This window comes from Silurus meridionalis, chromosome 12 (genome assembly GCF_014805685.1).
Source record: "Silurus meridionalis isolate SWU-2019-XX chromosome 12, ASM1480568v1, whole genome shotgun sequence".
Taxonomy (NCBI): domain Eukaryota; kingdom Metazoa; phylum Chordata; class Actinopteri; order Siluriformes; family Siluridae; genus Silurus; species Silurus meridionalis.
This window is the reverse complement of record NC_060895.1, coordinates 25,161,148-25,305,326: the sequence shown is the minus strand read 5'-3', so window position 1 is coordinate 25,305,326 and position 144,179 is coordinate 25,161,148. Positions and strand designations below refer to the sequence as shown.

Sequence of the window (144,179 nt, the reverse complement as noted above, 5' to 3'; positions counted from 1 at the left end):
TCAGCGTAGGGCCCTGGGGGTCTGTACACGGTGACCAGAGCGAGAGACAGTAAAGGTTTTCTATGTATGTCTACAATTTTAAGAACGAGCACTTCAGACGATTGAAACCTGAATCCTAATCTCTGACTAACATTAACAGAGGCACTATAAGGTTTGTGTACTTGTAACTATTTGGTTTGTTGTATAAATGTTGTCATAGTTGTAAATTGCATGATTTCTTACCAGTCAGATGGTGTGAAGTATCCTAGAGATGTTATCTGATAGCACTGCTGCTCCAACTCTGCTGGGGTGCAGGCCATCAGGGCGGAAGAACCTCGGACGCTCCCAGAGCAGCGTCTTCCGCTGCTGCAGCATCCAGGGTCCGTGGTGCCCCGGTGCCGGAGTGAACGCTACCTGGGCGGGCCGTGTGATAGGTGCACTGGGCCTGGGCAGGGAGACACGCGGAGTTGAGGTGCTGGGAGCATTTGGTTCAACCCGAGAATTTACCAGGTGCAGAGGAGGGAAGTAACTAAGTACAAACACTTTGTTACTGTATTTAAGTAGATTTTTTTTGGTATCAGTTTTTTACTTCACTATTTATTTTTCAGACTTTTTGCTTTTGCTCATTACATTTTTACACAAATATCTTTACTTTCTACTTCTTACATTTTCAAAACTGGCTTTGTTACTTTAGTTTTAATAAAGTCCTGTCTCTCACTCACCACAGATGTAGACTAGTTTACGAAGCTCAGAATCAGCAGGCAGAAAGCAACAAGAAGTAAAGCTAACGTGGATGAGACAGAGGGAGTCAGTGATGTAAACATGACATCATCATCATCATCATCATCATCATCTTTTCTCTGCTTGTGTTCTATATGTAGATGTTCAGCCTGGACACATTCATTGTCCATTCATATATACTTATATATATTCATATATATTCATTGTCCATATTATATATATATATATACTTGGCTGTCAAAAATCAAATGCAAATTCTTTTAAACGGCACTAAATTTTATTTTCTACACGATCAATTCAGCGCACATTTCTGTTTTTACCATTTTTATAAAAAATATAAATACATAAATAAATAAATAAATATAAAAGAGGCGAAATTAAAACCATCAGCAAAACATTCATTTATTCACAACGTCCTTTCTTTAATTAGATATAAAATAAATAAATAAACTCCACCGAAAAATACATTTATAATCAGTAAACTTTTGTTTTATTTCTGCGACAAGTCTCAAATCAAACACCAAATCCGCCATGTTTTACACAATTAATCCTCTGGGTGGCGTTTTGTGGTTTTTCCCCTCATAATGGCGAAACGAACTTAAATTACTGTCTTTATTGATCGTACAGATAAAAACAATACATCATTCAAATCTGTAAAATGTCTATGATTTTATATATATATATATATATATATATATATATATATATATATATATATATATATATATATATATATACTGTATATAAACGTTTCTTGACTTGAAGAGGTGCAGTTTCTCCTTTAACTCCTATCTATCTATCTATCTATCTATCTATCTATCTATCTATCTATCTATCTATCTATCTATCTATCTATCTATCTATCTATCTATCTATCTATCTATCATATGATGTGGGGTCCAGTTACCAGTGTGACACTAAAACAGGTAGAAGTAATAACTACTTAAGCACTTCTACTTAAGTAAAGGATGTGTGTACTTTTGCCACGGGTAAATTCGGCGTATTATCAGGTGTGTATGATCAGAGGTGTATATGATCAGGTGTATGATCAGGTGTGTATGATCAGAGGTGTATATGATCAGGTGTATGATCAGGTGTGTATGATCAGGTGTGTATGATCAGGTGTATGATCAGGTGTATGATCAGGTGTGTATGATCAGGTGTATGATCAGGTGTGTATGATCAGGTGTGTATGATCAGGTGTGCATGATCAGAGGTGTATGATCAGGTGTATGATCAGGTGTGTATGATCAGGTGTATGATCAGGTGTGTATGATCAGGTGTGTATGATCAGGTGTGTATGATCAGGTGTGTATGATCAGGTGTATGATCTGGTGTGTATGATCAGGTGTGTATGATCAGGTGTGTATGATCAGGTGTATGATCAGGTGTATGATCAGGTGTATGATCAGGTGTGTACGATCAGGTGTTTACGATCAGGTGTGTATAATTAGGTGTGTACGATTAGGTGTATGATCAGGTGTGTATGATCAGGTGTGTATGATCAGGTGTGTACGATCAGGTGTATGATCAGGTGTGTATGATCAGGTGTGTATGATCAGAGGTGTATGATCAGGTGTGTATGATCAGGTGTATGCGATCAGGTGTATGATCAGGTGTATGATCAGGTGTATGATCAGGTGTATGATCAGGTGTGTATGATCAGGTGTGTATGATCAGAGGTGTATGATCAGGTGTGTATGATCAGGTGTATGATCAGGTGTGTATGATCAGGTGTATGATCAGGTGTATGATCAGGTGTATGATCAGGTGTGTATGATCAGGTGTGTATGATCAGAGGTGTATGATCAGGTGTGTATGATCAGGTGTATTATCAGGTGTGTATGATCAGGTGTATGATCAGGTGTGTGATCAGGTGTGTATGATCAGGTGTATGATCAGGTGTGATCAGGTGTGTATGATCAGGTGTGTATGATCAGGTGTATGATCAGGTGTGTATGATCAGGTGTGTATGATCAGGTGTATGATCAGGTGTGTATGATCAGGTGTATGATCAGGTGTGTATGATCAGGTGTGTATGATCAGGTGTGTATGATCAGGTGTGTATGATCAGGTGTGTACGATCAGGTGTTTACGATCAGGTGTGTATAATTAGGTGTGTATGATCAGGTGTGTATGATCAGGTGTGTATGATCAGGTGTGTACGATCAGGTGTGTACGATCAGGTGTGTACGATTAGGTGTGTATTATCAGGTGTGTATGATCAGGTGTATGAACAGGTGTGTATGATCAGGTGTATGAACAGGTGTGTTTGATCAGGTGTATGATCAGGTGTATGATCAGGTGTGTATGATCAGGTGTGTATGATCAGGTGTGTATGATCAGGTGTGTGTGATCAGGTGTGTATGATCAGGTGTGTGTGTGATCAGGTGTATGATCAGGTGTATGGATCAGGTGTGTATGATCAGTGTGTATGATCAGGTGTGTGATCAGGTGTATGATCTGGTGTGTATGATCAGGTGTGGCGATCAGGTGTGTATGATCAGGTGTGTATGATCAGGTGTGGATCAGGTGTGTATGATCAGGTGTGTGTATGATCAGGTGTGTATGATCAGGTGTGTGTATGATCTGGTGTATGATCAGGTGTGTATGATCAGAGGTGTATATGATCAGGTGTGTATGATCAGGTGTGTATGATCAGTGTGTATGATCAGGTGATCAGGTGTGTGTGATCAGGTGTGTATGATCAGGTGTGTATGATCAGGTGTGTATGATCAGGTGTGTATGATCAGGTGTGTATGATCAGGTGTATGATCAGGTGTGTATGATCTGGTGTGTATGATCAGGTGTGTATGATCAGGTGTGTATGATCTGGTGTGTATGATCTGGTGTGTATGATCAGGTGTATGATCAGGTGTGTATGATCAGGTGTATGATCAGGTGTGTATGATCAGGTGTATGATCAGGTGTGTATGATCAGGTGTGTATGATCAGGTGTATGATCAGGTGTGTATGATCAGGTGTATGATCAGGTGTATGATCAGGTGTATGATCAGGTGTGTATGATCAGGTGTACGATCAGGTGTTTACGATCAGGTGTGTATGATTAGGTGTATGATCAGGTGTATGATCAGGTGTATGATCAGGTGTGTATGATCAGGTGTATGAACAGGTGTGTATGATCAGGTGTATGATCAGGTGTATGATCAGGTGTGTATGATCAGGTGTGTATGATCAGGTGTGTATGATCAGGTGTATGATCAGGTGTATGATCAGGTGTGTACGATCAGGTGTGTACGATCAGGTGTGTATGATTAGGTGTGTATGATTAGGTGTATGATCAGGTGTGTATGATCAGGTGTGTATGATCAGGTGTGTATGATCAGGTGTATGATCAGGTGTGTATGATCAGGTGTGTATGATCAGGTGTGTGATCAGGTGTGATCAGGTGTGATCAGGTGTGTGTGATCAGGTGTATGATCAGGTGTGATCAGGTGTGATCAGGTGTGTATGATCAGGTGTGTATGATCAGGTGTGTGTGATCAGGTGTGTATGATCAGGTGTGTATGATCAGGTGTGTGTGATCAGGTGTGTGATCAGGTGTGTGATCTGGTGTGTATGATCAGGTGTGTGATCAGGTGTGATCAGGTGTGTATGATCAGGTGTGTATGATCAGGTGTATGATCAGGTGTGTGATCAGGTGTGATCAGGTGTGTATGATCAGGTGTGTGATCAGGTGTGTATGATCAGGTGTGTATGATCAGGTGTATGATCAGGTGTGTATGATCTGGTGTGTATGATCAGGTGTGTATGATCAGGTGTGTATGATCAGGTGTGTGTGATCAGGTGTATGATCTGGTGTATGATCAGGTGTGTGATCAGGTGTGTGTGATCAGGTGTGTGTGATCAGGTGTGTATGATCTGGTGTGTATGATCAGGTGTGATCAGGTGTGTGTGATCAGGTGTATGATCAGGTGTGTATGATCAGGTGTGTGATCAGGTGTGATGATCAGGTGTATGATCTGGTGTATGATCAGGTGTGTGTGATCAGGTGTATGATCAGGTGTGTATGATCTGGTGTGTGTATGATCTGGTGTGTGATCAGGTGTGTGATCAGGTGTATGATCTGGTGTATGATCAGGTGTGCGATCAGGTGTGTATGATCTGGTGTATGATCAGGTGTATGATCAGGTGTGTGATCAGGTGTGTATCGTCAGGTGTATGATCTGGTGTATGATCAGGTGTGTGTATGATCAGGTGTGGCGATCAGGTGTGTATGATCTGGTGTGTATGATCTGGTGTATGATCAGGTGTATGATCAGGTGTATGATCAGGTGTGTATGATCAGGTGTATGATCAGGTGTGTGATCAGGTGTATGATCAGGTATGATCAGGTGTGTGATTAGGTGTGTATGATCTGGTGTGTATGATCAGGTGTATGATCAGGTGTGTATGATCAGGTGTGTATGATTAGGTGTGTATGATCAGGTGTATGATCAGGTGTATGATTAGGTGTGTATGATTAGGTGTGTATGATCAGGTGTGTATGATCAGGTGTGTATGATCAGGTGTATGATCAGGTGTATGATCAGGTGTGTATGATCAGGTGTGTATGATCAGGTGTATGATCAGGTGTGTATGATCAGGTGTGTATGATCAGGTGTATGATCAGGTGTGTATGATCAGGTGTGTATGATCCAGTAAATGATTTACCAGTTATACATATTATTATTATGAAGAGTGAAACAGTCAGTACCTGAAACAGAACCTGCTGTGTAGGAGCTTCAAACTGGGTGAGGAACAACCAACCAAACTCTGCTACTAAGGTGAGGGTGTGGTAGACAAAACTGAGCACAGCAACCAGACACAAGGTAGCTACAGAAGTTCACTCAGATACTGCAGCGTGAGAGCGCTAAGTGTTTTATACGTCAGTAGTAGTATTTTATAATCAGTGTGAGATGTAATTGGGAGCAGTGTAGATGATTAAAACAGGGCTGATGTGATCATATTTTCTAGATCTAGTGAGGACTCTTGCTGCTGCATTTTGAACTAACTGAAGCTTATTTCTGCACTTCCTCCAACACCCAGACAGTAAAGCCTTACAGTAGTCTAATCTAAATGTTACAAAAGCATCTACTAGTGACTGCAGAATTCAGTCCAGAACTGAGATTAAATCCGATTTTATTTGATCAGCATTTGAGATTATTGAATATAAAGAACCTTTTTTAGACTACAAACTTTTGTGCAATGGAAAGATTCCATGGATGATCAAGGTTCTTCACAGAACCATACACCTCGACAAAGAACCATTGTAGAACCTGTCATTTAATTAGTGTAGTGGTATAGTATCTCACCAAATCCCACAGAAGTCCTAAAAAGCTCCTGTGTTTGGCTTTTATAATTCATTAACTGGCTTCAGGTTCAGCTTTTGTTTTTACAGTGTTATTGATTAAAATGTTGATGCTGTTTTTTAACAGAAAACGAATCGATCACAGAGGAGTGAAGTAATGAAGTACAAACACTTTGTTACTGTACTTCAGTAGATTTTTCTGGTATCAGTTTTTTACTTCACTATTTATTTTTCAGCCAACTTTTTACTTTTACTCATTACATTTTGACACAAATATCTGCAATCTTTACTTCTTACATTTTCAAAACAGACTCATTACTTAGTTTTAAATGATGTCAATTAATTGCAAATATATCAATATTTTTTCTTCTCATTGTTTTCGGCACATTAACCGGTTTCCTGTCATTGTGCTGCTTTTTAAATCCACTGGTGGATCATCTCCTGTCTCTCTCACACACCACAGACGTAGACTAGTTTCTGAAGCTCACAGTGAGCAGGCAGAAGGCAGTAAGAAGAATCCTGATCACCTAATCATCATCTTTTCTCTGCTTTTGTTCTATATGGTGGATCTTCAGCCTGAATACATTCATTAGAGAACAACATTAGACATTTTTTTGTATATTAATCTGATGTGAGGTTCAGTTACAGCGTGACACTAAAACAGGCAGTAATAATCACTAGTTTTTACTGAAGAACATGTCGGAGCACAAACTTCTTTACTTTAACCTGAGTGAAAAAGTGCAGTCAGAATTTCAACTTTTACCAGAATTTTTTAAAACCTCAGTATCTGCACTTCTACTGAGTGAAGGACATGTGGACTTTTAACATCTCTGATTATTTGCTACTTTGTTTGTACTGATTCTGATCCTGAATGTAATGTGTGAGCTGTTCAGTATGAATCAGTCACAGTAAATTTTATTCAGTGCTTCTGTCAGCTGATGGGGATGATTTCCTCCTGCTGAGGTTCATGTTTAAGATGCTGTTGTGTTTATTTCTTATTACAGTATTTTTAATCCCATTCAACATTTAGTCTCCATGTGCTGTTATAAAAATGCTTCCAATAGATTTTGTGGAGATTCATTCAGAATCAATACAATTCTGTGTCTCCAACAGTTTGGAGAAAAGTCACTCAGTGTATGTTTTGAAAAATCAGGTGTAAATCTGACTTTAGTTTATAATAGCGTATTTATACGGGCTAAAGTACTAACCAGTGTTATAGAAAATAAATTAATTAAACTGAATCAAAAGTCTAGAAAAAAGTTTTTATTAACAGGAAATGTGAAAATGATCCGTCTAAAATATTAAACAAATCATCTAAAAAAATCTGTCTCTGTATATATAAATAAGATTTAGATTAAGAGATCTAGAGTAGAAACTCTCGGCTAATTCACGCAGTCAGGAGAGACGTCTTACAGCATCAACCTGATCAGTTATTGTTCATCTCACAACCAAAGACTTTAATATCGGCACAGAGGTGAAATCATTGAAACAGAGTGTATTGTAGACATGTGAGAGAAGTAAAGATATAAGGTGTGTTTTCAATTTCCAGTACATCTGTGATCAGATTAGTCTTTTTTTTTTATATACAAACATTTTATTTAACTATCACAGTTTTTTCCAAAGCTTTTCTCAACCAGTATTCAAGAGACATCTCTTTTATTTCTAGTAATAAAAATATACACTATTTACATTAAATACAAAGATAACGTGAAGTTCCTATTGCTGTTTGAGGCGGTACTTGAAGTCCACGTCGTACGTGGGCTGTAAAATGCCGAGGCCGGCCCGTGACTGATCCAAAGGAGGAACTTTCACTCCAGGATCCAGAAGCTCCATGTCAAAGTAGGAGAGCACCAGAGACAGCAACTGTTTAATCTCGTGAACGGCGAAAAAGCGTCCTGGACATTTGGTGACTCCGGAGCCGAACGGCATGTAGTAATAACGAAGTCTTCGCCCTCCTCGGTAGAAACATGTCTTCTCCTGTCCGTTTTCATCCAGGAATCGGTCGTGCTTGTACGTCTGGAAGGGAAGAAGGGTATGGAGGTCATACAAACAATCAATTGTAGCTTTTATTTCCAAGTGGCTTGGAAACCAATGTATAAGCACTTCAATGCCCTTTTGTAAGTCTTTCTGGATAAGGGCGTCTGCCAAATGGAAACGACAATAAAACCATAACATTAATGCTGATTGGCTGATCATTAAAAAAAAAACTAAATATGCAAATTGGACGATTTGATCTGCACCCACCAGTGGATCCTCAAAGATCTCTGGATCAAAATGAAGCATCTGCGGATACAGCGCTAAGACATCATCCTTACGGATCAGGTACGATTCCTTGTTGTCCAGATGAAGCAAGAAATCAGCTTTAGCCACGCGGACATTCAGAGAGGCACTGGACAACCTCATGGCTTCCTTTATTACGCTGTCTGTAGATGCAGAAACCAGGAGTAACGCGTCACACACTCATCAACACAATAACATAGAATTCTTTACAAATTCGGAAAAGGATGTACCGAGAACTGGCATGTTGTCTAACTGCTCCCTAGTTAGGACGAGGCGAGGATCTTTAGGATCAACTTTCTGGTTGGAACTGTCAAAGACCTTCTTCACTTCCTCAGACGCTGCCTTCAAAGCTTCTGGACATCTATGATAATAAAAAAAAAAAAAAAGAGACAAAGATTGTAAAGAAGGTTCAACTGAATCAACACCAATCAGGTCAAGGCATCTTGAGGATTGATTGTATTGATTAAGATCCTCAGAGGAATGAAAGAATATCTTCAACATTACTATGCAACAGCATTTCCCTTCCTGTACTCAACTCCAAAACTCTCCCAGAGGTAAACTGAATATGTTTAGATATTTTTTCCCAAAGAAAAGCGTTAAGGTTGTCTTTAGAGAGGACAAAGTCAACAATCATTGATTAAATTGTTGGAAGGACATCAAGGAGTTGTAACATTGTGAGCATGCAATCGATGACGTATTTGAGCTATCTGGGTCACCGCTAGATGATTAGAGCTGTAGATAAGATTTCTGGATAATGACCAGGTACAGTGAAGATATTTGCCAAGAGCCATCAATTAACCTTGACCACTGTCTGTTGTATCTACTGATAACCCTGATCGCAATCAGCAGTGTTTGCTGTGTTTGGAGAAGAGCAACTGACAGAAATGTTACCTGATCAGGTAAAAGAGAGTCCAGAAGGTTGCAGGTAAGGTGTTTGCTTGTGATGCCCACAGAATAGCGACGTGAGTCCTGGCTTTGCTCAGCTCGTTGAAGCTTGATAACGAGTCGTTGAGCTGCATTCGGAGAGATATGAGGTCAGAAATCTTGGTGCGCTTGCTGAGGTTCTCATGCAGCATGGTCTTGGCAAGGTTCTCGCGTGCACTGTAGCCGCTCTTGAACACGTGGATGGGGAGACCTGCGACGAGTGCTGGAAAAATCTTGTCAAACTCTTTGTAATTTTCCAAAGCATTGAGGACAAGAGCTTTCTGGGCCTGCTGACGTGCAGTGGTCTTGTCTCCATCCAGCTCCTTTCCGAACAGTGTGAGGTAGCCAGACTCAAACATGACCTTGTAGCAGAATGCAAATATACCATCAACTTCCCATTCAGAGCTGCTGGATTTCAGCATGTTGGACTGCAGCATGACACTCTGCAGGTTCTCCATCATGTTTTCAATGAGAGAGGGAAGAGCACCGCCTTGCAGAGTCTTCAGGAAGGTCTGGTGAAGGTTCTCTGTCGTGTAACCATGACTCGGGTCCATGCTTTCATGACCAAATGCCTGCGGAGAACAGGTTTAAGAATGAAATCAGATCAAGTTTGCACAAATCTACTCAAATTTTCTTCTCTAGATTTTGTATTTTTTTTTACCTTGACAGATGCTGCAAAGTGAAATTTTTTCCAGTCCAGGTGTCGCCCTTGACGGATAACGGAGTGATAAGAGAATGGGTCGCAGAGGAAGTGGACAAATTGTCCAGCGATCTTACATGTAAAAATGTGTCCATATTTCTTTTGCCTGCTACGAAGAAATTCCAAAGGGTTGGCGCCGAATTGAAGAGCACAGCCCATGTAGGGGATCCAGCCATTCTCTACTGGGGGTTCTCCTGGCTGTCTGAAACACACAACAAACGGAAATCTTAGGCTACATGACATTTAGTGACCAAAAAAGTAGTGAAAAGGACTGCAGATGTAGAATTGAATACATTGTGAATAAACTCTAAAAGCAAGAAACAGGAGAAACGCCAAAAACAGGTTGTGTCGTTCTTTTCCACAGAATCTGCCACAGAACACAAAGACTCCTTTTGGCAGAAATTGTCGTTACAGAAACATACGTTTGATGACATCTGATAGAAAAAAACTCCTGAAAATCTTATCAATTATAAGAACCTTCTAATCAAAGAGTCTTTTCTGAGACAACTGGATCATTTTTCTTAATAGCTGCTGGGTTCAGTTTCTGTAATAATGAAAAAGTAATGTAAAAAATAATAAAAAGTTAATATTATTTATGTAATAAATAATTTTTAAATCTAATAATAATATATAATAGTAATCTAATCATTTTTGAGTGCATATTTGTGCCTAGGACTCCCATCCTTTCTAATCTCTGATTCAGTAAATGGAAAAGAAAATGAACAAGTGTAGAACGTTGTGAATGTTTTTTTTTTTTGTGGGAAAAATAATATTACAAATACACATGCCTGTGAGGAAGTGAGAATTCAAAGAGAGAAAGTCTGAATAAAGAAATCATTTCCTAAATTGTAGGTTCAAATCCATCTTGCATCATCATCATCATCATCATCAGTGTATCTATCTCCCAATGTTTTCTTCTTATAATTGTTCTGATAATTATTATTTACTTACCTCCTACGGATTCCCAGTACAAGCCACAGGCAGCAGCAGAGTCCCACCACCACGGCCCAGATGAGTGCAACACTGATGACCATGTCTGCAGCTTTGTAACAAACAGCAGAGGATAGGATCCGAGTGTGTGTGTGTGTTCTCCATACACTCCTCCTGCTTTTATACGCTCCACTGTGACCCCCCCCACGCCCCATGCTCTGACGTTGTTGAATCTGTACGCACAGAACCACTCATAAGCTGCAAAATTACAACCTACACATTTTTATCAGGTCTCTAAGAAACCAATGCAGACCTCTAGGAAATCAGTGTGTGGCCTTGAACAGAGTCCATGGGCAACTCCACCCGAGTGTTAGCCGTCTGCACTTTGGTAACACTGCTGCTGAGTTGGGAAATAGATTCAAGGTCTTTTGGTTTGTGAATGATCCTTTTTTTGTAACTGACATGAACATACACATGATTAAAGGCCTGCACATTTTTATTGAAAAAATTAATGAAATAAATAACACTGAGTAAACTGTGTTGGTTTAAAATAATCCAGGTTCACCTGTAGCACACCGAGGGTCTGGTTGTCATGTTCTTTCATGGATTTTTCAGCACAAAACACTCGGTGTCTATTATGTTACAAACATTTGCGTATATTCAGTTACGTAACATTGCAGCAAGATGATGCAGGTGTGGTTAATGTTTTAGTCATGTTCACATCACACACCAGAACTCTGCAAATGTGTGACCTCTGTGATGTGACAAATTCCCTCAGATTTCGAATTTCATTAACTGATCTGCTGTGATTTACGCACGTGGCAAACTGCATCATGCAGGAAAGTGTGAGCAGACTCGATCTATAAGAACTCAAATGATCACGATTTACAAGTGTGATCAGCAGAACCTTGAGTTGGATGAGCTACAAAAAGAGAAAGCCACATTAGGTTCCTCTCCTGTCAACCAGGAACAGGAATCTGAGGCTCTCATGAGCACAGACTCACCCACATGAAACATGTGTTACCAAAAATCACGGAAGTATGGAGGGAAAGTCACTTGATTTATTTCACTTCAGAAATCCAACAATACATTTGATCAGTTGCTCTGTAGAAGATATATGAGTCTCCTAACACTGGTCTCTTTTCCTTACTTAATATTGAGGAATTATCAGTGGCTCCTCTGATGAGATCATCAAAAACACCAAATTCCTTGGTGTTCACCTGGTCCCTCTACACTAGCTCCTTAAACAAGAAAGCTCAGCAGTTTCCTGAGAGGGCTAGGGAAACCATCCTCAGCAGGTTCTACAGAAGGGCTATATAGAGTATGGTCAGCAGCTGCATCGCTGCCTGAGACTCAGATCACAAGACCCAACAGCAGTGTGTGAGGACGGCTGAGAAGATCAGCAAGGTTCCTCTTCTCTCCATCTTGGACATTTACACCACAGGCTGCATCCGCAATGCCACCAACATTGTGACTGACCACACACACACACACACACACTATTTACCCTCCTGCTGTCTGGTACTGTAGCATTCAGGGCCTCATGTCCATATCGGGTTACAGTTTCTTCTGACAAGACTTCTTAACATAATGAGACTGGACTGATCTTTACACACACACACACACACACACAAACACACACACACACACACACTCGTTATACTCGTTGCATGGTCACTGTGCTTTATGTTGTCCTGTGTGTAAGTCTCTTTGTTCCAGTTAGTTTTGTGTTGTGTTACTTTGTGTTGTGTTACTTTGTGTTGTGTCTTATCAACCACTGGCACAATCTACTGTTATATATTAAATAAATTAAATGTAAGAACAGGACACTAAAAATAAAAAAAGGAACTGAGCAAATATTTCGTGAGTCTGGTGAACCGGAGTAACCTCAGCGTGCTCAGGGCACATTAGGATAAAGGGTTACTGCGAGTTACAGTTCCTTCACTGCGAAATCTGTCTCAATCGCACATCACACTGGCACATAAATGCATTACATGGCAACATCTGTCTCCTAAACTCATTAAATAACAACATCTGGCTCATAACACTATTAAACAGCAACATCTGTGTTATAAACAGCATCATACTGCAACATCTGTCTCATAGACTGCATCATCTGTAACATCAATCTGCATCAATCTGTAACATCTGTCTGATGAACACATCATACTGCAACATCTGTCTCATAGACTGCATCACGCTGTAACATCTGTCTGATGAACACATCATACTGCAACATCTGTCTCATAGACTGCATCATCTGTAACATCAATCTGCATCAATCTGTAACATCTGTCTGATGAACACATCATACTGCAACATCTGTCTCATAGACTGCATCACGCTGTAACATCTGTCTGATGAACACATCATACTGCAACAACTGTCTCATAGACTGCATCACGCTGTAACATCTGTCCGATGAACACATCATACTGCAACATCTGTCTCATCACACTGCAACAATTGTTTCACAAACTGCATGACGCTCCAACATCTGTCCTATTAACATGTCACACCAAAACATGTGTTGTTTTCAAATCATGATACAACATCTGTCTCAAACTGAAACACAGAGCAATATATGTCTTGCAAACCCATCAAACTGGAACATCTGTCTAAAAACCAGACTTGGAATGACTGCACATCTGTTTATCAAGAAAAAAAGTCAAATATAACTCTGAGATTTGAAATGGGCGAAGGTGAAGCCTTGGTGAGAAGAAAGGGACCATAACCTGATGTTCACTCTGGTGAAGCTCAGGAGATCGTACTGTATGTGGAGATGCAAAAACCACTTTGTTCCACTCTGTTATAAAACTCAGATCATGTTCCAGTGATTTAACTTGCTCCAATCTTCACTCCTGATCACTGGAGCTCCAGCAGAGTAACCACTGGGTTCATGTTCACCTCTCTCTTCACCAAGCCTCATCTTCTCCTTCAAATGCTGAAATCTGATTTCACTGGATAATTTTTTTGATGTTTCTACACTTTGGAGTATCAACGTCAAATAATTTGAAAGATACACAGCTGGCAAAATGCAGATCGGAGCAGAAACTAAGCCAAGAGGTCAAAGTCAAATGAACTGACTGCAGAGATCAGAGACAGAATTGTGTTTGAGGCCCATATTGAAGGCAAATACATTTTTGCTGCATAGAAGGTTCTTGAGAGCACACTGCCATCCATCATTCTAACAATGTAGGAACCAAGACTCTTCATAGAGCGGAACAATCAAAGGAGAAATGGGCTTGGTGAGGAGAGAGGTGGCCAAAATCTCATTACTGTGTAGCTCCATGGAGCATGTGTGAAGCTGGGAGAAAGTTGTGGAAGGTCAACTATCATTGGAACATTCCAGATCTGGGCTTCATGTCAGAGTGGAACCAATGGAATTATCTCCTCAGTGTAGGACTTGCACTGAACTGCTTCAGGTCTAATCCAATACGATTGACTTCACGACCTGATAGTATCAAAACATCTGAAACATAATCCAGAGAAATGGGATGGACTCAGAGGAGAATTTGATGCGTTGGTAGAAAGAGAGAACCATATGGTCACTCCAGAGCTCAATGAAGCATCAGAGATCCTGTGTAGAGATGGAAAAAAACCTGCAAAATGTCAGCCATCATTGCAATACTCCACTGATCTGGGTTAAATGGCAGAGTGGAACAGTTGGAAAACCTCACCGCAACCTGTTTCTCCTATATTCAGACATGATCTTTGAAGCATCAAAGGACCGAGGCCTCACCACCTTCTCTCTGAGCTACCAGGTGCAATCGCAAATTGTCATGCTTATAAAATATCCTAAATTCTTCGTAATGAATGAAGAATCTGGAATGTTTTCTCTCCATTATTAGCGCTGAGTTTTGCTAGATGTTGCACTGAACATTATTTGATGTATGATGACATAATCCAGAGTTCGCTATCATGCTACCATGCCCTTATCTCTAATTATAAAAATAACTGAGGACACAATGACGCTAATCCAACACCAAAGTTACGCTAGCGTTCCTTATTATACATTCGTAAGATATTCTGGTGCAGTGCATTATGAGCAATCATGTAATCTTTGTGATGTGAAGCATCACTTCTGTGCACTTTACTTTTAGCTATAATGCTGATGCTCTGCTAATAACAATGACTCGTCACGAGTTCCAAATGGAGTCACGACCTCGGGAGGTTTCACGCTCATGTCCTGTGAAAGAATGTAAACCCTTGATGATCTAATGCACATGTGAAAATCACACAGTGTCAAAAAGTCCCTAAATTAAGACATTTTCCGAGTGATTTTCAGACAAATGGAAACAATGAAGCAGGCCTGTGTTTTTATTCTTATCATTAACACATCAACACAATCACAGTCTCACTCACGTCCAACAGGTTTCCTTCTCCTACTCCTCGATAAGGGTGATTTGAAGGCCACCTTCATCAGCTTTAATAATTAACACAAGCTCATTTGGCCTTGAAAGATGAGATAAAACAGTTTAGCTCTTCAATCCCGCTGAGTTTCTGAGGATAAACACTGAAAACATCAGGCCGGGCGAGTTCATTTGTGACCACGTATTTCTGCAAAGAGGTTTAAATAAGATCAGAGGTGGATGAAGTACACAAACCATGTCGATAAAGCGGAGATTCAATCAGTAAAATGTGACCAGTAAAATTGTCTCTTTCACTTGAGTAAAAGTACAAAAGTTTTTTTCCTTCAAATGTACTTCAGTATCCAAAGTAGTGATTTATTATAACTATAATGTTCCTATGATCATTTTTATTCTTCACTTAATCACCTCAGTTTATGTGTAAAGTCTCGAATGTGACTCTCAGCACACTGATCTATTAATAGAATTATATTAATGACTCAAACACTGATTGATTTCTATTATAATGATCGTGAACACAAAACCTTCTTTTCTACTACTTTAATAAAAACGTGTAAATGAGGTCACGTGTGTTGTGGTGAGTTCGAGTCTGGAGTTTCTTCATCATTTATTCCTCTCTAAATGTTCTGCTTGATGTTGAACTGATGCTGAAATGTATGTTGGTGATCAGTAGATGCACCGAGCGCCGATCAGAACACGTGTAAAACAGAGCGTGCGCTCGATCCTGATTGGTGACTTGCTGCGTGTTTCAGCTAAACAAATCCAAAACACTTAAAGGGCAAAGAGAATCATAATAAAGGAAAGCAGGCATCACACACAGGAAATCATTAAACAGCACTTGAGAACGGCTTGGTATGCGCAATGAATACACAATACTCCGCACAGCTAATAGCCTTAGCCCGGCTTAAGAACATAAAACCCAGGAAGGGCACTTTGACCCAACAGTGCTCAAAACTCCAGGGATGGCACCCTCTGTCATGGTGGGGGGAACTGCCATGGGGGTTGTGACAGAATCCCTCCTCCTATGAACACCTCCTGGTGTTTTTCTACGGGGGCGTCCCCAAGCACATGGTGCTGGTTGGTGGTTATAAAATTCTTCTAGAAGTTGAAGGGTCCAAGATATCGTTTTTAATGACCCAGCACTATTCCTCTGGCCTGTATCCTTCCAGTCTACTAGGTACTGCAGTTGACTAGCCCTCCTGCGAGATATTCGGATGGAGCGTACTATGTAGGCTGCTGTGGCAATTATGTCCAGAGTTTTTCATTAGCATTTGAGCGGGCTTGAGAAGGGAGACGTAAAAACATGGGGAGATGCGGTACTGTGGGGGTACCTGTAACCTGTAACCAATAAGTGGGTTAATTTGGCGTATGATCTTAAAAGAACCGATAAATTTTGGGCTTAGTTTTTTACAGGGTGATTTAAGATTAATGTTCTGGATGCAAGCAGATTAGACTTTTTTTTGCGGTTTAATGAAAGTCCGACAAACACAAATCCACAAGACAGCAGAGCAACAGGCGAAGGGTTCGATATAAGAAAAAAAGGCAATCAGCAAAAGCAAAACAAATCCAAAACACTCAAAGGGCAAAGAGAATCATAATAAAGAAAAGCAATGGTCATACACAGGAAATGATAAAACAGCTAATAGCGCTAGCCCGGGTTAAGAAGGAAGTGAAGTGCACTTTGAACCGACGGTGTTCAAAACTCGGGGGGCTGGCCCCCTCTGGCATGGTGGGGGGAACGGCCATGGGGGTTCTGACAATTTCCTTACTGTCCACCACTGCAAAAGATAACAATGAAGCATTAAAAAGGTACGAAATAAAAATAATACATTTAAATAAAAAAATGTACAGCTTTAGCAAGTTATTGTGACTTCGACAAGCTGGCTGCGCTTGTAAATAACGTGTTGCATCAGCTCATGAAGATGCTGACCAAGGTTTGTGTCTGAGTGTGTGTACACAGTCACTTCTTGTTTTGGCATTTGGTGTGAACTGGACATCATTTTTAGTAAGAGTAGTGAAGCTTTTCAAATCTTGAGGACAAGGTTCAAAGGTTAGGACCATAAAATGTACCATAAACTTCTTTACTGCCTTCATCATGTCAAATAGAGTACTGGCCCAAATTTGGTTAGAACATCATTGTACTAAATTTCATCATTTTCTATCAGATGAACACCTTTACCAAAAAGCAGCACTTTTATGTAGAAAACAGGTTTTTGTTGGTTTCTCAGTAGAAACACTAAACTATCTAGAAGTTTGTGGACACCTGACCATAAGCTTCTGTGCTTTTTTGAACATCCCATTTCACATTTAATTCCCACTTATTGTTATAATAATCTCCACTCTTCTGAGAAGATGTTCCACTAGATTTTGTAGAGGTTTGTGGAGATTCATTCAGGGCTGGCTTTGTGCACAGGAGCATTGTAATGCTGGAATAGGTTTGGGTCTCCTTCTTCAAAAGAGGTTTTAAAAACATCCTGTACAATTGTGTGCCTTCAACTTTGACATAAAAGTTTGGGAAAGAATCACATATGGGTGGAAAAGCCGGGAGTCCCAATACTTATGGTGGTAGTTAGCTAGTATCGTGCTTCAGCTGGTTATTCATTCCGCTAATCTGCACATCGTCATAAAACAACAAACAAAAGTCCTTTTGTGTGTTAAAGCAGCAAAAATTTTAGTGTGTAAAGATGTGTGTGTTTCAAGTTAGGTATATATCTGTATACAGTGTGTGTGTATGTGTGTGTGTGTGGGTGTGTGTGTGTGGGGTGTTTCATAACGTGCCATTCTGAAGTCTATCTCCATAGAACATGATAAAAACGGGGAAAGCCGCTGAAGTCACTGATACAGACACAAAACAAAACACAAACATATACGTGGACTTTTACATGTTTATATTGTCTTTTTGGTGTAAAACCTAATTTTCTCTCACACATGTATAGTTTGTTTTTTAACTGGTAAAATCTGAAAATTAGAAAAATTAACCTTATCCAGGTCTGATGAACTTCTGAAGTTCAGTATAATGAACTTTACAGGAATTGATAGAAACAGTCTGTTAGATGAAGCAGGACTGCAGTTTGACATGAACAGATTTTACATTCATTGGTCCATCAGTGAACCGCTGACTGCCCCAACAATGATCTAATTCTAATGAATGGACATTTGGGGATGAGGATGAGGATGGGTTTGGTTTTGAGTCTGATTCCCCTCAAAGTTTCTTGCATTCAAAGACACCCAATATGATTGTGTCTCCAACTCATCAGTTTGCAGAAGAACCATTTAGAACCACAGAAGAAAAGTCCGGTGTCCAACCATTCCGCAGGATTTCTAATTACATGGCTAGTCAGTGTAGAACAGGGGTGGCCAACCCGCAGCTCTCGAGCTGCATGCGGCTCTTTGCCCGGTTTCATGCGGCTCCTACGTTCATATCGAAGTTTGTGTTTGTGGTTTTTTTTATGGGTGTGTTTGCTTCGCTTGAGTTTATTATGGTATTTTCGTCAAATGTGCATGTGCGTGAGAAGAAAATACCGCAAAGTTTCCCAGTAGGGGCGAGATCATTTAAGTAAACAATTTGTGTCATGTTTACTCTCAAAGTGGCAGGGAAAAAATGCACAGCGAAATGATAATATAAAGATGAACACACTCTGTTTTTAACAGGGTGGGAGAGTTTACCGTATTTTACGGACTATTAAACGCACCCAAATATAAGCCACACCCACTGAATTTGACAAAGATGTTTATTTTGAACATAAATATGGGGCACCTGTCTATAAGCCGCAGGTGCCTACATTGAAACTAATTGTGGCCCGGGTTCGATCCCCAGTCAGGTGCACTCTTAGTGCCGGTCCCAAGCCCGGATAAATGGGGAGGTCATGTGTGATCAAAGAAGAACTCCTTGATATTGTGCCATTAAAAGGCAGAACCCATGGCATAGATGTAAAAGAAACAATGATGGCTGCATTTGCGAAAGCAAATCTGCCCATACCGGAACTAACTGCAAGTTTGTGAGAGTTTGTGTGTGTGAGACAGTGCACACAATGTTCATTGTTGAAAATGACTGGCCTGTGGTCTCAGTACTGTAGGAGTCAATTTCTGTCATTATCATGTTGGTGTGTGACATTTACAATAAATCTGGCTGAGCAGAGGTGTGTGTGTGTGTGTGTGTGTGTGTGTGTGTAAGAGAAAGGGATGGGTGATGTTCATATGTGCCCATGTGTATGATGTGGCTCTTTGCGGTAACACAGTAAAAAATGTGGCTCTTGGTCTCTGACTGGTTGGCCACCCCTGGTGTAGAAGGCTTTTATTTCAGGAGTGGTTATCTCACACTTATCTCTGTCTCCACACGCACAATCACAGAGATGTAGCGGTGTAGTGATGGCGTGTGCACTCTGACCCTCTCCGCCTGATATGAGGACGAGGAGGACATGGGCACACAGCTGAATGTTTTCACCCAGAGGACATGAGCCGGCCTTGAAACATGAACCTAATAGAGATATCAGGAGCTTATTGTCTCTAATCTCTCAGGAGGACCTCCAGTTAATATACGCTCTCTGATAAACGATGAATGAAAGAGTCAAGCCAATCAGAGCTCAGGAGCTGTACACAATACCTCCAAATATATACACATCCCAGGACCATCAAAAGCCATCTGTCCTTGGGAAACGTCTCAATCCAGATTTATTCCCTTTCCATGTCCCGTTATAATGAAATGAATACATTTATTCCTAATGAAAAGGCAGAGATGATGGTAGTGGGATGATAAAAGGTAGAAACCTTGAATATTACATTACATTTACATTTACATTTGCGGCACTTAGCAAAGTGTAATTACTTTTACACTTAGCAGACGCCCTTATCCAGAGCGACATACAAAAGTGCTTTAAATCTCTAGTAATGAATAAATCTACACTGATACACAAGATTACAAACTTAAAATAAATATAACTCGAATTCTACAAACTTGAAAAGTGCTAATTTAAGTGTTTCAGGAAGAGGTAGGTTTTCAGTCGTCGCTTGAAGATAATCAGGGACTCCGCTGTACGGACATCTAGGGGAAGTTCATTCCACCACCTCGGTGCCAGAACAGAGAAGAGCCTTGAAGTGTACTTACCTCTCATTCTGAGAGAAGGTGGTACCAGTCAAGCAGTGCTGGAGAATCTCAGACAGAGTGGTGCAGTGCGAGATGTGATGAGGTCACTGAGGTAAGATGGTGCTGGTCCATTATTTGCCTTGTAGGCAAACATCAGTGTTTTGAATCTGATACGTGCAGCTACTGGAAGCCAGTGAAGGGAGCGCAGCAGTGGGGTGGGGTGGGAAAACTTGGGCAGATTGAACACAAGTCGTGCAGCTGCGTTTTGGATCATTTGCAGTGGACGAATAGCGTTTAGAGGAAGACCTGCCAGCAGAGAGTTGCAGTAGTCAAGTCTTGAAATGACAAGAGACTGAACAAGCACCTGGGCAGCCTGTGTGGCAGAAATGGTCGAATCCTTCAGATGTTGTAGAGAAGAACTCGACAGGAACAAGCCAGATTAGCGACATGTGGGAAGAAGGACAGTTCATTGTCCATAGTTACACCAAGGTTACGAGCAGTGGCTGCAGGGGAGAGCAGAGAGTCATGAAGTGTTATTTGGAGATCTTGACCAGCAGTTCTGTTTTGCTGGGGTTAAATTTTAGTTGATGAGCACTCATCCATGAAGATCTCTCATGTCAAAAGCGCTGACTATAAACGAAATTATTACCGACCAGGAGTTTAATATAATGTGTTTGACAGAAACATGGATTAAACCGAATTAATATGTAGCATTAAATGAAGCGAGTCCTCCTGGGTATAGTTACATACACCAACCCTGTATAAATGGCAGAGGAGGCGGAGTCACAGCTATTTATAATTAATTAATCTAAACGTCACACAAAAGACTAAAAAGTTTTTTACACCAACATCAAATATTTAGTGTCCAAAAGTAGGCCTAGGCTTTACTGTCTGGGTGTTGGAGTAAGTGCAGAAATAAGCTTCAGTTAGTTCAGAATGCAGCAGCAAGAGTCCTCACTAGATCTAGAAAATATGATCACATCAGCCCTGTTTTAATCATCTACACTCCTCCCAATTACATCTCACACTGATTATAAAATACTACTACTGACGTATAAAGCACTTAACGCTCTCACACCGCAGTATCTGAGTGAACTTCTGTACCAGTATGATCCTCCACGCCTACTTAGATCAAAAGGTGCAGGCTATTTGTTGGTACCTCAAATAATAAAGACTCCAGCAGGGGGCAGAACCAACTTTCCAATCAGTGTTCGGGACTCAGACACAGTCTCAGTGTTCAAGTCGAGACTGAACACATTTATTTAGTGGAGTCTTTAGTGAGTCTGGTTCCTCTCATTGTTATTTCCTTTTGCATTTCAGAGAGTTTTTCCTTCATCACAGTCTTTCACCGACTTGTTCATCAGAGACAAACTTACACTTATAAAGAACATCATCTTTTATCACCACATTATCTGTGTAAAGCTGCTCTGAGACGATGTTCATTATTAAAAGTGCAATACAAATAAAGATGAACTGAATTGAAATTGAAACCTTGAGAGGAACCAGACTTATTTCCCTTTACTTTATTAGGAACACCTGTACATTCATGCAGCAGCAGCATATGATCATAAAGAGCTTTAGTTCATGTTCACATCAAACATCTGCATTAGAAAAAGTGTGATCTTTGTGATGTTAACCCTGGCGTGGTTCATGGTTTAAGTAGTTCAGAAACTGCTGATCTCCTGCTGAGATTTTCACCCAAAACGGTCTAAAGAGTTTACACAGACGGTAACAAAACAAAAGAACATTGTGCAGCACATCTGCAAAAATAAACACCTGGTTGATTAGAAAGTTCAGAGAGAAATGGACAGATGTCTGAGGTCTGAGTTGACATAAAGGATAAATTAAGTCGTAGTTACTCTTTACACCGGCAGTGTAAAGCATCTCAGCAGGAACAAAACATGAGCCTTTGGAAGATGAGCTACAACATCAGAATGCCACATCAGCTTCACCTCCTGTCAGCCCATAAAGATCAGCTGGTCTTTTTTCCAGTCTTCCTCATTCTGATGATGTAAATAATACTGGAAGCTCCTTACCTGTATCTTCATGATCATGATCAACTAATTAGACATCTTCACGGGTCAGTGGGTTTATGTTTAAAAAAATATCGTGTAATATACAATCATGTATACACTTGTAAAACACGACATCGACCCCTAGTGGCCGATGTCGTTCAAAAATCTTACAATCTCTTATGGCTATGAGTCGAACATGTGTAACGGTGTGTAAAATAGTTACATTAATGCATAAATGGGGACAGCGCCATCTGTCTGTTACGTGATGGCATTTAGCACGTGAAATAGGGATCGCCCACAGCAGAGATAATGAGACTATGCTGTGGGTAGGTCGCACGTTTTCAGCAGCTGGAGAATTAAATGTTAAATTGATTAAAACACGTAATTAACTGCTTTATTGCTGAATTATTCTGCAATTAACTATTTGTGGAACTGTTGATATGTGTTTGGCGTCGAATGTGGTGTTTTATATTGAGTTATTTTTAGTTTGTGTTACGAGGCCTAATCATAATTGATTGTGCATTGTCTTTGTTTTATGTAGAAGTTTCTTTTAATTCTTCATGCAGGTTTACTTATTGCCTGTTCTCCATTGTGCAGGTATGTTGTAGGATGCAAGTATTAATTTGTTTAATGTTTTAACTAATTGTTCAAATTCAAATATATGTTCGCCGCTAGGTGGGGCTGTTTACCCTCCAATCCAATTTAATTGAATTTGTAAGTTTTTTACTGATTTGTGATCAATTCGTTGAAAATGTCTATTGAAGCTGTCAAATTGCAACATTTTATACACTATACGATCACAATGAATAAAGATTTAATTGATTTAAAAATATAAAAAAGAATTGTTTTAAATAAAAATAGATAATGAGAAAAGAGATAATGAGACTATGCTGTGGAAGTTTTCTTTTAATTCTCCATGCGGGTTCCCTTATTTCCTGTTCTCCATTGTGCAGAAAGGACTGCCCAGGCAAGACCGTCACACATGTCTACCGAGTTTTGTTTTGATTGGCCTCCGTCTAACAGATGACCAAACGCCATTGGTGGATGGTGGTTATGGTTTTTGAGATACGCAAATGTCCTCATAACTCGGAGACTCCACATGCCAAGTTTCAGGCATAGTTATAGCAGTTTTTCATTTTCCCCATGTTTAGTGCCACCAAGTGGCAGAGCTATGCATTTTTTATTTTTTACCAAAGATCGAGTACATGGACACACATACCAAGTTTCATGAAGAAATCTCATTCTGTTCATGAGTTATTGCCATTTTTGCCAAAGTAGAAATAATAGTGATACTTTGCAAACTCTCCCCTTATTGAGCTCGACCACCTGGCCAAGTTTCAACTCAACCTTACGATTTAGTCTGCATAATAATAATAATAATAATAATAATAATAATAATAACAATAATAATAATAATCTCTACAATAACAATAGGGTTTCAGCATTTCATGCTTGAACACCTGACAACAGCACAACCCAGTGACTGAACAAGTGTATTACATGAGTGGGGAAAAAGAAAACCAAAGACAATTTCGGTCCGGAATGTTTCTTTTGTTTATACCTGAATTCACTTCCGGTTAAATTGGTTTTTGACACGCTCCCTAACACACCTTTAAAGAAACGGCGTGTTTTTTTGCCGGTGTGTGAAACTGTACAAAGTAACGATGAACAGCAGAGGGCGCTGTGTGCACATTTACGCCACAGAGAGGAGTCTCCTCATCCAACTGTTCTTGAGTACTGTTCTACAACACACACACACACACACACACACACACACACACACACACACACACACACACACACCAATCAATAAAACACCACAAGCACACTAAAACACAACAAATACACCACTAGCACACACTAATGCTCTACAAGCACACAATCAACACACCACAAACACACACTCACACCACAAACACACAATCAACACACCACAAACACACTAACACACCACCAACACACTTTAAAACACCACTAGCACACACTAACACACCACAAACACACAAAACACACTACACAAACACAATTAACACACTAACACACCACAAACACACAATCAACACACCACAAACACACACTAACACACCACCAACACACTTTAAAACACCACTAGCACACACTAACACACCACAAACACACAAAACACACTACACAAACACAATTAACACACTAACACACCACAAACACACAATCAACACACAATCAATACACTAACACACCACAAACACACACTAACACACTTTAAAACACCACTAGCACACACTAACACACCACAAACACACAATCAACACACCAACACACTTTAAAACACCACTAGCTCATACTAACACACCACAAACACACAATCAAAAGTTGTTTTAAGTCGATTCAGTTTGTTTTTACTTGTACAGTGGATCCTCGACATACGAGTTGAATTCGTTCTGTAATCTTGCTCGTATTTCAAAGCAAATTTCTCCATTGAAATGAATTGAAATGCCATTAATCCGTTCCAGCCCCCACAATGCCACCCCAGTTGTTTTTGTTACGTGTTTTTGAATAAGAATTTTTTTTTTTTTTATAAATGACAAATATTGTATAAAAACATAATAAAAGAGAATGTAAAGAAATAAACTGGTTAAGTGTAGTACATATCAGTGAAGTACTACGCCCGTACTGCCTCGCCAAGTCGATCACTCACACACCTTGCTCATGTTTTCCCACGATTTCACGCTTTAATTCAATAAACATCATCTTCTTCTGAGCACTGACCTTTCCCTCACTTACTTCAGACCCATAGTTATAAAAAGAAATGTGATAAAGTACTGTAAATATACAAAAAGCACAAAACGCGAGCACAACTGATCAAAGATGCTTCGACAGCGAGGTAAACAAGCAGACTGACTGAGGCCAGTGTTGCTGATTCATCTCGAGATTCGTCACAGCCACGTGTTAGTGCGCGCGCACATTCAAACCTTTGTTTGTGTGCGTGTGTATCGAGACGAATCAGCAACACTGACTGAGGCGTCTTGAGCTCGTACCTTAAATTTTTGCTCGCGTAACAAAGCAAAAAATCAACAGAGTGACCGCTCGTATCTCAAAAAACTTGTATGTTAGGGCAGTTAATTATAACAGTTGACATTGTTTTACAGCTTTACAGTGATAAAGAGTTTATAAAGTACACAGTGTGCTGTAAACGTTTAATGCCTATACATTTGTTCATTAGAATTGTAAGATTATCGCACGTTTCACGTCTAAATGCGAGTTCTGATCTGTTCTGATCAAACTGAGCTTTTTATCTCAAACCTAAATGTGTTTTCAGTGTAGCACAAAAAGCAGTAGAATTTGGAGGCGATGGTGAATCACACAAATAATAATTACACACATTTGGGATGAAGGTGCAACTGGAAAGTGAAAAATGTAGGTATGTAAGAGCTTAATGCTGAACTGACAGACGTGAGACGGAAATATTTACAGTGCCTGTCTGATCTCAGCTAACACTTCAGTGTGTGTGTGTGTGTGTGTGTGTGTGTGTGTGAGTGAGAGAGAGAGAGAGAGGGAGAGTCTCTATCTTCGATATGGATGAAGCCCTGACACTCTGTTCATTGGGATCTGAGCTCAGAGCTGATAAGACCAGAATGCTGGGAACGAAATCTGTGCAGATTTGCTGAAGTGTGTGTCGAGTTATAATATCACACACGATATGATCGTATCAGGACGACGAGGCTGACGGGAAACTCTCAGCGGACACGGCGGGACGATTCCCAAATAAGGACTCGAACCCTCAGTGTGTTACTGTGAAAATCAAATACTGTATAAAACTAATGACTTTGCTTTTATCAGCACTATTTTTTGGAATTTTATTCCTCTTCTACCACAGCAACTCCACAACTATTCCTTTATTACATTTTATTACACAATAACAGATACTTTTGTCCTTATATGGTTACATTGATCATGCTGATATCTATGTTGAAGTCAAAGAAACCACAGAGAAACGTAAAGTTTAAAGTTACAGCTTTACCACTGACTGTTACAAAGTGCTGGACACTGAAGACGTCGTCCATAAATCTTACATAAGCATTAATGATTAAAGCCCTCATGAACTTGCCCTTGCTATAGAAATGAGTATAATGTGAGAACCAGCATGTTATTGTAAACCTGGAACTGAAATACATGTAGAAAGAAAAATGAATCAACACATCCAGACCAATCACAATTCAGAATTCCAGCATGCTGTGGTGTGTGTGTGTGTGTGTGTGTGTGTGTACACATTATGATATATGAGGTGGTAGTAAAAAGTTTGGAGACTAACTGGTGCTGTTCTGACCCACGTGTGTTCCCATGTCTGTGATTTTAGCATCAACAAAAAGCAAACGTAAAATTCTGCATGAAACTGCCACAAATCTGCCACAGAGACGTTTGATGTGACACACGTTTGACATACGGCGATGCTGCGACGAGACGTTCGAGGTGTTTTGATCGCTTCAACGAGCTCAACCCCTGAAAATGATCGTCGGAAAAAAAAACAATCCACACACCCTACTTACCAGATTGTTCTCCTGCAGACTTCACCCTCTTCCCGAAGAGGAAGATCCAGCTCACTGTTTTGAAGATCCGGCACGAATCGCAGAAGGTGCTCCACACGCTTCGAAAAGAAGACCTCCAGGACACGTTCCAGAAGTGGCAGGAACGCTGGGAGCTGTATTGCTCTGTAAGAGGACTAAGTTGATAGTGTGTAAACTTAGATAAATAAAGTACTTTCTCATAAACAGAGCGAGTCTCCGAACTTTCTGATACCACCTCGAAATCACATACATCACATCTTCACATATGCAGATACATACTGTGACCTCTGGGTTGGACAATGAAACGGAAAAACTTGGTTTTACAAATCATTTTTTAGGAAGGTTTTGGGCCTCCTTTTCTCTGGTACAGTGACCAGAAGGAATTTTGAGTCATTCTTCTTGTGGAACAGTTGCCAGGTCACATCATCATGTTGGTAAAGTATTTTCTGTCTCTCAACTCCAGAACACGCAAAGTGGCTCAAAGATTTTGAGATCTGGTGACTGTGCAGGCCATCAGACATGTTCAACTTTACTTTCATGTTCATCACTTTTTTACCTGTATATTGGTGTATTTCTATCCTGATACATGGCACCACCTTCTGGGTACAATGTTGAAACAACTGGGTGCACCTCGTTCTCCAGAATAATTTGGTAGTCCTTGGCAGTGATGCTCACCTCAGGCAGGTAGTGGAACGGGGGAATGGCATGATACTGCACCAATCACTTATTCACCCATGTGGCACGACACAGTCCTGCTTAGAGGCTTCTTTGGTGGCTTCTCCACACAGTAACTTTCCCAGATGTGGAAAAGAGAATCGGAGAACATTACATTTTACATCGTTCACACCACAAAATGTCTCTTTCAAAACTGACGTTTGTTTTTGGCACAAGCGACTAACAGCCAGAGCACCTCGATCATGCATAATGTCCCTGTGGAGCTCCTGATGGAGTTTTGTTGGAAACAGGAGAGTCAAGGTGCACATTTAATCCTGTAGTGATTTGGGCAGCTGTAGTTTTGTACTTTTATGTTTTTTTGGATACAAACCTGTTGACCTGGACGTCCTTGTAAACATCTTCAGCTTGCATTAACAGTTATTCCTGTGTGATGTGGTCTGTTGTGTGTGTGGTGCTACGCTGACATTACCGTGTCATCAGTGTGACTTTAGCTACACAACAAGGATCTGCTGTCCTTGTCACAGATGCACCAGCCAGACACGCATCGACAATTTGTCTTCGTTTGGACTCTGATACGTCTCCCATTACGTTGCGTTCAACCTTCACACTGCTTTTATTTATAGAATGTGAACTCAATGCAGATTGGCCAGCAGACCACTCATACAACATGCACATTAAAGTTAGAGGATAGAAATGTATACATTTATAATCCGTAATGAGCGAGCCAGAGGTAACAGTGGTGAGGGCAAAACTCCTTGAGGTTCATGAGGGAAAAACTTTAAAAAGGACACCAGAAATGCCAGACACCTCAATGCAAAACTGTTACAATAAATGTAACAACTTATATTAAACAAAGTTTAAATTGAGTCATTTTATGACACACAGCGGGTCAGAACCTCCCCAAAACTGGATCAGTCCATCTCAGCACACAGCAAGGACGTCCTGTAACAAATACAGTATCAATAAACCTGAGCGTCAGTGCAGTCGTCTGGCATACAGGGGGCGACAATGAACCCTGCCCAGAGCCCGTACAAAACACGTTTACTCTCAGCTCCAGGATTATTGGCACCCCATGTAAACATGAGTCAACTTTTATGACTAATCTGAATGATTTTCATATTTTAACCTCAGTGAAACAGGAAGTGATCATGGATTACAAATAGAGTTAAATAGTATAAAAAAAAAAAAAAGAAAGTAAAGAAGCAGTAACAATTATTACCCTTATTTCATGGTGCCAACTCTTTTTAGTCCTAAATCTATGTCAGGAAGAACATCCACATCCAGATTTATGTAAATATTCTCCATCCACAGTGATCTCATGGTGATCTTCATGCTGTTCATGTTGGAGGCCATCTTTAGCATCAGCGAGTGGGTTCCAGAGGATTCAAATCTCATCCAGGAGCAGGGCATTGGGACGTAGGGATCAGGACGTTCTGGGGAGCTGAAGGTGTCAGGATCACTGGGATGTCAGGAGTAGCACGAGAGTCATCATAAACCATTTCAGAGTGTTTCTGAAGAGAGGAGTAGGGTTTACCCAGAAGGCCTTGCAGCCTGCTTTTAATAAAACTGTTCAAATGTCGATTCCTCCGATTCTTCTCCGAATCCAAAGCTTTTCCGGATTATGTTTTACACAAATTCAGGAATTCAGCTCAGATTACAGAAGGACCAGCTGTGTTAAAGGCATTAAAGACCTGCAGCCTCCTGGTGCACATGTGAGTGGAGGTTTGTGGCAGCGTGGGGCCTCCACAGTTGAGGCTGAGTTTCTCCAAACATTTGTGACGAATTAGGTCATTTCCTGTAGCCTTGAGAATGCATACAATAAAAAAAGAAAAGAAAGACCAGCAGACCTCCATGGTGTTCGGGTAGAAGGAGGAATCACACGTTTATTCAGGTGGAGAGCAGATCCACAGGCTCGAGATACAGATATAGGAGTTGTTCAGCCTGTTTTGAAGTTCCTCTCTGATGTGTCTCCTGTGACATCCGGCTTGAGAGATGTTTGTGAGGTGCTAAAATGGTTGCAAGATGTCTTTGGAGTGAGAAGTTTGGAGATGTTAGGAGGTATTTTTGAGATGTTTGTGAGATGTTTGTTAGGAGGTTTTGAAAGATGTTTTTAAAATATTTGGAAATTTAAGATGTTTTGAGATGTTTGGGGTGATATATTTAAAGTGAGATGGAAGGAGGTGTTTGGTGTGATAGATGTTTGAAGGTGTTTGTGTTAATGATTTTTATAGGTGATGGTGAGATATAGGAGCTGTGTTAAGTGAGATGTTTGTGAGACATTCGGAGATGTTTGTGAGTATCCGTACTGTGTAAAGCAACAGAAAAAGCATTTTTTCATACGGTTAAGCTACTACTGACTAGCCTGCTCACTTCCAACAGCTAAGTAACGTGCAACATCGTTGGCTACAAATTAGAGCTTTTGGAGGCCAACTCAGCCTCCACCATGTATTACCACACCACGCTTACTTTCCAGTTTTCTTCACGCTAATAGAAAATCGGTTTAAAAAAAAAAAAGAGAGATCCCACCTGACCTTTACTTGAGATTCATTTACTCCTAGAAAATGCTGAATTGTCCTTTTTCCATCCTTCTGTCCATTTATCATGCAAAAACCTCTTTCAGACTTGAGCCAACTGCGCGAATTTGTCCCGTTAATCCAACGTTTATCACCAGAAATTTATTAGAAAAAAACACACATCACTGTACAAAAGGGACTGATGGCAAAAGATGGCAAATTAGCCATTTATTCAAACGATTATAAATGACTAATAATGTAAACAAATCTTTAAAGGAGCAACTCCAGCTGGAATATACCTCACATTTTAATGTAGTTATTTATAAGAACAGCGATGTACAGAGTCGGCCATGGACACAGAGCGGCAATGTGAGAAAAGAGGAGAAAAAAGAAGGACCAAAGCAAGAGCTACAGGATGGGAACAGCATCTCAGGATCTTCATCACACAACACCAGGGATTGTTTTTTTGTTGTTTAGTTTTACTTTTTTTGTGTTTTTCTTTTGACATGGAATCGAAAATTATATACACATCATCTTACAGAATTTACACATTTACACTGATCAGAAACGATATGATGTCATAACCGAGACGTGATGACGGACGCTGAACGGAACGGAGGAAACTCACGAGGGGGTGTGTAACCGTCCTGGTGGAAGCCAATACTTTTAAAAAGGACAAGACATGCTTCTGCAACACCGACTCACACACACACACACGCACACACACACACAGAGATACACGCACATTTAAAAATGGAAAGCGAGGAAAACTAAAGACATCTAAAAGACACTGATGCTCTGCATTCATTCGCGTATGGCTTCCTGGCTCAGTGTGTCCTGACACAGACAGAAAACAACAATCTAAAAACAGCAAGTTAAAAAACAGAGGAGGAAAGAAGAACATAAACCCATTCTGAGTCGGAGTCGTTCAGTAAATGAGCCTCCTTTTAACGGACACGTGACGAATCGGAGGCCGCGTGAAATTGTGGTTTGTGTGAAGAGGCCATGCGGAATCTGAAGACATGAAAAGCGATTAAAACAAAAAATAAAACAATAAAAGCTGTTAACCTATAAAGAAAAACAAACGGCTTGTTCCAGTCCTTCAGGATAAAGACAGTGCACTTGATAGTTGAGTCAGAAGCGAGACATGAGAGGCCCCGGCTAGTCCGTAATCTGTGAAACCTCAAACGTGCGAGACTTTCTGAGATTCTCGCGCTTGCTTGATGCTGTAGAGCCATTTGATGACGCGAGCATTGCGCTCCACGGCGGAGATCCCATACGGGACTCGTTCCTCTTCGTCCTCTTCGTTGGAAAGGTCGTCGTTGTCGTCGGTGTGTCGCGAGCGCCCACAGTCCGAGCTGATCATGCTTGCGCTACGGAAGTTTAGTGATACAATGTCGGAACTTGCGCGTCCGAAGCCTTCGACAAAACCCTCAAGCTCATCCGGTTCCAGCCCGCAGTAGTTGAAGAACCTCTCTGCATCCGCACCGGACCGAGCCAAACGGTCGCTCAAGTCTGATTTGGATCGATGCAGTGAGGGTCGGCGAACTTCTAGTTCTGTTTTAGCTGCACACTTTGCATTGTCAGAGATTCCTAAAGCCTTTGCACTTGGTTTTGGGGGTAGCGGAGGAGCTGAGCTGCTACTGCTACTGCGTCCTGAACGGAACGGTTTCCCGTTACACAGACGCCGGATGTCCGAGGAACTCTGAGATGCATGGAGTGGCAAATGATCGCCCTCGGCCCCATGGTTCTCCATAAGTCCACGACTTAGATTCAGGTTTTGGGGGCTTTTCCGGCCATGAAAGGCTGCAGCTGGAACATTTAAGGACTCAGGAAAAGAGCGATGTCCAGATTCTGGTGCCCAACTCCTCGCCACTGAGCTTTTCGCAGGTCCTTCTGCTGAAGACGAGCTGTTGAGCAGGTTCTTCAGGATCTCCAGGTTGAGATTTTCACGCTTGGTGCTGGCGCAGGTGTCTGACTTGGCGTTGTTGTTGGAAGCTTTGAGAGCTGAACTCACCGCCGGGCTCCGTTTTGCAAGAACCTGAGGCTTTACCGGTTCCTGCTTTGCGTTGATCACTTCCTGGCTCTTGACGTACTTGGCTTTGTCAGCTTCGAGTCGCTCCACAGCACTGAGGCGCTTTGGGTTGGGTTCGGCTGCTCGTCTAAAATATTCAGGACCTTTGTTTAGTATTCGGAGAGGTACAGCCGAAGCCACGGCGCCCCCAGCACCCAACGCCTTGCTATCTGGTGGCAGCGTCTCGGTGGGCATTTCCGCTGGGTTCTGGGAGGCCGCCGTGGTGTTTTCGGCTCTGGACTCCGGCAAGGGACACACACATCCAGCCTGGTAAGCAGGGTGTGTGTGAGCGCCGTCTCAGCAGCTGGGCTTCATGCTCTGATGTCTATGAGCCTCCTTCCCCCTTGTTGGTAAATAAATAAATTCAGTGCACTCAGGATGCCAGGATGAAGAAGTTTACCAGGCTGTTCGGAAACCCCCTCCTTATGTATGCTCCGTCTCTTACACCTAAAACATAAAGGACCAATCAGATTAAAGAAACATGTGATGTGACATCACAGCATAAACTGTATAACTGAATCAAAAGAAAATTCATTCAAGATCAGATGTGTAAAAAGTCTGGAAGAAATAATCAGTGTTCTACATTTCCACCTCAGGGCACCAATTATTTCTGGTAATTTATATGAATCAGGAACATTCAATTCACTTACATTTGTATTTCAAAGAACCAAAGCACCTAACTGAGTTCTAAATAAACCTCATTAGCATAATCATTAGAACCCTGCAAACGCACCAGCTGCATCATTTTTAGATTATTCGTATGAGTTGTGGAGGCGGGGGTGGGCCTAGGTGGGCTGATTAGGTGGACCTGGATGGGATCAGATAGGCCTTGTTGGGCCTAGCTGGGGTCAGGTAGACCTTAGTGAAGCCTGGGTGGGCTAAGGTTTAGCCTTTTTAAGCTTGGAGGGTTTAGGGAGGCCTGGGTGAGATTGGGTGGGCCTTTGCTGGGCTTTGGTGGGCAATTAGAAGATTGTAGTTAGAACATTAAATTTTGTAAAGCAAATTAAAAATTACATCCCAATATCTAGTTTATATTCAGACTTCCCCCCCCCCCCCCCCCACATACTGTAATTGTTTAAAATCGTTAGAGTTTTCCCAAAGCGAATTAAAATAAATTTTCGAGTCGTGCTTGCAGTCACTTTTGGGTTTCTTCTCACACGTCAAAAACGTACTTCCCTTTAAAACAAACAAACCAAAAAAGTTATTAAGCTCGAGATTGTTTGTGTGCAACGGAGCGACGCACGACTGCAAAAATGTTCATCCCTCACGGTTTTCCGCCCTCCGCTTCACCTCACGCATTACCCCTGTGCATGAACAGAAAAAAAGAAAAGGCTGAGTCAGCAGCACTACAGCGAGACGGTGCTCGGGTCTGTGCCAAGAAGCTGCGGGGCTTTCGGACGAGAAAAGATAAAAAAAAAAACAGCGGAAATAAAACTTGCAGGGTCGTAAATAAAATCACACTGGAGGGATGAGAGAGGATGGAGAGAGAGTGTGTGTGTGTGTGTGTATGTGTGTGTGTGTGGCCTCAGCGACCAAGCCGGAAATTACTGTGACAAAGCATTTTTATGACACAAGGCGCTTCTTTATGGCACGTTTATGGAGTTTTTGATCAAATGGCCGTGGAGGAAAATGAAGCCCATGGACGTGAGCTCAGGGCTTTGCTTTTATCAGCAACCTGCTCTGTTGCGCCTGGATTTTGTTTATTAGTATTGCGTAAGATAAGAATTGTACTTTAGAATGAATACAGGAGTAATGTTTACAGCCTGTCAAATTTTACTTCCTACTTTACAAATATTTAGCTTCCCCACATTTAAACACAAACACAGCTAGCTAAAGAACTAGCGGCCTCATTTAACATTAGCGTTGTGATACGTCACCATGACAACATGTGTGATTTCAGGTAATTGAACAAACACCCTAAAATGACAGGGACCCACGGCCAAACGGATTTGTATTCATGACGACACAAGCTGGTGGTTATGATGACCCAAAGCTCGTCACATGGTCAGGACCTCAGCGTTAGCGCTCCAGGGTCGAGGCTGTAAACAGTTACACGACCTACAATCCTCTGGGGTCCGACGTAATGAGAAAGCAGAGAAGGGGTTTAAAACCAGGGGTCGGGGAGATGGTAATAACAATAATCACACACACACACACACACACACACACACACACACACACACACACACACACACACACACAAAAACGGCCTGGTTTTAATCCTTTCTACACACTTCCCTTCCCCCCCATACAGAGCAGTGAGCTGATCCAGCGTCTGGCTCTGAGCAACACCGCTCTCATCTCATCTCATACAGATGCAATTCCCACAGGTATATTCACACACACACACACACACACACACACACACACACACACACACACACACACACACACACACACACACCCCAGTCTGGGCTGAAACGTCACTATTACCGAACACAGAATCGATATGAGACAGTTCAGCTCACACCCACAAGTTATTGTACTGTACTTTACACCAAAACACACACACACACACACACACACACACACACACACACACACACACACACACACCCCTACACACTGTTTATAGCTGATGACTTCATTCTATTCACATCAGCGTGAGGTTTTTGCCTGGTCCTTAGGTGTACATAAATTGCATAAACAACTTTTTGAACGTTTGTGTGTGTATGTGTGTGTGTGTGTGTGTGTGTGTGTGTCTGTCTGTCGCAGCAGTACCACCGAAATGAGTACTACAGAAAAGTTAGCAGGATCAGACAAACGGTAGATTTTTTTACATGATTATTACTTCTGCTAACATAATAAGGGGAAGCTAACTTCGCCAGCAGCAGCGATAGCATACAATTCGATGTGAGCTAGCTAGTGCTGTGATACATTTGTGTTTTTTGGGTTGTTTCCTATAACATCATCTCCCAAAGTGTTTTTTTGCTAAAATGCTAATGCTAACAGCACTAGCTGAGTCAAGCTATCGTTATTTCAAGCTACGTGAAATTGTACTCTTGCTAATTAGCTTCTGTAACTGAAACGTCCACCAACTGAAACGTTTAGATCTTATCTGAACAAAACATTTAAGTGAGGCCCATCTGTTACTGTGTGTGTGTGTGTGGGTGTGTGTGTGTGTGTAGTTTTCCCATGTTTCCTAACCCATAACCCATTCATACGTTGTGTTCTAGAACAGAAATTGGAGGCAGATGTGAGCGAGAGCGTTAATCCGGGTCGACTCTGTGTCACTGCAAGACGCCAAATAAATACTGTGTTCTACAAAAGTTCTAGGGTCAAAGGTCATACGGGTAATGAGTGGAGTATAAGCAGATAGAAAAGCGTAACAAAGTGGGCAGTGTGTGTGTGTGAGAGAGAGAGAGAGAGAGAGAGAGAGAGAGAGAGAGAGAGAGAGAGAGAGAGAGAGAGAGAGAGAGACAAAAATGGAAGACATTACAGACAGAGAGACTGGAAACCATATTAAAAGTGATATAAAAACTACAAGAAAGCAGACAGACAGGTGAGAAGACTGGGACAGAGAGACAGGTAAGAAAAGAAAGACAGACAGGGTGATGGAAAGAGAGACAGTTGAGGAGATGGACAGGATGATGGAGAGAGCAAGTGGGGAAACAGATGGAAGTGAGACAAATAGAAGAGAGACAGACAGACAAGATGTGTGGTACCAGCAGGTTTAATTAGGACTGAGATAGAGATCAGTGGGGAGACACACAGACAGACAGGCTAAAAGACAGACAGAGAGACAGACAGGAGGTTTGGCAGAAAGAAAGACATGATGATGGTAAAGCAGACAGACAGAAGGGGTGGCCAAAAAACAGACAGACAGGAGGGGTAACAATGAGACAGACGGACAGAAGGAGTCGCAACGAGACAGACAGACAGGAGGAGTAACAGAAACAGACATAAAGGGTGGCAAAGTGAGACAGACAGAAGGGTTGGCAGACAGAGAGACAGATAGACAGGAGGGGTGACAGACAGACAGACAGACAGACAGGAGCTGTCTAATGTTAGCAGAGTAAAATGAACAGCTTGATTTAGAAGTGTATTAGAAAGACCAAAAGGTTATTTATATACACACACAATCGTGCATGCACTAAACACACACACACACACACACACACACACACACACACACACACACACACACACACACACTTGTAGATGTTCAGTCCTCATGCTTTGCTTTACCACTTTGTGTGTAAAACAAAGAACAGATCAGGTTTCAGCTAATAGCTCTCTATCAGACCAGATACACACATCTTGGGGGAATCAAAATAACGCTTCATTACATCTACAATTCTGACGCTTCAAATCACACACACAGATAAAGTAGTGTCAGAAGATTACATTCATTTATAAGTTGTAATAAAGTTACTGATATATAATGAAGCTGTTTGAGTTTCTGCCTGGTGCTGTTTTTTTGTTCTGTTTCTCATTTGTATGTTTCCAGTTCATCATATTCATCTTTAAAATCAGAATCACCAAATATCCATCAAACACAGAAATTCTTTATGAAATTGGAACTGGATGTTGATGTTTACAGGTGTTTATAAGAAGCGCATTCATTTAGATTCAACTAATACATGCAAACAACCTGCACATTCAATGTTTTAACTCCAACCTGAACTTCCAGCCAATTAGAATCCACTATTTACATTAGGACTTCGTTTACATTTGTTTTGTAGTAATTATAGGCGTCTGTATGATCTGTCTGTACAATGTACGGTCATTGGGGATGCCATCATCATCATCATCATCATCATCATGTTGTTTCTCATCAGAACAGCGAGCAGCTGAAGGAAATATGACCTCACACATTCCCATTTTTCTGGAAATTCGCCTTACATTTGGAGCGAATCTCAGCCACAGCGGCGTTAACTCTGAGCTGGTTTTAATTATGGAGATTTAGAGCAGGACGCCATATCCAGTTCCCCAAATCCACCTTAGAGAAATCCAAAATACACACACACACACACACACACACACACACACACACACACACACACACACACACAGTGTCGTAATGCTCCTCCAGCACACCCCCTGAACAGAAACTGAATAAAGCACTCTGCATCTGTCTCCTATTTTTGCTGCAGTCGTGCCTCGCTGCTGCTCTCGGCTTTGAGCGCCAGGCTGCAGGTTTCATTTTCCTCAAACTACACAACCATTACACAATAACCAGGAAGAGTCACTTTATTACTGGAGGCTTCTGTTAGCAGCCGACCTTCTGTCTTTTGACAATAAACGTTTGAGGAGCCAATAATATAAATATAAATGAGATGCATTACAGGAAAACCCACAGGTTTAGAACGATGAAAAATTACAGCCAACATGGCGTAAGGTTTCCGTCACTGATGCGTGGTCTCGCTTTGTCTCAGGGAAGGAGGCGTGGTCTCGGGCTGTCTCAGTGAAGAAGGCATGGTCTCGGTCTGTCTCAGGGCAGGAGGCGTGGTCTCGGTCTGTCTCAGGGAAGGAGGCGTGGCCTCGGTCTGTCTCAGGGAGGGAGGCGTGGTCTCGGTCTGTCTCAGGGAAGGAGGCATGGTCTCGTCTGTTTCAGTGAAGAAGGCATGGTCTCGGTCTGTCTCAGTGAAGGAGGCTTGGTCTCTGTACATGTCAGGTCGAGTGTAGGAGACGTCCTGGTCTGTATCGCTCAGGTCTAGTGAAAAAGGTCTGTCTCCTTATAGGAGGTGTGATCTCTGATATCAGATCCAATAAAGGAGGTGTGGCCTCTGTCCCTGTTAGTCTTAGTGAAATAGTGGTGGTCTCTGTGACAGACCCAGTGAAGAAGGCATGGCCTTTGGGTCACATCAAAGAAGTGTGGCCTCGGTTCCTGATATTCCTAATCAAGGACGTGGAGGCTTCTGTCAGAATGTTCATTCAGTAGTCCTGAGGGGTTTCTTGACCCAGTCCTGGTGCTGATAATAAGATGATTAGTGAAGATGTTAAACAGCCGCAGCTCAAACGGCTGTTCAGGGAGCGTTTCATCTCGGAATTTCAGAACAGATCAAAGGAGAACTTTCCAGACTGCAAAGGAAATGAAATAGAGAGCAGTGATCCTGCAATCATCAGCTCCTTCATGCAGGTACACCCGACATTTCTGCACAGAACAGCACCTTCTCCCTCACACACACACCAATGTGTCAGATGACTATTTGGAAGAGGATCAAGCAGACTTGAAGACCTGGAATATGTATGTGCTACATTACTATCATTATTTATTCCAGGAAGTTACATTCCTCTTCTCTGGATCGTGGATGACCCTGTCCTGCTTCCTGTTCAGAACATGTTGGATCTCAGAACTGAGTTAAGTGTGTGTTCTAGTGTAAAACCCACCTGTGTGTGTGTGTCAGGTGTCGACCGGCTCGGAGTTATCTTCTGCGTGTTTGTTCTCCTCCAGCGGCTGCAGACTCTCAGTCGGAGTGGGAGTGATGCCTGTAACAGAACAGCAGCTAATTACATGAGGTTAGCTTTTGTAGCATCAGTGCAAAAATATAAATACTTTAGACACCAAACATGTCATAACTTGAAAGACACTGAACTAAAACCATGCTTACAGAAAGAGTAAAAACACCATACGGATAAAAGTGTGTTTTGTTGTTATAATAACCTCCAATCTTCTGGAAAGATGTTCCACTAGATTTTGTGGAGATTCGTGTTTGTTCAGCTACAAGGGTATTTGCAAGGTCAAGTACTGAAGGTGAGGAGGCCTGGGGTGCAGTCAGCATTCACGTTCATCCTAAAGGTGGTCAATAGGGTTTATAGCTCAATAACAAGAGATCTTCCACATACATCCAAGCCATTGAAAGTATATCTTAATGGAGCTGGCTTCATCGTAGGGACTTGACTTCTAGTTCAAGTGAAGTTCCCAGCTTTGTTGACAGTCACAATATCTAAACAAAACGTGAACTGTTCCAAGGAGGAGAACATGTCTGTCTTAAATTGAACAAATGTAAAACCGTCATTACTCAGAAATCAGATGTTTAGAGATTTCCCCACTGTGGGACGAATAAAGCTCTCTCTTATGATGCAAAGAACCCTGACTGTTCCAAATGAACAGTGAATCATCTTCACCAGGAGGAGACTGATCTGGATGTTCTGGACAGCCAGAGCAGGTGCATTGCTGCAAGGAGCAGCACAATTAGTGGAAATTCAGGTTAGAGTTTCTATCCAATCAGATTTCTGTTATCACATCACGTGTTGCCGGGGTCAAGGGGATGCTTTAAGCCCTTCACAATAAACACTGCCGGGCCTGGAGATTCAAATCCATGTTGTTTGTACAAGAACGTCGCAGTTTTCATGGCCTTTGACTGGATGGTTCAGAGAACTTCACTAGTCAGAGCTCACAAACCGCATCTGCAGCAAACTGCACAAGCTCGAATATATTCAAGTGGATTTAATAGCCTATAGTAGTTAAAGGTGGTTAAGCTAATAGTGGTTAACTCATTAGACTCTGGATCGGATGGCCACATGTTCAAATCCCAGCACCACCAAGCTGTTACTGCTGGATCCTTAACCCTCAACTGCTCAGATGGAAGTCGCTCTAGATAAGGCCATCTTTTATGTTTTTAGTAGCTGTTTTTAGATTCCACAATGATCGACAGAGAGAAGAAACTAATTTGGTCACAGACTCACTTACAAGGATGTTTTCAAGACGGACTTTACAAGAAAAGCTGGACGTCATGATGAAAGTTTACCAAAACAATTACACTTTTTCATGAACTGTTTATACTTTTGCGTTTTCTTTCCTGTAGAATTTACACAAAAACACACAATTTGCCTTCATTTCAAATCCCCAGGAAAACTGTAATGTGCAGAAACAATGCACACTGGGGTGATGTGAGGAGGTGAATCTCAGTGCTTCTGCTGGAGATGATGTATGTGGAGGTGTGTGTGTGTGTGTTTCTGCTGGAGGTGATGTATGTGGAGGTGCAGTTGTGGCTCCATTGAAAGGAGACGTGTTGAATTGTGATCATTGTGTTTGTTGTGTTAGTGATGATGTTCATTCTGACTGTATGAGATCCTGTGTGTGATGCAGCTCTGATCTACTGCACTTCTCTATAATACTGATGCTTTCTGTAGACGTGGAGTCATAATGATGGGATTAAGAGGTTGATTGGTTCAGGTGGAACATCACTGAAGTGACTACATTGTACGGTTGATCCAGATGGCGCACCCAAAAAGCGTACTGCCCCTACGAGGAGGAGATCAGTACACTGTTGATAAACCATCTCAACAAGGTATGTAAACCATCCACACATGATATTCCATATAATGCAAACATCATGCCGATATAGAAATTTACAGGGAATTACTTAAAGAACTGGGTGAGGAACACTTTAGGAAGTTAGATTGAGACCTTGAGATGCTTATGGACCCACCATGAAGCAGCCACTCTCAGAAAGGTTCTGGGAACTGCTCTGGTGACTTGGTGAAAATAATCCAAATCGATTATTCTACATCTTTCCCTCAGGTTATATATTAATGTATTTTTATAATCACACTCTTGATGTCACCCAAATGAGGATAAGGTTCTCCTTTTGAGTCTGGTTCCTCTCAAGGTTTCTTCTTCATAACTTCTGAGGGACTTTTTCCTTCACCACAGTCTCCATGGGTTCAGGGATAAACACACATTGCTCACCTCAACTCTTAAATTCTGTTTAACTCTTGAATTCTGTAATGCTGCTTTGGGATCGAGTCTGATCCTTCATTAACATTTCTACAGTAAATCCAGAGCAAAACAGAACTAAACTCAGAACTCATTTGAACTCTGAACTAATGGCTTCGTAACGCTGCATAAATCTGCTGTGGGACGCTACGTCCTGATCTTTGTGTACAGAGTGAACACCGGTTTTGTTCTCAGCCTCCAGCTCCGGCGTTTTGTTATCATTTCTCCGCATGAATGAGTGACTGGAACACGATGCTGCAGGAACAGAGGAGCAGCTCGGGCCTGAACATCACGCTTCATCACGCAGCAGCCACTTCAGGTCACATTCATTCCTGGGGTTTATTCCATCCATCCATCCATCCATCCATCCCCCCATCCATCCATCCCCCCATCCATTCATCCACCATCCCACACATGGACACTATGGGAACAACAAAATAACAATATAATCCACACTTATTTAAATTTACGCATGTTCGTTTGCAATCAATTACTTGTGAACAGATTTGGCTACGATGTTTACATTATTAGACTACGCTTAACATTATCTAGCTTGCAGGAGAACCCAGGTAGCTTTAAATGACATAATGGTTCATGGGGTTTTTTTTTTGGGAGATCTTCCAGACTATCCTGGCTACTGGCTTATACAGTATAAGAGGCTAATCATTGCTAGTTTGCTAGTGACGTTGGCTAATGGTTTTATTAGTAGCAGCTGTTGCTAATGTGTTAACACAGACACGTGATTTACATCAATGTAATTGTTACTCAAAGAGAGAAAGTTTTAGCTGCTGGTAGGAGGAGCTAGTTACATGTGGGTGTGGCCATCTGAACAATGTAAACAAAACGAAATGTGACTGGATAAACAATGAAGTAAAAGTTGTTCTGGAAGCTGTGACAGAATAAAATAAGCGCTACGTAACATTTTGTGGTGTGTGTGTGTGTGTGTGTGTGCGCGCGCGTGTGTGGTCTCCATGTCTGCAATAGTGTTAAAAGCAACTCATTTGGTACGCGGAAGCCCTGAATTAGCACATGCTCTCGTTAGCCAAGTGTAGTGACACCTCCACAGCTGAAAGCAGGCTACAGGAGATCCGTGGGCAGACGGCAGAACCTGGATCATCTCACACTTTCTAACGCTCCATCTCGCTGTAACATATTGTTCTGCTGTTTCAGGAGGAACGAAAGCAGCTCAGCTGAATAGCGCAGGTTCGAGCTGATGCTAATCGATGGCAGCAATCTGAGGGAAATGTAAGCTCATAAATCACACCAGTGGATGAAGTGCTGCAGATCTGAGCGCTGGAGGGCACAAGCTTCCTTCACTCAGACCCAAATGAGAAAATTACCATCTTCTGGTCTTATCCTTACCTTCAGCTCTCCTGTTTGTGTAAGTCTGTGTTCATGATAGGCTTTGATTCCCGTTCTCTCTAATGAGGATTTGGGGAGCTGATGTGGGGGAAATATGGAGGAACTAATAAGGAGCTATTGATAAGCCGATGAGAAACTGATTGAGGAGATGATGGAGAAGCTGATAAGGAGCTATAGGGAAGCTGATGAAGGAGGTGATGGAGGAGATGATAGAGGAGATGGTAGGGAGCTATATGGAAGCTGCTGAAGGAGGTGATGGAGGAGCTGATGGAGGAGATGGTAAGGAGCTATAGGGAAGCTGATGAAGGAGGTGATGATAGAGAAGATGGTAGGGAGCTATATGGAAGCTGATGAAGGAGCTGATGGAGGAGCTGATGGAGGAGCTGATGGAGGAGATGGTAAGGAGATATAGGGAAGCTGATGGAGGAGCTGATGGAGGAGATGGTAAGGAGCTATAGGGAAGCTGATGAAGGAGCTGATGGAGGAGATGGTAAGGAGCTATAGGGAAGCTGATGAAGGAGCTGATGGAGAAGATGAACCTCACACAGTGTTCAGGAAACTGGACTAAACTGTAATTAATATAATTCACTGCAGAGGACAAAGAGAACCAAAATATCAATTTGGACACACACACACACACACACACACACACACACACACACACACACACACAGTGTCTTTTTCTATATAAACAGTCTCCACTTGTTTAATTAAACTCATCACTTTATCTTACACTGACACACTCACACACACCCTGTCTAGTGTCAGCTGATATGCACTCACTCCCTCTGAGTGTGTGTGTGTGTGTGTGTGTGTGTGTGTGTGTGTGTGTGTGTGTGTGTGTCAGTGAGAGACATATGGGAATTTTGCTGAATAAGGACTGCGGTAGTGCTGACTGCTGCCTCACGCTTTCTGGAGTTTTCTTCTTCATCTCTCTCTCTCTCTCTCTCTCTCTCTCTCACACACACACACACACACACCTCCTGCACATAAATAAAGATCTGCATAAAACTAAAGAAAAACAAAAAAGATACACAGTGAAATAACTATAATTCGATCTTTTTCTGTGTGTTTTTTTGAACAAACTCTCGTGTGAAATCTGAGACACAAAACACACAAGTCCACCATACTGCTCTCGACTTCACTTCGGGACCTTCTTCACCTCTGCATCATGCACGAACGTCCTGAAACACCTCACACATACACCTGGAGTATCGAAATATCTTATTGGTTATAGAAAACTACTTAACGCCTGCTGACCAATCAGAATCCAGGATTGTGATGTGGAACACTGACCGTGACGTGTGGAGGATTTCTGGGGGAAAAAAACAAGAGGTAGTCACACACACACACACACACACACACACACACACACACACCTATATCTCCATCTCAGCACCCCCTCTCCTCTCTATCCATTTCTCTCTCCCTCCATCATTCTTTTTACCACAGCACGTGCAGCTCAGACGCTAATCACGCAGCAATGACGGAGTTCCTCATCAGTGTGTGGAACGTCACATCATCGTCTCGCTGTGTGCACGTTATCAAACCTGTATGAATCACTGACAGTAATAAGCACCATCACACACCACACTTCACACAAATGTGCTGCAGCCCCACTGTGAAGTGACCTTTAGACACACACACACACACACACACACACACACACACGGCGGTGCATGGGACAAAGAATTACAGGCAGCCAGATTATCAAGTGTTATGAGTGCTGATGTGAACTTTCATTCACTGGGACTGCAACCAAAACACACACACTCTCTGTCTCAGTCTAACACACACACACAGCTTAACTGGGTTGCAGAGTTTCGGCCATAAGGTGACTCAAATCTGTATCACTGTACGCTATACGATAAAACTCTTTCTTACAACCTCACCTCACCCCTCACAACCTCACCTCAACCCTCACAACCTGTGCACAAGTTTCAGAAGTTAATTTAACCCTCCACAGTCTCAACCAGCACAACTGTAACCACCCCCAACCCACTCTCTAATCCTGCAATCCCTACAACGTAACCTCAACCTCACAACCTAAACTCAACCCCCAAAACCATAAACACCCAGAACCTCAACCTCTACAACCTCAATCCTCGTATCCTGCACTATGGAATCACTCTGTTTTAGCCTCCTACAGTAGTTTAGGGTTTCTACTGAAGGAACCACGCAGCCTTTTCTAAACGCTCTTAAAGGTTCTGACACCATCATTTTGTAGGTTCTAATTACTATACATCTTCATTTCATCTACAAAACCTTTTCACTACATTAAACCAAAGCACTGAGGAGCATCCTCTCATTCTCAACCTCATTCCAAAACCCCTGAGAGTCTTCCGTCTGTAACCTTCAGCACGTCATCACAACAGCCTTCGAATGTTCTCTGTGGAACAGTAACAGCTCACTGAAGACCATGGTGTGAGTCTGGATGTGTGCAGGAGCGAGAGACAGGAAGTCTGGTGTGACTCAGTACCTTTAATCCCTCTATAAGCCCCAAACATGGACGTTCTTTACAGAGAGATTCTGACCGCAAGCTCCGATTCATCAGAGACGCCGAAGATTCAACGTGCTGGAAAAATGCGCATCACAGGAGCTCCAGCTCTCAGCAAGCCATGTTTCATAACCTTCTCAATGGGGATTAAATATTATGCAGAGCGGTACAGGAGCTCAGGAGCGAGCACACACACACACACACACACACTCACTCTCACTCACACGCTCCCACACTTCTAAACAATCACTCTCACACTCACTCACACACACGCACTCACTCACACACACACACACACACACACACGCACGCACTCACTCTCACACGCTCCCACACTTCTAAACAATCACTCACACACGCACTCTCACACACACACACGCACACACTCACTCACACACGCACTCTCACACACTCACTCACACGCTCCCACACTTCTAAACAATCACTCTCACACACTCACTCTCACACACGCACTCACTCTCACACACACACACGCACGCACTCACTCTCACACTCACACACTCACACACTCACTCACACGCTCCCACACTTCTAAACAATCACTCTCACACACTCACTCTCACACACACACACGCACTCACTCACACACACACACACACTCACTCTCACACACACACACACACTCACTCTCACACACTCACACACACACACACGCACGCACGCACACACACGCACTCACTCTCACACACTCACTCACTCACTCACTCACTCACTCACTCACTCACTCACTCACTCACTCACACACACACACACACACACACACACACACACACGGCGGTGCATGGGACAAAGAATTACAGGCAGCCAGATTATCAAGTGTTATGAGTGCTGATGTGAACTTTCATTCACTGGGACTGCAACCAAAACACACACACTCTCTGTCTCAGTCTAACACACACACACAGCTTAACTGGGTTGCAGAGTTTCGCCATAAGGTGACTCAAATCTGTATCACTGTCGCTATACGATAAAACTCTTTCTTACAACCTCACCTCACCCCTCACAACCTCACCTCAACCTCACAACCTGTGCACAAGTTTCAGAAGTTAATTTAACCCTCCACAGTCTCAACCAGCACAACTGTAACCACCCCCAACCCACTCTCTAATCCTGCAATCCCTACAACGTAACCTCAACCTCACAACCTAAACTCAACCCCCAAAACCATAAACACCCAGAACCTCAACCTCTACAACCTCAATCCTCGTATCCTGCACTATGGAATCACTCTGTTTTAGCCTCCTACAGTAGTTTAGGGTTTCTACTGAAGGAACCACGCAGCCTTTTCTAAACGCTCTTAAAGGTTCTGACACCATCATTTTGTAGGTTCTAATTACTATACATCTTCATTTCATCTACAAAACCTTTTCACTACATTAAACCAAAGCACTGAGGAGCATCCTCTCATTCTCAACCTCATTCCAAAACCCCTGAGAGTCTTCCGTCTGTAACCTTCAGCACGTCATCACAACAGCCTTCGAATGTTCTCTGTGGAACAGTAACAGCTCACTGAAGACCATGGTGTGAGTCTGGATGTGTGCAGGAGCGAGAGACAGGAAGTCTGGTGTGACTCAGTACCTTTAATCCTCTATAAGCCCCAAACATGGACGTTCTTTACAGAGAGATTCTGACCGCAAGCTCCGATTCATCAGAGACGCCGAAGATTCAACGTGCTGGAAAAATGCGCATCACAGGAGCTCCAGCTCTCAGCAAGCCATGTTTCATAACCTTCTCAATGGGGATTAAATATTATGCAGAGCGGTACAGGAGCTCAGGAGCGAGCACACACACACACACACACACACACACTCACTCTCACTCTCACACGCTCCCACACTTCTAAACAATCACTCTCACACACTCACTCACACACACGCACGCATGCACACACACGCACGCACGCACACACACGCACGCACTCACTCACACGCTCCCACACTTCTAAACAATCACTCTCACACACGCACTCTCACACACACACACGCACACACTCACTCCCACACGCTCCCATACTCACTCACACACTCCTAAACAATTACTCTCACACACTCACTCTCACACACGCACTCACTCACACACACGCATGCACGTACTCACTCACACTCACACGCTCCCACACTCACTCTCACACTCCTAAACAATTACTCTCACACACTCACTCTCACACACACGCACTCACTCTCACACACTCACACACTCTCACTCTCCCACACTCACGCACTCACTCTCCCACACTCACGCACAAACACACTCACTCACGCACTCACACTCACTCCTAAACACTCAATCTCACTCACTCACTCACTCACTCACTCACTCACTCACTCACTCACACACACACACACACACACACACACACACACACTCACTCAAACACACACACACACACACACACACACACACACTCACTCAAACACACACACACACACACACACACACACCCTGTAGATCTGAGCACAAGCAGAAGAAACCACTTAGATACAAAAAGAGGTGAGATAATCACAAGAGGCTTCCAGAAGGTTCTTTTGTTCGATAGAAAAATACTCACACACTCACTCTCTCACACACACACACACACACGCACTCACTCACACACACACGCACGCACTCACTCTCACACACTCCTAATTAATCACTCTCACACACTCACTCTTACACTCACACTCACACACTCCTAATCAATCACTCTCACACACTCACTCGCTCTCAAACACACGCACACACTCACTCTCACACACTCCTAATTAATCACTCTCACACACTCACTCTTACACTCACACACCCTAATCAATCACTCTCACACACTCACTCACTCTCACACACACACGCACGCACTCACTCTCACACTCACTCACACACTCCTAATTAATCACTCACACACTCACTCTACACTCACACTCACACACTCCTAATCAATCACTTTCACACACTCACTCACTCTCACACACACGCACTCACACTCACACGCTCCCACACTTCTAAACAATCACTCACACACTCACTCACACACACACACTCACTCGCTCTCACACACATGCACACACTCACTCACTCACTCTCACACGCTCCCACACTCACTCTCACACACTCCTAAGCAATTACTCTCATACACTCGCTCTCACACACATGCACGCACTCACTCACACACTCACACACTCTCACTCTCCCACACTCACGCACTCTCACTCTCCCACACTCACGCACAAACACACTCACTCACGCACTCACACTCACTCCTAAACACTCAATCTCACTCACTCACTCACTCACTCACTCACTCACTCACTCACTCACACACACACACACACACACACACACACACACACACACACTCACTCAAACACACACACACACACACACACACACACACTCACTCAAACACACACACACACACACACACACCCTGTAGATCTGAGCACAAGCAGAAGAAACCACTTAGATACAAAAAGAGGTGAGATAATCACAAGAGGCTTCCAGAAGGTTCTTTTGTTCGATAGAAAAATACTCACACACTCACTCTCTCACACACACACACACACACGCACTCACTCACACACACACGCACGCACTCACTCACACTCACACACCCTAATTAATCACTCACACACTCACTCTTACACTCACACTCACACACTCCTAATCAATCACTCTCACACACTCACTCACGCACTCACACACACGCACTCACTCTCACACACTCCTAATTAATCACTCTCACACACTCACTCTTACACTCACACACCCTAATCAATCACTCTCACACTCACTCACTCTCACACACACACGCACGCACTCACTCACACTCACTCTCACACACTCCTAATTAATCACTCTCACACACTCACTCTTACACTCACACTCACACACTCCTAATCAATCACTTTCACACACTCACTCGCTCTCACACACATGCACACACTCACTCTCACACTCCCGTATCCACAGCGATTAGGGGCCTTGCTCAAGGGCCCATCAGTGGCAGCTTGGTGGTGCTGGGACTTGAACTTAAGACCTTCTGATCCAACAACAACAATCAATACACTTGCTACTAGTCAGAGTTACTGAGTGTTGAGTGTTGATGTGTTGAGTTTTTGAGTGTTGAGTAGCTGGACAGAAAGAACATGAGAATAAAAAAACAAGAAAAAGAGTCACACAACAAAGTAATGAAGAAAATATAGTAAAGAAGCAATCAGAGAAAATGAAGCTAAAAAAAGAAAACAAAATACAAAATAAACAAAGAACAAAAGAAAGAAAAAAAAATGAATAAAGAAAGAAGGAAACAAATCAATCTGTTTATTTATATATAAAGAAAAAAAGTTGTTTATATTTGTTTGTTTCTCAGAGTTTTAGTGTGAAAGAACAAACATCAAATCCAACACACACACACACACACACACACACACACTAGTTTTATGCTAATGCTAGTGCCGTAGCGCTGAAGCTCGGATGGTTTGGTCAGCGGCAGACTCACGTGTAGATGTTTGGGGTGTGGTCAGGACGGCGATGGCAGACTTTAAGAGCTGGCGTATGAGGAAGCACACGATCACAGTACACATCCCTCCACATATTTTACTGCACCTTCACACTCGCTAAAACGTGGATCTGCACCTGATAACGTCTGCTGGATGAAGACAAGGGCAGAGCGGGGAGGAGGTCCACCTTCCGCCACTTTCCATTAGGCTAATCCTTTCAGAGCGACTAATCAGCTGAGCATGGCTTAGTGTGATGGAGCTGGAGAACTGAGGAACATCTCACAAACTCCTCAAACAAACGCTGACTAAAAAAGTTTATTTTTGTGGAAACACTCGTACTCAACTCGTGTAGTGCGACCTAACAGATGACTACATCAGCCATGATGAGAGAGAGAGAGAGAGAGAGAGAGAGAGAGAGAGAGAGTTTGGAAGAAAAACACTACGAGAAAACATACATAAAGGACAAAAACCTGAATAGAAAGAAAGGAAACGTTTGTGAAAGTAAAGGAGGTTAACAGTAGCTCAGAGTGAAAGTGGCACATGTATATTGAGAGCTGAGAGATATGTGCCAGTCTGAACATGTAGTGTATGTGTTTGTGTGTGTGTGTGTGTGTGTGTGTGTATGTGTGTGTGTGTGGATATAATCCAATCAGAGCAGCATGGACACCAGGTTCCTGCAGGATTAGCGAGTCAGCAGTGATCTCATAGAGTTCAGATGAAGTCGGTTAAACTCATAATCTCAGGCCTTCTGATGACCTTCAGCTGAAGAGAACAAGTGGAGAGTCAGAGTGTGAGAGAATGAGTGTGGAGAGAGAGAGAGAGAGAGAAAGAGAGTGGAGAGAGAGAGAGTGATTAGGGAGAGAGATGGAGAGAGTCATTAGGAAAGGTGGCTTATGACAAGTGATGGTGATGAGTGAGTGGGGAAACGTGGAGGTGATGAGTGAGTGGGGAAACATGGAGGTGATGAGTGAGTGGGGAAACGTGGAGGTGATGGTAATGAGTGAGTGGGGAAACGTGGAGGTGATGAGTGATGGTGATGAGTGAGTGGGGAAACGAGAGGTGATGGTGATGAGTGAGTGGGGAAACGAGAGGTGATGGTGATGAGTGAGTGGGGAAACGTGAGGTGATGGTGATGAGTGAGTGGGGAAACGTAGAGGTGATGGTGATGAGTGAGTGGGGAAACGTAGAGGTGATGGTGATGAGTGAGTGGGGAAACGTGGAGGTGATGGTGATGAGTGAGTGGGGAAACATTTAGGTGATGAGTGATGATGATGATGGTCACTTCAACACTATTGATTTAAAGCATTAAGAGGAAAGCTGGTGCTCAGTGAGGAAATCAAACTAGAGTGAGATGAAACGGAGCCCAAAAGAGAGTGAGAGTAAACCATGAGTCATCCTTAACCTCCGCAAGCACGAGTCAGTGAGCTGTGATGAAAACTGTAAAGACTCTTCATCAAAACAACAAAAAGAATATTTTAGTTGTACAAAAAGGACCAAAGTTAAAAACAGATGAAGACAGCAGTACAGTACTGTAGTGTACATCATATCATCTCATCAGACCAGTGATGATTCACAGCAGAAACGTTTTAACATAATGACATTCAGTTCTTTAGCTGTGATGTAAAATCCCTGTTGATCAATAGAACGTGTTTGATTTAAACAATGAGAGTAAAATGAACTAAAAACACGTGTCACATTTACATTTACAACATTTGCCAGATGCCCTTTTCCAGAGCCACTTCCATTTATATCGGTTCTCCAGCTCAGTATCTGAGGGTTCAGCACCTTGCTCAGGGGCTCAGCAGGGGCAGCTAGATGGTGGAGAACCCAAGACCTTCTGATCAGGAGTCCATCATCTCATCCACTAAGCTGCAGTGGTGAACAGTGAGGAAGTAAATGTAATTTGTTACTGTACTTGAGTAGCTTTTTGCATATCTGTATTTAAATATTTCCATTTGTGGATATTTGACTGAAACTTCACTACATTTCAAAGTCACCAATCAGGATCGAGCGCACGCTCTGTTTTACACGCGTTCTAATTGGCTCTTGGTGTATCTACTGATCACCAACATACAGATCAGCATCAGTTCAACATCAAGCAGAACATTTAGAGCGGAATAAATGATGTCATGTTTTACCGAGTGGATCTCTACTCAAAGGCATGGTTTGTGTACTTCGTCCACCACTGCTGAGCTACCACATCATCATCACCACAGGAACCAACTGCCCAAGAACATGATTAACTTTACTGAGACTGACTGTTCAAGAACACGCCCTCCTTTACTGAAACAAACTGGCCAGGTACATGTATACCTTCCCTGGAACCAAGTGCCCAGGGGAACACCTCCTTTATGGCAAAAACGCTCCATAAAGGGTACACCTCACTCACTGGAACCAAATGGCCAAGGACATGCCTCCTTTGCTGGAACCATCTACCAAACGATAAGCCCAGGTTCACTGGAACCAACTTTCCAATGACACACCTGCTCAACTGGAACAGGCTGCTAAACACCACATGTCCTTCACCAAGGCTGAAAAAAAGAATCCCAGACCACACCTACATTACTAAATCTAGCAGAGAAGCAGAGAATCCTGCCTCCTTCAATGGGACAGACTGGCCAAGGAACGCTGCTCCCTAAGATTAACATTCAGATGTTATACATGATAAAAACTCAAACAACTTCAGTGAAGCTTCTGCATTCAAACGATGCAAGCCAAAACGAAAAGTTCGTCCGCGAGCAGCTTTCTGTACGTAACACAACACGTCGTGAATTTCTGTGCTTCCAATATAGCACCCAGACAAAATGCAGTTCACCCAGAAGGACGTGCCAATTAATCACGCTTCTGACAAGCGTGAGTCACAGCAGCGTTCCAGAATATGGATTCACAAAGCATAATAAGGAGGTTTTTAAAGCTCAATCAAAATCCTGCAAAATACAGAGAATCGTGACTAATACAACAAAACAAGCGCACGTCACACTGAAGCCAAGCTGAGACAGTGAGGGAGGAAACCTGCAGGACCCAAAACAACCTGGAAACATAAACGTGACTGTACAGAAGCTGTCCTACCTCGTTCCATTTACCTTTAAATAGGAGTGAAGAAAAAGGTCCAAGACACAGACGGAATCACATATCCAGATTACTGAAAAATACCGTAAGAGGATTCGATTTACCGGACTATAAAGCGCACCCATATATAAGCCCCACCCACTGAATTGTACAAATATTTTTATTTTGAACATAAATAAGCGGCACCTGTCTATAAGCCCTAGGTGTCTACACTAATGTACACAGGCTTTACCGAAAGACACGTTACACGGTGTAACGGGTGAAATATGTTGCGCTTCCTTTAGGAGCATAGCGGTATTTTGGGAATAGCATGCCACTGCATTTTCCAGTATTACTGGGTGTGTGTAAGACAAAGGAATATGTCCTCATTATTTTCTGATGCTCATTTCTAAGTTTCTTTGACTAACCCGTAACTCTGTTGCCAAAAATAATAAAAAAGCACGAGTTTTGGAAACCTGTCTGTGCTTATATGATTTCTGTTGTAACTGGAGTTAGCGAGCTCTCCCTTCACCCAGACTCAACGCGTTACAACGGCTTGTATCTAAACGATAGCTGACCAAGTAAGTCATTGTTCACTGTCTTCCTCCTTCCTTTCACAACTATTTCTCTCGAGAGTTTATCTTTTAGCATCGTCGTGCGTTTAAAAAAAAAAGTTTTTTCTCCCGATGCCGTGCAGCTCAGAACACAGGTGAGGTGCGTTTTTTCGTTTCCGTTCGGAAATTTCATTGGTCTAATGTTATGGGGTTCAGTTTTTTGGCTTGAAGTTTGTGAAACCGGAAAACCCAGGAAAATTCATAAATAAGCCGCCGTTGTTTAAGCCGCGGAGTTCAAAACGTGGGAAAAAAGTAGCGGCTTATAGTCCGAAAAATACGGTACACACGATTTTACCCTGTAACCCTGCAGGGGGCTGTTACACAAACAAACCACACACTCCCACCCACTCCATATTAGTACTTGGCTAGTTTAGAGAATTTGGGTCAGTCTAATCATCCAGCCACACACACACACACACACACACACACACACACACACACACACACACAGACATATCAATAGTTCATTGTTTACTTCTTTCTCATTTCATTTAAAGCCAATCTTTCAGTTTACTCCTCCATTCTGAAAATATAAAAAAAAAAAAAAAATATAAGAAAAATGATTTTCAATAACAAGCTACAAGACAGTAGGACAACGACACATGGGGACACGGGGAACATTGTAGTTACCACGGCAAGACGTCATGCCAAGAGGTAACAGGTGAAACAGCAACTAACGCCTGGATAAAAAGTAAAGAACTGTGAGACAAGTGGTAGTGAGGGCACTGCGAGGACGTGGTAGCTCAGTGGTTAGGGCTTTGGGGTACTGATCGAGAGGTCGTGAGTTTGAACCCCGGTATAGTCAAACTGCTCCTGTTGGGCCCTTAAGCAAGGCCCTTAAGCCGCTCTATCTATTAGTTGTAAACTTATAAACAAGAGACACAATAAAACATGGCAACAAGGCGGCTGGTGGTAATAGTGTGCAATAGGGTGCAACTGTAAATCAACAACTTCAACAAAACAGAACAACATACTCGAGAGTGATATACAGGGGGCAACAATAAATAAGAGACTGGGCAACAATGAAAAACACGGTGGTGGGGCAATGAAAGAAAAAAGTGGCATGAAAAAGCGAGAGACTGGGCGTTGATGAAAGCGAGAGACGAGGTGACAAAAAACACAAGAAACTGGGAGTTGACAAAGCAAGAGATGGTGTGACAAAAAAACGAGAACAGGCAACAAGGCATCAAGAAAAAGGGATAATGGGACCATGTTGAACAGAGTCAGGGACACATGGACACAGCAACATGTAACAAGGTGTCAACCAACGAGTAACAAACCCAAACGATATGCACAAGACGAATTTCCCAGCATGCAACACAGCAAACACAACAGAAACCCCCAGGGCAGCAAACACCAAGTCACCGTGTCCTACAGAAAAAGTTGAACAGGCCACACCCACAAGCGAACAACAGTTTTGCTGTTACACTGACCAACCAACTGAATAAACAAACAAACAAATAAATAAATAAAGCCAGCCATCACCCAGTTCCGATATAAAAACAGTTCTCGGTAGTAAAGTCAGACTTTTAGACCCGACTATAAATAGCACTGCAGAGAAATGTGAACGGCTCTGTGAGGAGAAGCGAAGGAGAAGCGTCTGGCAGCAGACCTGCAGCACTGGAGCACAAAAACAGCAGCCATTTTTACAACTACAAATAAATATATACATATTTATATATATATATATATATATATTTGTAGTTGTAAAATAACTGCTGCCAGACGCTTTTCCTCACAGAGCTGCTCACATTTCTCTTTCATATATATATATATATATATATATATATATATATATATATATATATATATATATATATATATATATCTTCTTCTTCTTCTTCGGCTGCTCCCATTAGGGGTCGCCACAGCGGATCATCCGTCTCCACACCACCCTGTCCTCTACATCTGCCTCTTTTACACCAACTACCTGCATGTCTTCCTCACCACATCCATGAACCTCCTTTTGGCCTTCCTCTTTCCTCCTACCTGGTGGCTCCATCCTCAGCATTCTTCTACCAATATAATTTATGTCCCTCCTCTGCACATGTCCAAACCATCTCAATCTCGCCTCCCTCACCCTCAACGAAAACCTCAACATCTTTAGCTCTGCTACCTCCAGCTCCACCTCCTGTCTTTTACTCAATGCCACTGTCTCTAAACCATACAACATCGCAGGTCTCACCACAGTCCTATAAACTTTCCCTTTCAATTTTGCAGATACCCTACTATCACAAATCACTCCTGTCACTCTTCTCCACCCACTCCACCCTGCCTGCACTCTTTTCTTCACTTCTAACACACTCTCCATTACTTTGCACTGTTGAACCCAGGTACCTGAATTCCTCCACCTTCTGAAGCTCTTCTCCTGCAACCGCACCACTCCACTGCCCTCCCTCTCATTCACACACATGTACTCTGTCTTACTCCTACTGAGTTTCATTCCCTTCTCTCCAGTGCATATCTCCACCTCTCCAGGCTCTTCTCAACCTGCTCCCTACTCTCACAACAAATCACAATATCATCCGCAAACATCATAGTCCAGGGAGACTCCTGTCTGACCTCGTCCGTCAACCTGTCCATCACCACTGCAAACAGGAAAGGGCTCAGGGCCGATCCTTGATGCAGTCCAACCTTCACTCTAAACCAGTCTGTCGTACCTACTGCACACTTCACTGCCGTCACACTGTCCTCATACATGTCCTGCACCACCCTTACATACTTCTCCGACACACCTGACTTCCTCATACAGTACCACAACTCCTCTCTTGGCACCCTGTCGACGCCTTCTCTAAATCCACAAATACACAATGCAATTCCTTCTGTCCTTCTCTATACTTCTCCATCAACATTCTCAAAGCAAATATGGCATCTGTGGTGCTCTTCCTCGGCATGAAACCATACTGTTGCTCACAGATGGTCACCTCTTCTCTCAGCCTGGCTTCCACTACTCTTTCCCATAACTTCATGGTGTGACTGATCAACTTAATACCCCTGTAGTTACTGCAGGTCTGCACATCTCCTTTATGCTTAAAGATCGGTACCAGCACACTCTTTCTCCATTCCTCAGGCATCTTCTCACCTTCCAAAATCCTGTTAAACAATCTGGTCAAAACCCCACTGCCATCTCTCCTAAACATCTCCACGCTTCCACCGGTATGTCATCTGGTCCAACCGACTTTCCACTCTTCATCCTCTTAATCGCTGCTCTCACTTCCTCCTTACTAATCTTATCTACATCCTGCTTCACCATCTCCACATCATCCAACCTTCTCTCTCTCTGATTTTCCTCATTCATCAGCTGCTCAAAATACTCCCTCCACCTTCTCAACACACTCTCCTCACTAGTCAACACATTTCCTCTCCATCCTTTACTGCTCTAACTTGCAGTACATCCTTTCCAGCTCGGTCCCTCTGCCTGGCCAATCGGTACAAATCCTTTTCTCCTTCCTTAGTGTCCAACCTCTCATACAGCTCCTCATATGCCTTTTCCTTGGCTTTCGCCACATCCTCTTAACCTGCTGCCGCATCTCCTTGTACTCCTGCCTACTTTTCTCATCACTCTGTCTATCCCACTTCTGTTTTGCCAACCTCTTTCTCCTTATGCTCTCCTGCACTTCCTCATTCCACCACCACGTCTCCTTGTCTTCCTTTCTATTTCCAGATGTCACACCAAGTACTTTTCTAGCTGCCTCCTCATCACTCCTGCAGTAGTTGCCCAATCATCCAACACCTCCTTAACACCACTGAGCCTCTCTGACCTCTTCCCTGAACCTCACACTACACTCTTCCTCCTTCAGTTTCCACCATCTTATTCTTCTTTCAGTCCTCACTCTCCTCCTCTTCATCCTCGCCTCCAAAACCATCCTACAGACCACCATCCTATGCTGTCTAGCTACACTGTCCCCTGCCAACACCTTACAGTCGCCAATCTCCTTCAGGTTGCATCTCCTGCATAGCACATAGTCCACCTGTGTGCACCTTCCTCCACTCTTATACGTCACCCTATGATCCTCCTTCTTTTAAAATAAGTGTTCACCACTGCCATTTCCATCCTTTTAGCAAAATCTACCACCATCTGCCCTTCCACATTCCTCTCCTTAAAACCATACCTACCCATCACCTCCTCATCACCTCTGTTCCCTTCACCCACATGCCCATTAAAGTCCGCCCCAATCACTAACCGTTCTTTCCTAGGTACACCATCTACCACTTCATCTAATTCACTCCAGAATCTTTCCTTCTCCTCCATCTCACAGCCAACTTGTGGAGCATAGGCACTGATGACATTTATCATCATCCTTCAACTTCCACCTTCACGATCATCACCCTATCAGAAACTCTCTTCACCTCCACTACACTCTTACTGTACTCTTCCTTCAGAATCACCCCTACACCATTTCTCTTCCATCCACACCATGATAAAACAGTTTAAACCCACCTCCAATGTTCCTGGCCTTACTCCCTTTCCACTTGGTCTCCTGAACACACAACATATCTACCTTTCTCCTCTCCATCATATCAGCTACCTCCCTCCCTTTACCCGTCATAGTACCAACATTTAAAGTACCAACCCGAACCTCTACTCTCCTACACTGCTCCTTTCCTGCCGTCTCTGTAGACGTCTTCCTCCTCTCCTTCTCCTCCTTCGGCCAACAGTAGCCCAATTTCCACCGGTACCCTGTCGGCTAACGATACCTGTGGCGGTCGTTGTTAACCCGGGCCTCGACCGATCCGGTATGAAATTCTCATTTGTGATCCGCATATTTGATTTGGCACGTGTTTTACGCTGGATGCCCTTCCTAACGCAACCCTCCCCATTTACCCGGGCTTGGGACCGGCACTAAGAATGCACTGGCTTGTGCCTCCCTAATGGCTGGGTTATATATATATATATATATATATATATATATATATATATATATATATATATATATATATATAGAGAGAGAGAGAGAGAGAGAGAGAGAGAGAGAGAGAGAGAGAGAGAAAGAACAAGCAAGTATAATCTGGAGGATCGATTTTAATAAGCTCCTCATCATCATCATCCATGTGAACAGCGGGAGGAAAATAGAGCCTTGAGGGCAAAAAAAAGAGCAACACAGGGTAATTATAGAGTAATAAGAGATACAGGGAAATATGGAGAGCAGGGCAGGAGGACCAGAGGATTAGATAAGAGTTGTGACGTACACCAGGTCTTTATCGAATTTAAAGATATTGATGCAGAAGTCGTGACGATCATCAAATACCAAATGAACATGAAGAAGCACACACTTGGAGGAAGGTGAACATCGTGTATGAGCTTTTCACCATGAAAGAGGAATGAGGCTTGGCACCCAGTCCAGGTTCCTGTAGGGCTCTGCGGTCGGTACCATCTGTCGAACAGTTCTCACTCTCAGCAGTGGGCTCGGGTTTTAATCCTCCTTCTTTTGAACTTGTGCTGGAGCCAGTTTCTTCCAACAACCCTGCCTAGCAGGATGCAGTAATCAAGACCTACTCTGCTGCTTCAGATCTGGGAAGAGTTTTTATCTGCTCACACGGTCACATGATCAGGAGGTCTGATCATTACAGCGATTACGAAATGTAAAGTAACTCAGGAACTGGATTTCCGGATTTCAGGGACTGAAGGAAATCTGTATCTAACGCACCTGGTATTGAAATATCACAAGTTCAATCACTCCTGCATTGATGATTTTTCTAGAACAGCATATCCCCAAGTGGCTTATTCCTTTTCCACTGCATTGATTTGCAAACGTTACACTTTTATCACTTTCAATTTACATTCTATGCTGTGGAAACATGTTAGTTTCTGTTCTTGGTTCTGAAACTGCAGCTAGAAAAGTCTTTTTCCCCTCACCAACCTTTATTTCCTCTCAATTAATGGTTTAAAAAAACAAACAAAAAAAGTTACCGCTTTACCTCCGGCATTAGAGACTCCTTTACTTACAGCACAAACGATTTAACAACAAAAACAAGAGATAGGGGAACAATGCGAACGAGAGACATGGAAACAACGAGAGACGAGGCTACAACGTGAACGCGAGACGGGGCTACAACGTGAACGCGAGACAGGGCTACAATGTGAACACGAGACAGAGCTACAATGTGAACACGAGATGGCTACAATGTAAACACGAGACAGGGCTACAACGTAAACGCGAGACAGGGCTACAACGTAAACGCGAGACAGGGCTACAACGTGAACTCGAGACAGAGCTACAATGTGAACTCGAGACAGAGCTACAATGTGAACTCGAGACAGGGCTACAACATGAATGCGAAACTGGGCTACAACGTAAACGCGAGACAGAGCTACAATGTGAACTCGTGACGGCTACAATGTGAAAGCGAGACAGGGCTACAATGTGAACTCGAGGCGGCTACAGTGTAAACACGAGACAGAGTTACAATGTGAACTCCTGACGGCTACAATGTGAACGCGAGACAGGGCTACAACATGAATGCGAAACTGGGCTACAACGTAAACGCGAGACAGAGCTACAATGTGAACTCGTGACGGCTACAATGTGAATTCGAGACAGAGCTACAATGTGAACTCGAGGCGGCTACAGTGTAAACGCGAGACAGAGTTACAATGTAAACACGAGACAGAGCTACAATGTAAACACGAGACAGGGCAACCACAAAAACAACACTAACTGAAATGAGAGACAGAGCAACAACAAAAACAAAAGATGGGGCAAAGATAAAATGAGAAAATGATGAGAAACGAAAACTTGAGACAGAATGATAATGAAACGAACAACACAGATGGTGACAGTTAAAGGGGACAGGACGACTGGGCAACAATGAAACAAAAGACAGAGTAAAAACAATAAAATCTAAAACTTGCGCAACAACTAATTTCTGACCAAACACAATTCACAACACAACAGCGATGTGGTGCATCATGGTTTATTACTATTCCAATTCTAGAGGAGGTTCAGCCTCGACTGACTGACAAACGCCAGTCCCGGCCCGACTCCGACTCGTTGGCGTTAATGAGACAGGATCTGTTTGACGAGGCAGAAGCTCCGTCTCCAGGAGCCTGTCCTTGTACTCAAACACGGGGATGAGACGGTAGCTCGGGGATTAGCGTGTTTAAGCTAAAGAATGTGTTTGGCTTATTCACACACACACGCGCGCGCGCGCAGCTCACGCAGGACACACCGCTGTACCTGATCCATAGAAGTGCGCAAGAGCCTCCTGTACCGCCTCAGATATCTGCTCCACCTTCTGCTTTGGTGCCTAAAAACATCACCGTTTTAAATATTAGTCATCAGAACACACTCGTATTCCTGATCGTTAACAAACACACATCTCGATTTGGAATGTACGATTCATTCATTAGTCCTTATTCTTATTTCTGTCACACCCTCCAGAAAGAGGACACTCCCTCGCATGGGACAGCAGGTGGCACAGGGGTGCAATACGGCGGTCTGCCGGGGGTCCAGCTGTGCAGCTGCGTCCCTCATTGATGTGAAGAATAAAGCAGATGGGTTTTAAACACCCCACACACACACACACACACACAAACCAGTTCAGTTTCTGTTTGACCCAATTCGATAACGTTATATGGCTCCTGAAGCCCCCACAGCATTTTCATTGTTTTTATGTAATCATTTTATAAGCAGGTCTGCAAGGGACTCCGCCTTCCTGCCGGTCATGGGATCAGCCTTGGCCACCGTAAAGGGAGGAACATCTTAGTCCTGCTCAGAGGACGGCGTACTGAGATGGTACCAACCTGAGGTGCTTCGCAAGGTAAAAGTACCATCACACCAATATGTGGTTCTTCAGCAAATTCTGAAACACACTCGTATAAAACACCTCTGTAGGTTCTAGCTTTACAATTTCTCTTCAGGAAACCAAACACTAACCAGCATTCTGATCCTCCTGTACACAAAATTGAGCTCCATGTAGGTATGGAATGCTGGTGTAAAGATTGGAGTGGAAGAACTTGAAAGAACCCTGACCTCCTCAAACTGCAACACCTTTGGGATAAACTGTACCTGAAGTCTCCTCAGCTGATATCCTGACATCAGAGTCTGATCTCACTTTTTTGTTTGGTTAATGTTGAATGAACACTACTACCCACAGCTACACCCCAGACTCCAGAACTCGATTTACTCAAAACCTCCAGTAGAACCACAGAAGGAACCGATAAAGGTTTGGCATTTCACAAAGTTCCTTTGAGTTTCTCAAGGAATACTAAAACATTAACATGACAGACGTCTTGTTATTTATTGTTTCTGCTAAAGCTTTGAAGCAAACAATATTTTAATAAATTAATTTCACTATATGGAAAAGGTTGGTGGACACCTGATCATAATGAGCTCCACTCTTTTGGAGAGATGTTCCACTAGATTTTGTGGAGATTTATTCAGGGTGTTAGTAAGGTGAGGAGGCCTGGGGTGCAGTTAGCGTTCACATTCATCCTAATAAGGTTGGAGATCTACTCCAACTTTCCCATGCAAAGCAGATCTTCATGGAGCTGGCTTAGTGCCCAGTGGCACTGTCATGGTGGAACAGGTTTTGGGTCTCCTAGTTCAAGAGAAGGAAAAAATGTCCTGCTCCTGCATCCAAAGACGTCCTGTACAATTGTGTAACTTTAATGTTGTGTAACGGAAAGAACCACAAAAAGAAAAAAAGTCCAGCGTCCCAATACTTTTGTCTGAATGTTATGTTTTTTTTGCTGTGCTACTGTCCCGGATCAGATCGGATCGGACCGAACCACGAAAAAAACCTCTCGTGTGTGATAAACACCGAACAAACGTAACTACACTCCCACATCCCACATCCCGGCCTTCAGCCAACATGAAAGCATCCGCTAAACAAGTGAAATGCAAATCGATTAAATCTTCATTTAATACGACGCCTCACAAACCAGCTGTGGTGTGTGTGTGTGTGCGCGTGTGGTGTGTGTGTGCGTGCGTCTCAAAATAAGGACTCAGACTTTTATCTTTCTATTTTTTTGTACAGAGAGAATCTGTCTGTCTGTCTGCATTTTCATCCATTACCTCTGTACACTGATCGTTTCCGCATGGTGCTTCTGCTTAAGTCATCATGGCATTCCTCGTGTAGTCACACACACACACACACACACACACACACACACACACACACACACACACACGGGAAGAACCCAGCCTCAAATAAAGAGGTAAATGAATGCAGAGAGTTACTGGTATCTCCCCAACATTTATTTTCCTAAATCCACACATTCACTGAGTCTTTTATTACTCCACATCTGTCTATGACTCACTCTTGATGCAGGTCATGATGCCTCGGTCACATGACTTACCTCCATCCACTACCTTCTTAAAGGAGCTCCGATCACATGTCTTACCTCCATCCACTACCTTCTTAAAGGAGCTCCGGTCACATGACTTACCTCCATCCACTACCTTCTTAAAGGAGCTCCGGTCACACGACTTACCTCCATCCACTACCTTCTTAAAGGAGCTCCGATCACATGTCTTACCTCCATCCACTACCTTCTTAAAGGAGCTCCGGTCACACGACTTACCTCCATCCACTACCTTCTTAAAGGAGCTCCGGTCACATGACTTACCTTCATCCACTACCTTCTTAAAGGAGACTTACCTCCATCCACTACCTTCTTAAAGGAGACTTACCTCCATCCACTACCTTCTTAAAGGAGACTTACCTCCATCCACTACCTTCTTAAAGGAGCTCCGGTCACATGACTCACCTCCATCCACTACCTTCTTAAAGGAGCTCCGGTCACATGTCCTACCTCCATCCACTACCTTCTTAAAGGAGCTCCGGTCACATGACTCACCTCCATCCACTACCTTCTTAAAGGAGCTCCAGTCACATGTCTTACCTCCATCCACTACCTTCTTAAAGGAGCTCCGGTCACATGACTCACCTCCATCCACTACCTTCTTAAAGGAGCTCCGGCCACTAACACATAATACATTACCACTAAACTCAAACCCCCAAGAGAGAAAAATGAACAAACAACAACACAGTGGATTCACGATTATTATTAGATTTTAAAATTATTTTGTTGTATTTATCCTCCACACCTTAAAGACCGGTCCGAGAAAATACTGTCCCACATTAAACCGGTCTGTGGTGCAGAAAAGGTTGGGGACCACTGATCTATTCCACTTATAGCACGTCCATGTAACAACTTTTACAAATCTGAACTGATGTCGACTTTTATCCATTTACAGTTACACAATCTACTGCACAAATCTCTAAAAAAATGCAAGTAACGATTACAATCTCAACTCACTTCAAAAAAAATCATTTGTGCTTGCAGAGAATGTGGACATTAAAACAGCAGTATGAAACATTTACAGCCCTCTGCTGGCTACGAGCCGAATTACACCTTGACACCGCAACTGAACCTCAGAACCTTTAGTTCATCTTTAAAGTGGAAACAGGGTGAAGATTAGTGTTATTAGTATTTCAGGGGCAGAAAAATTGGGGTGAAGTAAATATGTTTTTCCAGTGCATTTTGTTAACATTAGATGATTGTGTCACTTTTACACACTGCACCTTGAATAACTGTTCAGCAAAAAAAACAAATGAAGAAAACGACAGTAAACAAAGGAAACGACCAAAACTGAAGAAAAATTGAGAAAGCGGTGTTCGCCGGTTTTAGACGTATTAATCCGAAACATAATACTTTGGAATCATTTGTAATTTACAGATTTGCTAAACTAATGCCAAACAGTTCCACAGCGCTACATTATTGAGCGCTAATCTCACTCTGCCATGCTAACGCTTAGCCTCCAGATTCATTAGCAAAGATATTGAACACCCGCAAACAAACAAAACTAAAATGTGTTCATGTCATGCAGAATTCAGATCTCTTGCAAACATAACCCTCGATTCAGCCATAAAGCGATTTTATTTACGATTGATACGATCCAGTGATATTAATATTCATGAACATCAAAAAGCCCCTGCTAATGAAGGTTAATTAAACGAGCCCGGAGTAACAGCTGCAGTTCTGGAAGTTTTCTCCAAGCCATGCTGAGGAACTGTGAGAGAAATGGTGGCTCAGTGGTTAAGATGTTGGACTTCTGATCAGAAGGTCATGAGTTCAAATCCCACCACCACTGAGCTGCCACTGCTGGGCCCCTGAGCAAGGCCCTTAACCCTCAGCTGTATGAACGATATTGTGATTTGCTCTGGATGAGAATTTCAGCCCGTACATGTAGTCGCCATTTCTTCATCTTTAGACACTTTTTGCGAGTTTCCTTTATGGAATGTTGTGGGTGTGGCTACATGTGAATCATTACATACCACACAATCACATCTTCCAAATTTATACTTTAGTATTTTATTCTTATGTCCTGGGAGGATTTTCAGAAACTTTCATAACTTTGTGCAACTTCCATGCTGAGGAACAATCAGTCTTTTATTTCTTATCATTCTTTCATGTTTTTTATTTAAATTTTTTATTATTATTATTTTTTACATTCATTTTAAGCTTTTCACTTTTTTGTTGCTTTAAACTTTTTTTTAAGTTTCATTTAATATTGGTTTATTTTTGGTTTTTTTTATTTTATCATTATTATTAAGGAGAAACCTCCTCCCTCTGACATCTATTTTTCCTTTTAATTCATTTTTAAATGTATTAATATTCTCTATTTTTCATATTTAATCTTTTCTTTTATGGAACGTGATCACGTGGGTCATTTATTCTCCGTTTTGTATAAAAAATTCTCCAGTAAAGCAAAGTTTAAACATCTTTACAGATCAAAACGTTCATGGGATCATCATCATCATCATCATCATCATCATCGTATTGTCATCACACCAATAAATCATCCCACCTCCAAACGGACGTTGTTTAAGTTCCTCCAAACCGAGATGAACTTCTTGTCCTGACACTAGTTGAACAGAAATGCGAGTCATGCTTGCCCCCCTTCAGGGGAGAAGAAGAACGAGGCCACACAGGATGTCTTCTGATCACAGCCATGATTTCCAACCTCGTGTTTGTTTTCCCGACCCCACCGTCCGTACAGCCATTTTAATCCTAACACTCTGCTAGAACTCAGAGCCATGGAAGCGTGGAGCTTGGGGTCAGGTTCTCCAAGCTGCTCTCAGAAGTCAGAACGTGCGGGAAGGTGGGTTTTTTCTCCCACGAGGCCGTGCGCCCGTGAAGCAGCTTGGATCCTTCACCTCTCGGTTTCACGTGACGCCGTGCTTCTGTCACCTCACGTGCACCTTCCGTCGAGCGTGTGACCCATTTTCCTTTCAACGAGCTGAAATCTGAGCACGATGCTACACGTAACCCAATTTGGGGAAAAACGATCTGAGGTGAGGATCCTTGAAAGAAACCTTGATAGAACTATATTACATTATAGATCAATAGACACGTACAGTGTTTTTATACCTGACAGACATGCTGATGCAAACATTCAATGCCAAACATCATCCAAACATCTCTGCATGCCTACAGGTGTGGAAATTAAACCATCATTCAGCATGTGGGGTTTTTTTTGGTTTTTTTTGGAGAAACTGCACCATGACGACAGCAGCAGCAGCTATTGATTCACCTTTAAGGGTGCAAACTACTCCTAGGTGAAGCTCAGGAACCCATGCATGACCTGGATCGAGACCTTCTGTGAATCATGCATATGTTAGTACACCCTCAGATGTCGGATCTTGTGGTCAGTGTGGAAGGAAATGCACCTCTCTCTGATCCTGATCCATTTCCAAGAAATTAGGGATGAGAGCAGATGAACAATAGAGGCGGATGGATGCAATGAAGCAGAGATACGCCACTGCTTATTGTCCTACTGAAAAACAAACACCTGGCAACCTGAATGAACTCGTCATCAAACAAAATCAATAAACAAACCCATAAACTCACCTGGAGTGTGAGAGAGGAGCGGAAAGAGCCGCGGATGCGAGATGTTCCTCAGAAACCGACCACAGAGTCTCGGCTTTGGGCAGCAACAAACTGCTTATTGAAGCCTTGCTGCATTAGGACTCTTCATTCTCAATAAACTGAGGGGGAATCAAAAATAAACCACATCTCATTACAATTACAACGCACGTTTTATTTCAACACATATCGATTTATTATTATAGATTGATAATATTTTAACCACTGTACATATTTATTAACTCGCGAAACCGACAGAAATAAGGTTTAAGGTTTCATCCACAAATCGCGGCTCCCCTTCAGCTCACAATCCACACGTCCGCCTTTCCCTTAAAGGGCCCGCGCACATTTTCCGCTCATAGCTCAGCACGCTGTCAGCAGCATCTCCATCCTTCATTCAGCTTCTTCTCTTCATCTCTCTGATTTGTTTCTTTTTTCTTTTTAAGTCTGATCAACATCAACTTTATAGGTCACTCTGTCAGATTCAGTTTCACAACAATAGAATGAAATATGTGGGTTTATTTTCTGCTGATTTAATTGTGTAGAATTCTTACTGTAACTGTCAGCATTATCAAGCTGTCAATCAAATTCTCCATCTCTGAGATGTGAAGATGGAGGAGAGACAGATGGAAAAAAACTATATAAAAATATAGTTATAATCAAATAGAACATGGATGGATGATGGATGAGGCAAAAAAAGATGGATGGAAGAAGAGTGAGAGCAGATGGATGGATGATGGATGGATGCCTGGATATATAGCTGGAAGGATGAATGGAGGGATGGATGGATGAATGGATGGATGGATGGATGGATGGATTAAAAACCATAACCAGTTAAACAGTGTCTTGGATGAATAGATTGTAAGCAAGTAAAATGTAATCATGGATTGAAAAGATAAAGCGTAATGTATGGAGTAATAAGCAGGTATGGATGGATGGATGGATGGATGGTTAGATGGACGGAGTAATAGTAAACAGCTAATGGATGGATAGATGAATGAATAGATGGAGCGTAGTGAGCAGATATAAGATTGATAGATAAATGGTTGAATGGAGATTTCATATAAGGTATAGGATAGAACATGGACAGACAGATGGATAGATAGAGGGAAGATTTGATACATGGATAGATGAATGGATACATCAGTGTATGAGGTAGAAATGGATGGACTAGACTCATCCTGGAATTCTCACCATGTTCAGAGTTTCTGACTTTCTCCTTTTTCAAAAAGCAGCATGAAGTCTGGCTCTCAGAACATTCCGGGAATGTTTGTTTTCTCCCAGACAGGGCCCTGGTTTTGTTTTTTCTTCAGTGTGCATTTGTGTGATATTTTCTTTATCACTAAGCGAAGGTTCCCTGGAGGCTCATAGAAACTGAGAACATTTCCAGAGAACATTTTGTGGTTGTAAAAGGTGGCAGAACGTCACAGTGATCTGGAGAACGTTGGATTAGATTAACAGATAGACAGATACTACTGATGTATTAAGACACTGTTGAAAAGTACAAGTACTTTAAATAGTTATAAAGTCGATAGCAGTGAAAAATGTGCAGACTCTGTTGTAAAGTACAAGTAGAAGGTTATAAAGTTTTGACTTTGAATAAAATGTGTCCACTAAAGTCCACTAAATATATGTATATATGTGAATGTGAAATATTGGGCAGGATGTACAGTAAAGTGTTTATACAAATACTCAAAATAAAATAGTGCAGATGTGTGTGAGGCACAACATGTGTAGAGAATGTGGAGTATAAAAATCATGTGTAGAATCATACAGAAGTTATATACAGTGTTTATACAGTGTTTATACAGTGTTCTAATGGTGTAGTGTAGAGTTCAGTAGTGTGATGGTGAAGGTGATGGTGATGGTGGATGAAAAAAAGGCGTCTCTGAACCTGCTGGTTCTGGTACGTATGTTCCTGTATCTCCTTCTTGATGGAAGGAGGTTAAACAGTTTGTGACTGGGATGTGAAGAGTCCTTGATGATGTTATGAGCTCTGAGCAGAACATCTGCTGTGGTGAAGATGCTCACTGGCAGGTAGTTGGGTGTCAGTGATGTATCGGCCGATTTTGACCAGCCTTTGCACAGCTTTATGTTTGCACACAGTGGAGCCTCAGTACCATACAGTGATGGAGTTGGTCAGGTTGCTCTCAATGATACAGCTGTAAAAACTAATTAAAATCCCTGGGGACAGATGAGCTTTCTTAAGGCTTCTCAAGAAGTACAGGCGTTGTTGTGCCTTACTAACCAAAGCTGAGGTGTTCTGGTGCCTGGACAGATCCTCAGAGATGTGAACACCCAGGAACTTAAAGGTGGAGACCCTCTCTACCTCCATTCCATTAATGTAGACTGGAAAGTGTCTCCTGCTGTTAGATTTTCGAAAGTCCACAATGAGCTCTTAAGTAGGGAGTGAAGTAGTGGGCTCAGAGCACAGCCCTGTGGGATGCCTGAGTTCAGAATGAGGGTTGAGGATACCTGTTTGCCCAACCTAACAGAGTAAGGTCAATTGGTGAGAAAGTCCAGAATCCATCTGCAAGCAAAGATAACCAGGTCACTGAGCTTAGTGATCAGTACAGTGTGAAGGACTGTATTGAACACAGAACTAAGGTCAATGAAAAGCATTCTGATGTAGGTGTTGTTTTTATCCAGGTGGCTGAGGGCTGAATGAAGAGCCATGGAACCTGAATCCTCTGTTGACCTGTTCGGGTAATAGACAAACTGGTGTGGGTTTAGTGTAGGTGGGAGGCCCGCAGTGAGGTCATTCAGAACCAGTTCCTCAAAGCACTTCATAACAATAGGGGTGAGTGCAACTGGGCAAAAGTCATTCAGGCATTCGGCAGCTGAGTGCTTAGGTTGCAGGGTGTAGGGTGTAGGTTTTAGGTTAATGGTTGTAGTCTTCAGGTATGTAGGAACTGTGGCTAGGTCCAGTGACAGCTTGAAAATGTTAGTGAAGACCTGTGCCAGTTATCCAGGGCATGCTCTGAGAACACGTCCAAGTATGCCGTCCGGGCCAGCAGCATTGCGTGTGTCCACTCTGCTAAATGCTGAATGGACGTCTGTTGTTGAGAGAGACAGTGGACTGTAAGTGATTGAGTTCGTCTGGTAGAAAGCCACTGCTGGTTGGTTGAGATTGTGGTGTCGGTTTGTAGTCTGTGATGGTCTGGATGCCTTTCCACATGCGTCTGGAGTCAGAGTTCTGGAAGTTCTCTTCTTTGTGGAGTTTGTATGTATGTTTGGCTCTCCTCATACCTCTTTTCAGGTTGGCCTTGGCTCTGTTTTAGTCCTCAGCATTAGCAGATTTAAAAGCATCTCTTGCTTTCAACAGGAGACGGACCTCAGAGTTCATCCACGGCCTCTGATTAGGAAAGCATTTCATGTGTTTGATGGTAGTGACATTGATGACAAATCACATTCAGATCAAATTAAATTAGTTAAAATGCGTGATTTATTCTAAATACTATTAAATGTATTTTTACACATTATAATATAACATGACTCTTTACACTTTTAACAAATTATTATTATTATTATTATTATTGTTTATTTAACAAAAATATATATAAATATATAAAAAAACTTTTATTTTCTTTTAAAACTTGCTATAAACAATTTATTTATTATTTATAAAAACAAATATTGATATTTACTGATTTTTTTTATTTCTTTTTGTATTTACTGTAAATAAAATCAATAAAATTAGTATTTCAGTACATTTTTGTAACAAATTAAAATGCATCAAAAGAACCTAAAGATCAAAGCGATATTTTAAATCTTTTTTTTATCTTTATTTAAATTAATTAATGAGGTATTTTATCATTTATAACATCAACTTTACATTTTCTTACACCCCAATTTACATGCGTCTAATTAACATAAGCATGCCCCAAAATAATATACATTTTATGTAAATAATGTATATATGAGACCCGATATATGCTCATATACATCTCACTTTCATAAGACACGCCCCAAATTCCTCTTAATATGCATGTAATGTACATGAGACACGCCCCAATATCCTTGTAACATACATTTAATGTACATAGAACACAAACTGATTTATGCTAATTTACACCCAATTTACATAGGAAATGCCCCAATTTGATCTTAATATGCATACATTTACATGAGCCACACCCCAATTTGTGCTCATCTGCATCTGATGCACATGAGACACGCCCTATCTTACAGTCAATCAAATTGTCAACAAAGCATACTTTAATTTATTCACATATGCATGTGTCCTGTAGGATACTGATGTCTTACTGATGCTTTTTACTACTGTTTACTTTTACAATTTGTATTATCTCTATAGATATTTAACAATAAATTCACATCTCCTAGTACATCTTTATAAAGCTGTATATAAAGATTTATATATCTATATATTCTATCTATATATAAACTGTATATTGAGTACTGTCTTACATATTTCATATATTTTATACTTATAGAATTAAATATACAGTGGTCCCCCAGAACTCCGGAAATTCAGAAAATCCATGAATTTTGGACACAAACCCGCAGCCCCGATGTACCGTAGTGAATTGATCTAAACATTATGCCAGTAAGTTGCTTCCTTTGTGATTCAAACTCTACAGAACGTGAAGTAATGAACATAAATGCTTTATTTATCACTTAAAATAAATAATACAATAATGGGTTTTAAAACATTTTGTGGAATTTGTTAGTGAAAACATAGTTTATAATGTTATTCCTAACGTTCCTGAACATTTGGTCCCACTGCAGATTCCCGCAAATTTTCGGAGGAGTTATCGGGGGTTGACTGTACTTTGTAAATTACATCCATCTTGCACACATTCTAATTTAAAATTTTTATATATACAGTATCTCACAAAAGTAAGTACACCCCATCATTTCAGCAACTATTTTATTATATGTTCTCAAGGGACAATAAAATAGAAATGAAACTTGCATGTATTTTAGGTAATGTGTAGTTTGTACAGATTTACTGTCCTCTGAAAACCACAAGTGAACACATCAAAACTGCATCCAATGTGTCAGTGACATTACAGAGCTGCTGGATGTTACAAACATGGTGTTTCTCCACCTTCCGCTTGAGGATCCCCACAACATTTTTCTTTGTTCTTCTCACAAGGGCGTCGCCATACATACTGGACATCATCTAAGCCAAACAAGTTTATCTTCGTCTCATCAGACCACAAGAAATGGTTCCAGTAATTCATGCTCTTGGACACGTTTTTCTTCGGGTTTTCTTGTGAGCAGCTTCAGAAGAGGCTCCTTCTTGGACGACAGCCTGCTAATCGACTTGTTGCTGTGTGCGGCGTTCAGTCTGATCAATGATAAGTGGACCTTTAGCTTCTGCCACCTCTAAAGCAATGCTGCAGCACTCATGCTCTGTATTACTGAAGCAGCTTCTACACCTGACACACGGCACAAGGACTCGACTTCTCTGATGGACCCTTGTGAGGTCTGTTCCGAGTGGAACCCATGTTGGAGAACCTTTGTATGACCATAAGTTTCAGGGTGATACCGATCTTCTTACAGCCTCGGCATCTTAGTGGAGAGCAACAATTCTAATTCTCACATCATCAGAGACTCTTTACCATGAGGTCCATGTTGAACATCCAGTGGTCAGCATGAGAGAATTGAACTCGAAGCACAAAATTTGATCTGCTCTAATACAAGATACACACATTTGTATGTTTCTATCAAGCAGACAAAAACATGAACATGATGAATAGAACGTGCGGTTTTGCATGTTTACGTTACGTACAGCTGTTATCACTGAGGGTGTACTCACTTTTGTTGGCAGCTTATTACACAATAATGACTGTATGTTGAGGTATTTTTTTATAATGTTTCGTATGTCTAGGACAGTAAATGTGTTTTGCTACACGAGCTGCACAATAACTAAAATATATCCAAGTTTCATTTCTATTGTATTGTCCCTTGAGAAGATGAAATGTGAGGGGTGTACTCACTTTTGTGAGTTACTGTATATATATATATATATATATATATATATATATATATATATATATATATATATATATATATATCTACTCATAGTTGTTTGCACAACATCTGCACATTTTCACTGCCCAAAGCCTTTATATTTATATGTTGTGTATTTATTTATCTGCACATTTATGACACTCCCTGATAAACTAAATCGAATATACATCTCATTTACTTTAGACACAATTTTCTAAGTTTACCCTCATATGCAGCTCGGGACGGTCTCTTAATTCCGGAGTAGAACGGGTGCTTTGAGGACGGATTGGACTGTAGTTGGTGTCGGCGGTCTGCTGCACTGACTCGGGAGTGCAGTTTGCTTCTGATCATCATCACTGTACCCCACAACATTGTATATCTGCTTCAAATGGACATTTGGTGCAACCCAGATGAGGATGGGTTCCCTCTTGAGTCTGGTTCCTCTCAAGGTTTCTTCCTTATGCCATCTCGGGGAGTTTTTCCTTGCCACAGTTGCTCATCAGGGACAAACTACTTACAAAGAACATATTTATGTTTAATCACCACATTATCTGTGTAAAGCTGCTTTGAGACAATGTTCATTGTTAAAAGCGCTATACAAATAAAAATGAATTGAATTGAATTGAATATACAGTTTCTCTACTGAGAGCCGTCCTTATTGACATGAGACATATACGATAAAAAAAAAGTGAATGAAATTTTTAGATTAAATATAATGAAAAAATATGCATGGACAGTGAAAAGTGTGGAAACCCTTGAGTTTCTGGGAGACATGTGCATGTACCTTTTGTTTCTATGCAACAAATTAATATAACGGGATGAGGATTTGCTCTGACCAAACAAAATCTATAAATGTCCAGATGTCAAGTCAAGTTTATTTCTTTAGCGCTTTTCACAACAGATATTGTCTCAAAGCAGCTTTACAGAATTTAAGAGTGAAGGTGAATGGTGTGTATTTATCCCTGATGAGCACCATGGAGACTGTGACTAGGAAAAACTCACTAAGATGTTATGAGAAAGAAACCTTGAGAGGAACCAGCGGAACCCATCCTCATTTGGGTGACATCAAAAGTGTGATTAAAAATCTTAAATCTTAAATTTCCAGATGTTCCACTTTATTTTCATTAACAGTTTTACACACTCTTACTTTCTTTACTCACTTTCTTCCAGTTATCACTGTCCAAATCTTAGAACATAAATTTTCTCAAAAAACCATAAAAGACTTGGCGTCTCCACACTTTTTTAGACACCGAATTATCCACACATGCTAATATGCTAGCATTACCAACCCACACAAACAATATGAATGGGATAAAGTTAGCATTGTTTAGCGCAAGAGAGCAGCATGAGCCTTTGCCAGCACCTGATCTGAGACTGTGTAGCGTGCTGTTCTCTACCGAGAAGCTGTTTATTCATTTGGGCTACGGTTACGCAGTGGAACTGGAAGTGGAAAGCGTTCTGCTGGATGGCAGCTCTTCTGGAAAACACAGCATTTGGAAGAGCGAGTGGCTTCACTGAGTCACGCTCTTGAAGAAAGAAGTGATTTTTTTACGTTTTCATGTCCTGTTTTTATCTCTTCTTGATGTCGTAGGTGGAATAAACATGCTCCCCAAAACCTGCTCAGATGATTCAGGAATCAACCAGAAAACATGAAGGATCTGTGGAACAAACACACACAAGTTTTCTCCAGGTTTCATCGTGATCATGGTGTGTTTGTGTGTGTGTGTGTGTGTGTGTGTGTGTGTGTGTACGTGTGTACGTGTGAACGAGGATCTGAGGATTCTTACGCAACAGAAACCCTTGAGAGGCATGTTAGTTTTTTTTTTGCTGATTCAATGTGGAATTCCCTCCAAACTTCCATCAAGCCGCATCTGCAACCAATCCAGAGCTTTATGTAGGTCATGTTCCCACACTAGCAGGCATGAACTCGGGCCAAGCGACGGTGTGTTCCTTTACCCCCACCCCCCTCATTTCTCTCGTTCTCTGTCATTCTCTCTCTCTCTCTCTCTCTCTCTCTCTCTCTCTCTCATTTTTGTCTCATTCTCTCTCTCTTGCGCTCTCTCTCTCTCTCTCTCTCTCTCTCTTGCGCTCTCTCTCTCTCTCTCTCTCTCTCTCTCTCTCTCTCTCTATCTCTCTCCATACAGTTCAGCGAGGACAGAGAGACCCACATCCATGACATGAGACATGAGCTATTAACATTTTTTAGAACATGAGCCAATAAATTCAAATAACAACAATTATTTTTGAAAAAAGGAAAGTTCAGGCTGGGGGGAGGAGAAATGGAAGGAGGAGTAATGGAAGGAGGAGTAATGGAGTGAAGCTGGAGCTCATCGGTGAGGGATCTGAAGGATTTCCCAACAATGAGGAAAAAATTAAATTAAGAGATGGTAAAAAAAAACTGTTTTCTAAAGAGGACAGGATAACATTCGTCTTAACATTCCACAGAATTAACCAGCCTGTAGATTAGACACTCACTCACTCACTCACTCACTCACTCATTCAATCACTCAGTCACTCACTCACTCAGTCACTCACTCACTCACTCACTCACTCATTTAATCACTCACTTACTCATTTAATCACTCACGCACTCACTCACTCACTCACTCACTCACTCATTTAATCACCACCACCACTCACTCACTTACTCACTCTCTCACTCAGTTACTCACCACTCACTCATTTAATCACCACCACTCACTCACTCATTTAATCACTCACCACTCACTCACCACCACCACTCACTCATTTAATCACTCACCACTCACTCACTCACTCACCACCACTCACTCACTCATTTACTCAATCACACACTCACTCACTCATTTACTCACCACTCACCACTCACCACTCACTCACTCATTTAATCACTCACTCACTCATTTAATCACTCATTTAATCACTCACTCACCACTCACCATTTACTCACTTACTCACTCAGTTACTTACTCACCCACTCATTTACTCACTCACTCATTCACTCATTTAATCACTCACTCACTCATTTACTCACTCACTCACTCACTCACTCACTCACTTACACAACCACTTACTTACTCATTTACTCACCCACTCATTTACTTACTCACTCACTCACTCACTCACTCACTCACTCACTCACTCACCCAATTAATCACTCACTCACCACCACTCACTCACTCACTCACCACTCACTCACTCACTCACTCAATCACTCACTCACCACCACTCACTCATTTACTCACTCACTCATTCACTCAATCACTCACTCACTCATTTACTCACTCGCCATTTACTCACTCACTCACCACTCACTCATTTACTTACTCACACTCACTCTCTCATTTACTTACTCACACACTCACTCTCTCATTTACTCACTCACTCACTCACTCACTCACTCACTCACTCATTTACTCACTCACACACTCACTCTCACTCATTTACTCACTCACCACTCACCACCACTCACTCATTTACTTACTCACACACTTACTCACTTTCACTCATTTAATCACTCACTCAATCACTCACTCACACACTCACTCTTACTCATTTACTCACTCATTTACTCACTCACACACTTACTCTCACTTATTTAATCACTCACTCACCACCACTCACTCACACACTCACTCTTACTCATTTACTCACTCATTTACTCACTCACACATTTAATCACTCAATCACTCACTCACTCATTTACTCACTCACACACTCACTCATTTACTCACTCACTCACTCATTTACTCACTCACTCACTCATTTACACACTCATTTAATCACTCAATCACTCACTCACTCATTTACTCACCACACACTCACTCATTTACTCACTCACTCACTCATTTACTCACTCACTCACTCATTTACACACTCATTTAATCACTCAATCACTCACTCACTCATTTACTCACTCACTCACTCACTCACTCATTTACTCACTCATTTTCTCATTTACACACTCATTTAATCACTCACTCACACACTCACTCACTCACTCATTTACTTACTCACACACTCATTTAATCACTCACTCACACACTCACTCATTTACTCACTCACTCCCTCACTCACTCACTCACTCACTCACTCATTTACTCACTCATTTACACACTCATTTACTCACTCACTCACTCATTTACTCACTCATTTACTCACTCATTTACACACTCATTTAATCACTCACTCACTCACTCACTCATTTACTCACTCATTTACACACTCATTTACTCACTCACTCACTCACTCACTCACTCATTTACTCACTCATTTACTCACTCATTTACACACTCATTTAATCACTCACTCACTCACACACAAACTCACTCAATCATTTACTTACTCACACACATTTAATTACTCAATCACTCACTCACTCATTTACTCACTCACTCACTCATTCACTCAATCACACACTCACTCTTACTCACTCACTCACTCACTCACTCACTCATTTATTCACTCACTCACTCACTCACACACTCATTTATTTACTACAACTCTTAAGTATAATGTGAGTAAGACAGTGGACAGGCCACACCTCCTTTACTGTGACTGATAAAAACATAGGCCACACCTTCTTAGTAAGACTGACATTAACATAACCCACACCTTCTTAAAGTGGACAAAAAGAGACAGAGAACAGGCCTGGAACCTATATAACCTAGAACCTATATAACCTAGAACCTATATAACCTAGAACCTATATAACCTAGAACCTAGGCCTTAATTGGACACAGAAAGCACTCCTACTTTGTTTGGACAGAAACCACACCCATTGCTGCAACCTGGAATCTGTCCCTTTTTAAGAGGTGATGTCAGATGTTATGTAATAAAAAAAAAAAGATCTCACAGCTGAGGTGGAATCCAGAGCTCAGAGGTGAGTAATTGAAGATTAATGAGCCTTGTGGAAAGGCACAACAGTGAAGTTCTGGTGGGGTTTACAGATGAGGGCAGGATCATAATGAGGAGAAGTTTATAACCCTTTTATTGGAGCATGAACTTGCTTTCGATTCTCGCTAGAAAAAGTTATAACGATATTACTGTAGTGTTGAGTTCTGTATCCTGATTGGTAGACACTCATTTAGACACATTTAATGTTTAACCTTAACAACCAACCGCTGGGCAGAAATGCACAAGAATCTCTCCATGATCTATCAATCATGCTTCCTTTGAGGTGCTTGTTAGCAGGCCCATGATGAGGTTGACCTTTCAATATTAGAAGAATACAGAAGTGAATTTATCTGTTTCCATCAAACATTTCTGTTTCAATCTTCAGTGATTTGTTGTTAAAATCGTTAAAAGCATTAAAGTTTTGACATTTTTTGGTTTGGCCCCTTTCTCGTGTGTAGAGGTGATGAGAAAATATCGTCTGCCATCTAGTGGTCAAAATGAGCATGTTTAGTTTGTTCTTGGATGTCCTGCATTATTAATAAACAAGCTTCAGTTAGTTTAGAATGCAGCAGACAGAGTTCTCACAAGGTCAAGAAAATATCACGATATAACCCCAATCTTATCGTCCCTACACTGGCTTCCTGTTAAGTTTCGAATAGACTACAAACTACTACTTCTTAGTTATAGAGCCCTAAATGGTTTATCTCCATGTATCTCTCCAGTCTTCTAACACGCTACAATCCGTCACGCTCCCTGAGATCTCAAAACTCTGGGCTTCTAGTAGTTCCTAGAATAGCAAAGTCCACTAAAGGTGGTAGAACATTCTCACATTTAGCTCCTAAACTCTGGAATAGTCTTCCTGACAGTGTTCGGGGCTCAGACACACTCTCCCAGTTTAAGTGCAGATTAAAGACGTATGTTTTTAGCGAGTTCTACACAAAACACACATCACATCATAACCTTGTGCTCCAGAACATCTGATCACATGCACATCATCAACTTGTGCTGTTAATATCATGAACAGCAGCTACGCTAATTCCTCTCCACTGCTTCTCTTTCTCTCCCCATCCCGAGACACCCTGAGGTTGCTCCAGCTCCAGTCACGTCCCACCTCATGAAGATTATGGACCTTTGAAGAAGTAGATGCCGAAATCGCAAACATTCCGAACCATCTAGAGACGTACCAGTGCCAATTGGATCCCACTGCATGTGTGGAGTTTTGACATTGGACCTCTTGGAGTGTTTAAAGGCTCTGGCATGGAGAAGCTGGTGCTGGATGTGTGATGATCACAAATGTTGAGCTCAGCACCTTCTACTTTTATATCCATATAGACTGTATAAGACTGCAGAAAGAACATCACTTATAATCTTATACTCCAGTGCTCATGTTAGTTCTCACTCTCCAGTGTTCTGTATTGTTGAAAGATTTATGATCAAACTCTTGATGTCACCCAGATGAGGATGGGTTCCCTTTTTGAGTCTGGTTCCTCTCAAGGTTTCTTCCTCATTACATCTAAGGGAGTTTTTCCTTGCCACAGTCTCCACGGCTGCTCATCAGGGATAAATACACACCATTCACCTTCACTGTTGATTTCTGTAAAGCTGCTTTGAGACAATGTCTGTTGTGAAAAGCGCTATACAAATAAAACTAGACTTGAATTGACTGCTTCGCGGGTGAGGAGGAAACCAGACAACCCAAATTACATTAAAATAAACACCACTAATTTTCCAAAAGGGCAACACATTGAGACTGAGATGAAATGTGAAGCACAATCCTTTAAAAAGATCTGCATAATAAAAATACTAAATACTATGATAATAAATGTTTAAATCTTTTAATAATCTCATGTATGAGTCTGATGCACTAAATAAAATGCAGAACTCAAAAAAATTCAGTGTCACCCAGATAAGGAAGAGTTCCTCTTCTGAGGAGTTTTATCTGCTTAAGTTTCTTCCTCATATCATCTCAGGGAGTTTTTCTCTCATCACCATCACCTCTGACTCACCCATTAGGAATCCATTATAAATTCTATTATTCTCACCTGTTGTATTTCTGCCATTTTTCCTTTAAAGTCTGAACTTCCTCATTCTATAAAGTCACCCCCCCCCCCTCTCTCTCTCTCTCTCTCTCTCTCTCTCTCTCTCTCTCTCTCTCTCTCTCTCTCTCTCTCTCTCTCTGTCTCTCTCTCTCTCTCTCTCTCTCTCTCTCTCTCTCCGTCATGATTTGATGCAGACAGAAACGGAAAGTTCATTTTAGAGGAAAGAAATCTCAGAGTCGCTCTGTTTCATTGTGTGACTACAAGAAATGGCAGAGGTTGTAGATCAGAATCAGTTCATCTGTGCAGTGTGTCTGGATCTTTTCAAGGATCCGGTCACTACTTCTTGTGGTCACAGTTACTGTAAGGTGTGTATTAATGGTTGTTGGGATCAGGAGGATCTGCAGAGGGTCTACAGCTGCCCCCAGTGTAGAGAAACTTTCACTCCGAGGCCTGTTCTACGCAGGAACAACATTCTGGCTGAAGTGGTGGAGAAACTGAAGGAGACTGAACTCCAAGCTGCTTCTCCTGCTCAGTGGAACACAGGATCTGGAGATGTGGACTGTGATTCCTGCACTGAGAGAAAACTCAAAGCCGTCAAGTCCTGTCTGGTGTGTCTGGCCTCGTATTGTGAAGATCATCTTAAACCTCACTATCAGTCTCAGGCTTTTAAGATGCACAAGTTAGTTGAAGCCTGTGTAGATCTCCAAGAGAAGATCTGCTCTCATCACGACAAACTGATGGAGATCTACTGCCGTACTGACCAAAGCTTCATCTGTTACTTGTGTATGACGGATGAACATAAAGGCCATGATACAGTTTCAACTACTGCAGAAAGAAGTAAAAAACAGGTGAGATCTGAACATTATTATTCTTTTTAAATGTATATAAATATTATTTCTAATCTAATTTCTATTCAGTCTTTTGTGAAGAAGTATGAAACCGGTCAGCCCAGTCAGTGTTCTTTAAACACCTAACAACATTCTTACAGGATTTAACAGATAAAGTGTTCACATGACATGTTAAATATCTTCAGCACTTTTATTATGGTGCTGAGATTAATATTATTTACGGCTTTCATTTGAAAATCTGTTTTGTTTGCGATAATTCTGATCATTTGTAATATATTTTATTTTAAATATGTTTATTAAGTCCATATAGTATATGATGTAGCACCACTGGTTCCATTTGCAAGCCAGCCACAACCTCAACTGATGAAGGAAACAAGTGATTGTGGAATGTAAAAAAGAACTCTGAGACTTTCTGTGATAACAGTGCCAAAGAGCCACAAGTCAAATGAACACATCTCAAGTCTTTGGAAGTGTTGAAAGTTTATTTTTATCAGTTAAAATTATGAAAAGTAAATAAACAAAACAGAAATAGAAATCAAATTAATATTTGGTGGACCTCTGTTTGCCTGCAAAAATTCTTCTAGGTACACTTGTATTTCTAGGGAAGGTTTTTGAAGGAAATTGTCAGGTAGATTGTAAAGGTACATCTGGGTGACTGAAGCACAGATCTTCTGTAAATGGAGGCTCTTCAAATTCTTCTGTCTCTTCATATAAGACCAGACAGACTTAATGATGTTGAGATCAGGGCCCTGTGGAGGCCCAAATATATTTATGATGGAGACGTATCTATCTGTATTTCTTAGCATTGAGGACACATTAATACTGACTACATTTACATCACATTATTACATTACATTTACTGCATCTGGCAGGTGCCCTTATCCAGAGCGACTTACATTTATCTCATTTAAACAACTGAGCAGTTAAGGGCCCAGGAGTAGCAGCTTGGTGGTGGTGGGATTCGAACTCTTTTGATCAATAATCCAACATCTTAAACGCTGAGCTTCCGCTTTCCCATTTGCAGTAATGCAACTCCAAACCTGCAGGAAACCTCCACCATGCTTCACTGTCACCTGCAGACACTTATTATTGTCCACTGTATTGACCACTGCAGACCAGGAACATCTCACAAGAGCTGCAGTTTTGAAGACACTCTGACCCAGTCGTCTAGACGTCACAATTTGTCAAACTCACTCAAATCCTTACGCTCGCCCATTTTTTCTGCTTCTAACATCAACTTTGAGGAGAAATGTTCACCTGCTGCCTGATCAATAAATCCACCCACTAACAGGTGCCATGATGAAGAGATCATCAGTGTTCTTCATAATGTCATAATGTTATGCCTGATCTGTGTATGTGCTAATGAAAGAATCATAGTCTGGAATGTTCCATCATAGTCTAATTTGTGAGATGTGAAAGGATTCTAAAACTCCAGAGCAGGTGATGGGAGCTGGAACATTGATGTCTAACCAACAATAAAAAGCTTATATCTGGCTGGAGTCAATCAACACTATCAACAGCAGCAGTCACCCCAGCACAGCCTTTTCACACTCCCACAGGAGCGTTAATGCCAGAACCTCTTTCTCGCATGGGCCTTCAGGCCTGTAAACAATACACCCATCCACTGCCTCTCTCCCCATCAATGCAGACACATTGTACCTTCTGACCCTGAGAGTCGTCCACTACTTCATTCTTAAATTCACACCTCAGGACAATATCCAGGTAGCCACTCCACCTGCCTGCAAGCTTCTGTGAAAGAGAAGGAAACCAGAGAACCTTAAGAAAACCCACACAACCTTTTAACATGTAAAACTCAGTAAACCAAGTTCAGGATTAAACCTGTATTCACTTTTACCAGGTACTAAAATAAGAACTTTCTCTTTTATAGTGTAATTTATACATCATGCATTCACTGTGTTTCAGTACCGAGAATATCACTGAATTCTGTAACAGAAATACAGTGTTTACAGTTTTTATTTGTATTTCTTTCATATATATTTCTTGTTATTTATAACTATAATTCTGTAAAACACAATAAAATCTATCTGAAATGTATTTTATTTGGTCTCAGAATGAGTTAAAGGAGGAGCAGATTAAATCCCAGCAGAAGATCCAGGAGAAGCAGAAGAAGGTGCAGGAGCTGAAACAGACTGTGGACACTATTAAGGTAAGTAATGAACACACACACACACACACACACACACACACACACACACACACAGTGTGTGTGTGTGTGTGTGTGTGTGTGTGTGTGTGTGTGTGTGTGTGTGTATCTGTGTGTCTGTGTGTGTTCTAACAGAAGCGTTCACAGGCAGCAGTAGATGATAATGAGAAGATCTTTAATGAGATAATCAGCTCCCTGGTGAAAAGGTGCTCGGAGGTGACTGAGCTGATCAGAGTTCAGGAAAAAGCTGATCTGAGTCGAGCTGAACAACACCTGAAACATCTGGAGCAGGAGATCACTGATCTTCAGAGGAGAGTCAGTGATCTGGAGCAGCTTTCACACATACCTGATCACATCCACTTCCTCCAGGTAACACTTACTGTCTGATCTACAGAGGGCGCTGTTCCTCACAAAGTTTCCTCCTAAAAGCTCATTACAGCAACAATAAATGTTCCTGTGTGAGATCACAAGTGTGTCTTTGGTCTGATTCAGTCTGAGATTCATTCGTTTCTCTCCTACACTTTTCTCCTTCTCTATGATGTGTTTCCTCTCTGTAGAGTTTCCCGTCTCTTTGTGTTTCTCCTGGATGTGACGACTCACCCAGCTTCACTGTCAATCAACATCTCTCATTTGATGGAGTGAGGAAATCTGTCTCAGATCTGAAAAAACGAGTCGAGGAAATCTGTCAGGAGGAATTCAACAAAATCCGTCCACAAGGTAAACAAATAGTTGTGTTGGAAATGATTTATTTGTTGTGTATCACAGTAAAGAGGGAGAGAAATTTCATGGAACAGGAATAAGTGGAGGTCACGTATGAAGAAAAAAGTAGATAGCGTTCTCCTCTGAGTGTGTTCCACTGCCTTGTGAGACAGCATGAGCAGCAGATTGTAAAGATGCAGTTGTCTGGATTCTCATGTCTCTGAGGAAGCAGTTATTAGTGTTTCCTCTCCCCAGATGATAACTGTCATATACAGTGAGGAAAATAAGTATGTGAACACCCTGCTATTTTGCAAGTTCTCCCACTTAGAAATCATGTGAAGCAGGTGCATGTCCACTGTGAGAGACATAATCTAAAAAAAAAAAAATCCAGAAATCACAATATATGATTTTTAAACTATTTATTTGTATGATACAGCTGCAAATAAGTATTTGAACACTTGTCTATCAGCTAGAATTCTGACCCTCAAAGACCTGTTAGTCTGCCTTTAAAATGTCCACCTCCACTACATTTATTATCCTAAATTAGATGCACCTGTTTGAGGTCGTTAGCTGCATAAAGACACCTGTCCACCCCATACAATCAGTAAGAATCCAACTACTAACATGGCCAAGACCAAAGAGCTGTCCAAAGACACTAGAGACAAAATTGTACACCTCCACAAGGCTGGAAAGGGCTACGGGGAAATTGCCAAGCAGCTTGGTGAAAAAGGTCCACTGTTGGAGTAATCATTAGAAAATGGAAGAAGCTAAACATGACTGTCAATCTCCCTCGGACTGGGGCTCCATGCAAGATCTCACCTCGTGGGGTCTCAATGATCCTAAGGAAGGTGAGAAATCAGCCCAGAACTACACGGGAGGAGCTGGTCAATGACCTGAAAAGAGCTGGGACCACCGTTTCCAAGGTTACTGTTGGTAATACACTAAGACATCATGGTTTGAAATAATGCATGGCACGGAAGGTTCCCCTGCTTAAACCAGCACATGTCCAGGCACGTCTTAAGTTTGCCAATGACCATTTGGATGATCCAGAGGAGTCATGGGAGAAAGTCATGTGGTCAGATGAGACCAAAATAGAACTTTTGGGTCATAATTCCACTAAATGTGTTTGGAGGAAGAAGAATGATGAGTACCATCCAAGAACACCATCCCTACTGTGAAGCATGGGGTGGTAGCATCATGCTTTGGGGTGTTTTTCTGCACATGGGACAGGGCGACTGCACTGTATTAAGGAGAGGATGACCGGGGCCATGTATTGTGAGATTTTGGGAACAACCTCCTTCCCTCAGTTAGAGCATTGAAGATGGGTCGAGGCTGGGTCTTCCAACATGACAATGACCTGAAGCACAAAGCCAGGATAACCAAGGAGTGGCTCTGTAAGAAGCATATCAAGGTTCTGGCGTGGCCTAGCCAGTCTCAGACCTAAACCCAATAGAGAATCTTTGGAGGAGCTCAAACTCCGTGTTTCTCAGCCACAGGCCAGAAACCTGACTGATCTAGAGAAGATCTGTGTGGAGGAGTGGGCCAAAATCCTCCTGCAGTGTGTGCAAACCTGGTGAAAACTACAGGAAATGTTTGACCTCTGTAATTGCAAACAAAGGCTACTGTACCAAATATTAACATTGACTTTCTCAGGTGTTCAAATACTTATTTGCAGCTGTATCATACAAATAAATAGTTAAAAATCATATATTGTGATTTCTGGATTTTTTTTTTTTAGATTATATCTCTCACAGTGGACATGCACCTACGATGACAATTTCAAACCCCTTCCATGATTTCTAAGTGGGAGAACTTGCAAAATAGCAGGGTGTTCAAATACTTATTTTCCTCACTGTAAGTAGAGCTGTCTGTTGGGTGGGAAGTGGCAGGTGACCCAAAATAATAAATTACATCAAGATAAATTTACCAGACAGTCAGAAGATCTGATCTAGAATATCGTAGTTGATGACTCACCCAGCTTCACTGTCAATCAACATCTCTCATTTGATGGAGTGAGGAAATCTGTCTCAGATCTGAAAAAACGAGTCGAGGAAATCTGTCAGGAGGAAATTCAACAAAATCCGTCCACAAGGTAAACAAATGGTTGTGTTGGAAATTATTTATTTGTTGTGTATCACAGTAAAGAGGAAGAGAAATTTCATGGAACAGGAATAAGTGAAGGTCACGTATGAAGAAGAAGGTAGATAGCGTTCTCCTCTGAGTGTGTTCCACTGCCTTGTGAGACAGCATGAGCAGCAGATTGTAAAGATGCAGTTGTCTGGATCCTCATGTCTCTGAGGAAGCAGCTATTAGTGTTTCCTCTCCCCAGATGATAACTGTCATATACAGTGAGGAAAATAAGTATTTGAACACCCTGCTATTTTGCAAGTTCTCCCACTTAGAAATCATGGAGAGGTCTGAAATTGTCATCGTAGGTGCATGTCCACTGTAAGAGACATAATCTAAAAAAAAAAATCCAGAAATCACAATATATGATTTTTTAAACTATTTATTTGTATGATACAGCTGCAAATAAGTATTTGAACACCTGTCTATCAGCTAGAATTCTGACCCTCAAAGACCTGTTAGTCTGCCTTTAAAATGTCCACCTCCACTACATTTATTATCCTAAATTAGATGCACCTGTTTGAGGTCGTTAGCTGCATAAAGACACCTGTCCACCCCATACAATCAGTAAGAATCCAACTACTAACATAGCCAAGACCAAAGAGCTGTCCAAAGACACTAGAGACAAAATTGTACACCTCCACAAGGCTGGAAAGGGCTACGGGGAAATTGCCAAGCAGCTTGGTGAAAAAGGTCCACTGTTGGAGCAATCATTAGAAAATGGAAGAAGCTAAACATGACTGTCAATCTCCCTCGGACTGGGGCTCTATGCAAGATCTCACCTCGTAGGGTCTCAATGATTCTAAGGAAGGTGAGAAATCAGCCCAGAACTACACGGGAGGAGCTGGTCAATGACCTGAAAAGAGCTGGGACCACCGTTTCCAAGGTTACTGTTGGTAATACACTAAGACATCATGGTTTGAAATCATGCATGGCACGGAAGGTTCCCCTGCTTAAACCAGCACATGTCCAAACACGTCTTAAGTTTGCCAATGACCATTTGGATGATCCAGAGGAGTCATGGGAGAAAGTCATGTGGTCAGATGAGACCAAAATAGAACTTTTGGGTCATAATTCCACTAAACGTGTTTGGAGGAAGAAGAATGATGAGTACCATCCCAAGAACACCATCCCTACTGTGAAGCATGGGGGTGGTAGCATCATGCTTTGGGGGTGTTTTTCTGCACATGGGTCAGGGCGACTGCACTGTATTAAGGAGAGGATGACCGGGGCCATGTATTGCGAGATTTTGGGGAACAACCTCCTTCCCTCAGTTAAAGCATTGAAGATGGGTCGAGGCTGGGTCTTCCAACATGACAATGACCAAGCACACAGCCAGGATAACCAAGGAGTGGCTCTGTAAGAAGCATATCAAGGTTCTGGCGTGACGATGACAATTTCAAACCCCTTCCATGATTTCTAAGTGGGAGAACTTGCAAAATAGCAGGGTGTTCAAATACTTATTTTTCTCACTGTAAGTAGAGCTGTCTGTTGGGTGGGAAGTGGCAGGTGACCAAAAATAATAAATTACATCAAGATAAACTCACCAGACAGTCAGAAGATCTGATCTAGAATATCGTAGTTGATGCTTTAATTCTTATCTGGAAAGTTTCCTCACTAGTGACGTCACTGACGCGTCTGATACCAGCAAAGAATCACAACTTTTATATTTATGATGTAAAATGTTTCCACATCATTTTTCAGTCTCCATTTTGTCTCTGTGTCTCAACAGCTGCAGCAGTTCAGATGATTTTCCCAGAACCAAAGAGCAGAGAAGATTTTCTGCAGTGTAGGTGTAACACACACACACACACACACACACACACACACAGAGTGTAAACATGTCTGTAATGTTGATCTAAATCTGATCCATTTCTCTCTGATGACTGATGATGTGTAATATTTAAAATAGTTCATGTAGAGCAGCATTAGGAGAACAGAAACACACACAGGTGTCTCACACACACTTATTATAAATCCTGTGATTAACATCAAACCTGTGGACATTTTATTGTTCTAGATTTCTGTTATCTGACTCTGGATCCAAACACAGCACATCCTCAACTCATTTTGTCTGAGAACAACAGAGTCGTGAGATGCAGTAATACATGGCAGCGATACTCTGATCATCCAGAGAGATTTGACTACTATTTTCAGGTGTTGTGTAAAGAGAGTGTGTGTGGACGCTGTTACTGGGAGGTGGAGTGGAATGGTGATGTTGTGGACATATCAGTCTCATATAAAGAGATCAGCAGGAAAGGAGAGGGTGATGAGCGTGTATTTGGACGCAACAGTCAGTCCTGGAGTCTGAAGTGTTCTTCTTCTTCCTCTGTCTCTTTCTGGCACAATAACATTAATACTGATCTCAGAGTTCCATCACCATCCAGAATAGGAGTGTATGTGGATCACAGTGCAGGAACTCTGTCCTTCTACAGCGTCTCTGATACGATGAGGCTCCTCCACAGAGTCCACACCACATTCACTCAACCTCTATACGCTGGATTCTGGACCGATTATAACACAGTTATGTGGTTTTGTGATTGAAAATTAAATACACCTAAAAGTGTTTAGGAAAATTATAACAGTAATTCAGGGATAATTACTATATATTTTTTATAATCACTATATAATCCAGGACCAATTCAATGCACTCATGAATACAGAATACAGGATGTTTCTATGAAGGTTCAGAGATGTTTCCAGGCCACATTTGTAACGATTGTAATACAGGTTTCAAAACAAAGAAAGAGAGAAAGAGAGAGAGATAAGCAGAATGGAGGACAATATTCAGGAGACTGCTGAAGTAGTGACTCTCGTGCCAAAGCTTCTTGACTCCTCGGTATTTCTTCATTGTGTTAGGAATCCTGTGGAGATTTTTTTGCTTTTTTCAATTTAGTTTTGTGCTGATTAACTCGAAATGATCTGTGAGAGACAGAATAGGTCGATGTGTCTTAATACTTTTGGTCTAACTTTTGCGTTGTGTAAATTATTTGTACATGTTGAAACAATCTATTTTTTAGGGGAAATATTTCGGGTGAAAAGTGTACTTGTGATTTCTCTCTTTAAAATAAACACCAGGATGTTTGACATGTTTTCTGATTCATACTTTTACAAGTTAGATTTAAACTTTTCAATATTTTGGGTCACTATTGATATTTCTGTCTGTAAATATTTATCTCTATATCCAGCAATACTACAAGCAAACTACAAGATTTCTAAATAATATTTGAAGTGGACTAAATGATTGTGTTTTAACCTCAACCTAAAACCCCACCTGAGTCAAATCCACGTTTTCCTCAGTTCTAGTGGAAGTGTGAGGAGGGTCTCTCTCCCACTGTGACTTTACACAATAATTTTCCTACAGAAGTAAATGCACTGAAAGGCTCCCTGTAGAGTTGTGATATACAGGTGCATCTTGAAAATTAGAATATCATGAAAAAAAGTTAATTTATTTCAGTAATTCAACTCAAATTGTTCTTTTTTTCTATTTTCAAACTTTTCTTTTAAATGTCAAAATGAGAATATGGCGACATGCCAATCAGCTAATCAACTCACATCACCAGCAATGGTTTCCTGAGCCTTCCAAATGGTCTCTCAGTTCGGTTCACTAGGCATCACAATCATGGGGAAGACTGCTGATCTGACAGGTGTCCAGAAGACAATCATTGACACCTTCACAAGAAGCTGGTGTTCACAGAGTGCTGGATCCACGCATGTTAACAGAAAGTTGAGTGGAAGGAAAAAGTGTGGAAGAAAATGCACAACCAACCGGGAGAAGCGCAGCCTTAAGAGGCTCGTCAAGAAAAATCCATTAAAGAATTTGGGTGAACTTCACGATGAATAGACTGAGGCTGCGGTCAAGGCATCAAGAGCCACCACACACAGACGTGTCAAGGAATTTGGCTACAGTTGTCGTATTCCTCTTTTTAAGCCACTCCTGAACCACAGACAGCGTCAGAGGCGTCTTACCTGTGCTAAACAGAAGAAGAACTGGACTGGACTGAAGTGTTAAGTTTCCACAGTCTGTTATGATTTGGAGTGCAATGTCATCTGCTTCCTTCTGCTGACCAGCTTTTTAAAACCCCGTAGCCTTCAGCGCCATGCCATTGCGACCGATATCCCATTGTTCTTAGGTGTTAAGGTTTAGCAATTAGTTAAATAAAAAGGGAGAAGAGTAACCATGACTAACTATACATCATTCTAAAGGTCTAAGCCTCAAGCATCACTTTCAGATCATATTTTTTCAAAGGAAAATGTATAACGCAGTGGTGGATCGTGCATTTGGTACCTGGACCTTCAGTGAGGACGTACCCGTCTTATTCTACCTCTTAATACACCACTATCACATCACAATTATAGAAGCCATGAATACTGTTCAAAAACACAATATAACAACACGTGGCATTACAGAGAGAGAGGAATTTTACATATGGAGGTAAAAAACATTTTACTAAAGCAACAAACCCAGTTAATACTCCAAACTTCTACACTACAACCACAACTGTGCACCTACAACATCTTGAGCAGTTCAGAATCAATATTTGTCTAATTCTATTTTTATTTGGAAAGGTAAGGGTCCTCAAAATTAACCACCCTGTAGATTACAGAGACTCACTCACTCGTTTACTCAGAGCCAGAAAAGAGATAGAGCACAAAGAAAGGTTGATAGAGATCTTAAAAAACTAAGTGAAGCTGGACACAGGCTTCTTCATTAAGACTGACAGACACATGGGCCATAACTGTGGACAGGCCACACCTTTATTATGACTAACACATACAGGCCTCGCCTCCTTTAATCGGACTGACAAAAATATTGGCCACACCCCCTTTAACTGCACAGAGGACAGGCCACACCTCCTACAGTAAGACTGACAGGTACATAGGCCATTAATTGGACACAGAAACCACACCTACCTCATTTGGACAGAAACCACACCCATTGCTGCAACCTGGGAATCTGTCCCTTTTTAAGAGGTGATGTCAGACGTTATATGAAAAAAAAAAAAAAAAGATCTCACAGCTGAGGTGAAATCCAGAGCTCAGAGGTGAGTAATTGAAGATTAATGAGTCTTGTGGAAAGGCACAACAGTGAAGTTCTGTTGGGGTTTACAGATGAGAGCAGGATCATAATGAGGAGAAGAAGAATAAACCTGCTGAGGGTGCTCAAGGGGAAGTTTATAACCCCCTTATTGGTGCATGAACCTGCTTTTGATTCTCGCTAGAAAAAGCTATAACGATATTACTGTAGTGTTGAGTTCTGTATGCTGATTGGTAGACACGTAGACACTCATTCAGACAAATTTAATGACCTTAACAACCAACCATTGGGCAGAAATGCACAAGAATGAAACGAATCCTGCAGATCTCTCCATGATCTATCAATCATGCTTCCTTTGAGGTGCTTGTTAGCAGGCCCATGATGAGGTTGACCTTTCAATATTAGAAGAATACAGAAGTGAATTTATCTGTTTCCATCAAACATTACTTTTTCAATCTTCAGTGATTTGTTGTTAAAATCGTTAAAAGCATTAAAGTTTTGACATTTTTTGGTTTGGTCCCTTTCTCGTGTGTAGAGGTGATGAGAAAATATCATCTGCCATCTAGTGGTCCAAATGAGCATGTTTAGTTTGTTCTTCACGGAAATTACATTAAAATAAACACCACTAATTTTCCAAAAGGGCAACACATTGAGACTGAGATGAAATGTGATGCACAATCCTTTTAAAAGATCTGCATAATAAAAATACTAAATACTATGATAAAAAAGTTTAAATTGTTCAATAATTTCATGTATGAGTCTGATGCACTAAATGAAATCATCCTCTGACCCATTAGGAATCTATTATAAATTCTATTATTCTCACCTGTTGTATTTCTGCCATTTTCCTTTAAAGTCTGAACTTCCTCATTCTATAAAACACCCCCTCTCTCTCTCTCTCTCTCTCATGATTTGATGCAGACAGAAACGGAAAGTTCATTTTAGAGGAAAGAAATCTCAGAGTCGCTCTGTTTCATTGTGTGACTACAAGAAATGGCAGAGGTTGTAGATCAGAATCAGTTCATCTGTGCAGTGTGTCTGGATCTTTTCAAGGATCCGGTCACTACTTCTTGTGGTCACAGTTACTGTAAGATGTGTATTAATGGTTGTTGGGATCAGGAGGATCTGCAGAGGGTCTACAGCTGCCCCCAGTGTAGAGAAACTTTCACTCTGAGGCCTGTTCTACGCAGGAACAACATGCTGGCTAAAGTGGTGGAGAAACTGAAGGAGACTGATCTCCAAGCTGCTTCTCCTGCTCACTGTTATACTGGATCTGGAGATGTGGACTGTGATTCCTGCACTGGGAGAAAACTCAAAGCTGTCAAGTCCTGTCTGGTGTGTCTGGCCTCGTATTGTGAAGATCATCTTAAACCTCACTATCAGTCTCAGGCTTTTAAGAAGCACAAATTAGTTGAAGCCTGTGTAGATCTCCAAGAGAAGATCTGCTCTCATCACAACAAACCGATGGAGATCTACTGCCGTACTGACCAAAGCTTCATCTGTTACTTGTGTATGACGGATGAACATAAAGGCCATGATACAGTTTCAACTACTGCAGAAAGAAGTAAAAAACAGGTGAGATCTGAACATTATTATTCTTTTACAATGTATACAAATTCTAATCTAATTTCTATTCAGTCTTTTGTGAAGAAGTATGAAACCGGTCAGACCAGTCAGTGTTCTTTAAACACCTAACAACATTCTTACAGGATTTAACAGATAGTGTTCACATGACATGTTAAATATCTTCAGCACTTTTATTATGGTGCTGACATTAATATTTAATTACGGCTTTTATTCGAAAATCTGTTTTGTTTGTGATAATTCTGCTCATTTGTAATATATTTTATTTTAAATATGTTTATTAAGTATATAGTATATGATGTAGCACCACTGGTTCCATTTGCAAGCCAGCCACAACCTCAACTGATGAAGGAAACAAGTGATTGTGGAATGTAAAAAGAACTCGAGACCTTCTGTGATAACAGTGCCAAAGAGCACAAATAAACATATCTCAAGTGTCATGGTTGTTTGAAAGTCCGTTATTCTGTCATGCGCTGTAGTCAATGGAGCGGGTTTATTTAGAAAAGGGAGGATAGTTAAGAGTACGCTCCGAAGCAAAACGGGAAGGAGATAATCTGTGGTACGCTGAACGGTGGTGAGGCCCACAAAGTCCGAGAACAGATTCGCAGGTTCGCAGAGTGTGGCCCGGAGAATCTCCTCCTGGAGGTCCCAGACGATGGGGCTGAGAATGAGCCGGGGTGGCAGGATAGGCTCGGGTTCTACCGGTTCTTCGGGGCCGTGCATTCTGGAGAGGGCGTCCGCCTTCATGTTCTTTGATCCCAGTCAGTAAGTAAGCATGTACTGAAAGCGGGTGAAGAACAGGGCCCACCTGGCTTGTCGTGGGTTCAGTCTTTTGGCCTCCCGAAGGTACTGCAGGTTCTTATGATCGGTGATGACTGTAAAGGGGTGAGCAGCACCCTCCAGCCAGTGCCTTCACTCCTCCAAGGCCAGTTTAATGGCCAGCAACTCCCGGTTCCCGATCTCATAATTTCGCTCGGCTGGGGACAGCCTCCGTGACAAATAGGCACACGGGTGAAGCCGGTGTCCTGGATTCTTGGGATAAGGTAGCCCCTACTCCAGTAGAGGACGCATCCACTTCCACCATGAAAGGACGTCGGGGGTCAGGATGGCGGAGAAATAGTGTTACACAAAACCTCCTACGGAGCTCACGGAAGGCCTCCTCTGCCTCAGGGTTCCACTGCAGGGTCTTGGCCTTCCCTGGAGGAGTGAGGTAAGTGGTGCCATGACCAGATTGAACCCTGGATAAACTAGCGGTAAAAATTGGCAAATCCAAGGAAGCACTGGAGTTCCTTTATGGTCGTGGGGGGTGGACAGTCCCGAACCGCCGCAATCTTCCTCTCATCCATCTCTATGCCCTCTGTGTTTATGACATAACCCAGGAAGTGTATCTCAGGTCAGTGGAACTCACTCTTTGGTGTTTCCATAGTTGTTGGAGGACCTGGCTCACGTGTTCAATATGCTCAGGAAGGTTTTGGGAGAAGATTAGAATGTCATTGATGTATACTATTACGTTTTTGTGGAGTAAGGAGCGGAGCACCTTGTTCATAAACCCCTGGACCACCACCAGCGAGATGGATAGGCCGTACGGCATGACCCTGTACTCGTAGTGCCCAGACGGAGTGATAAAGGCGGTCTTCCATTCGTGTGGCGGCATGTGCATTAAATACATCTGAGAAGCTGCAATATTCCATAGGGATCTCGACCTGGGTAGGATCTGGCGCTTCCTCCACTCGTGTGGCTGCCACCGTGGCCAAGTTGAGCCAGCGTATGGGGAAATGAGCAGGGCACCCTGCAGGTCCCAGGAGCATCAAGGTGCGTGTTTCGCGAGCCAGGGCCTCCCCAAGATGACGTCGACCGTGGGGCCCTCCAACACCATGAACCATTTTGCCTCCCGATGTAATGGCCCCACTCCGAGCATGATGATGGGAGTGCAGTACTTCACCCAGCCTCGACCCTGCGGCCGTCCTTGTATAGTTTGGACAGCTAACTTCTGGTTACCTCTCTCCCTTAGAAGCTGGAGCCTGTCGAGGCAGTCCTGGGAGATGAAGTTGCCTGCAGAGCCGGAGTCGACTAGGGCAGAGACAGCGAGAGAGAGAGTGGAGGTAGAGAGTGTTACAGCCAACTTAGACAACGAGAAGATATCGGTGGGAAACTCTATCATACTCAACACTGGTCGGGGAGGTCAGGTTGGGCATTCAGAGATGCGATGGTCTGGATTACCGCAGTACAGGCAGGTCCCTGCTGTTTGACGGCAGTTCCTTTCCCTCTTAGAGAGCCTCAGAAGGACGACAGGCAGCAAGGCGTTGTGACATCCCAATGGATCGCTGGATGAATGCCTCTAAACTCAGAGTGTCATCGTGGATCGTCATAGCATATTTGACTTCCGGGTTTAAACCCAGGCGATAGACAATCAAGAGGTGGTAAGGTGCGGAAATGGAGGCTGTAGTCTGCTATGCTGTCTGACCCCTGGCGTAGGTTGAGCAGCTGGTCTGCAGTTAAGAGCACTCTGGTGGCAATGCTGAAAACCTCTGTAAAATGATTCGTGAATTTCGTATACGAGTTGATAGCCGGCCTTGCCGGTCTCCGACGGCGTGCCTGGCTGCGGATCCATTGGAGGCATTGCAATTTCCGATTTCTTGGTGGTTGTTTGAAAGTCTGTAATTCTGTGATGTGCAGAGAGATGGAGGCAGAAGCTGTAGTCAATGGAGCGGGTTTTATTTAGAAAAAGGGAGGATAGTGAAGAGTACGCTCCGAAGCAAAACGGGAAGGAGATAATCCGTGGTATGGCGAACGGTGGCGAGGCCCACAAAGTCCAAGTACGGATACCGGGAGTGAAAGCAATATCTGTGGTGCACCTGAGGAGCGGTCCACACGAAGTATGCAAAGTTGGTAAGTTTTCTAAGCACAGCCTACAATAACGGACGCCCCAGTGTGGAGCCGAGGTCCTTAAGTAGGCCTCGTAAATTAGGTTTAATTGTGGATAGTCAGTATGTAGGAGAGGCGCTCCATATGGGCGGGGTGCCAAGACCAGGCGAAGCTGGTGGAGCCCTGACATCAAGGCTTTGGAAGTGTTGGAAGTTATTTTTATCAGTTAACAAAATGGAAGGTAAATGAGAAAAGAGAAATAAAAATTGGACCTCTCTTTGCCTGCAAAACATTCTTCTAGGTACACTTGTATTTCTAAGTAAGGTTTTTGAAGGAAATTGCCAGGTTAATGATGTTGAGATTAGGGCTCTGTGGAGGCCAAAATATAGGTATGATGGAGAAGTATCTTAAATTAGCACTTTCCAAGTTTGCTTTGTAGAATTCAAGAGTTATATTTATATAAAATTTGTAATCTTGCACCAGTGTAGATTTATTAATTGCTAGAGACTCAAAGCACTTTTGTACGTCGCTCTGGATAAGGGGGTCTGCTAAATGCCGCAAACGTAAATGTTAATGTAAATTTCTCAACATTGAGGACACCATTAATACTGACCACATCTACATCACATTATTACATTGCATTTACTGCATCTGTAAGGTGCCCTTATCCAGAGTGACTTACATTTATCTAATTTAAACAACTGAGCAGTTAAGGGCCAAGGAGTGGCAGCTTGGTGGTGGTGGGATTTGACCACTGAGCTACCGCATTCCCATTTGCAGAAATGCAACTCCAAACCTGCAGGAAACCTCCACCATGTTTCACTGTGGCCTGCAGACACTTATTATTGAACCGCTCTCCAGTTTTTCAGCAAACAACTTGCCTCCTGCTACAGCCAAATATTTCAGATTTTGGCTCATCAGGCTAGAGCACCTGCTGCCATTTTTCTGCACCACAGTTCCTGTTTTTATGCATTGTTCAGTCGCTTAGGCTTGTCGCCATGTTGAAGGCGTGGCTTTTGGCCCGCAATTCTTCCAGGAAGAACACTTCTGTCCAGACTTCACCAGACAGGAAATGGGTGTATCTGGGCACTGCTAGTCACCTTCTGATGTCAAAGAGAAGTAAGAATGATGTGTCGTTCATCTGCTGCATTCTGTGCAAAAGTTCTATTTGATCTGTTTAGGGTCTCACCTTAGGAATTAACAGATAGCAGTATGTTTTGGATGAAATTCATATAGCTATGTCATGTTCCAGATCACAAGTTTAGCACTCAACCCAGTGATACCTTCAAAGCATACCAACAACCTTTACAATTTTGGTGTGCCACCTACAATCTGCACCCGGATTCTGAGCATTCTAACACGCAGATGCCACTCTGTTAGAATTGGAAGCCACTACTGTGTGTTCACATCACAGAAGGTCACTTTTTGTGGTAACACTACACAACTAATCAGAAAAACCTGTCAATTCATTAAAAAGCTGAAGAAATTTGGCATGCCAAGATCAAATCCACAGAAGCTCCCACAGTATATACCTGATCAGGCATGTCATTATGAGCACCTGCCTAATAACAACTGCTAAAACAGTTGGGACCCATTGAACATCAACAGCATGAACTTCTTCGGTGGTTTGAGCTACAGGAGCTTGTCTGTTGGATCGGATCACATGGACCAGCCTTCACTCCTCACGTGCATCAATGAGCCTCTTACAAGTTCACCACTGTTACTTCCTTGGAGCACTTTTGATAGATTCTGACCACTGCAGACCAGAAACATCACACAAGAGCTGAAGTTTTGGAGATGTTCTGACCCAGACACCCATCCACTGCCTCTCTCCCCATCAATGCAGACACATTGTACCTTCTGACCCTGAGAGTCGTCCACTACTTCATTCTTGAATTCACACCTCAGGACAATATCCAGGTAGCCACTCCACCTGCCTGCATGCTTCTGTGAAAGAGAAGGAAACCAGAGAACCTTAAGAAAACCCACACAACCCACCATGTAAAACTCAGTAAACCAAGTCCAGGATTAAACCTGTATTCACTTTTACCGGGTACTAAAATAAGAACTTTCTCTTTTATAGTGTAATTTATACATCATGCATTCATTGTGTTTTAGTACCGAGAATATCACTGAATTCTGTAACAGAAATACAGTGTTTACAGTTTTTATTTGTATTTCGTTTATTTTTGGTTTTGGTTTAATTTATAACTACAGTTATTTTACTATAATTCTGTAGAACACAATAAAATCTATCTGAAATGTATTTTATTTGGTCTCAGAATGAACTAAAGGAGGAGCAGATTAAATCCCAGCAGAAGATCCAGGAGAAGCAGAAAAAGGTGCAGGAGCTGAAACAGACTGTTGATATTATTAAGGTGAGGAATGAGAACACACACACACACACACACACACACACACACACACACACACACACTAGAGGGAGACTAAAAAGATAAACTCTAACTGTGTGTGTGTGTGTGTGTGTGTGTGTGTTCTAACAGATGCGTTCACAGGCAGCAGTAGATGATAATGAGAAGATCTTTAATGAGATGATCAGCTCCCTGGAGAAAAGGCGCTCGGAGGTGACGGAGCTGATCAGAGTTCAGGAAAAAGCTGATCTGAGTCGAGCTGAACAACACCTGAAACATCTGGAGCAGGAGATCACTGATCTTCAGAGGAGAGTCAGTGATCTGGAGCAGCTTTCACACACACCTGATCACATCCACTTCCTCCAGGTAACACTCACTGTCTGATCTACAGAGGGCGCTGTTCCTCACAAAGTTTCCTCCTAAAAGCTCATTACAGCAACAATAAATGTTCCTGTGTGAGATCACAAGTGTGTCTTTGGTCTGATTCAGTCTGAGATTCATTCGTTTCTCTCCTCCACTTTTCTCCTTCTCTATGATGTGTTTCCTCTCTGTAGAGTTTCCTGTCTCTCTGTGTTTCTCCTGGATGTGACGACTCACCCAGTCTGTCTCAGATCTGAAAAAACGAGTCGAGGAAATCTGTCAGGAGGAATTCAACAAAATCCGTCCACAAGGTAAAGAAGTAAACATTTGTTCTGTCGCAGTGAAGAGAGACATAAAATTCATATAACAGAAATAAGAAGGAAGCAGGAACAAGACTGAACTAAATCATGCAGTATTAACTTTAGCCTCAAAAATCCCATCAAGATATAAATTACATCAATTAAGCAGAAAATCAGTAACTTATTCACAAATCTACCAAATCTAACAGTGTCTGTGCGCTTGCATGAAGGTTGCAGGGATAAAGCATGCACTTCCTTTTTTTCTCATCTTTAACGAGAGCAAGTTTAAAGAAATGTTCTCTGTAGGCTGGAAAGTGGGCTTCCAGAGTCCTTCCAAAACCATAGATAGCTCCCATGGCAGAACAGCACCTTCTACACTGAGTGTAACTGCAGATGAGAGGAACATGTTAAAAAAAAGCTCTGCCACACTCTGTCATCACCACTTCTAGCATTAAAATAGCGCCAATCAAACATCTCATTGTGAGAAAAGTTGAGTCTTTCCAACAATGCAGAGCTCTTTGTTTTGTGTTGGGGTTTTTCCACAAACTTTTGCACACACTGCCCACAGTCTGGATGTGTTACAGTATATTCTTTTTTATTTGAATGAAAGTGTCTGTTTTGGGGGCACCGGTGGAACAAGTGGCATTCAAATGAACTATATGCACACTTTCTTTCCTTCTCTTTTTCCCCATAGTAGGTCGAGGGATATTGTATTGGAGGGTCAGAACAGAGAAATTGTGAGTGATGTATCTCTCCCTCTGTCCAGGTTTGCAGGTTTAGTAGATAAGTCTGAGCTAGGGATTTTCTTGGAAAGCACATCTCAAAAGCCTCTACCTTCTTCTTCCATTGGTTGCATTGCAGTTAAGTTGTGGGAAAGAGAGTGAGAAGGACTGAGGGTCAGAAAGAGCTTCTATCCAGCAAGAGCTTATATCCAGAAAGAGCTTATATCCAGGAAGGCAAAGGTTTCTGATTGCTCGTGGGCAGACGAGGTGTATTTTGAGCTTTTGCATACGATTACACCTGAAGATTTCTCCACAGTGAGATACCAAATTAATGTTGTCTCTTCATGTCATTTTTCTGTCTTCATTTTGTCTCTGTTTCTCCACAGAAGTTCAGATGAGTTTACCATCAGAACCAAAAAGCAGAAAAGATTTTCTGCAGTGTAGGTGTAACACACACACACACACACACACACACACACACACACACACACACACACAGACACACACACACACAGGTGTCTCACACCCGCTTATTATAAATCCTGTGAATAACTTCTAACCTGTGGACATTTTATTGTTCTAGATTTCTGTTATCTGACTCTTGATCCCAACACAGCACATCCTCAACTCATTCTGTCTGAGAAGAAGAAGAGTCGTGATAAGACAAAACTGCGATACTCTGATTATCCAGAGAGATTGGACTTCTATGCTCAGGTGTTGTGTAAACAGTAAACAACAGTAAACAAATTAAGCATGGTTTTGATTGTCCATAAAGTGTCCATGTGCGGTCTGGTGTGGTGTAAAGTGTCCATAAGTGTCCGTGTGCAGTAAGGTGTGGTGTAAAGTGTCCTTGTGCGGAATGGTGTGGTATAAAAAAATAAGAATATAAAAATATGAAATGTAAAGTGCACTGTGCTGTGCAAGTCCAGTGTCTAAAGTGTCGTAGCACGGAAAGTGTGATATGTGCAGGGAAAAAAGGTCTGATGATGGAGAGAGTGGGCCAGTTTATTAGATCCTGGGTGTTTCCTGGTTTAAACTCCGAATGGCCTTTCCCCGAACGCAACAGAGAAAAGAGTCCATTATTGGGATGGCTGAGGTCCTTCACAATCTTCCTGGCTCTGGTCCTGCACCACGTGCCGTAGATGTCCTGCAGGTTAGGGAGCTCAGTGTGGATGGTGCGTTCAGCTGAACACACCACCCTCTGGAGGGCTCGCCTGTCCTGCATGGTGCTGTTTACGAACCAGGAAGTGATGCTACCCGTCAGAACACTCTCAATGGTGCAGGTGTAAAAGTCTTTAGCACCTGAGAGAGAAGTTTAAAGTCCCTTAAGCGTCTCAGGTGGTACAGACGCCGCGGGCCTTCTTCACCAGGGTGTTGATGTGACAGGACTAAGACAGGTCCTGTGTGATGTGAACACCAAGGTACCGGAAACTGTCCACTCTCACCACTGGGGTCCCGTTGATGTTTAGTGGTTGGTATGACCGCTCCTGCTTCGTGCTGAAGTCCACGATCAACTCCTTAGTCTTGCTGACGTTCAGGAGAAGGTTGTTCTCCTGGCACCATCTCTCCAGGTTTTTAACCTCCTGAAGGTAGGCGGTCTCGTCGTTTTTGGAGATCCGGCCCACCACAACAGTGTCGTCAGCAAACTTGATGATGGTGGTGGAGTTGGAAGTGGCCACACAGTCATACGTGTACAGTGAGTACAGCAGGGGGCTCAGAACACAACCCTGGGGAGCTCCAGTGCTTAGGGTGAGGGTGGATGAGGTGTGTTTTCCCACCCGTACAGCTTGTGGTCTGTCAGTTAGGAAGTTAGAGATCCATTGACACAGCGGCAGGCTGAGTCCCAGGACCTCCAACTTAATGGTGAGTGTCGAGGGAATTATAGTGTTAAATGCTGGGCTGTAGTCCACAAACAGCATCTTTGTGTAATTCCTGTTTCTTTGGTCCAGGTGGCTGATTGTAGTGTGGAGAAGATGTGCAATTGCGTCCTCTTGAATTCACACCTCAGGACAATATCCAGGTAGCCACTCCACCTGCCTGCATGCTTCTGTGAAAGAGAAGGAAACCAGAGAACCTTAAGAAAACCCACACAACCCACCATGTAAAACTCAGTAAACCAAGTCCAGGATTAAACCTGTATTCACTTTTACCGGGTACTAAAATAAGAACTTTCTCTTTTATAGTGTAATTTATACATCATGCATTCATTGTGTTTTAGTACCGAGAATATCACTGAATTCTGTAACAGAAATACAGTGTTTACAGTTTTTATTTGTATTTCGTTTATTTTTGGTTTTGGTTTAATTTATAACTACAGTTATTTTACTATAATTCTGTAGAACACAATAAAATCTATCTGAAATGTATTTTATTTGGTCTCAGAATGAACTAAAGGAGGAGCAGATTAAATCCCAGCAGAAGATCCAGGAGAAGCAGAAAAGGTGCAGGAGCTGAAACAGACTGTTGATATTATTAAGGTGAGGAATGAGAACACACACACACACACACACACACACACACACACACACACACACACACACACAGAGGGAGACTAAAAAGATAAACTCTAACTGTGTGTGTGTGTGTGTGTGTGTGTGTTCTAACAGATGCGTTCACAGGCAGCAGTAGATGATAATGAGATGATCTTTAATGAGATGATCAGCTCCCTGGAGAAAAGGCGCTCGGAGGTGACGGAGCTGATCAGAGTTCAGGAAAAAGCTGATCTGAGTCGAGCTGAACAACACCTGAAACATCTGGAGCAGGAGATCACTGATCTTCAGAGGAGAGTCAGTGATCTGGAGCAGCTTTCACACACCTGATCACATCCACTTCCTCCAGGTAACACTCACTGTCTGATCTACAGAGGGCGCTGTTCCTCACAAAGTTTCCTCCTAAAAGCCCATTACAGCAACAATAAATGTTCCTGTGTGAGATCACAAGTGTGTCTTTGGTCTGATTCAGTCTGAGATTCATTCGTTTCTCTCCTCCACTTTTCTCCTTCTCTATGATGTGTTTCCTCTCTGTAGAGTTTCCTGTCTCTCTGTGTTTCTCCTGGATGTGACGACTCACCCAGTCTGTCTCAGATCTGAAAAAACGAGTCGAGGAAATCTGTCAGGAGGAATTCAACAAAATCCGTCCACAAGGTAAAGAAGTAAACATTTGTTCTGTCGCAGTGAAGAGAGACATAAAATTCATATAACAGAAATAAGAAGGAAGCAGGAACAAGACTGAACTAAATCATGCAGTATTAACTTTAGCCTCAAAAATCCCATCAAGATATAAATTACATCAATTAAGCAGAAAATCAGTAACTTATTCACAAATCTACCAAATCTAACAGTGTCTGTGCGCTTGCATGAAGGTTGCAGGGATAAAGCATGCACTTCCTTTTTTTCTCATCTTTAACGAGAGCAAGTTTAAAGAAATGTTCTCTGTAGGCTGGAAAGTGGGCTTCCAGAGTCCTTCCAAAACCATAGATAGCTCCCATGGCAGAACAGCACCTTCTACACTGAGTGTAACTGCAGATGAGAGGAACATGTTAAAAAAAAGCTCTGCCACACTCTGTCATCACCACTTCTAGCATTAAAATAGCGCCAATCAAACATCTCATTGTGAGAAAAGTTGAGTCTTTCCAACAATGCAGAGCTCTTTGTTTTGTGTTGGGTTTTTTCCACAAATTTTGCACACACTGCCCACAGTCTGGATGTGTTACAGTATATTCTTTTTTATTTGAATGAAAGTGTCTGTTTTGGGGGCACCGGTGGAACAAGTGGCATTCAAATGAACTATATGCACACTTTCTTTCCTTCTTTTTCCCCATAGTAGGTCGAGGGATATTGTATTGGAGGGTCAGAACAGAGAAATTGTGAGTGATGTATCTCTCCTCTGTCCAGGTTTGCAGGTTTAGTAGATAAGTCTGAGCTAGGGATTTTCTTGGAAAGCACATCTCAAAAGCCTCTACCTTCTTCTTCCATTGGTTGCATTGCAGTTAAGTTGTGGGAAAGAGAGTGAGAAGGACTGAGGGTCAGAAAGAGCTTCTATCCAGCAAGAGCTTATATCCAGAAAGAGCTTATATCCAGGAAGGCAAAGGTTTCTGATTGCTCGTGGGCAGACGAGGTGTATTTTGAGCTTTTGCATACGATTACACCTGAAGATTTCTCCACAGTGAGATACCAAATTAATGTTGTCTCTTCATGTCATTTTTCTGTCTTCATTTTGTCTCTGTTTCTCCACAGAAGTTCAGATGAGTTTACCATCAGAACCAAAAAGCAGAAAAGATTTTCTGCAGTGTAGGTGTAACACACACACACACACACACACACACACACACACACACACAGACACACACACACACAGGTGTCTCACACCCGCTTATTATAAATCCTGTGAATAACTTCTAACCTGTGGACATTTTATTGTTCTAGATTTCTGTTATCTGACTCTTGATCCCAACACAGCACATCCTCAACTCATTCTGTCTGAGAAGAAGAAGAGTCGTGATAAGACAAAACTGCGATACTCTGATTATCCAGAGAGATTGGACTTCTATGCTCAGGTGTTGTGTAAACAGTAAACAACAGTAAACAAATTAAGCATGGTTTTGATTGTCCATAAAGTGTCCATGTGCGGTCTGGTGTGGTGTAAAGTGTCCATAAGTGTCCGTGTGCAGTAAGGTGTGGTGTAAAGTGTCCTTGTGCGGAATGGTGTGGTATAAAAAAATAAGAATATAAAAATATGAAATGTAAAGTGCACTGTGCTGTGCAAGTCCAGTGTCTAAAGTGTCGTAGCACGGAAAGTGTGATATGTGCAGGGAAAAAAGGTCTGATGATGGAGAGTGGGCCAGTTTTTAGATCCTGGGTGTTTCCTGGTTTAAACTCCGAATGGCCTTTCCCCGAACGCAACAGAGAAAAGAGTCCATTATTGGGATGGCTGAGGTCCTTCACAATCTTCCTGGCTCTGGTCCTGCACCACGTGCCGTAGATGTCCTGCAGGTTAGGGAGCTCAGTGTGGATGGTGCGTTCAGCTGAACACACCACCCTCTGGAGGGCTCGCCTGTCCTGCATGGTGCTGTTTACGAACCAGGAAGTGATGCTACCCGTCAGAACGATCTCAATGATGCAGGTGTAAAAAGTCTTTAGCACCTGAGAGAGAAGTTTAAAGTCCCTTAAGCGTCTCAGGTGGTACAGACGCCGGGCCTTCTTCACCAGGGTGTTGATGTGACAGGACTAAGACAGGTCCTGTGTGATGTGAACACCAAGGTACCGGAAACTGTCCACTCTCACCACTGGGGTCCCGTTGATGTTTAGTGGTTGGTATGACCGCTCCTGCTTCGTGCTGAAGTCCACGATCAACTCCTTAGTCTTGCTGACGTTCAGGAGAAGGTTGTTCTCCTGGCACCATCTCTCCAGGTTTTTAACCTCCTGAAGGTAGGCGGTCTCGTCGTTTTTGGAGATCCGGCCCACCACAACAGTGTCGTCAGCAAACTTGATGATGGTGGTGGAGTTGGAAGTGGCCACACAGTCATACGTGTACAGTGAGTACAGCAGGGGGCTCAGAACACAACCCTGGGGAGCTCCAGTGCTTAGGGTGAGGGTGGATGAGGTGTGTTTTCCCACCCGTACAGCTTGTGGTCTGTCAGTTAGGAAGTTAGAGATCCATTGACACAGCGGCAGGCTGAGTCCCAGGACCTCCAACTTAATGGTGAGTGTCGAGGGAATTATAGTGTTAAATGCTGGGCTGTAGTCCACAAACAGCATCTTTGTGTAATTCCTGTTTCTTTTGTCCAGGTGGCTGATTGTAGTGTGGAGAAGATGTGCAATTGCGTCCTCAGTCGAACGGTTCTGACGGTACACAAACTGTAGTGGGTCCAGTGGGTCCGGTAGTGAGGCAGTGATGAAGTCTCTGACCAGTCTCTCGAAGCACTTCATCACTACTGAGGTCAGAGCTACAGGGCGGTAGTCATTAAGGCAGGCGGGCTGGGGTTTCTTCGGGACAGGAACAATGGTGGACTGTTTGAAACATGAGGGGACAACAGACTGTTCCAGTGAGAGGTTGAATATCTCAGTGAACACCAGTGCTAGCTGGCACAGGCTTTTAGAACCCGACCTGTGATGCCATCTGGTCCTGCTGCCTTCCTGGTATTCACTCTCTTGAATGCCCTCCTCACATCATGCTCCGAGATGGTGAATGTGTTTACCTCTCCGGCTCTCTCAGCGTGCACGCTGGTTGTGCCGCTAGCGTGGTTAGCCGCAGCCTCAAAACGAGCATAAAAGGTGTTTAGCTCATCTGCCAGAGAAGCGACCGCATCCACATTCTGAAAGTTGGTGTTCTATAGTCCGTTATTGTCCTTAGTCCCTGCCACAGGCTCCTACACTGCAAAAAATATAAATCTGAACAAGTGTATTTATCTTGTATTCCGACTTTAAATCTTATTATTGTTATTTTAAGATTTATTTACTTATCAAGCACCGAGTGTGTAAGACTATTTCACTTGTTTTAAGGGTGTCTGTCTTATGTTATCTCACTTAGATATAACATCTTACTGCAGGGCAATTTGTAAGTGAAACAAGTTATATTCTTGAGAGAAAAGCTGCAATCAACTTTGATGACAGGGAGTTCAAGATATTAAGTCTTGTTTTAAGAATAAGATTTGTGGTGATTTCTTAATATAAGCAACCTTATAAGTAATAATCTCAATACAAGCAGCCTTAACTTAGATTTAAATAAAAACAAATCATAATCCAGATATGAATCAAACTGCTTTTATTCAGAAATTTATGAATGGTTGCATCACCATTAATTGACAAAAACCACAGACCAGTATTGTCTGAGGTCAATACATTGTGTGATAAGCACATAATTCATTGGTGTGTAATGATCACATTAGGTCTTTGTGTGTGACAAGCACATAAGTATAACTGTACAGCAACAAAAAATTTTTTGACCACATGAAATATATGAGGCGCCCTTCAAAAATACATTTGCTTTCTCTCTCCAAATCAGAAGACTTTGAAAAAAAAAAAAAAACTTCTTACAGTAGGCATCTCTGATGCTTTACCCATTGTTTACGAGTCATTAGTGGATCTGTGAAGTGCAATGACATCTCCAAGATAATATTTCACTGGAACGTACATACTGCTTTTGAAACTGAATGAGTAGTAGGATGTAAAATCTACTAGTTTTTCAGCATCTACCAACTCAGTTGCCTGGGCAAGGTTTGGGACGTCAACTTCATATGCTAGAAAATCTCTATTCAGGTGCAAGGTGTCATAGGGTTGATATTCAAAGCAATAGAATGATGAGTTTACCACTAGGATGTCTTGTATAAGACCGAATTCAGGAACATTATCATTTACTTTGGTAACAATCAAAGACTTCTTGCATGTATACTTATTTCCATTTAGAACAAGCCACTTGACCGAAACAACATGTTGAATTTTGTCATCACCAACAAAGTCTCTTATTTTTCCCTGAACATGCTGTATATTTTTTACCTCCAAGACTGGGCCCAATTCCCTCTCACTTGAAAAAATGGGGTGCTGTGGGCCGTTCACATTTTGAGAACATTCAAACATCTGATTATGCTTCACTAATGATTTGCAGACATTTTGAAGTTCAACTGAAGACCATTGCTTAAAAAAACAGTGTTTTGATTCAAATCGCATGCACATATGCCTTACCATTGGGCCCAGTGTCATAATTTGTGTGGGAAGATGAAGCAAATAATGTTGCTTAGGTATTATATTGTTATCTGGAAAAAGCTGCTTAAAATGTTTCAAATGCTGCTCAATTAGTAACCTGAGTTTTGATATGGTTTGAAGAGAAATTACTGGAGCAAAAAGTATCTGGGTAATCTCTATAACCTCAAGAATAAGTTGCATATATACATTTCCTTCAACATTATTCATCAAAAAAGGCAATATTTTCAAGAGCACCAGCATTTGACCAGAAGACTGTTTAAGTTTGTTGTCATTTGATGCCAAGGTGTTGACAGTGATCGGGCATGGTCTGTCTCAAATATCAAGTGGTGGGTATGGAAAACTCAGCATGGCATCATTGAACATGTCCAAGTCCATCTCCCCTGAGAGAATTAGATGTTTCAACACACATTTTATTTCCATGGGGGCAATGCCTTCTAGAACAATATGCATAATATCTTGTGGTGTTTGTTGTATAAGATCGAAGGCTGGAAAATCCACAAGTTTGCTTTTTCTATTAATCCCATAAGTAGTTTTGAGGCTATTTTTCAGAAAATCTGTACGGGCCTTCTCTATTTCAAGGCATTGTCTGACGTGCATGTCCTTCTGACAAAACTGTTTTCAGTAAACTCCCTCTGCATGTCTTCAAACGTACATTCGGAGTGCCTGCATTTGCTGTATGCAAACCCAACTCCCTCCTTAAATCCAGCAAGCTCCTGTTGGGCTAAAGTGTCACCACAAATGGAGATCAATGCACCAAACATGTCCATTTTACCATTGATAGTCTGGATCTTTACACCATGATACAACAAATCTAAGTCTTTCTGTATTCTCTTCAAAATCATGTCAACACCACACTGAGTAAAGTAATTTGCTTTAGCCATGGCAAGAAGTCTAATTGCAGCTAGCTTAGACCTATATTTAGGATCTATATTTCCCAATGTATAGTAAACCATTAACAATTTGTTTTTTGAAGCATGTGATCCAAGGGGATTACATATTTTAATTTCATCTGTATACAAAATCAACTGCAAAGCAGTGGGTCTGACAGAGAACAATGGGTGTGACTTGAAAAGCTCGCCGTCAACTATGTCATACAAAAATCCATCTTTGCACTTCTGTGGCCCTATAGCTATCATGGAGAGAATCCTTGAGTCAGTAAACAACTGTTCCAGACTCTGGAGTAAGGGTACATAGTAAAAACATTTCTTTTTGATTGCAAGAACCCTTGAATTTCCACTTTTTACCCTGCATGCTGTGTGAGAAATTACTATTTCTTCAGGCTCGACCGGGCTGAATAGTTCCTGAATTGTGTGGTTCTGCATGTATGTAGTGGCAACTCTGAGAAAAGGATCTGTAAAATTGTCAAATGTTGCCATTGCCTCTGCTTGTAACTGCTCCATGCTCCCAGAATGCTTCTCAAACACCTTTTTCATTTGGTTCTTCAGGACATCCACTAGTGAAGCTTGATATTGTTGCACCCCAGACACGATGTCGTTGACACTCCTCTGAAACATAATGGTAAAAAACAAAACAGAAAACATTGAGAATTATGATGAATCGATCACATTAATTCAGTCACAAACACCCCCACCACCCCTACACACACACACACACACACACACACACACACACTTGACCACTTAAAACAGTGTTAAGTCTTCTAAAACTAAAAGTTCTCACTATTACTATAATATGGCCAAGCCTACATAATGCACAGAGGAATGACTGACTCAACATTAACCCCAGTTAATACAAACTCATGCTTAAAAAAAAAATACCTGTGAAAGATGGCATTTCTCCCGAATATTCAAGGCAAAGGCAGTTGCACGTCTGGTCAGATTCGCTTCACCTGATGCATGACACCCCTCCTGTATTGGCAGTTTTAAATATTTTAATACACATATTGGAAATCTGAGTTGAATTTATTAAAGCACATCTTGGTACTGGCAATCTAGCATTAGTTTTGTCATATTTCAAATTTTAAATATTGACAGTTTTAGACCAACACTGTAGCTAGTTAGCTTGCTACTGCTGATCACCAAGATGCACCTTTTATAGTAAAATAGCCAAACGTTTCTAGCTTAGTTATGTTCACTTTTCTAAGCTTTAAACGTTAGCTTTACATTAATCAAGCATACATTCCTCATATTATTAGCTACAGTACTTAGCTAGCTAGCTACCTACCATGTCTGTGTTTTGTGCCACCGAATCCGAATCCCGCTGCTTGTCGCTAATTGGTGGGACTGCGTCGCCAGTGGAATTTGATCCTTGTGGCTCTTCAAAGACGACAACTCCATGGGCTTGCTGATGAACAAGGTTTGTAGTCAGCGGTTCGCGTTTAGTGCGACCAGAAAAAATGGGTGTGTCAAAGTTCTCAAGTCCGATTTGAGAAGGATCTCTGTTGAGTTGCTCAGTTAACTCTCGGTTAGTCTCTGTAGTCCCGCTTCTTGGTGGGCATCCAGTTGACAGATATAAGGTATGCGTACGTTTTATATGATAGTAAAAGGAGTTGAAAACCCTGTACTCTTCTGCGCAGCCATCGATACCACAAATGACACGAAAATCAGGACTGCGACCATGTGCTCTGTTGATGTGGCTCAAAAGAGACTTTAAAGTCGTAATAAATAAAGTCATAAATACAAAGCAAATCACGCACCGCCAACTCATTGCAGCTGTCAAACGATTATCTAGCGTGTTGAGCCAAAAAAATCTATTAGCTAGTTCGGAAGGAAAACTTCTTGAAGTGTCCCTAAGCACAGTATGTACTCTGCTGCGCACTAAAGTAAAATTACTTATTCTCGATCTCGCGCGGATCTAATTGGCTTATACCACCCGTCATGAAGTGGGGGTGGGGGTGGGGGTAGTTAAGTAGCTGGAAATCAGTATAATGCATATATTTTTTTCAATTAGATTACCGTAATAAACTGTAAATAAAGATGGGAATCTACTTTTGAATTGTTATTAAATCTCATGAAATACATCCCAGAGCAAACAAATGTTGAAATGTGATGTATTGATGAACCCCTCCTCACTACAGTAGTTTGAATTTTAGCTACCCACATTCTCACCTGCGCAGTTGTAACTGCAGTCAGTCACTGAAAAAGTCGTTGGAATCCAGTGGTCATAAGACGAAGTCAGAACTGTTTGCGTGAAATAGAAGTAGGTATTGAACTTCAGTTTGCGTAAGAAATTGTGTATTTTATATCGACTCATTTTTAAATTATTTTAAAGGAGGTAACCTAGCCTTTTCTCCTCATCTAACCTTAGTCTTTCCGCCTAGATATCAGTGATGTCGGAGATGGGCACTTTCAAGAAGTTGGATGACACAACACTGACCATTTTAAAAGGTAAGATTTATTAGCGTGTGCTAACTGTAGTGCCCTGTGCAGTTAGCTAAATGAGCACAGGCTTTGCTAACGTTGCATTCTGTCTCATTTTGTCTTTAACAAAAAATATTAATCACAATACACATATTTTGATTTAAAATATCACCAACTCAATGATTATTGAAACAGGAAAAAATGATAAAAAATATACACTCAGATTTGAAAAAAAAACATTTCAGTAAACTATAGTAATTGAAGAAATCATACCATGTGTAATTAACTTTTTATTTTACTTGTTTATTTAATATATACTGAACTCAAAACACCGCGTCAGACAAAAATGGCTGCAGTGGCAGCTCAAAATGGCGTAAGATACTGCCACGTGGCCACGGTATAATATTTTTAAATCTTAATTCCGCAAGTCGTGCCTCAAATTTGAATTTGCGTGTTCACTAAAAAGCAGATCGTCTAAACTTTTCCATCTGGTCCGCTCTTTGTGGGTCATTTAGAAATGTGAAAAAATTAAAATTTGCTTTACGGTGACAGTAGAATCGTCATTTATTAGCAAGCGGATTGTAAAGATATGAGGGCGTTAATATAGTAAACATTTTGAAAATTTATATTATGGCGTTGAACCCTATGAAGGAGGACAGGCGTGGATGTCAGAAAATGGGCGGGGCTAATGGTGACACGCTTTTCTATCATAATGGCTTCTAACATCGAAAACGAGTCGTTAGAAAAATTCCAAATTTACATTATTTCGTACGTCTGACTCGTCATTTGGTAATAATACCCGTGGTGATACCTCCAAGTTAATCTAGCTATGTGTTTCTTACTTGTATATGACATGTAGAGGTAGCATTAGGACTGCTATTCCTGTTCATTATCGCATTTTGTTATTACTTTATGTGTAAGTTCAACTCTACTGTTTTGTACTAACAGCTGCAAACATTAGTGAAGGCTTGTTGCACACCTTCTCGTGATGATATAAGGGACCTTTTCCGGGCCCTGAGCACTTTCTGAGGAGAAGAAGTATCTGGCAAATGATTCATCCTGAGGTAAGGCAGCAGTTTATCTAGGTACAACTCAAAGTAGATCCAGATCTTTGTATTTATATAGTAGCTCTTTTTTTCTTGTAAAGACTGGTCAACCTAGATTAGCTAATGTCTTAATGCCTGCTCAATGGTTGGCACAACAAAAATTGTATTTGGAGTTGGCAATTTCACAAATATGGCTTGTAATAGGACATGTGAAATATGACAAAACTGATGTTACGTTAGCAGCATCAAGATGTGCTTTGATAAATTCAACTCTAATTTCCTATATGCATATTGTTGTGGACTTGATTCTTTAAATGTGCTTATAATACCCTGTAATTGCTGGTGCATTGCCTCTTAGTAGGACATTTCACTTGCAATTATTTAGATGCTTATGGACCTTTTAAGGTAGTTTAATGTCAAAATGGATCCAAGTCCAAAACAAAAAGGTGTAAGAGTGAACCTGAAGAAGCATATGCGAAAAGCATCGTTTGTTCCATTTTTTACTATGAAATTAAAAATCAAGATTTGTATCTAAGGTCGGTCGTGGTCATTCAAGTGTGTGATATTCTTTTAAATTTTTGGATAATGGATCCAAGTCCCTTGTCATCTGCTTTGTAGCCAAGTATAATCTCAACCTCAAATTAATGGGAAAGATGTGCACTATACAATCCAAACATGATTTTATTATGTGCTCATCATTTCAATTAATTTGGGGTTGATGCAGGTAGCTGGATCTACACAATTGAGGGCATGGGAATTGGACTCATATTAGCATTAGATAAATTGAGGTCGGAAAGCATCTGACATGGATTTATGAGTGAAATGTCTCTTATGTCTCTTAACTTTGGCTTTACATATTCACAGGAGCAGGCCTCAAACTCCGGACACCCACAAAGTCTTAGTGATGGAAGTTCTGCATCCCCTTCGAATGAGCCACCCCAAACAAACCTCCACGGAGCCACCTCCCTGAAAAGAGCAACTCCCAAGAAAGTTTTACAGCTACCCAGCCCTGAGTATGTAATCTACACAGACAATGAGTTGGAGCAAGTTCGCAAGCATTACTTTGAAATGAAGAACATTGGGAGAGAGGGGGGCTGCACTCTGTCAAAGGAACTTCGGTGCAGACTGGTGAGAAATACCATGACCAACATGGTCTCCATCCTGAGGGCAACTGTTGAGGCTGAAGATGTCAGGTATCCTTCAAAAGAAGAAATCACTGCAATGGCTAAGAGACTTGTAGAATATTATCCCATGCTGCAAGACAAGCCTGGTGGCTCTAAACATTCATGGGTGAGTAGATAAATGACTTAGTAAAATAAAATTCCTGATGTTTAGTTAGTTGAGATACTTAAACTGTATTTCTTGGTGTAAGGAGAGTATTGCTCTGTACCATTTCTCCACTCTTCTCTGGAAGTATATGTACTTATGCCCACATGGATTAGAAAGCGTAGGATTAGTCTAAGCATGATTCTCACAGCAGTCTAGTCAAATCTAAATCCAATTGGAGGATGCATTTTTCAGGAAGCATTATGTAATCATGACATAATATGCCATAGGTAACACTCTTCAGACAACTTTACAAGAGACTTCAGAATATAAGGTCTCCACAAAGGACACAGGGCCCAACACCTGAGAGGGGCCGTAGACGTAAAAGGCGGCGCATAGATTTTGGAACATCAAGTGAGCAGGGTGATGGGACATCAACAGAAGAATATGACGCTGACTCAAGTGCATCAACTGTGATATTAGATGCCTCTCCTGCTAGAAGCAGCACACCAGAAAGGGTAACCGCCAAACTGCAGAATCTTTCTGACAGAATCGGTAAGTGCACCACTTATTGTCTTGGAGAACTTCGAGAATAATGTAAACTGTATTATTATTTAGCAGACGACTTTATCCAAGGCGACTTACAGAGACTAGAGTGTATGAACTATGCATCAGCTGCAGAGTCATTTACAACTAAGTCTCACCCGAAGACGGAGCACAAGGAGGTTAAATGACTTGCTCACGCACAGTGAGTCAGTGGCTGAGGTGGGATTTGAACTGGGGACCTTCTGGTTACAAGCCCTTTTCTTTAACCGCTGGACCACACAGCATCCTGTAGCCTTGGCATATTTAGGCGCCTTGCCAAGGCAGTTACTTTAAGGTCTAATGTCTGAAAAATGTACTTCAGTGGATTTTCCGTTCCGCTAAACACCGCAACACTTGTAAGACAAAACAAAAATGGTCTGACGTTTCTATTACATTTCACAGCGTGATGTACTTTAAACAAACAACCTGTTTTTTTCAAATCTTAATAGTCCTTTTAATAATTATTTGTTGAGGAAACTAAAGACATGAAATATTTTTGGTATCTTCAAGTCAGTGACCTATTCAACAAAGGGCATTGTTTCAAAATATAAATCGCTTGGTGCGAGTCAAGTATAACGGTCGTGCTGTTGTAAGTCACTGACTGTTTGCATAAAGAGCATGTCACCGTGCCAGGGTTTCCATCTGCAGGAAGAAAGCAAATTTGATCCTAGTCTAAAAAATTAGAAGAAAGTGGGCACATGAAATAAAACAATAAATAAAAGCAAAATTTGCGATTAATCGATTAATTGAATAATTGTTGCAGCACTAGCAAGCACAATAACTCATCTTTCTCTTTCAAGATGAAAACAGATCTACAGACCAGGATAGCCAACAGGCTCAAGCAAGGCACTACAGAACCCTTCAGGAAGTGTACAAGAGACCGAATAAAGACGCAGTTGCCCAACTGCTCGACTTGGAATTTGAGGCAAGAAGAGCATTCATCGATTCGGACACACTCAAGGACCAGGACAGGCCTGCCAAGATCATTGAAGCGTATCCATGCTTTAAAGACCTTAACCATGTAAGTAAACAAACCAAGACAAGAATTAGTCCCCTTAAACCAAATGTCAGAGGATGATACAAGGTGCTGGGTTACATACAGACTGTCATTCATAAACACATTCCCAGTCTCCTCACAGTGACAGTTGAGGCTGGCTGGGGTTGTCTGCTGTACTTATTCTGGAATTGATTAGGTCAGGGTTGAGTGGGGGGAGGATTGGTTTGCCATCTGAGGCATGATGGTGTGTGAGTTGGACACAGATACAGTGTGTAATTGTGTGTACATTTGTATTTGTGTGATCTGCCTAGTTGTCACAAGAGCCTCAATATTCTATGCAATTTCATTAACTTTTTGTGGTTTCAAGGGAGAACTGTATTCATTGAAAGGCTAACACTACTGTATAGGAAAATGTCTTTACTTCGCCTTCCAAAATCTGTTAGTTTAGAGCACCATCGCACTGTGATAGAACTTAAAGTTAAAGCGATGTTACACTCTATTTACATCTTATAGTTGTTTTGCACTTGTATTTGATATAGTCAACTACCTGAAGTAGTTTTTATGTGCATACCTCGCTTCTTTTGATGTTTAGATGCAGCTTTTGGTCAGCTTGTATTGCCCATTGAAGCCCATTCATTCCAGAAAGATATCACTCCAAACACTCAAATCAAGGCTATGTTACGCCAATGTTGCTTCTGAGTAATTTGTCCGTTTTACTTTTTTGATTCGTTATTTATAAACCCACTTTTGAACATCATTTTATTGCAAGAAGTTCCAATCCAAATTGCAAGTTTTCCGGTTTCTCTGATAGCATTGCGTGCCTGAGGCAATGCATTGGACCGATTAGTGTCGTCAGCACGAGAGATCTACTTGCACATTTGTCAGGTAAATGATGTATTGAGTATGTTTAAAACAGAACAGAGTGTTTTATTTGGAAACTTAAACTGACAAATTTACAGTATGGTTGGCAAAGTATTTCAGAGTTGAGTTTGAGTGTTGTTATGGACTTTCTTGAAATATGGCGTTTCTTACATAAATGCACGTAAAAACTGTCTGGGGTGGTGTACATCGAACACTAGTGCTAGACAACTATAAGATGTAAACAGACTGTAACATCCCTATAATTAACCAAAAAGAGCTCTTGATTTTCATTTTTTCTACATGTGGAATCCTCCTGTTTTACTTGTTTATTTTGTGAGTGAAGAAGACTATTGTGTCATTGTTTTATTTGTATACTGAATGATTTGCAGGTTCTCGGTGAACTTTGCAGGATTGTCAGCAAAGACAACACTGCTTACATTAAGGAGGTGAAGGAGCGCTGGGACACCTTTCAGAGCCAAGCGATCTTTTACGGTATTATGAAAAAGGTGATGAAGCCACCGGTGACATTAAACACAGGTAAGATCTACATTTCCTTGCTTTTCATCAATGTAATACTGTTTTCATCACAATTTAGAGTAACAAGTGACGTGTATGACAATTTCTCTCATGCAGAGGAACGAGCCATCAACATGTTGAAGTCCCTGCCAGCCATGTTCCCATCTGCAGTTGCTCCGCCCAAGAAGTTGGGACGAGAGAGTGAGGCCCTGCTTCATGTCCTGATGGTAAAATAATACCTCTTTCTAGGCCCTTAGTATGACATAGATTCCCAAACATCTGTCTTTAGCCTTGTGTTTTGTGATTGTTTCAACACCCAGACTCTGTCCTGTTATTATTTTCTCTTATACCTTCATTTTTTTGATCAATTTATTTTCCTGTTTAGCCTTCAGAGGATCCAAACACTTATCTGCAGAGGAGGCCCCTTTCCTGCCCTGTCCTGATTGTGGATAAAGAAAACTGCATGGTGGCAATCGGGACCACCCCAGTAGCAACCTTCCCCAAGAACCATCTGCATGAGGGAGCCCTTTATTTGATGGCGTATTATGCCCTGCACTTGACCTACCCAAAGTGCATTGCTACTCTGCTCTCAGTCCTTCAAACCGAGGTACTGCAAGATGAGATCCATGAGAGGGACACAACTTCATCCTACAGGAAAGCCATGGCTGAGTGGAAGAAGTTTATTGGAGAGTAGGCTTGTCTTCGAAGCGCTTGCATTATGTTCCATTGTTCTGAGTTTGTTGGCTGATCTTGTATGAGAAGATGTATCTCCGTTGATAGACATTACTAAATAAGGCCTAGTTCATTTAAGTTTTTTATTTTGAAACTCAAGGACGCTATCCTCCTTTCTCCATTGGATTTTACCCTTATGAGCGTCTCTCACCCCAGACTGACTAATCTACCGTAGCCCGCCTATGGCAAGCCATTTTATCATTTAATCCTTATTTGCTGATATCAACAATTCAATTCTTGATATCAACAATTCAACCCTTGATATCAATATTTGCTGTACATTTTTGATATCAATAGTTGAATTCTTGATATCAACAGTTCATGCAAGCCGTTTTTACATTTATTCCTTAATTGCTGAGCGTGGAAGTACCTACTGTACCATCACAAGTGTAGCTGCTTCACTGAACACTTTTGCGGGGGAAATATAGTCCTAATGAGAATGTTATCAGGGCATATTATCGTTCTATCACCTACCCCTGCTTAATGTAAAAAAAAAAAGAGTAGTTTGAGACTCTTGCCAAACATTGTGTGTTGAATCATTGAATAAATGACCATCTGGGGGAATTCAGTGTTGTTGGGTTGTCATTTATAGAAAAGGATAAGTCTTAGGCCATTCTTGTTTTAAGTGGTATGACCTGATTTTATTCTATATCAAAGTGCTTGATACAAGGGTATATGTCTAGTTTTCAGCCAATCACAGTCTAATTGTGAGCCTTTTGTGCTTGTTTTTGTTCATTATGTAGCCTTGTTTTGAGACATTTTTCCAAATATTGAGAGGAACAAATTTAGGAAATAAGAGCAAATTGCTTGTTCTAAGGGTTTTGTCCAATTATTGAATTACTTCACTAATCTATCCTTGCTTAAATCTAGACAAAATTGCTTGATATTGATCCCTTTTCACTTGTTTTAAGATTTTAGGGTTTTCTTTTAAACTAGACATTTTGTCTTATTTTAAGAAAACTTACCAAGTTAAATTATCTTACTGCACTGGCAGATAATTTTGCTTATTTTAAGCAGTTTTCGCCTAATTTAGGTATATTTTATCTTGTTTTTTGAGACTGATTTTTTACAGTGTAGAGCCACCTTGTTGGAACTGTGACTCTAGTTTCCTCCCGTAGCGCCGCTTTGCATCCTTCACCGCTCTGCGAACACTGTAAGATGCAGCCTTGTATTCATCCATGTCCCCGGTGGCGAGCCCCGTGTTGTAGGCAGCGGAGCGGGATCTCAGAGCGTCGCAGTGGTTTTATCCACCCACGGCTTCTTGTTGGGAAACGTTCTGATAGTGTTTTTTTGCACCGTATCATCCGCTAGTTTCCCGATGAATCCCACAACCGCTTCCGTAAACATGTTAACATCATCAGAGCTGCGCCGAAACATGTCCCAGTCTGCGTCATTTAAAGCGTCCTGCAGAGCGGCCACCGATTGGTCAGTCCAGCGCGCGTTGCGGTGTTGCGTTAGTGTCTTATGTAAGTCCCATACTGTAGTGTCCGTGTGGAATATAAACGGCACTGACTATGACCGAACTGAATTCCTGAGGTAGATAAAAGGGCCGACATTTGATGGTCAGTAGTTTCAGATTTGGTGTGCAGTAGCGTGAAAGAGGAACGATACTTGCGCTGTCGCACCAGTGGTTGTTCACCATCAGACACACTCCACCTCCTCTTGACTTCCCTGACTCCAGTGTTCTGTCCATGTGGTACACCGAGAAAAATTCGGCCGGCTGGATGGCGTGGTCTGGTACCGCTGGGTTCAGACATGTCTCGGTGAAGCAGAGAAGGTTGCGGTCCCGAATGTCTCTCTCGAACTTGACCCTTGCCCTAAGGTCGTCGAGCTTGTTCTCCAGTGACTGGACGTTGGCTAACAGGATACTTGGTAAGGGAGCGCGGTGTGCGCGTGCCCTCAGCCTGTTCCTGACGCCGGCTCGTTTCCCTCGCGGAAGCCTGTACGGATTGCGTCCTTTGTTCTCACTCAGGATCTCGCTCGGCCAGCATAGGTCCGGGTTTAAAAACGGCAATAGGTGAGTGCATTGTACACCAATAGATAGATAGTTCATCTTCCTCTGTCTCTTTCTATCATAATGATATTAAAACTGAGCTCCAAGTTCCAGCGTCCTCCAGAATAGGAGTATATGTGGATCACAGTGCAGGAACTCTGTCCTTCTACAGCGTCTCTGATACGATGAGGCTCCTCCACAGAGTCCAAACCACATTCACTCGGCCTCTATACTCTGGATTCTGGATACGGAGTTATGACTTACCTGTGAGGTTACGTGATGCAAAATAAAATTTGGTGAAAATGTTCATGAAAATTACGATTATAACAGAGGGGTCTGATTCTTCTTCTTCTGCCTATTATTAGGAACAACTCATAGCTGAGAAGTTCAGCAGTAGCAATTTTAAGTTGATGGATATTTCTATCAGAGTTTTTCTATTTTTAATTGTAAACCGTTGCATTCTGAAGTGGTCTGTATAAAGGTCCTTCATTATTCTTCATCCTTTATGATCTCAACTAGAATAATAAAAAAAATATTATTATATAACATTAAAATAAATAAATAATTAAATATATTTTTTATTAATTAAAAGTGTGGATTTTTCCTGTAATTATTTGCCTTACATTTGTTGGCATTAAATGTCAGTCTGCCTGTCTGTCTGCCTGTCTGTCAGAGAATTCTGGTGCGGATGTGACTGGGTGAGTGACTGGATGGAAGGACCCAAATGCAGGATGCACACAGGAGTATAGAGAAAACAGGCTTTAATAAGATTATCAGAGCAATAGGGCAAAGGCAAAAACAAAGTCCAAAAAACAGTCCAGGGTAAAAAACAGAGGGAAACAGGGCAATGCAGGTAAGCAGGTAAGAACAAAATCCAAAACAGTCCAAAGTTCAGAAAGCCAGCAAAACAAAGCAACAAAGGCAGAGCAGAAACAAAAAACAATAAACAGTCCAGAGTTAAAACCAGGTAACAAAGGAGGCAGAGCAGAACAGGGATTAGGAACAGGATCAGGCAGGGTGGCAAGAGTAATCTCAGCCAGTAAAATAATGTGGCGGAAAGCTAAAGTCTTGGTTGTCCATAAATACCGGGAGGCGTGGGAAAAACTGCAAGATGGCCACCGACCGGGAAATGCGCATCGCGGAACCGGAAGTACACACCGTGTGCCCGGGAGATCCTGACAGTCTATCTGTCTTTCTATCTGTAATTAAGCAATGCTCAATACATGGTCCACATGCTTTGTAAAGCTTGATGATGGTAGTATAAGTGTGGAGGTAATCGAGGTCCACTATGTAAGAATTGGAATGGACCTCTTCAGGCCGTTAGACTGCACGAGGGCATTGCTTTCTAGTTTTGATGAACTACACAACATGATACCTGGAAGCAGTGCATCTTCAGCATCTCAGCATGGAGTTTACAACAATCAATCTGTACTTGCGTTTATCATCCACAGACAGACGGCTTAGTGGAGCGATTTAATCGAACTCCCAAAAACATGATTCAGAAGTTCATTCACGAGGATGCACAAAACTGGGATAAGTGACTCAAGCAACTATTGTTTGCAGTATGAGTGGTCCCACAAGCCTACATGGGGTTTTTCCCTTTGAAATTATTACACGGTCATAAGCAGTGCAAAGTTCTAGATGTCATCCGCAAAAATTGGGACTGCTAGCAAACATGATATTCAGTACGTCCTTGACCTGAGGGCAAAACTCCACACTTTGGGTAAACTATACAGTCTCAGCAGTATAATAGGGCATGCAGCTGTGTAAATTTCCTCTAAGAGATGAAGTACCCATGTTACTTTTAATGTCAAACTTATTTGCAAAGTGGCAAGAACCCTTGAGGTTACACAGGGAGTTGGAGAAGTCAAATAAGAGATCAGATGCACAGGTAGAGGTGATGGACTGCAGGTATACAACCTCAACCTCCTGAAACCATGGAGAAAGACCAACTCTCGTTGTCAGCAGTGATTTCAGATGTGTTTTTGCCTCCACTTGGACAAACCAACCTTATAGAACATCATTTTGAGAATCTTCCAGGTGAAGTGGTGCACAGCTGCCCATAGTGAACACAAAATTTGGGTAAACAAAGAGTCGGTCACTGATTGTAGCAGCCCTGTGATCTTGGTGCCCAAGAGCGATGGATCAATCCGGTACTGTGTGGATAATTAAAAAGTCAACGCGGTGTCTAAATGAACTGCTCGATAAGTAAGGTGTGGAACAGGTTTGATCCACACTGGATTTAAACAGAGGACAATTTCAGATCCACTTGACTCCAGTGTCTTGTGAAAAAGAAGAAAATCCACTCTGTTCTGTTTACACCGGTTTGTCACAGTTCCATTTATTTTGTGTTCGGTTATTAATCCTCTGCCATTGTAATGCGTATGCTGCTGCCTACTTGAATGACTATCATCTATAATAATGACCGGCAGTATCATTTACAACATCTCAGAGTGGTCCTGAGAACTTTGAGGTGTGAGGGACTTACTGCAAATACAAAGAAGTGGGTAGTGGTAGCTCCAGCAGTTAAGGTCGGGGGGTTCAAGTCCCGGTATCACCAAGTTGCCACTCTTGGGCCCTTGAGCAAGGCCCTTAACCCTCTATGCTCCAGGGGTGCCATATCATGGCCAACCCTGCGCTCTGACCTCAGCTTCTAAGCAAGCTGGGATATGCGAAGAACAAAATTTCACTGTGCTGTAATGTATATGTGACAAATAAAGGCTATTCTATTCTATTTAATTCAATTTCGAAGCACTTCAGCCTGCTCACGACCCAAGTCCAAAAAGAAGGTGAGACAGTTTCCGGGGCTGGCTAGCTATTGTCAGAGGTTTGTGCCAAAAATTTCAGATGTCAAAAACACAAGAGCAACACTGGAGTTTGAGGATGGGTTTGTGATCAAAGTTAATGTCAACAGTCTACTACAGTGGCTCAGGACTGCAGGATGCATTGAATCACCTATCACTTCACACCTTAACAAAGATGAACTGTAATAAATAGACATTCAGTGTCACCCAGATGATAATGGATCCCCCATTAGAGTTTCTTCCTTCTCAGGGAGGTTTAGTGTATCTGTGTAAAGCTGCTTTGAGACAGATCCGGTCTTTTCAATTTCAAACATTTTACTTAGTTTTGATGATGAATTACTAGTTATGATTTTGTTTATTTACTTCATTAAAATCATCAATTTTAGTTTGTATTGTTTTTAATTTTACTATATTATTATATATTGTAAAAATATATATTGTTCTGGACTCATTGTTTAAGTCTAAGCTGAAAACACATTTGTTTATTTAAACTGGGATGTTTGAATGCTGTCATCCCCTAAACTTCACACGTTCACTCAGGTTTGTTGACAGTGACAGTCTAGTTCTAATGCCAAAGCTAGACCTCAGTGCAACAACACTTTGTGAAGTAATGTTCTCTGTTTTAAAGGCTTAGCAAACCATTTTGAGTTACATTTCTTATATTAGACATATTTCTGCTTGATTTATGCCTGTTTCTGACCATAATTCCTGTATAACAATTCAGATTTCCTTTATGAGGGATTTATGACAGAACTCAGAACCTCACTCTGAGCAGACACATCACAGGTGGATTCTCTATTGTAGTTAATTCCCTATGTAACACACTTAATAATAATAGAATGACCTCCAAAACCAATGAAAGATTTTCATCCTTGAATGAGAAGAAGCTTTACTGCAGTCACATCACGTTTCAATGAGCTAATAGAAGGTAGTCACTCAATCTTAAATAAGATGATCAAGAGCCCAGAATCTCCACATGTTCTCATATTTATACCCTGATGCCACATAGCATCCACTTTGTGTTCTTTGTTTGTGTTATCAATCCTTATCTTTTGGAATAAGATCCACTTATTTCTCAATTTTTACAGGATCTTCTCTCCTTTTTATTTCCCATTATCTTTTGACACCTGGTTCCACTCCCCTTTCTAAGAATCCATATTTTGGTGTCCTGTTCCCCTCAGTTCCTCTTATTTTAGGCCTGGTTCTGCTAGAATTCTTAAGAAAGTTGCATTTGTATAAAACCCTCTCTCCCTTGAATGATCTCTTTACGGACCCTTTTTTCCTTCTGCATCTGCAAAGTTTCTGCTTTTATTCTGATTTTTATTGCTGTTTACATTCTACAATTATTAGGTTAAGCTCAAATCCTCCTACATGGATTATATGTTCATATATGTTTAATTAATTATTATTCTACTTATTCATATGCAGTGTTGTGCTGGTTACTAAGAAATAGTAACTAGTTACAGTTACTCGTTACTTCATTCAAAAAGTAACTCAGTTACTTTGTTGATTATTTACACCAAAAAGTAATGCGTTACTGTTAAAAGTTAATTTTTTAAAGAACCTTCTTTAATGTTCCCATTAATGCCCTTTTATGTGTTATGATCTACAAACACAAAGTCATTTATAAACACTATTTTATTAAAGTCAGAGCAGCACAAACTGAATATATCACAAGGATTTCTGAAATAAACAACAAAACAAGCTGAATAATAAATTCAGAATCAAACACTAAAGTGGCTTCTGCTGTTGTGTTGAGCTCTTAAACATGTTCCTTTCACAGCTGAAGTATGAAAACTATCAACAATGTAGAACAGAACACCGGGTTAGCACATAGCTTCTAGCTCCTCAGGCATGGAGTTCCTGAGGGAGCTTCAACAGATTGGAGTTGATGTTTATTGCAGTAGATACGAGCTTCGATCCAGAAAGACACAGTTTACATTTCACTAAAAAGTTTTTGTCTTTATACTCAACTAAAGTGAAATAATGAGCATATTTCCACTTTGAGAAACTCGTCTTGCTCTCGCCTCGCCTCGCCATTACTGCCGCACAGACCTGAATAAACGGAGACACGCCCACAGTGCGTCTTCTTCATGTTTACAGTGGTTCATCCACCAATCCTACAATGCGTCTCTGCTGTAAACAGGTCAGACTGTAGTCTACACTTCAGCCCAAATTCATTCATTTATAAAAGTAACGGGTAACGCACCATACGCTAACGGAGTTACTTTATTTAAAACTAACGCGTTACAGTATTAGTTACTGTCTAAAGTAACTGCGTTACTGCCCAACACTGTTCATATGAGTATTTATGTAATATGTGCCTGTGAGCTGAGTGTCGTACAGGCCTTAGTGCAAAATATGTTGCCTTATGAGAACATTCACAGGATTGCTATCTTGTCTCTTCTCCGGTTCTGCCAACTGCACACAATAGTCTTATGTCTTGGTCTTCTGATGTTGACCTTCACTAACTTCTCTTTATCGTTTTTTCATTTTGCTTCTTCTTGCAAACATTCCAGACTAGCTCATAGCAACATTCTTCGAAGAAAGTATCACCAATTTCAACTCTACTCTCTAGCAGTCGAGGTTGCATGATTGACTTTTACACGTGAGACGAGCACACAAACTTCGCCTGACCTCCCTGCTGTTTTTCATCAGGAGACACAAACTGATAATAAAAATTCTGATGGTCTTCACACACCTGCATCAACTCCTCCTTTTCTCTCTCCACCTTACATATCTTCTCCCTATCCCTCATACTGGTCTCCTACTGATTAATCACCAGCTTCCCCCATTCTATGTCCCACTACTGATTATTCTCCTGTTTCTCCCCCTCCTGTGCATTCTTCCACCTCTCCTCCTCCTGTGTCTGTCCTCGGTCACTCTCCCATGCCTTCTTCAATCCCTATTGTTATCGACAGAGTTTTTTTACCTCAATAATCTGAATTATTCTGCCACATATGTGGCTGTTTACGTTCATCGACACACTCACGGCATCAGTCGAGCCCTATTCTACTTTATATATTAGTATCTGACTATCAGTTTACTTTCTACTTGGATTAAATAGATTGCATGAGTTTGATTAAAATATAGGCTAAATAGGTTTCTTCCTATTCTTCTTCTTTTTCTTTCGGCTGCTCCCATTAGGGGTCTCCACGGCAAATCATCTGTCTCCACACCCCCCTGTCCTCTACATCTGCCTCTGTCACACCAACTACCTGCATGTCTTCCCTCACCACATCCATAAACCTCCTCCTTAGTCTTCCTCGTTTCCTCCTTTCTGGTAGCTCCATCCTTAGCATTCTTCTACTGATATACCCCATGTCCCTTTTCTGCACATGTCCAAACCATCTCAATCTCGCCTCCCTCACCTTGTCTCCAAAACATCCTACAGGCACTGTTCCTCTAATAAACTCATTTCTAATCTTGTCCATCCTCGTCACTCCCAACGAAAACCTTAAAATCTTCAGCTCTGCTACCTCCAGCTCCACCTCCTGTCTTTTACTCACTGCCACTGTCTCTAATCCATACAACATCTCAGGTCTCACCACAGTCCTATAAACTTTCCCTCTCACTCTCACAGATACTCTTCTATTACAAATCACTCCTGCTATCACTCTTCTCCACCCACTCCACCCTGCCTGCACTCTTTTTTCACTTTTCTTCACTTTTCTGCACTCTCAATTACTTTACACTGTTGACCCCAGGTACCTGAACTCTTCCACCTTCTCCACCTCTTCTCCCTGCAACCGCACCCCTCCACTGCCCTTCCTCTCATTCACACACATGTACTCTGTCTTACTCCTAATGACTTTCATTTCCCTTCTCTCCAGCGTGTACCTCCACCTCTCCAGGATCTTCTCCACCTGCTCCCTACTCTCACCATAATAAGAGAGAGATAGATATAGATATATGTGTAGATATAATACCACAACTCCTCTCTCCACCCTGTCGTACGCTTTCTCTAAATCCACAAACACACAATGCAGCTCCTTCTGACCTTCTCTATACTTCTCCATCAACATTCTCAAAGCAAATAATGCGTCTGTGGTGCGCTTCTAAATAGGCTAAATAGGTTTGATTAATCTATTTATGTTGAACTCATGGTATCTAAAGTTCTATACTAGTAATAAGTCAAATATGTTGGATTAAACACAAGCTACATAAATTGGATTAAAATATTTTTTCTACAGTGTCATGCTGTGTGGATATTTTCCAGCAGTAGCAACTGTGAGACATTTCAGAATTTAAGAAATGATGAATAGATCGAAGGTATGAGTTGTGCTTGGGGAAAATGAGATCTCAGACTGAAGTCAAATTTCACTGCCCTTTTTAAAGTGAAGTGACTCCAAATTTTCCAGATGTGGTGAACTTGTAGCATTACACCTACAAAGACATGTAGCACAAGTGCTGAGTGAAGCGTCTGAATGCTGTCAGTTTTATATTTCTGTTATTATTAAACCCACAGTCAAATTCACAACAAAGAACGAATCAGACTGCATTGGATTGGACTGTTTAGATCAGAAATTATCTACTGTTCTAAGACTACACTGTTCCTTACAAGCCTGAACTCTGTGCTTGAAGCCACGCCCACTCTGTGTCACACTATAACACACACAACAGGAAGTTCATTTCAGAGAAAACGAAACTCAGAACTCGAAGCCCCCCATCTACCCCCCCCCGCCTCTCTCTCTTTTCTTCTTCTTCTCTCACACACAGCAGGAAAATGGCAGAAGCCAGTATTTCAGTAAATCAGGATCAGTTCATCTGTGCAGTGTGTCTGGATCTCCTGAAGGAACCAGTGACTATTCCTTGTGGACACAGTTTCTGTAAGGTGTGTATTAATGGCTGCTGGAATCAGGAGGACATGAAGAGCATCTACAGCTGCCCTCAGTGTAGAGAAACTTTTACTCTGAGGCCTGTTCTATGCACGAACAACATGCTGGCTGAAGTGGTGGAGAAACTGAAGAAGACTGAACTCCAAGCTGCTTCTCCTACTCGCTGTAACACAGGATCTGGAGATGTGGACTGTGATGTCTGCACCGGGAGAAAACACAAAGCCGTCAAGTCCTGTCTGGTGTGTCTGGCCTCGTATTGTGAAGATCATCTTAAACCTCACTATCAGTCTCAGGCTTTGAGGAAACACAAGTTAGTTGAAGCCTGTGTAGATCTCCAAGATAAGATCTGCTCTCAGCACGACAAACTGATGGAGATCTACTGCCGTACTGACCAAAGCTTCATCTGTTACTTGTGTATGACGGAGGAACATAAAGGCCATGATACAGTTTCAACTACTGCAGAAAGAAGTAAAAAACAGGTGAGAACCGAACATTATTATTCTTTTACAATTAATTAATTTGAATAAATAATGAAATTGTTTATAAGGTGAATTTTAGTTACAGTTGAAGGATCATATGTAAAGAAGTGTTAAACAGGAGAAGCTGGAGCTGTTTTCCCCCAGTTCTATTTCTTTTGTGAAAAGGTAGCAAATGTTATCAGCAGATGTGGAAAGTAATGAAGTCGAAATACTTTGTTAGTGTACTTAAGTAGATTTTTCTGCTATCAGTTTTTAATTCACTTTTTATTTTTCTGACAAATTTTGACTTTTTACTTTAAATGTTTACATTTTTACACAAATATCTGTACCTTCTACTACTTACATTTTAAAAACAGACTTGTTATGTTGGAGGATTAGACAAATAAGCAGGCAGGACACGAGCTGTAACTAAGCATCTCCATACTTCTTTACTTAACTCACATTAGCACGAGAGTCTTTTTCTACAACACCGCTTTACATCCATTAACATGCATATACCACCTAGTGAACATAAAATGGTAATAACAATTAAACTGTAAGATACAATAAGACTCATTACTTTAGTTTTTATTTATTTGGTGAAACGATTAATATTTTTCTTCTAATTTCGCCGTTTTCATCACATCAACATGTTTCCTGTCATTGTGCAGCTTTTTCAATCCACTGTTGTATAATTTCCTGTCTCTCACACACCACAGACATAGACTAGTTTCTGAAGCTCACAATGAGCAGGCAGAAGGCAGTAAGAAGTTTGGGGTTAATGTGGATGAGACAGAGGGAGTCAGTAATGAGAACATGACTGAGAACAGACACATTCCTGATCATCATCATCTTTTCTCTGCTTGTGTTCTATATGTGGATCTTCAGCCTGAATACATTCATTAGAGAACAATATTTTAAATTCTTTCATATTAAATAGGGCTGTCATGTTAACGCAAATGCATTTTAACGGCATTGATTTTATTACTTTTATATTCATGCAGTGTGCATTTCTGTTTGACAATTTTTATTAAAGATATAAATAACGAAATATAAAAGAGGAGAAATTAAAACTTTTAATGTAACACGTTTATTCACAACATCCTTTCTTTTCTCAGATATAAACAAATATCATTTAACTGCACTGCAAAAATTATTTTTAATCAGAAACCTTTGTTTTACTGATGCGCCGAGTCTCAAATCGGCAACAAAATCGGCAATGATGCACACAATTTACTCCCTGGTGTTCACAAACGCGCCGGGGAGTTTTGTGGGATTTTTTTGGTCTTTTTTGATTCTACAGAGTTGTGAGAAGCTGGTTTTAATGAAGAAACACAGAAACTTAAAGTAAACCAAAAACTTAACAGAAAGCAGAAAGTCCTTCAGAAAGGAAGACCTGTGCAGTCTCAGAGGGATAGAGATCATAGCAGGGTTAACGGGAATGTAGCGTTCCCCAAAAAGAGTCATTGAGTGTTCTCTCACGTAAGCGAGTAGAACTGACAGTGAGCGAGTGAAGGTGAGGGGTTTATATAGGGCTGCTAGGTTAATGAGCCGCAGGTGCCAGTACTTAGAATGATGGAGATAGACTACGTGTGTGTGTGTGTGTGTGTGTGTGTGTGTGTGTGTGTGTGTGTGTGTGTGTGTGTGTGTGAGAGTCGAGGGACTGCGTGGCAGGCTGTTCCCTGACATTATCATTCGAATCTGTCAATGAATCCAACACTAACCCAGCAAACTTCAAAATAGGTTATGTTGTATAAGTACATGTGTGATGCCTCTAATATTAAACATTTATAAATAAAGCACATTTAGTTCGAACAGCAATTATACTCTTAAAAATTTTTATTTTGTATTTTTTCTAACCAAAAGGGTTCCCTGGTGGTCTGGTGGTTAGGATGCGGCGCTCTCACCGCTGCGGCCCGGGTTCGATCCCCAGTCAGGGAACCAACCCTAGCCATTAGGGTTGCACAAGCCTTAGTGCCGGTCCCAAGCCCGGATAAATGGGAAGGGTTGCGTTAGGAAGGGCATCCAGTGTAAAAACATGTGCCAAATCAAACATGTGGATGGTCCGCTGTGGCGCCCCCTAATGGGAGAAGCCGAAAGAAAGTTTATTTTTTCTAACCAAAATCTGGGTTGGGCCGATAGGTAATTTTATTAACCCTCTGGAGTCTGATTCGCTGCCTGCGCCCAAACGTGCTTTTTTTTAGATTGCAGCAAAATCAGCTTAAACTGCTCGGTCATATTTGATCAAACATGTCAAAGTAATACATCATTTAAATCTGTAAAGGGTCTACTTTCATTTGTGTATGCTTACTATATAAACAAAACGTTGTATTTTTTTAAATGAATAAAATAATCAGGGTGCGCCATCTGTCGCCTTTGTTTGCGTAAACTTTGTTTAGAAACACGTCATCAAAAAGCGCTGAAACTCAGCCAATAGCTGACACACAGAAATAAAAAATATATCTTTAGACAGCTTAAAGTGTGTAGTTTTAGAATAAGTCGGTGAAATAAAAAAACATATGTTTCCAATGAATATACATCATGTGAAACCAAGTAGAGGCACAGATTTTCCACCGCAGCTCATTATCTGATAATGAGCTGCGAGCGGACACGCCCCCCAACCGGACATGCCCCCCCGCTATTCACAGGTAAAACAGTTCACACACACACGTCCCCCGGACAGTGGCATAAAACAATGCCAGAGAATTTACCGTTTCATCCGAAGAAGATTCCGACGAGGAGCGTTTGCATTTTGAAGAGCGAGGACTTTCCAGCAAGTTGCTACGATGAGTAAGTTATTTAGTCTTACATTCTGATCATATAAAACTCATATTGTTTGTAGACATCTCTGCCTAGCTTTTGTCAGCATTGCCTTTTAAAGTTACAACAAAAAAACACCAATATCTGCTCATTTGTAACATTAACTGTTTGTGATTGTATGCCCTAAATATTGTTGACGTTATATAAAGTTATATTTTAGCCACAGTTCAGTTTTGGTTGGTGTCACTGATCATCCTGAAAGGCTGTTATGTAGTGTTAGCTAGCAGATATGTTCCGGAATGCTGAGGTGTCAACTCTGTGCCACAACACAAATGCTCAAGCTGCCAATCAATAGCCAAGGGACGCAAATACAAATGGAGAGATGTAACCGTGAGGGAGATGTATCGCTACATTGGGCTCTTATTTTACATGGCAATGGTAAAGTTGCCCTCCATCATAGACTACTGGTGACAGAGCAGTATCTTCACAGTTCCCTTCTGTCTGTTCAGAGTGAAACTGTTTATGGACACAATCCATAAGACATGCAAAGCAATTTATCATCCTCGAAGACATTTAGCCATGGATGAGAGGATGGTAGCATGCAAAGCTAACACTAACTACCATGAGCTCATCATTGCTTGTGTATTTTAAATAAACCACAAAGGAAACACATTCTTTCTTGTAGTACTGTACTTCTCACCAGTGTTGTGCTTGTTACTAAAAAATAGTAACTAGTTACAGTTACTCGTTACTTCACTCAAGTTACTTTGTTGATTACTTACACCAAAAAGTAATGCGTTACTGTTTAAAGTAACTTTTTATTTACTTTTTAAATAAAGTTCTTTAATGTTCTCATTAATGCCCTTTTATGCGTTATGGTCTACAAACACAAAACTGACTTAAACACAAAGTAATTTTTAAACACTATTTTATTAAAGTCAGAGCAGCACACACTGAATATATCACAAGCATTTCTGAAATAAACAACAAAACAAGCTGAATAATAAATTCACAATCAAACACTAAAGTGGCTTCTGCTGTTGTGTTGAGCTCTTAAACATGTTCCTTTCACAGCTGAAGTATGAAAACTATCAACAATGTAGAACAGAACACTGGGTTAGCTTCTAGCTTCTAGCTCCTCAGGCATGGAGTTTCTGGAGGAGCTTCAACAGATTGGAGTTGCTGTTTATCGCAGTAGATACGAGCTTCGAACCAGAAAGACACAGCTTACATTAGACTAAAAAGTTTTTGTCTTTATGCTCAACTAAAGTGAAATAATGATCATATTTCCACTTTGAGAAACTCGTCTTGCTCTCGCCTCGCCTCGCCATTACTGCTGCACAGACCTGAATAAACGGAGACACGCCCACAGTGCGCCTTCATGTTTACAGTGGTTCATCCACCAATCCTACAGCGCGTCTCTGCTGTAAGCAGGTCAGACTGTAGTCTACACTTCAGCCCAAATTCCAAAAGTTACTGCCCAACACTGCTTCTCACTCAGATCCTGGCCCAGTAATCCACAGCTCATTATGCGACCCATTGTCTACAAAGCTGTCAGTCACAGCATGTCGACGCCTCTTCGCATATGGCCTTTCAAAGTATAAAGTGTCTTTTTAATTTTAAATCAGTTTGATTAATTAATTAATTAATAGTATTGTTTAATGTGAATGAGCAGGCAGGATGATTTTCACATGATTAAAAAAACAAAAACCTACATTAGAAGATCTGATCTCAAAAGTCTTGGGAAAACATGTTTACTAATGGTTTTGTGGCCTTATTTCAGTGATTTATTTTTTTGCTTTTTCAAAAACCATGCATAAACCTTATTTTGTCAAAAATACAAACACACACATATAAGCTCAAGTTGTTCCAAACCTGTACAAGTTTTTATCTTCTATTGAACACAAAGTGAGATATTTTGTAGAATGTTGGTCACAGATGTGGATCACCACTGACTTCCACTGACTTGTACCATTGCAGGAACAAAAACTGAAACAATGTGTGTTTAATGGAAAAAAATAATCTATACAGGCTTGGAACAACTCGAGGATGAGTAAATGATAACAGAATTAAAATCTTTCAGCAAACTATATTTTTTACATGACATGGCCAATTTTACATCGACAATTTAGGATGATTTTAACAGTATTTTATTGAGTGTAGGCACCTGCTAATAATTTATCGCTACTTAAGTAAATATCACTGTGAGAATGTGGAAAAGAGCCTCTCTGATTGGGACCTGTTTCTTTGGCGCTGCAGAGCCAGATAAGAAGAGTAGTACAGCAATGGCATCTTCAACTATTGGAGGGGGAGAAAGAAAAAAACGAGAGGAGGTCTATATCAATTGGCATTCAAATTCAGCAGGATTGAAAACCACTGATCTATACCAAGGGTTCTAACTTTGATCAAACTCACAAGTAGGACCTGAACACACTGTTTAATTTGTTCAGGTGCGTCTGATTAGGGTTAAACCTAAACTCTTCAGCAAATTGGACTTCAAGGGCCAGAGTTGAGAACCCTTTAGCTATATTTATTCAATCAATTAAAAAAGCTTTACCTCCATTTAATGTTCTTGGAGGCTTCATGGCTCTTATCACTCCACAAAAAACTGAAAAATGGAGTAGAAGGTCTCCCTGTTGCTTGAAATAATATTAATTATTTAATGTTAGATTAGGAATCATCAACTGTCTGCAGTTAGGTAGATGATATGGGATATGTCACTATGTTTTTCATCAGTCTAAACTATGCTTCAGTGTACCCACCTGGTCCAGATCTTTAAAGCAGGGTTATGGCTGTAAAGGTCTTACTCCTTCAAAGCATCAGAGTCAATGAAATGTCTTTGCTTTGTACATTCTATAATGTTCTATAATGTCTTACTGGGTGTTCTGGCTGTCAAGGCTGTTGTCTGGATCATCAGATACAATTTAGCCGGAGTACACCACTTAACAAAATGCACAATCATCAATTCAAGAATTTATTCTGCATACAAAAATAAAATAAGGCAGAATTAGGCTTCATATATTACCAAACATTATTACTTTTTAAAGTACATTTTAATATACTTACATGCTTTATTAAATGTCATTTTCTTGAATCCAATAAAAAATCTACAGACAGAACTAAAGATCAGAGTTCATAGAAGAGGTCACAGAACTTAGAAGATTTGGAGTGTAGAAGATTGGGCCAAAATCACACCTGAGCAATGCGTGCAACCAGTTTCTCCATACAGGAGGCGTCTTGAAGCCGTCATTACCAACAAAGTCTTTTGTACAAAGTTTTAAATAAATCGTGTTCAATTCTTTCTCCACATGTAAATCAACAATCTTAAAATAAAAAAAGTAGTTGACAACCATGCTTAAATATATATACACTGGAACCCGGTTATGTCGATGTCCTAGGGGGTCGCCAAAAAGCATCGAGGTAACCGATGATCGAGATAAACGAAAATCAATATGGCGGCAATATATTAACGTGCTTGAAATTTCTTTATGTACATGATGTGCGTTAATAAATGAGAATGTGCATGCACGTGTTTTTGAAGGGTTTTTTTACACAACAGCGTTGCTGCGATTTGTTTGATGAAGGCATGCTATAAAATTTACATACATGTTTGTTAACTGTCAGGACTCCACCTGCCACGCCCCCTTCGGCGCTCCCTTCGGCGTGGCAGGTGCTTTCTCGGCCGCTTTCTCTGAAGCTCCCGGCTTCAATCGCGCACATATGCTGCTCGTTTATCATCATCACCAGCTCCTATTTAAACTTCCACACTCTCACTGTCCGTTATTGTTGGTATATGTTGGTTCACGGCGGCCGATGTTATTGCACATGTGTATCCTGGTACGTGTCTTCCCACCGGCACTCTCTCAACGGCTGCTCTTTTCTTCCCAAAGCACACCGCGGATTCCCCCCCGATCCTGCCGGTGTTCATTCTATGCTTTTGCTGCCCATCCCCCGTTCCGCGCCGCCAAGCGCGGCTTTCGCCTCCCGTTCATCGCATAACATTTAACAACAAAAGGCATATGTGCACTAACTAACAGCAGAGATTCACCAGTATACAATACAACACCTGTAGCAGCTGTAAGGCTTGATTTTTCCGCCACTTTCGCGAGTTCTTCTGCGGCTGCACAGTGCCGATCGACATAACCGACGTTAAATGGCAAATCCCCCCCCCTTGTGCTCGAGATATTAGGGTTTGGCGACATAAAAAAGTCGACATAACCGATAAAAAATGCTTAGAAAAAGCGAGAATTTGGCGGTTCCACTTCAAAAACGTCGACTTAATAGGGTTGTCGAGATAACGGAGGTTCGAGATAAGCGGGTTCCACTGTGTATATATATAAAATAATAACATTTTGACAATTTTTGTTTAAAAAAACATTTAGTATAGTTGTGAAGATATAAGCATCTAGAAGATATAATTAATGTAATTTTGTATAATATTTAAATTTGCAGAAATTAAATATACAAAGATTGAAAACAAGCATTTGAACGTTGTAAAACCGCATTAAATCACCTGTAAATACAGATTTTATTTCATCTTTAATGAGGTGGAATTGGGTGTGGCTTTGAGTAGACCATTTTCACACAATACTAAATTTATCATGTAATCTGTGCTGAACAACATTTAATTATGGAAGTTATTTTATTATATTTTTTGAGATTTTAGAGAAATTTTACTACAATTCTGTAAAACAGGAGGAAATCTATCTGAAATGTATTTTATTTGGTCTTAGAATGAGCTAAAGGAGGAGCAGATTAAATCCCAGCAGAAGATCCAGGAGAAGCAGAAGAAGGTGCAGGAGCTGAAACAGACTGTTGATATTATCAAGGTGAAGAGCGAAAACACACACACACACACACACACACACACATGAACTTTCTCACTGTGTGTGTGTTCTAACAGAAGCGTTCAAAGGCAGCAGTAGATGATAATGAGAAGATCTTTAATGAGATGATCAGCTCCCTGGAGAAAAGGCGCTCGGAGGTGACGGAGCTGATCAGAGTTCAGGAAAAAGCTGAACTGAGTCGAGCTGAACAACACCTGAAACATCTGGAGCAGGAGATTTCTGATCTTCAGAGGAGAGTCAGTGATCTGGAGCAACTTTCACACACACCTGATCACATCTACTTCCTCCAGGTAACACTCACTGTCTGATCTACAGAGGGCGCTGTTCCTCACAAAGTTTCCTCCTAAAAGCTCATTACAGCAATAAATGTTCCTGTCTGAGATCACAAGTGTGTCTTTGGTCTGATTCAGTCTGAGATTCATTCGTTTCTCTCCTACACTTTTCTCCTTCTCTATGATGTGTTTCCTCTCTGTAGAGTTTCCCGTCTCTCTGTGTTTCTCCTGGATGTGACGACTCACCCAGCTTCACTGTCAATCAACATCTCTCATTTGATGGAGTGAGGAAATCTGTCTCAGATCTGAAAAAACGAGTCGAGGAAATCTGTCAGGAGGAATTCAACAAAATCCGTCCACAAGGTAAACAAACAGTTGTGTTGGAAACGATTTATTTGTTGTGTATCGCAGTAAAGAGGGAGAGAAATTTCATGGAACAGGAATAAGTGGAGGTCACGTATGCAGAAGAAGGTAGATAGCGTTGGTCATCCCAGGTGATTCATCTCCAGGTCAAGATCTCCAAATAACTCTACATGACTCTCTGCTCTCCCCTTCAGCCACTGCTCGTAACCTCGGGGTAACTATGGACAATGAACTGTCTTTTTTCCCACATGTCGCTAATGTTGCTCGTTCTTGTCGATTTCTTCTCTATAACATCCGAAGGATTCGACCATTTCTGCCACACAGGCTGCCCAGGTGTTTGTTCAGTCTCTTGTCATTTCAAGACTTGACTACTGCAACTCTCTGCTGGCAGGTCTTCCTCTAAACGCTATTCGTCCACTGCAAATGATCCAAAAAGCAGCTGCACGACTTGTGTTCAATCTGCCCAAGTTCTCCCACACCACCCCACTGCTGCGCTCCCTTCACTGGCTTCCAGTAGCTGCACGTATCAGATTCAAAACACTGATGCTTGCCTACAAGGCCAAAAATGGACCAGCACCATCTTACCTCAGTGACCTCATCACATCTCGCACTGCACCACGCTGTCTGAGATCCTCCAGCACTGCTCCACTGGTACCACCTTCTCTCAGAATGAGAGGTAAGTACACTTCAAGGCTCTTCTCTGTTCTGGCACCGAGGTGGTGGAATGAACTCCCCCTAGATGTCCGTACAGCGGAGTCCCTGATTATCTTCAAGCGACGACTGAAAACCTACCTCTTCCTGAAATACCTAAATTAGCACTTTCCAAGTTTGTAGAATTCGAGTTATATTTATATTAAGTTTGTAATCTTGCGTACCAGTGTAGATTTATTCATTACTAGAGATTTAAAGCACTTTTGTACGTCGCTCTGGATAAGGGCGTCTGCTAAATGCCGCAAATGCAAATGCAAATGCGTTCTCCTCTGAGTGTGTTCCACTGCCTTGTGAGACAGCATGAGCAGCAGATTGTAAAGATGCAGTTGTGTGGATTCTCATGTCTCTGAGGAAGCAGGTATTAGTGTTTCCTCTCCCCAGATGATAACTGTCATATTAGTAGAGCTGTGTGTTGGGTGGGAAGTGGCAGGTGACCAAAAAATGGAATTACATCAAGATAAACTCACCAGACAGTCAGAAGATCTAATCTAGAATATCATAGTTGATGCTTCTAATTCAGATCTGGAAAGTTTCCTCACTGGTGACGTCACTGACGCGTCTGATACCAGCAAAGAATCACAACTTTCATATTTATAATGTAAAATGTTTCCACATCATTTTTCAGTCTCCATTTTGTCTCTGTGTCTCAACAGCTGCAGCAGTTCAGATGATTTTCACAGAACCAAAGAGCAGAAAAGAGTTTCTGCAGTGTAGGTGTAACACACACACACACACACACACACACACACACACACACACAGAGTGTAAACATGTCTGTAATGTTGATCTAAATCTGATCCATTTCTCCCTGATGACTGATGATGTGTAATATTTAAAATAGTTCATGTAGAGCAGCATTAGGAGAACAGAAACACACACAGGTGTCTCACACACACTTATTATAAATCCTGTGATTAACATCAAACCTGTGCACATTTTATTGTTCTAGATTTCTGTTATCTGACTCTGGATCCCAACACAGCACATCCTTACCTCATTCTGTCTGAGAAGAACAGAGTTGTGACACGCAGTAATACAAAGCAGCGATACTCTGACCATCCAGAGAGATTTGACTTCTGGATTCAGGTGTTGTGTAAAGAGAGTGTGTGTGGACGCTGTTACTGGGAGGTGGAGTGGAAAAGTGGTGATGTGTACATATCAGTCTCATATAAAGAGATCAGCAGGAAAGGACGGGGTTTTGAGAGTGGGATTGGATACAACAGTCAGTCCTGGAGTCTGAAGTGTTCTTCTTCTTCCTCTGTCTCTTTCTGGCACAATAACATTAAAACTGATCTCAGAGTTCCATCACCATCCAGAATAGGAGTGTATGTGGATCACAGTGCAGGAACTCTGTCCTTCTACAGCGTCTCTGATACGATGAGGCTCCTCCACAGAGTCCACACCATATTCACTCAACCTCTATATGCTGTGTTCAGTTTGGGTTCTAACACAGTCATGAGGTTTTGTGATTAAAAATGTAATATATCTAAAAGTGTTTGGGAAAATGATAACAGTAATTCATGGATAATTACTGTATTCTTTTTATAATCACTATATAATTCAGGGATAATTCTGTGCACTCATGAATACAGGATGTTTCTATGAAGGTTCAGAGATGTTTCCAGGCCACATTTGTAACGATTGTAATACAGGTTTCAAAACAAAGAAAGCGAGAAAGAGAGAGAGATAAGCAGAATGGAGGACAATATTCAGGAGACTGCTGAAGTAGTGACTCTCATGCCAAAGCTTCTTGACTCCTCAGTATTTCAACATTGTGTTAGGAATCCTGTGGAGACGAGTGAATAGTGAAGCCATAAAATCCTTCATCTTTGCTTTTTTTCATTTAGTTTTGTGCTGATTAACTCGAAATGATTTGTGAGAGACAGAATAAGATGGGTGTCTGAATACTTTTGGTCTAACTTTTGTGTTGTGTAAATTATTTGTACATGTTGAAACAATCTATTTTTCAGGGGAAATATTTCGGGTGAAAAGTGTACTTGTGATTTCTCTCTTTAAAATAAACACCAGGATGTTTGACGTGTTTTCTGATTCATACTTTTACAAGTTTGACTTCTCAGTATTTTTGCGTCACTATTAATATTTCTATCTGTAAATATTTATCTTTACATCCAGCAATACTACAAGCAAACTACAAAATTTCTAAATAATATTTGAAGTGAATAAATGATTGTTTTAACCTCTTAAAACCCCACCTGAGTCAAATCCAAATGTTCTCCTCAGTTCTATTGGAAGTGTGAGGAAGATCTCTCTCCCACTGTGACTTTAAACAATCATTTTCCTACCCTGAGCAGCCTCATAGGCCAGTCACACCCTCCATAGCTCCTCAAGCCTAGCTCACAAAGCGCGCCCCCCTCATCCTCAGAGGAAGAGAGGTGAAGGTAAATGCTCTCATAGCAGGGAGAAGAAACAGCTGAAGGGCGTGCTTTTGAGCCTGTGAGCGAGTGCAAAACCGAGCAGGTGAGTTTGGAGAAAGGGACAAGCCTGTCTCAATACCCTCTGCAATGTCCAATTGCGAGCCCCAGGCTTTGTGTCGCAAAATGGAGCGTAGGTGGTGTATTTCAGGTTTAACTGTTCATTATTCAGGCCTGGAAAGTCAGCTTACTTGAATATAAGGCTGAAATGGAGTCAGCCAGATCTGTGTATTTTTCTTAGATAATTGTCAATAAGGCAGTGCAAAACAGGGTACAGAGTCAGGAACAGGAACAGGTACAGGTACAGGTACAGGTACAGGATCAGGAACCATAGCAGGCAGGGAGGCAAGAGAAATATCACGGGCTATGAAGCCGGTAAGATAATCTGGCCTCGAGCTAAAGTCTAGATTGTCCTTAAATATCGGGAAGCGCGGAAAAAACAGCAAGATAGCCGCTGACCCAGAAGTGCTCACTGCGGAACCGGAAGTGCGCGCAGTGTGCCTGGGAAATCCTGACAGTAATGCACCCCCCCGCCTCCACGACCGTCGCCTTGTTTTGTCTGATGTCTCAGGAGTAAGAGGCGGCAGACCCAAGAGGCAAGGCAAGTGAAGTGCCAGCGACGGACACAGTGGGGCTTGAGGTGAACTGAAACCGGGTAGATTGCCTTGGAGGTCAGGAAAGGCTAAACAAAGCGTGGAGCAAGCCTCCAGGTGGCCGCCCCAAGCACTTTCTGGCCAATGTGATGAGGCGGATTGACGCCCTTTGCGGAGGTCTGAGGCGGAGCGACACCCTCTGTGGAGGTCTGGACCACGTTGTCAGCAAAACCCAGCCATGGAGCAACGTCATCAGCCAAGATTGCTCCCTCGGCGGGACTCTGGAGTGGAGCGGCGCCCTCGGCGGGACTCTGGAGCAGCTTGGGGGCATGCTCGGCAGCGCAGACAGGCTTGGGGGCATGCTCGGCAGGGCAGACAGGCTTGGGGGCATGCTCGGCAGGGCAGAAGAGCTGGGTGATGTCCCCAGTCAGGCAGGAAGGCTGAGGTTGGGCAGCCCCCCCCAGCAGAGCTCAGGGGCTGGAGAGACAGCCGTTTCAGGAGGTTATTTAACCCTCTGGAGTCTGAATTGCCGCCGGCGCCCAAACGTGCTTTTTTTTCAGATGCCAGCAAAAAGAGCTGAAACTGCTCGGTAATATTTGATCAGAAATGTCAAAGTAATACATCATTTAAATCTGTAAAGGGTCTACTTTCATTTGTGTATGCTCACTACATAAACAAAACGTTGTATTTTTTTTAAATGAATAAAATAGTCAGGGTGCGCCATCTGTCGCCTTTGTCTGCGTAAACTTTGTTTAGAAACACGTCATCAAAAAGCGCTGAAACTCGGCCAATAGCTGACCCACGGAAATAAAAAATATATCTTTAGACAGCTTAAAGTGTGTAGTTTTAGAATAAGCTGGTCAAATAAAAAAACATATGTTTTCAATGAATGTAAATCATGTAAAACCAAGTAGAGGCACAGATTTTCCACCGCAGCTCATTATCTGATAATGAGCTGCGACCGACACGCCCCCCCGCTATTCACAGGTAAAACAGTTCACACGTTGAGTCACACACACACACGCCCCCATTTGGCCCCCATTAGGCAGTGGCATAAAATAATGCCAGAGAATTTACCTTTTTCATCTGAAGAAGATTGCGATTCCGACGAGGAGCGTTTGGATTTTGAAGAGCGAGGACTTTCCAGCAAGTTGCTACGATGAGTAAGTTATTTAGTCTTACATTCTGATCATATAAACTCATATTGTTTGTAGACATCTCTGCCTAGCTTTTGTCAGCATTGCCTTTTAATGTTACAACAAATATCCACCAATATCTGCTCATTTGTAACATTAACTGTTTGTAATTGTATGCTCTAAATATTGTTGACGTTATATAAAGTTATATTTTAGCCTCAGTTCAGATTTGGTTGGTGTCACTGATCATCCTGAAAGGCTGTTATGTAGTGTTAGCTAGCAGATATGTTCCGGAATGCTGAGGTGTAAATGCTATAGGTACAATGCATGATAACAAATATATATTGTTCAAGTGTATTCATCAAAAATACTGAAAAATATATTGTTTGGTTATTTTTAGGAATGTGGCTGCATCACCCCTGCCTTCACTGAAAACTCACACCAGGCCACGCAGGCGTCGCTCCATTTTCAGTTCGACCGAGAATCATCCTGAGTAAGTACATATTTTATATTTTCCTAAATTATATTTAGTTTGAATCATTATTGCATTGTATGACATGCAAACAACTTTATCAATGACAATATTATTTGCTCAGCTGTAAATGGTGATGGTGTAAATGTCTGAGATGCATTATGGTCTATGGCCCATCAACAAACATTTATCTGTCCTATTGCCCATCAACAAATAGGCCTATAGGCTGTACAATGCATGCTAACAAATATATATTGTTCAAGTTTATTCATCATCTTAAAATATATTGTTTGATTATTTTTAGGAATGTGGCTGCATCACCCCTGCCTTCACTGGAAACTCACACAAGGCCACGCAGGCGTCGCTACATTTTGAGTTAGACCGAGAATCATCCTAAGTAAGTACATATTTTGGTTTTTTAATTATATTTAGTTTGAATCATTATTGCATTGTATGACATGCAAACAACTTTACCAATGATACAATTAGTGATGTTCGTGTGTGTGTTTCATAAACAGATGTGATCAAGCACCTGCTCCAAAAAGGGCAAAGGCAGCACACAGACAGTCCACCATGTCATGGAAGGATCAGACCGATAACGACACAGTTCCACAGACTCTGTGATTCCTGCCTGTACGTGAACCTGAACCTCAACTGAGGTCTTCTGACTCTCCTTCTCCATGTAGTCTATTTAAAATGTTTTTCCCGGACAGTGTTGTGTCAACTTTGTGCCACAACACAAATGCTCAAGCTGCCAAGTCAATAGCCAAGAGACACAAATACAAATGGAGAGATGTAACCGTGAGGGAGATGTATCGCTACATTGGGCTCTTATTCTACATGGCAATGGTAAAGTTGCCCTCCATCATAGACTACTGGAGACAGAGCAGTATCTTCACAGTTCCCTTTCCAGCAACAATAATGTCAAGGGACAGATACAGGAACATTTTGTGGAATGTACACATGAGTCACCCAGATGCAGACAAAGAAAATGACAGAAAGAGGGGCACATCTGAACATGACCGTCTGTTCAGAGTGAAACTGTTTATGGACACAATCCGTAAGACTTGCAAAGCAATTTATCATCCTAGAAGACATTTAGCCATGGATGAGAGGATGGTAGCATGCAAATCTAACACTTGGAGGACACAGTACATGAAAGCCAAGCCGACTAAGTGGGGGTTCAAGTTGTTTGTTGTTGCCCCGATTCCTCAAATGGATACACTATTATTATTTAATGCATAGTATTGTAGCTCTACAGGCTAGGATTTGCAGAACCCTACTGTACTGTATTGTGTTAGTTTTTGTTGCACTCTTTATTTTTTATACATACTGTACTGTATTGTTTTATTGTTACACAATTCCCTTTTTAATGCTGTCCTTGCTAATGTGTATTTTTAATAAACTCAAAGGAAACACATTCCTTGTTGTAGTACTGTACTTCTCATTGTGATCCTGGCTCAGTGATCCACAGCTCATTATGTAATCGACAGCTCATTATGCGACTCATTGTCTACGAAGCTGTCAGTCACAGCATGTCGACGCCTCTTCGCATATGGCCTTTCAAAGTAGAAAGTGTCTTTTACATTTTAAATCAAAGTATTGTTTAATGTGAATGAGCAGGCAGGATGATTTTCACATGATTAAAAATAAAAAAACCTACATTAGAAGATCTGTTCTCAAAAAGTCTTGGGGAAACATGTTTACTATCGGTTTTGTGGCCTTATTTCAGTGAGTTTTTTTTTTTTGCTTTTTTAAAACCACGCATAAACCTTATTTTGTCAAAAATACAAACAAACACATATAAGTTGTTTACATATTATGGTAGCCCAGTTTGTGCTGAATACAGTGTAATAAGCCTTTTGTCAATAATATATTTTAAAAGCAACTAAAAAGAACCAAATGTAAGAGCACGTCAAAATCTCTCAAGGGGTCAAAAACACCCTCAGACTCCAGAGGGTTAAGACCAGCTGGTTTGCCATAGACTGTTCCTGACGCACAGAAAATACTCATCTCTCTGCTGAGGGCTGAGCTTTAGAATGTTGACCATCTCAGTTGGGTCGCTGAATTTGTTGTGGAGGAAGCCAAACACTTCAAAACATCCACTGGGTCCATCTTTGGCCAGATTACTCTGTCAGGAAGCAAGGGTGCGGGTCTAGGGGAGTAAGGACCCAAATGCAGGATGCAAACAGGAGTTAGGCAAAAACAGACTTTAATGAGGCAACACACTGAGCAATGGGGCAAAGGCAAAAACAGCTGCACGGCTTGTGTTCAATTAGCCCAAGTTCTCCCACACCACCCCACTGCTGCGCTCCCTTCACTGGCTTCCAGTAGCTGCACGTATCAGATTCAAAACACTGATGCTTGCCTACAATGCCAAAAATGGACCAGCACCATCTTACCTCAGAGACCTCATCACATATCGCACTGCACCATGCTGTCTGAGATCCTCCAGCACTGCTTAACTGGTACCACTTTGTTTTAGAATGAGTGGTAAGTATACTTCAAGGCTCTTCTCTGTTCTGGCACCGAGGTGATGGCATGAACTTCCCCTAGATGTCCGTACAGCGGAGTCCCTGACAATCTTCAAGTGATGACTGGAGACCTACCTCTTCCTGAAACACTTAAATTAGAACTTTCCAAGTTTGCTTTGTAGAATTCAAGAGTTATATTTATATTGTTTGTAATCTTGCGTACCAGTTTAGATTTATTCATTGCTAGAGACCCCTCTGTCCTCTGCATCTGCCTCTTTCAACCCAACTACCTGCATGTCTTCCCTCACCACATCCATAAATCTCCTCCTTGGCTTTCCTCTTTTCCTCCTTCCTGGTGGCACCATCCTCAGCATTCTTCTATCGATATACCAAATGTCCCTCCTCTGCACTTGTCCAAAACATCTCAATCTCGCCTCCCTTACCTTGTCTCCAAAACGACCTACATGCACTGTCCCTCTAATTAACTAATTTCTAATCTGGTCCATCCTCGTCACTCCCAACGACGAGTCAGCATATAGAGAAGAGGTGCAACAGTTAACTGCTGGTGTGGAGCAAACAACCTGTCTCTTAACGTGGACAAAACGAAAGAGATGGTTGTGGACTTCAGGCGAGCACAGAGCAACCAATCTCCACTGATTATCGATGGATCCTCTGTGGAGATCGTCAAGAGCACCAAATTCCTTCGTGTTCATCTGGCAGACAACCTCACCTGGTCACTTAACACCAGCTCCATCACCAAAAAAGCCCAGCAGCGTCTCTACTTTCTGAGAAGGCTGAGAAAAGCCCACCTCCAATTTCAATTCAATTCAATTCATTTTTATTTGTATAGCGCTTTTAACAATGAACATTGTCTCAAAGCAGCTTTACACAGATAATGTGGTGATTAAACGTAAATATGTTCTTTGTAAGTAAGTTTGTCCCTGATGAGCAACTGTGGCAAGGAAAAACTCCCCGAGATGGCATAGGGAAGAAACCTTGAGAGGAACCAGACTCAAGAGGGAACCCATCCTAATCTGGGTTGCACCAAATGTCCATTTGAAGCAGATATACAAAGTTGCGGGGTACAGTGATGACGATCAGAAGCAAACTGCACTCCCGAGTCAGTGCAGCAGACCGCCAAAACCAACTACAGTCCAATCCGTCCTCAAAAGCACCCGTTCTACTCCGGAATTACATGGAACCACCCAAGGTGTTGATGAGATACCGTCCCAAGCTGCACAGAAGTGTGAAGATCCATGGAGGGGAGTGGGGCAGGAACAGTGGACACTGGAACCTCAGGAGCATGTTTAACTCGACAGAGAGAGAGAGAGAGAGAGAGAGAGAGAGAGAGAGAGAGAGAGAAGGATATGGATTATTAAGTGTCCCTATTGTGTATGAAAGTTAATGTCACTGTGCAGTTTGCACTCCGGCAAGACTCGCTATGGCAGCATAACTAAAAGGGAGAACCAGAAGGTAACACAGACATGAGGGATCTCTGGGATAAGAGACAACCCACCACACCACCGTCAACAAACCTGAGTGAACGTGTGAATGTGAGGGGACGACAGCATACAAATATACCAGTTCACCAAACACTCTATATCCATGCGCCCTCCAGATCTGTGCCTTTACCTAAGAAAAATCTACTGATAAAAGGCTTGACTAAATAAATACGTTTTCAACCTCGACTTGAACACTGAGACTGTGTCCGAGTCCCGAACACTGGTTGGAAGGCTGTTCCATAACTGTGGGGCTTTATAAGAGAAATATCTGCCCCCTGCTGTAGTCTTCATTATTTGAGGAACCAACAGATAGCCAGCACCTTTTGATCTAAGTAGGCATGGAGGGTCATACTGGTACAGAAGTTCACTCAGATACTGCGGTGCGAGACCGTTAAGTGCTTTATACGTCAGTAGTAATATTTTATAATCAATGCGAGATTTGATTGGGAGCCAGTGTAGACTGATTAAAACAGGGGTGATGTGGTCGTATTTCCTAGATCTAGTGAGGACCCCTGCTGCTGCATTCTGGACTAACTGAAGCTTATTTCTGCACTTACTCCAACACCCAGACAGTAAAGCGTTAGAGTAGTCTAATCTAGAAGTAACAAAAGCATGAACTAGTTTTTCTGCATCCTGTAACGACATCATATTTGTAATTTTAGCAATATTTCTAAGGTGAAAGAAGGCGATCCTGGTAATATTATTCACATGAGACTCAAAGGAAAGGCTCGGGTCAATAATCACACCAAGGTCTTTGACAGCCGTACATGCTGAAACAGAAACACCATCTAGAGATGCTACGTAATCGGAAAGTTTACTTCTAGCTGCATATGGTCCTAGTAAAAGTACTTCCGTCTTATCTGAGTTGAGCAGAAGAAAGTTATTAAGCATCCACTGTCTAATGTCCTTTACACACTTCTCAACATTGTTTAGCTGATCTCTCATCTGGCTTTGCTGAAATATACAGCTGTGTGTCATCAGCATAGCAATGGAAGCGAATCCCATGTTTATGAATGATTTCACCAAGAGGCAGCATATATAAAGAGAAAAGCAGTGGGCCTAAGACAGATCCTTGAGGAACACCAAACTTTACCTCATAGAGTGTGGAGAACTCACCATTTACATCCACAAACTGATAGCGATCAGTCAAATAAGACCTGAGCCAAGAGAGAGCTGTTCCCTTTATTCCTACAACATTCTCAAGTCTAGCAAGCAGTATAGTGTGATCAATGGTGTCAAAAGCTGCACTAAGGTCGAGCAAAACAAGTAAGGAGACAAAACCCTGATCAGAGGCCAATAACAGGTCATTTACCACCTTAACTAGCGCCGTCTCTGTGCTATGATGAGGCCGAAATCCTGACTGATACATTTCAAAAATGTTATTCATAAGCAGATGTGAGCATAACTGCTGTGCTACAACCTTTTCTAAAATTTTGGATATAAAGGGGAGATTTGATATTGGTCTGTAGTTGGACAACTGACATGGGTCAAGGTCAGGTTTCTTAATAAGGGGGTGGATAACTGCCAGTTTGAAGGATTTAGGTACATAACCAGTGCTAATGGAAGAGTTAATTATTTTTAAAACAGGTTTGATTACCTCTGGAGCTATCTGTTTAAAGAAACTAGTAGGCAAGGGATCGAGAATGCAGGTTGATGATTTTGATGAGGAGATTAATGAAATTAAGTCATTCTCATGAATAGTAGTGAAGCTTTGTAGTTGATTGTCCGTTATAATGACACTGCTGTCTACAGGGTTACTTGTAAAATAGTTTGGATTTATATTAACCGTCTGGATTTCTTGCCTGATGTTTTCAATTTTATTATTAAAAAAGTTCATG

General features: G+C 41.7%; 6 protein-coding genes and 2 long non-coding RNA genes across 12 annotated transcripts; 6 read left to right on the top strand and 2 right to left on the bottom strand.

Moving 5' to 3' along the window:
* Nucleotides 1-7,461: 7,461 nt before the first annotated feature.
* LOC124394123 (cytochrome P450 7A1) lies at nt 7,462-11,080 on the bottom strand. Its single transcript, XM_046862207.1, has 6 exons — nt 10,887-11,080; nt 9,897-10,137; nt 9,203-9,807; nt 8,542-8,672; nt 8,276-8,454; nt 7,462-8,047 (listed from the first exon to the last, which is right to left on the bottom strand). Exons 1-6 carry the CDS (start codon nt 11,078-11,080, stop codon nt 7,748-7,750), a joined length of 1,650 nt encoding a protein of 549 aa, XP_046718163.1. The 3' UTR covers nt 7,462-7,747.
* A 19,185-nt stretch (nt 11,081-30,265) lies between these two features.
* Nucleotides 30,266-65,827, bottom strand: fam110b (family with sequence similarity 110 member B). Of its 5 annotated transcripts, none has more exons than XM_046862845.1 (4): nt 65,678-65,814; nt 38,473-38,571; nt 36,985-37,081; nt 30,266-32,586 (listed from the first exon to the last, which is right to left on the bottom strand). In XM_046862845.1, the coding sequence occupies exon 4, from the start codon at nt 32,332-32,334 to the stop codon at nt 31,249-31,251; it is 1,086 nt and encodes a 361-aa protein (XP_046718801.1). In that variant the 5' UTR covers nt 32,335-32,586; nt 36,985-37,081; nt 38,473-38,571; nt 65,678-65,814; the 3' UTR covers nt 30,266-31,248. The 5 variants fall into 5 exon arrangements, with proteins under 5 accessions (XP_046718801.1, XP_046718800.1, XP_046718797.1 ...); XM_046862844.1 differs by lacking the exon at nt 36,985-37,081 and adding an exon at nt 59,997-60,066 and having other exon boundaries at nt 65,678-65,753; XM_046862841.1 differs by lacking the exon at nt 36,985-37,081 and having other exon boundaries at nt 65,678-65,827.
* A 12,927-nt stretch (nt 65,828-78,754) lies between these two features.
* Nucleotides 78,755-87,503, top strand: LOC124394213 (tripartite motif-containing protein 16-like). The gene is made up of 6 exons (XM_046862348.1): nt 78,755-79,433; nt 81,505-81,600; nt 81,733-81,966; nt 82,155-82,314; nt 86,156-86,212; nt 86,444-87,503. The coding sequence occupies exons 1-6, from the start codon at nt 78,852-78,854 to the stop codon at nt 86,965-86,967; spliced, it is 1,653 nt and encodes a 550-aa protein (XP_046718304.1). The 5' UTR covers nt 78,755-78,851; the 3' UTR covers nt 86,968-87,503.
* Nucleotides 87,504-90,389: 2,886 nt separating this feature from the next.
* LOC124394227 (E3 ubiquitin/ISG15 ligase TRIM25-like) lies at nt 90,390-98,101 on the top strand. The gene is made up of 5 exons (XM_046862367.1): nt 90,390-91,036; nt 96,193-96,288; nt 96,415-96,648; nt 96,837-96,953; nt 98,050-98,101. The coding sequence occupies exons 1-4, from the start codon at nt 90,455-90,457 to the stop codon at nt 96,897-96,899; spliced, it is 975 nt and encodes a 324-aa protein (XP_046718323.1). The 5' UTR covers nt 90,390-90,454; the 3' UTR covers nt 96,900-96,953; nt 98,050-98,101.
* Nucleotides 98,102-100,042: 1,941 nt separating this feature from the next.
* On the top strand, nt 100,043-102,248 carry LOC124394240. The gene is made up of 5 exons (XR_006927457.1): nt 100,043-100,140; nt 100,270-100,501; nt 100,690-100,806; nt 101,899-101,952; nt 102,088-102,248. It is a non-coding gene; the product is annotated as an uncharacterized LOC124394240 (long non-coding RNA).
* Nucleotides 102,249-109,692: 7,444 nt separating this feature from the next.
* LOC124394336 lies at nt 109,693-114,648 on the top strand. The gene is made up of 7 exons (XM_046862473.1): nt 109,693-109,747; nt 110,594-111,019; nt 111,286-111,550; nt 112,381-112,601; nt 113,828-113,975; nt 114,072-114,181; nt 114,340-114,648. Exons 1-7 carry the CDS (start codon nt 109,733-109,735, stop codon nt 114,646-114,648), a joined length of 1,494 nt encoding a protein of 497 aa, XP_046718429.1. The 5' UTR covers nt 109,693-109,732.
* Nucleotides 114,649-124,163: 9,515 nt separating this feature from the next.
* On the top strand, nt 124,164-135,769 carry LOC124394209 (tripartite motif-containing protein 16-like). Its single transcript, XM_046862345.1, has 6 exons — nt 124,164-124,800; nt 132,273-132,368; nt 132,443-132,676; nt 132,862-133,021; nt 134,386-134,442; nt 134,682-135,769. Exons 1-6 carry the CDS (start codon nt 124,210-124,212, stop codon nt 135,203-135,205), a joined length of 1,662 nt encoding a protein of 553 aa, XP_046718301.1. The 5' UTR covers nt 124,164-124,209; the 3' UTR covers nt 135,206-135,769.
* A 2,557-nt stretch (nt 135,770-138,326) lies between these two features.
* LOC124394238 lies at nt 138,327-139,135 on the top strand. The gene is made up of 3 exons (XR_006927455.1): nt 138,327-138,386; nt 138,670-138,762; nt 138,884-139,135. It is a non-coding gene; the product is annotated as an uncharacterized LOC124394238 (long non-coding RNA).
* The last annotated feature ends 5,044 nt before the right edge of the window (nt 139,136-144,179 follow it).

Excerpts from the sequence above, each read along its gene's own strand:
- LOC124394123 (XM_046862207.1), bottom strand. The coding sequence starts at position 11,080 with ATGGGGCGTGGGGGGGGTCACAGTGGAGCGTATAAAAGCAGGAGGAGT. Across the intron at positions 8,673-9,202 it reads ACTCTCTTTTACCTGATCAG|ATGTCCAGAAGCTTTGAAGG; the intron begins GTAACATTTCTG and ends TTATTATCATAG. Across the intron at positions 8,048-8,275 it reads AGATCTTTGAGGATCCACTG|ACGTACAAGCACGACCGATT; the intron begins GTGGGTGCAGAT and ends CTTCCCTTCCAG.
- fam110b (XM_046862841.1), bottom strand. The coding sequence starts at position 32,334 with ATGCCCACCGAGACGCTGCCACCAGATAGCAAGGCGTTGGGTGCTGGG.
- LOC124394213 (XM_046862348.1), top strand. The coding sequence starts at position 78,852 with ATGGCAGAGGTTGTAGATCAGAATCAGTTCATCTGTGCAGTGTGTCTG. Across the intron at positions 81,967-82,154 it reads ATCACATCCACTTCCTCCAG|AGTTTCCCGTCTCTTTGTGT; the intron begins GTAACACTTACT and ends TCCTCTCTGTAG. Across the intron at positions 86,213-86,443 it reads CAGAGAAGATTTTCTGCAGT|ATTTCTGTTATCTGACTCTG; the intron begins GTAGGTGTAACA and ends TTATTGTTCTAG.
- LOC124394227 (XM_046862367.1), top strand. The coding sequence starts at position 90,455 with ATGGCAGAGGTTGTAGATCAGAATCAGTTCATCTGTGCAGTGTGTCTG. Across the intron at positions 91,037-96,192 it reads CAGAAAGAAGTAAAAAACAG|AATGAACTAAAGGAGGAGCA; the intron begins GTGAGATCTGAA and ends ATTTGGTCTCAG. Across the intron at positions 96,289-96,414 it reads AGACTGTTGATATTATTAAG|ATGCGTTCACAGGCAGCAGT; the intron begins GTGAGGAATGAG and ends GTGTTCTAACAG.
- LOC124394336 (XM_046862473.1), top strand. Across the intron at positions 112,602-113,827 it reads GCTTTAAAGACCTTAACCAT|GTTCTCGGTGAACTTTGCAG; the intron begins GTAAGTAAACAA and ends AATGATTTGCAG. Across the intron at positions 114,182-114,339 it reads CCCTGCTTCATGTCCTGATG|CCTTCAGAGGATCCAAACAC; the intron begins GTAAAATAATAC and ends TTTCCTGTTTAG.
- LOC124394209 (XM_046862345.1), top strand. The coding sequence starts at position 124,210 with ATGGCAGAAGCCAGTATTTCAGTAAATCAGGATCAGTTCATCTGTGCA. Across the intron at positions 132,677-132,861 it reads ATCACATCTACTTCCTCCAG|AGTTTCCCGTCTCTCTGTGT; the intron begins GTAACACTCACT and ends TCCTCTCTGTAG. Across the intron at positions 134,443-134,681 it reads CAGAAAAGAGTTTCTGCAGT|ATTTCTGTTATCTGACTCTG; the intron begins GTAGGTGTAACA and ends TTATTGTTCTAG.